General features: G+C 50.9%; 6 protein-coding genes across 10 annotated transcripts; 3 read left to right on the top strand and 3 right to left on the bottom strand.

Moving 5' to 3' along the window:
* The first annotated feature begins 5466 nt into the window (after positions 1-5466).
* HIGD1B (HIG1 hypoxia inducible domain family member 1B) lies at positions 5467-8126 on the top strand. 2 transcript variants are annotated; one of them, XM_081028297.1, is made up of 4 exons: positions 5467-5546; positions 6357-6507; positions 7323-7457; positions 8017-8126. In XM_081028297.1, the coding sequence occupies exons 2-4, from the start codon at positions 6408-6410 to the stop codon at positions 8079-8081; spliced, it is 300 nt and encodes a 99-aa protein (XP_080884423.1). In that variant the 5' UTR covers positions 5467-5546; positions 6357-6407; the 3' UTR covers positions 8082-8126. The 2 variants fall into 2 exon arrangements, with proteins under 2 accessions (XP_080884423.1, XP_080884422.1); XM_081028296.1 differs by lacking the exon at positions 5467-5546 and adding an exon at positions 6126-6263.
* A 494-nt stretch (positions 8127-8620) lies between these two features.
* On the bottom strand, positions 8621-42107 carry EFTUD2 (elongation factor Tu GTP binding domain containing 2). Of its 2 annotated transcripts, none has more exons than XM_081028398.1 (28): positions 41835-42107; positions 38619-38727; positions 33167-33332; positions 32456-32534; positions 31175-31250; positions 30632-30697; positions 29826-29861; positions 28777-28867; positions 27891-27973; positions 25828-25994; positions 23959-24083; positions 20625-20688; positions 20124-20214; positions 18581-18716; positions 16869-16996; positions 15947-16140; positions 14920-15031; positions 14366-14506; positions 13437-13538; positions 12437-12519; positions 11880-11966; positions 11537-11663; positions 11258-11345; positions 10506-10624; positions 10292-10386; positions 9707-9860; positions 9419-9526; positions 8621-9074 (listed from the first exon to the last, which is right to left on the bottom strand). In XM_081028398.1, the coding sequence occupies exons 2-28, from the start codon at positions 38721-38723 to the stop codon at positions 8979-8981; spliced, it is 2919 nt and encodes a 972-aa protein (XP_080884524.1). In that variant the 5' UTR covers positions 38724-38727; positions 41835-42107; the 3' UTR covers positions 8621-8978. The 2 variants fall into 2 exon arrangements, with proteins under 2 accessions (XP_080884524.1, XP_080884525.1); XM_081028399.1 differs by lacking the exon at positions 41835-42107 and adding an exon at positions 39495-39790.
* Positions 42068-47591, top strand: DNAAF19 (dynein axonemal assembly factor 19; the record flags this gene model as incomplete). Of its 3 annotated transcripts, none has more annotated exons than XM_081028401.1 (4): positions 42068-42198; positions 43259-43410; positions 43807-43939; positions 44580-47591. In XM_081028401.1, exons 1-4 carry the CDS (start codon positions 42196-42198, stop codon positions 45048-45050), a joined length of 759 nt encoding a protein of 252 aa, XP_080884527.1. In that variant the 5' UTR covers positions 42068-42195. The 3 variants fall into 3 exon arrangements, with proteins under 3 accessions (XP_080884527.1, XP_080884528.1, XP_080884529.1); XM_081028402.1 differs by lacking the exon at positions 42068-42198 and adding an exon at positions 42204-42280 and having other exon boundaries at positions 44580-45050; XM_081028403.1 differs by lacking the exon at positions 42068-42198 and adding an exon at positions 42213-42292 and having other exon boundaries at positions 44580-45050.
* FAM187A (family with sequence similarity 187 member A) lies at positions 46068-47312 on the top strand (the record flags this gene model as incomplete). The annotated part of the gene is made up of 1 exon (XM_081028400.1): positions 46068-47312. One exon carries the CDS (start codon positions 46068-46070, stop codon positions 47310-47312), a length of 1245 nt encoding a protein of 414 aa, XP_080884526.1.
* Positions 47592-64073: 16482 nt separating the features above from the next.
* On the bottom strand, positions 64074-75002 carry KIF18B (kinesin family member 18B). The gene is made up of 15 exons (XM_081028404.1): positions 74682-75002; positions 73857-74014; positions 73411-73515; positions 73099-73209; positions 72817-73014; positions 72483-72659; positions 71703-71777; positions 71447-71547; positions 70847-71033; positions 70369-70493; positions 67524-67729; positions 66715-67240; positions 65687-65776; positions 65141-65223; positions 64074-64919 (listed from the first exon to the last, which is right to left on the bottom strand). The coding sequence occupies exons 1-15, from the start codon at positions 74998-75000 to the stop codon at positions 64813-64815; spliced, it is 2568 nt and encodes an 855-aa protein (XP_080884530.1). The 5' UTR covers positions 75001-75002; the 3' UTR covers positions 64074-64812.
* Positions 75003-91238: 16236 nt separating this feature from the next.
* Positions 91239-97981, bottom strand: C1QL1 (complement C1q like 1). Its single transcript, XM_081028002.1, has 2 exons — positions 97106-97981; positions 91239-91816 (listed from the first exon to the last, which is right to left on the bottom strand). The coding sequence occupies exons 1-2, from the start codon at positions 97700-97702 to the stop codon at positions 91637-91639; spliced, it is 777 nt and encodes a 258-aa protein (XP_080884128.1). The 5' UTR covers positions 97703-97981; the 3' UTR covers positions 91239-91636.
* Between the last annotated feature and the right edge of the window lie 40561 nt (positions 97982-138542).

Genomic DNA, 138542 nt, shown 5'->3' on the forward strand with positions numbered 1-138542 from the left:
CTTACTACTGAAGGGGTTCAGAACAGGCCTCTCCAAGATGGGCCACTTTGGCATGTGAATTATTTTGAGCTGAAGGCAATTGAGATCCTGGGGGCTCACGAGAAACATTTACCTCTCCCTTAAACAATTTAAGTTAGGGGCCTTGCCCATAATAAGAGTTGTCACCGGAAATAAATTTTTATGATGTATCTAGAGGGCAGGACAAACTTTTAATTATTGAACAATTTGTTCTCATCACCCTGCGAATGACCTTGCCCCTGCCGTACCTTATCCTTAGCTCACAACGCCATATTAGATCTCATTTTTCCTTTTTGTCTCTGAACCTCTCCTGCATGTGGGGTTCCCATAGGTATTACATAATTAAATTTGGTCATTTTGTTAATCTATCTCATGTCTATTTGATTATTAGATCAACTGAAAGAACCTAGAAGAGTAAAGGAAAGTTTCTTCCTCGCCCACACTACCAAACCTGCAGTCCTGTCTCTCTTCTGGTAGTACAACTTGTTAAAGGTGGAAATAATGAGACTCAAGGAAGCTAAGTTGTTTTACCTGTAGATAGTTAAAAAAAAAACCACCAGAACTATGACCGAAGGCTTTTGTCTCCTTGTCAGGACTCTTACTTCTCTCTTCTATCACCCTGCTAGCTAGTGGCATTCTTTAATCCAGTTAATGGGGAGAAACTGAGACCCGAAACCTAAGCCAGGAGATCGCCGAACCAGGGTCCAGAACAAACCAGGGTGTCCACTAGAATATGAGATCCCTGAAGGCAAGGGCCACAGCATCCATCCCAGCTTCCAGAGCAGAGGCCAGCTTAGCCCAGGTGCTAAGCAAGTATATTCAGAGTGAATGTGTGAATGAAGGCTCACCATTCCTAGCACAAAAAGATTGCTAGAGGGAAGAAATGAGAAAAGCCTCAAGTTTCGAACAGGAAAATGGGTCTGGTTTCCAGCCTCTGGCAGGGAGTGGTGGAGCCTGGTGCTGTGAGAACAACATCAGTTTTTATTCACATGGGGCTCAGGCAGGAAAGGATCAAAACCCAGTTTGAGAACTTTGAGAGTCGCCCTGGGGCTCTGGTGGTTTGGGAACTGTAGGGTCAACTTGAAGACTGCAGTGTGTCACTATTTCCATTACACATTTTCCAGGGTCCCCATTTGGCTGGTAAACTCAGAGCAGATTTTTCTGTGCTGGGGGATGGGAACAGAGGCCCAGAGAGGTAGGATTTGAGAAATCTCCCTGTTGGCAAGTGGAAGCCCTGTCATAATAAGAATTGTTAAAGAAGTAACACAACCGCCTGCCCCCATAATCCCCAGCAGTTTCAGCTAACCTGTGGGACACATTATACTGCTTCTCCCCGCCACAGGGATGTTGGCTGAAGCAGATTTTTTGTTGTTGTCAAAATTATTTTGATTAGGTAATACAAGTATAGCATGGAAGGAATAGTAAGATGAGCCCCATAACATTTTCTTGTGTTTTAACGCTGGATCTTAAATTAAGGTCAATTTACTTGCAAATGAGGGGTAGGAAGTCTGTGCAGGAGTTGGGATTGGGGAGAAACACATGGGAGATGAAGAGACCTGCTCTGGTACCCCCACCAGGCGAGGACTTTCAGACATGCCCAGATGCAGTGGGCTTGCACAAGACCCACCATGCCTTGGCGAGAGGCAGTGGGGTAGGTGCACTGTCCTTGAATGACTGGAAGCCCTGGGTACAGAAGTCTGCTCTGCCCAGCTGTTTGTACTCGTTTACTCGTATTTCTAAGACGGTGTGAGAATGAGATGATGAAATATACATGAAATCACATTATTGTTATTTGTTCATTGTCTGTTGTAAAGTGGTCTATAGTGGTTATCATTATTGGTTGGAGAGCTGAGCCCTTTACTTGCTGTGTGATCTGGCTAAATTACTTAAAACTCTCAGAGCCTTGGTTTCTCATCTGTAAAATGGGGATAATGAGATCTACCTGTTGGGGCTGTTGTGAGGATTAAGTAAAACACCTAAAGTGCCTAAACCTTGTAGGCTCTCAAGACAGTCCCTTCCTATAGTGTGCTTTAGAGAAAGCTGGGTATTTGGGTATTCAAAAGCATCCAACACAAGGACTTAACAGAACATTTCAAATCTCTGATCATCCATTCGTTGTCCAAGACAGAGGTCACTACCGGTGCCCTTCGCAGCTCAGGACTGTTCCTTCACCAGACCTGATTTTATAGCATCAGCACCACTACAGTCTGATTCAGCCTTCTAATTACCATTACCACACTCTTAGAATCTTTTCAAATGCTATGTGAGCAGTCTCGCCAGAAAGATTAGTGGGTACCAAAAGCATTTTCCTGGCCCAGGCCGTGGCTCTTGGGGCTGTCCTTGGACAATTGCTGCAAGGTCCTTGGAACCCAGTGCCTGGTTTTAGAAGGAGGGGGGTGTCACACCCTTCCCACCCCAGGCACCTCTAGAGGCTGCCTCAGCCTGGCCACGTCATCTGGAAACTTCCACTGCTCCTGCCTGGTTCCTGTTACCCCATTCTTTGTTCCTCAAGTCCTTGAACACATTACTACCGTGTTCCCCCGAAAATAAGACCTAACCAGAAAATAAGTCCTAGCACGATTTCTCAGGATGACATCCCCTGAACATAAGCCCTAATGCGTCTTTTAGAGCAAAAGTTACTCTGAGACCCGGTCTTATTTTCGGGAAACACAGTACATGACCTAATGTTTCCTCCCCTGAGACTCCCCTAGCCCTTCAGCCTAGGCCCTTCCCAGTTCAATCCCAACTCGGAGCATCTTCTGTTCCTTTTGCAGCTCATTCTTCATCATCCCCTCACTCACAGCTTTCCTTAGCTCCAGGCAAAAGCTGCACGTCCCTCCCTTCCCCTGTCTGGTCACTCAGCTCCCTTGGGCTATATATAGCACAGCTGTGCCTTAGATTGTGTAGCGCTTCAAGTCTCGTCCCCTCTCCCCTCCCCATTTGCTCCCCTCAACACGACAGGGAGCCTGAAGCTTCCAGTTAGGGCAGTGGGGCTGGGGGGAAGCACAGCAAGGGCTGGGGGGAGGGGTTGGAGGGGGCCAAGAAAGGTGTGCTGCATTGTAGGACACCCAGAACTCGGTAACCTTCCCATCTATTGTCAGGGACTTTCCACTTCTCCCCCTGCCTGCTAGCCATTCCCTGCCACTTGCACACTCTGGAGGAAGAGCAGGCCGTGTGCAGGGGAATCAACACTCATTTTATTTAACCCTTATGATGATCCTATGGGTCGCTGCTACCTCCAGTTTCAGACAACATAGACTCAAAGAGGTTAAGCAGCAGAAGACCAAGTATTTAGAGGCTGGTTGGTCAAGCAGCTAACGGACCCCAGGTCTGACTCTGGCCCATACTCTGGATCCACTACGTCTGTCAGCATTATTTCATTTAGAGCCCTATAAGTCAGAATTTCTACTAGCGTGGCCTGATCTGGAAGAAAGAGGTTTACAAGGCAAATTACTAATGTAAAAATGCTTAAATCGAAATAATTATTAAAGTCTTGGCATATTAACAAAAATGTGATCATAATTTTATCTTATCTGTTTACTAAAGCAGGACTCTCCAGAAATCTGTTCCTTAAAGCTTTAGTTACTGTGTATTCTCAGAAGTTTTTGAAACAAAAAGCAAATTTATATTTTCTACTTCAGGACTTCCCCTCCACTTTATAGTCATTCTCCCATTAGTCCAGAGTAGTGAGATTTGATTTTAGCAAGAGCTAGAAGTGTGGGCCTTTTTCTCTCTGTGACTTGCTGTGTCCATTTAACCTAAGCCTCAATTTTTCATCTGTGAAATGGAAAGAATAACAGTAATAGTACCTACTTCATAGTTACTGTGAGGATTAAATAAAACAATCTATTTAAAGCAATTAGCATACTTTTTGGCTCATAGGTGCTCAGGAAATCATAGCAACTATTATTTTCTCAGTTCTGGGCTGAGATGCTGTGGGAGTGTCAACATAATCTCAACAAGGAGATGTTGAACTTGACCCTCCATAGCGTGGTCCCTATTCTCCAAAGGACTCGGAGTTGATCCTCATTCTTGCCCTGTCTTATCCAGACATTTACACCCTGTGCCTCTGGACTACGCCATCCATCTCCTGAGAATTCAGGCCACTGTTGGAACCAGGAGAGACAGCATGGGAGAGTGTGTGAATGGCTGGGAGGAGAGTTCCCATGGACGCTGGGGATATGTGATGGCCCTGGGGATTTGCTGTGACCCTGGGTCTCTTCCTAGAGCAGTGAGTGCTGGGGAGAGAAAAGAGACATCAGCTGCTGGACAAATTTCCAGTGCTGAAAAGCCCCTTTAGGACACATGGGCTTGAGTAATCAAGGGAAGAAACAAAGGCCTGGGATGGAGTGGGACTCACCAGAGTACATCCCAATCTTTCTCCATTTGCTTAGCAAGAAGGTACTTTTTCTTCCCCTGATCAAGGATACCATGATGGATTAGCATTCCTAAACTTCAGTATCAATCCAGAGAGGGTTTCAGCTTGGCCAGCCTCCTGGAAAGCAGGTTAGGAGCACAAACTTTAGAGCCAGCCAGACCTGGGTTCAGATCATGACACTGCATTTACTAGTTACCATGTTTCCCCGAAAATAAGACCTAGCCGGACAGTCAGCTCTAATGTGTCTTTTGGAGCAAAAATTAATATAAGACCCAGTATTACATTATTATATTATATTAATTATATTATTATTATTAAATTAAAATAAGACCGGGTCTTATATTAACTTTTGCTCCAAAAGACACATTAGAGCTGATTGTCCGGCGAGGTCTTATTTTCGGGGAAACAGGGTATGTCGCCCTGGATAAGTCATTTAGCCTTTCGGAAGGTCAGTTCCCTTGTCTATGAACAAACTGCTACTTACCATACAGAATAGTTGAGAGGTGTGAAATGTACCTAGAACAGAATAAGCACTAATGCGGGTCATTGTCATCTCTAACCTGAGTGAGCATTACCCTCCAGGCCCTATAAAGAGCTCTGGAAATGCGAGGGAAGTCCCACTTGTCTCAAACTCCTGGACAAATCTCCTTGGTCCAGAAAGCATCCTTAGAGGGATCAGACCACGACCAGCGAGCCTGCCTCCCACAATTGGAGCATTTTCTTTACATCCCACATTGTTCATAAGAGGATTTGAGGCAATATAACTCGAGGGAGAACCCAGCCTCTCCACCCATCCTTGCCTCTATATTCCCATCTCAGTTCTTCATGTTAAGTCCATCTCTGATGCAGCCCCTTACGCATATGTCCATAGGAATTAAAAGCTTGAGTCTAGTTAAGGGCTCCCTTCCATTTGATCTTTCATTACTCTCAAGTGCCTGGAGCCCAGCCTGAAACCCAGCGGATGGGGGGTTAAGACTGATGCCCTATCTCCTCCCCTCTCCATTCCTGACTTCAAAGTCTCCATAAAGCCTGACACTGCTTCCCTGACCCCATAGTGGCAGCTCCATCATCAGATCTTGGCCGGTTCAAACCAGCAGACGCTGAGCCCTGGCCCGGCTGCTCACAGTCCACTTGCTAGCCATCTCCTGGGGTAAGCAGCAGCGTGCTGAGCACCTGTGGGGCCTATAGTCCCTGCTCCTCCACGATGAAGGGGCAACTGGGAATAGAACTTGCTTCAAGCAGGGAGTTTGTCTCATGGGTAGACTTAGATAGAAGGCAGCCCACAGGCAGAACCCCTGGTTTAAGGACCAGGACTCGGGGACTCTATCAAGTTTGTGAGCAGAGCAGACATTTACAGGAGTAGAACTATAGTGGTCACCGGCCCAGGGATGGAGGCAGGGGGTTGGTATTTGCAAAGAACCTGGCAAGAAATGGACCTGGAAATGGGAGTTCAGGGACCAGAATTTGTCCCGTTACTATACACAAATCCATGTCCGATTATTTGAATCTCTGGCTTTGGGGATTGGGTAACCATGCTGTCACCGTCTGGGATGGCTCTGGATCCCTGGGGCCAGATCCCACTCTGTAGTTCCCTCAGGAGCAACTGGCACAAACTCAAGGCCAGTGGGGGGTCCCAAGGCTCAAGGCCTTTTCCTCATCTGTCGATTTTTCCAGCTGCTTTTCTTGGCCCAAGGATGACACCCATAGGGATACAGATGAGGGAGGCGGAAGCAGAGGAAACAGTGAAGACAGAAAACGAGTTGGTAAAGAGGCTGTTAGGAAGAGATGCAGAAATGGCACTAGTGGCCCAGCCATCTGAGACAGGACACCTGGGGCATCTTTTTAAGTAGCGGCTGTGTTGGGCATGGTAAGGGGGTCTTAGGTCTTAGCGTGCAACTTCCTCCTTTCCACCTCAAATGGAGGAGCACTGGCGTTCTGACTGTGGGGTGTCTCCTTCTAGGACTGGGCTGAAGCCTAGGAGCCCCAGCTGCTCACATCTGGAGGCAGGATCATGTCTACTAACAAAGGCTGGTGGGTGCCACCTGAAGGTGAGGACAGCGTGTCTGCCAAGTTCCTGAGGAAGAGCAGGGAGTCTCCGCTGGTGCCTATAGGTGAGCGGGAAAGGAAGGAATGGGGGCAGGGAGGGGCCTTCTCTCAGAGAACGTCTCCTTCTCCTACCGTGTTTCCCCGAAAATAAGACCTGGCCGGACAATCAGCTCTAATGCGTCTTTTGGAGCAAAAATTAATATAAGACCCAGTCTTATTTTACTATAAAACCTGGTCTTACATATAAGACCCTGTCTTATATTCATTTTTTGCTCCAAAAGATGCATCTGAGCTTATTGTCCAGCTAGGTCTTATTTTCAGGGAAACGTGGTAGTCCTTTCAAAGAATGAATTAGAGAACTCCAGTGGTCCTACCCACTGAACAATCAACAGCTAGAAGACTGAACCAACAGCAGAGGTGCCAGGGACAAAAGGCCAGTCCCTTACAATGAAATGAGGGAGTCTGGATGGATGGAGGTGGCAGCCAAGAGCGCATGGGATACGGAGAAATGAAGGGCACCGACAGTCAGGAGGGGAAAGAGCAGTTTGGGGTCCTCCAGGGCTTCCTTCCTCAAGGCCCTGGGAAAGCAGGAAAACAGTTGTACCAGGATGTGGGGGGAGCCAGCAGTGGTTGGAGAAGGGCCCAGAGCAGAGTTAATGGGGGTGGGGGAGTCATGATGATGGACTATTTGTACATGGGGGAGGGGAGTCATTGGAGGGAGGCAGCCACTTTGAAAAGGCCATCTAGGGGAAACCCCCCTCACTGAAGCTGCCTCAGAGCAGCTGTTTACCCAGATGCCCAGCCTGTCTAGTGAGATCTCTCATCTGGAGAGTGATGTGCTTGGTGCATGAGGCCCAGGGGTCATGTGCTCTGACTACAGGCCTAGGAGGCTGCCTGGTGCTGGCAGCATATAGGATTTACCGGCTGAAGGCTCGTGGTTCCACCAAGATGTCCATACACCTGATTCATACCCGAGTGGCAGCGCAGGCCTGTGCTGTGGGTGCAATCATGCTAGGTGAGTAGCTTGATGGGGGTCACACGAGAATGAGGGCTGTGGATCCTGACAGTTAAGGGACCAAGATTTCAGTGCCTGTTCTCTATACAAGGCTCCATATCAAGTCCTTGGTACTGAGACATTATGAGGGTTCCCTGTTTAATCTCCTGCCCCAGGCCTTTGGGGACAGTTTGAGAGGAGAGAAAAACTATGCAGTAAAACAGATGTTCAATTTCTCTTCCACTCTCGAACAAGAGGCAGACAGCTACTTACTAGCCGTGTGCCCATGGACAGACGCTTCTCTGTATCATGATCACCACACCGGGCTTGCCTGTCACAGGCCGCCATGAGGTTTCAGGGAGAAATGCACACGAAATGCTTTGTGAACCGTCAAACGGGCGGTTTCCTCAGGCTGTGTACTCAGATGTTTGTAGCAGAGAGATGAGCAGGGAAGTTGGAGACTGGCTGGAGACAGACCCCTGGGGCTCTGCAGTTGTCATTCCTCTCTGGGACACCTGGGAGTCCAAGGATGGGTGAAGCATTCAATGCCAAGGGGTGTTTTTCCTTCTCCCTCACATAGGTGCTGTGTATACAATGTACAGAGACTACATCAAGAGAACGGCACAGGACGCTGGAGAGAAGTAGGGTGCCTACTACTGCCCGGGGCAGGCAGACCCTCTCACAGAGACACCTGCCATGCTCCTAATAAAGGAGTTTTGTGGAAAATCAGACAGTCTCTTCTTCACTCGGGGGAGAGCAGAGTAAGGGATTGGTGGTGGCTGGTGGGGGACTTAGAGCAAAGGGTTGGAAATCAGTTTGGGGCAAGAGAGGCTCTCAGGGGGCAGACGGGGAAGTGCAGTAGCTCTCGGATCCCAGAAACCCAGCAACTGCCAAGCCAGCTCAGGTCCCACCCAGAGAAGCCTGGTAGGGGACAGGACACCAGTGGGGAGTGGGGGCAGTGAAGAGGCCTCTGTGCTCATGGGAACACTGACCGAAGAGGCAGGCGTTCCTCCCACCACAGGCTGCGTCCCTGGGGACCCAGGCAGGAAGGCGGTGCAGCTGGGAGCAGAGGCTGTGATGCCTCATGGGAGACGACATGCATTCAGAGCCCAAGTACCAGGACTCCACTGTGCTGGAGAAAAGGGGGCGGACGATGGGATAAAAGGAACACAGCCAGGCAGAGGTCAGAATGTTCTGGTCACTCATAAACCATGTTTAAGGTCAAACTTGTTAAAAAAAAATTCCACGTAAATTCTGAGGACAGGGCCCATGGGGGTTAAACACTTTCACCCCCGTCTCCTTCCCTGAGCCCAGGCTCCTCTCTGTTCCCTGGGAATGGGGCCAGACAGAGGCCACTGGAGGGGCCGGGAGGACAAACGCGCTCCCTCACTGGGCTCGGGTTGGAGGCTCTTGGGCCTTCAAGATGGTCACAGCGGCTCCCAGACACTCTCCGACAACATGGAGTCCAAGTCACATTAGCTCCGAGCTTCCAGTCCGGCGCAGCCCACCGCAGGGCGCAGGCGCTGCCAGCAGTCCCGGCACTCACATGGGGTAATTGAGCACGACATCCTGTTTGGCGAGCTCCAGCAACATAGGATCATCGAAGAACTTGCTGATGCTCACGTCTTCACTCAGGCCCTACGGAGAGCGTGGGGGCAAATGCAAGAATGAGCCCTGCGTGGTGGCTGACTGAGCCGGGGGCCGGCTGAGACCTGTGCTTGAGTGGGGGAGCTGCTGGGGGTGGAGTGTCCACACAGCTGTTTCAGGAGCCCTGCCTTCAGGATGCTGTCACTGGGGAGCAGGCCCTCCTTCCCCGACCATATTGGGCCCCAGATCTGGTTGCCCGAGGCCCGTACAGACTGCATCTCTACATTGTACAGTAAATTGCTCTTAGTCTTTGTGGGAAGGGTCCAAAAGGAAGAAAGGAAGCCAGAGAAAACTCCTGGGCTGCAGGGGTGGCGATGGGCCTGAGGGACACACACCTTCCGTCGCCGGGTTTTGATCATGAATTCACGGGCCAGGTGAGGTGCTGGCTGTGGCTCCAAGGGACGAATGACAATGCTCTTGTCCAGAGGATCACCAGGAACGATCTGAAAGGCAAAGGGGTCTCAGACGGTCCCGGCAGACCTCCAGGGCCTTCGGGCCTGGCAGCAGGCCTCTTCTCGAGGAGGCTGGAAAGGTCAGTCATGATTGGAAAGGGGAACACCTCAAAGGGGATTGGCCTTGTACAGGTGGGGGGCCAACGTGGCCAGCCTGCACCCCTTTCTCACCTGCCAGTGGTGGAAGACAGACAAGGAAAAGGCCTGCCCCTGGGTGTGAGTCCGCAGATCCGTCTCAAAGCCAAAGGAGTCGATAGCTGGGATGAAAGCTTTGATGGTGTAGAGAGGGGAGCCTGGGATGGGTGCGTCCTGAGTCACGTGGCCCCTGAGACGGATCAACAGAGGCTGAGTCCCCAGCCCCGCAGAGGCCAAAAGCAGAGAAGCAATCTGTCCTCAAATACATCCCAACCCAGAATTACCAACAAAGAGAAAATCACCATGAACGCACTACAGAGGGCAGAAAGAACGGGGTTCTGAAGGTAATTCCCTGTGGAGGTCAGAGGGGCAGCGGCCTCTGGGCCAGAGTGGGTGGGAACACTGCTGGATAAGGTTTCACAGATATTCCCCCCACTGACACGCTGCAGTACTCTCCCCAGCTCTCTGAGGAGGGGTGATCAAGAAGGAATCTCAAATTTTAATCCGTAGGGAAGCTGGGGATTTCCTCATTCCTGTTCCCACTTCCTTCTGAAAACTTAGCTCCTTCGGTTTCAGGAGTAGAGAGGGTGGGAAAGCCCAGTGACTCCCTGCTCTGCTCACCTGCGCCTGGCCAGGACAGTATAAACAGCAGAGACACAATCTGCAGGGGCCTGTACCTCCACGAAGTAGTAAGGTTCCATCAGACGAGGGGTGGCCTGCAAGAGCAGCAAGAAAGTATTCCTCGGCTTAGGGAGGGCTGAGGACCGAGAGCCTGCTAAAGGGGAGGGGCTGCGCCCACCTAATGCCCTGGAGCAGCACAACCCCACTCACTTACCATGAGGAAGGCAGAATAGACGACTCTCCGGGCTGTCGGGATGATCTGGCCCCCGCCCCGGTGCAGGGGCTCCTGGGCGACCACTGCATCTAGGATCTTAAACTTGACGTTTCGAATCACTGAAAGGGAGATGGGGCAGCTGACTCAGGAGTGGCTCGGTGCTAACAGAAGCCCACGGGCAGAGCAGCAAGGGGCCTCTGGTAGCCCTGAAGCTGTCTTGTGGCCACAAAAGGTAGGGTACACCACTGCCCTACAAATGGGTGTACTGATAGGATACCCAAGGCCTGTAGCAAAGAGGTCAGAAGTTTAGCATGTTTATAGTGTTTGTTTCAGGCCATGCTCAGACATCAGAAAGCATCCCTAGAAGTTTACGTGCTTCTTCGGCAGACATTTAATTGTTTTTGGATGTAGAATAAGATACAGGAATGGCACATTTGTGTCCACTAAGTCCAATGCTGGTCTATAACCCACTCTAATCCCATCTTCCTCTTGACACACCCCTGAAAACACATTTCTTCTCAGGAATGAGGAACAAATGTCAAACTAGAAATGACTTCACTTCCAGGATGTACTAAGTGGTAGCAACAGGATAGGGAGGGGGAAGGGAGGAAGCCAGTCTAGGACATGGGAGGGCTCTGTGTACCTCAAGCTTCTCCTGCCAGGTCTCAAAGATGACCCTATCCCACCTCATACACCTGGGCGCAAGGCCCCTAGAGGACTAAGGTGGCAAAGGCGGAGAAACGTAGACTTACACTCATCACAGAGGGGTCCCTCCCTGGTTCCCCACTGGAAACCTTGAACGATGCTGTCCTTCACAGAGCCGAGAAGAGCCTTGTCCACCTGCATGAAACACAGGGCCCTTTAGCAGTGCCCCTGAATCGCAGTTTAGAGGGAGGAGAGGGCCGGTACACTGGTAAGAGGATGAGCTTCACCAGAAGATACAAAATACTTTCAGGGGAAAAAGAACACTTGGCAGTTTCTTCCACCTGAGCGAAGAGACCACCACATGGCTCCCGGGAGTGCTGCCGTACCTCAGAGGGGAGGGTATCATCCACCAGGATGTTGGGGCCAGTGGCATCAGGGCCAAAAGCCCAGATGGAACGAGCAGCCAGCAGATCCCAATCGTACTTGGTCTGGAAGAACTCTCCCAGCTTCTTCCTGGGGGAAGGAGGAGACAACGGACGCTCAGCCAGCTCTGTGACCGCTGGCCCAGGGGCCTAGGATCCTGCTTGCTGGAGGACAGTCACCTCAGCCCACCGACACTGCGCCCAGGATAACAGCAAAGCGGGAGACAAAATCAATGCCCAGGAGGTGTGGTGTTAGAGGCCGCACAGGTCAGCGGGGGCGCCTGTCGTCCTTCAGCCTTGTCCTCACCTGTTCCACGTGATCTGGACCACCTCGTTCTCGATGTCCTCGGCGAGGCCCTTCTCAAGAGGCTCAGCAATCATGGTGATCTTGTTTCTAGTTAAAAAGGAAATGAGTAATGAGGTGGTCGAGCAGGACTAGTGTAAGGGCCATTCCTAAGAAAAGGGTGACGAAGGGAACAGCTAAGGCAGTGACAGCAGTGACAGCCACAGAGGCAGAGTAGAGCCCAAAGGGCTTAGTATCTTTTGTCTTCTTTCATTTGAATCTACCACTCTTTTAAAAAGTAGGGGTTGGAGCAACATTTTAAGATGGTCACATTATATAGAAACGCGAAGTGGCAATTGTGAAAGTCATCCCGCCACAGAGAGTCTTACAGAAAAGAATTCTGTAGCATCACATCCAAAGGCATAACGGATCAGAGGCCTGGGCTAAAACTCAAGCAGCCTAAGCAGCCCCTTCCTAAGACTTTGAGGTTTCTATTTCCATAGTATTTGTGATGGTGGTGGAGTTGGTGGGGAGGGAAGAGTGTCCCATCAGTCCCAGGGACACTATGACCTCCAGCTTACTTCTTATTGGGCGTCTCAGCAAAGCATTTAAGGGAGGATGTTTCCACCACAGTCTCACAGAAGGTGACGACGGGGTCGGCCACCTGGGAAACCAGAGAAATTATTAGACAAGGTCTAGTTTTGTTGGAAGGACAACGTTGTGCCAAAGAGAATTCTGAGGGCCCTTAACACCACCTCGGTGAGACCCCGTCTTAATGAGCAGCAGTGACAAGCATAATAGCAGGCTAATAGTCTGTACCATCACTGAGAAGCCCGAGGAAACTTAAGTGTGGTGTAGCATTTATGTTATGGAGCCGAGAGGATGTGGGGATCAAATTCGGGCCTAAATTACAGCCCCCCAAGTCTTTCAGCATCTGTGTAGCCGTCCCACCACCCTTCACTGAGTAACTCCTGGGGTCTGTCAGAGCTGGTACTAGAGACTGACCGAGGAATGCCTGTTCTGTTCTCAACCTGTGATTTCTGGGTACCACTGCTCCTCCCTGACCCCCCACTTGGCTTGCTCCCAGGAAACCAAGCACCTTCTATAGCCCAGTCTACATGGGGGAACTTGAGGGTACCCATCCCTATCACCACAGGGCCTTGGAGAAAATGTGTGTCTCCACTGGGAGACTGAAGCCCTGGGGAACATCAAGGCTTGCCAATTAATCCAGGAGAACCAGGACCCACTCTCTCCTTGAAACCATCTGTGAGTCCTACTCACCACCGACGGCCCAACGCGCAACTAATTTTTTAAACAAATGACCAACAATAACGTTGGCTTGGGAGCCTTGACTTCAAACGTATGACGTTGAGAATAACTCTGCAGAAGGGGGCAAACCAGATCTCAAATCCCTTCTCATGTAGGGAGCAACAGATCATGCTTTTCCCAAACAGATCTCCTCTCGTAGTGCACCTCCTTCGGAACTTCAGGGGAATCAAGAGTTTGGTTGCTTGTAAAATCAGTGTGGAGCTATGAACCAAGCTCCTGGCCAGGCAGGTGCTCGAGGGGCCACCGCTTCACCTTGATGTCTATCTCCGAGTACATCTTCCGCAAATCATGCATCACGCAGTCCAGGTAGAGCTCCCCAGTACCCAGAATCACGTGCTCACCAGACTCTTCTACCTGAAACACAACAGCCCTGGCGGTCACAGCCTGGACTCTCTCGTGCCAGCAACAGAACCAAGGCTAAAAGCCAGGAGGAGGTGCCCAGACCCACTACCAGAAATGGCCACTGCCCAGCATCAATTCCAGCCTCTTCAAGAAGGATCAGTGGGGAGCAGCAACCTACGAGTCAGTCCTCAAGACTTCTGATCACTGAGCACAGCGCTACTCGGTGTAAGGTCACCAATTTACTGTGTTTCCCCAAAAATAAGACCTAGCCGGCAATCAGCTTTCATGTGTCTTTTGGAGCAAAAATTAATATAAGACCCGGTCTTATTTTCCTATAATATAAAACAGAGCTTAATGTAATATAATATATAATATGTTATATTTTAATTTTTCTCCAAAAGATGCATTAGAGCTGATTGTCCGGCTACATCTTATTTTCGGGGAAACACTGTAATTCCCATCTCAGCCATTCAGGGAAAGCCCTGGCCTCCGTCTGTGGCCATAAGCTGACCCTTCAGCCCTGGCTAACTACTCAGAAAGATATGTTGGTGGGTTGAAGAGTGCAGGAGGGTCAGACTAACTCACTTTTCCTTCTGTATTTTCTGGAAAATCAATTCAAAGTGTATTCAAGGAACACCTCTTTCCTACTAGACCTACTTGTGGAAGATGGACATACACGTTTGCCCTCCTGCCCCTGGGTCTCATCCTGCCTTCAAATGACATTGACAGACAGGGATAAAATCCTAATAGAGACACCTGATGGACGCGAAGCAGTGGGCAGCATACACCACTTAGCTGGGGCAAGCAGGGCTTGGCAGTGGGGCAGGCCTCAGGCCTACCTTGGTGGTGAGGGATGGATAGCTCTTGTTGACCTTGCGCAGACCATCCAGCATCTTGGGCAGCTCTGAGGGGTTGACTGGCTCCACAGCAATCTTGATAACAGATGTGGTGTTGAACTTCAAGGGCCGGAAAATCTGAGCCTGAGATCCAAAACACAGAGGAGTGAGGGCATTTGGCTTGAGCAGGCACAGAAGGTACAGAGGTAAGAGAGGAGCTGAAGACCCACTTAAAAGATTATTCTCCAATCAGGAGCCACGGGGCTGTTTGGAGGCAATCTGAAGGGCCATTTATTCCCGTGTATTTTGGCAGAACAAAGAGAGGAGGGAAAGAATAAGAGGAACTCTTTCTAATTCCCAGCACCTGAACTGAGTACAGGGAGATTTCAGCAGGGGCAGATCTAGAAGGCTGAGCCTGTGCCGAAGCCTGGAACCAGGAAGCAGCAGTGATCCAGGCTGGGCCCCTGCGAGTTCTGTTGCTTGTTACTCACGTGGGCCGTGGTTCCCTATGACCCTCTAGCTTCAGCCAGTCCAGCTGTCTTTTGAGAAACTCTTACCTCCTCATTGCCTCGGGGTTCAGTTATAGTCGCCGTCTTCACTATTGGTTGATCGACACCTTCAATCAGAACCCAGTTGCCAGCGGGAACACGGTTCACCTCAATGTGGTACCTGGAGCAACAACCAAGAAGCAGCAATGAAACGGGGGCGGAGTATTCATTCCATAAAAATGTACCCAGCGCCTGGTGTATGCCAGGCCCTGAGCCAGGAGCGGGGGGTGAGCCAAAGAGATACATTCTAGCAGGGGAGGGATGCAATAAACAATCAATCACATAACTACATAAATGTGTAGTTACAAACTCATGAGTGCCATGAAAGGAAAGTGCAAAGTGTTATAAGAGAACAAGACAGGAAAAGCTAATTCTAGTTGAATGATGGTGGTAAGCAAGCTGATTCCAAAGGTGAAGAACGTAAGAAGCCAAAAGCATCACAGAAGACACCGCAACTCTCCTAGCTCTTCATTTTCTTCTGCTTTCTAGTGAATGGGGTAGATTTGGAGGGAACAGGGGCAGTCGGCGAGGTACGGCAACCACGTCAGGAACATGACTGCCCCCGTTGTGAGAAGCCAAACTTATGAGCTGACAAGCAGCCAGGGGCCCAAGCCAAGTTTGATTCTGCAGATGCAGCTGCTACAAGGGATCCAACAAAGTCTTCTCTCGTGGTTAAAGAATAGTCAGTGGGCGTTAGGAAACAATTTCTTCTGGGAAGAAACATAAAGGTTACGACTTAAGGAACACAGAAAAGGAAGAGGGGATTAAGATGAGTAAAAACAGAAATGCTGCTATAAAAGTCCATCCAAGCCATCCAAACGCAAAGGCAGGCTCTTGGCATTATCCCAACAGTAGCTGCTTTGGTCCTAGCAACACTGGGTAGTAAGAACTAGAAGTCAACAGATCTGCTGAGGGCGGGCCATCTTAGCTCCTATTGGAGGTAGCAGGCAACTACTGTGTTTCCAGGAAAGACCACCCCTTGGGGCAGTTCCAGAAGAGGCCCGGGCAGGCCCCTGGAGGCTCTGGTTGACAGTACCTGGCCACGGAGATCCAAAGGCGGCCCACAGTGCATATCTGGGAGTCTTCCTCATCCTCCAGGGTGTAGTTCTCTCCCAGCACCTTCACAGGCTGCCCAGCATGGATGGTGCCACTTAGCACCCGGCCAAAGGCATGAAATTGGACTCCATCATCTGTGCTGTACATCTTGGTAGTATGGCACATCAGGGGGCCCTGGAGAGGGGACAGAGCGCAGCCTCAACCACACAGACTCTCTGGGTAAGCACCACTGTCTCCACTTGCTGGGACAGCAATGACATGAGCTCTAAGAGGGGGCAGCTCAGGCCTAGAGGAAGACGTGGCCATCTCCTGGGAAAATTCCAGCCCCATTCTCCCCGCTGATTTGTTAATCGATGTCAAAGGCATAGCAAAAAAACTCTTTTCCTTTTTTCTGGGGGGGATGAAGGCAATAGGGAAGAGAAGCAGGTTTAGGATGGCAGACTGGCATAGTTAACTTGGAAAATTACAAGACTAACTTGCCCCAGATTTCCTCCGAAGATGTAACTCACAACCCTCAACTGTCGAGAAACTAGACTGCCTAGGGGAAGGTTGGGAAAGAATTTTTAAAAGCTGGGACTGACTCGATTAGCAACCATTTGCTAAATCTTTATCTGTCAGGCACCATCTAAAACACTACAATAAGACTTTCTTAATCTTACTTAATTCTCCTAACAACCACACACCTATCAGTATCCTCAGTTCACAGACCAAGACCTTTAGACTCAGAAAGATTGAACAATGTTCCCAAGATCGTACCACTAGGAGCGGTACCATCAGGGTTTGAATTCAGGTCCGTCTGACTATGCTCATGGGGGGGGCGGTGCAAGGGAAGGAAAGAGGCAGTGCCCCACCCACACACAGGAGGGAAAGAATCAGAGAACGCAAGGGCCGCGGTCCCTTACGTCGGGGTCACAGTCGCTCATGGCCTCGCCGAGGTCGGAGTCCACACCGCCGGTGTAGGTGTGCTCAATCTTGGGCTTGGCGCCCACCTTTGGAGAGGGGATATGCTGCACACACATGTCCACAAAGCCTGTGGAGGAAGAGAAAGCCATTACACCCTCACAGGGGGAAGGGAGTGGTGAGTTAGTCATCCACTCACAATGGTCAGAAAGCTAAAAGTGAGAGGACCTTCTGCTCCAAAAGCTATGATATTTATGATTCCAGGGGGAAGTAACACCATTTCCTGAGAATATGCTGCTAAAAGGCTGGAGTCACACTGATACCAGGAAGAATAAGAAGCAGGTCTCAGTGGTTCCTTAGAACTCAGCTGACAAAAATTTTCAAGTATCTCTATCAATCCATGACCTTTTATTTAATATAAGCATTTAGTGAGCACTTACATGAAACTAAGTAAGTACTTCATCTCGTTTCTAGATCTACTTAGAACAATCCCCGAATTGACTTCCCCTTTGGCAAACACTGCATTCGTTTCTAGTCAATAAGTTATCTTGTTTTTCTAACAGCTAATAAGCCATACAAAAGAGCACCTCCATTAGTACCTTGGAGCAGGCATATCTGCTTTTAGTGGTACCTTCCATGTCAGACTGATGGCCAGCCCAGAATGAACTACTACAATTATGCACTTGGAGATTCAGACACCTAAATCCCACTAGACTCAGAATCAAGAGACTGTTGAAGGCGCCCTTCGCCATCACTTTTTCCACTCCCCTATTTTACAGATGAGAAATTAGAGTCACATATGAATTAGGTGGCTGGGGGGCGGCCAGATGGCTCAGGTGGTTAGAGTGCGAGCTCTGAACAACAGGGTTGCCGGTTCGATTCCCATGTGGGCCAGTGAGCTGAGCCCTCCACAACTAGACTGAAGACAACGAGCTGCCGCTGAGCTTCGGAAGGGGCGGCCAGATGGCTCAGTTGGTTAGAGCGCGAGCCCTCAACAACAAGGTTGCAGGTTCCATTCCCGCATGGGATGGTGGGCTGCGCCCCCTGCAACTACAGATTGAAAACGGCGACTTGACTTGGAGCTGAGCTGCGCCCTCCACACCTAGATTGAAGGATAACTACTTGGAGCTGATGGCCCTGGAGAAACACACTGTTCCCCAATAAAAAAAAAAATTAAAAAATACATTAAAAAATTAAGTGGCTGGCCCAGGGTCAACCCACGGACACAAAGGCCAGGATCAGAACAGGATGAAGACTCCTGTTCTCAACCAAGACTCCTGTTCTCAACCACGCCAGGGCTCATTCTACTGTATCACCTGCCTTCTGTGTAACTAAAATACAGGAGAGAGGGGCTCGACGGAAGAGTCTACAACCTGTCTCCCAAGTCCTAGCCTGGCGCTTTCCCCACTACTTTGCATTACCACCTTCCTGACTAGCCCCTGGCAAAAAGACCAGAACCTCAGGATCTGCTTCGCCATCTCTTTTATTTGCACCCTCCTTCTGGTTTATTGCTTTTGTTTCCCAAGACAGAATTCTTGGTACCATCCGCTGAGGAAAGGAGCTGGGGAAAAACCCAGGAGCTCTGTATTCCAACCTGCAGTTGATTTAAAAGGGCCTCGGGTCTCTGAACAACCCTGTGGAGTAAAGTTCCACGTGACACATGTGGCAGGACATAACGATGGTGGCGTTTAAGGGGCCAAGAGCTCTTTATTACCTGTGAACTCGCCGAAGAACTTTTTGCAGACCAGCCTGAGCAGGGGGCGGATGTTCAGCTTCAGCTCCTCCTTGGTCAGGTGGATGCCAAGCTCATCCAGGGTCCTCGGGAGGCTGGTGTCCACATCACCCACAACCTGTGACAGGACCAAACATCATGTCAGCTGTAGTGGTAGCCCCACAGTGGTGCTACCGGGAAGGCCAACAGACAGTTTGAAGAGTCACTGCCCTAGATTTTCACCTATGGGGAGAGCTTTTGGCAAGGACAACTATTTGGTTTCAGGGAAATCTTTGGTACCCACCCTTCCAACCAACCATGGCTTGGTTACATACCCACATTAGCTAGTAAACCTGGCACTCTCAGATGGATTGCTGTCAGTGCTGCCCCCTGGTGTCTGAAAAGCAGCATCTCCACCCAGTCAGGAAATCCCTATGCTTCCCTATTTAGAGACTTCTCTGATTTAGAGGATCACTGCACTGGAAGGAACCAAAAAAGGTCACCTAGCAGTCCACCCACTGTCAGGGCAGGGCCAAGCTAAATCATCCTCAGCAGACTCAAGGTCTCTACTGAGACAGATTCTATAAATTTCTTTTATGAATCCATTCCACTCTGACACAAGATACTAAGTATTTTTCAGCACTAATAAATTTTAATCATGTTATTTTGTCTTGTTGCTATGTTTTACTATTTTGTAAGTTGGAATGGCCACACACATTCTGTGTATGTGCATGTATTCACTGTGTGCAATGCTTATTCAACACGTGCAAATTTTGTAACTGTCTTAGGAGAAAAACCTGTCTGAAAATTCCTATATAACATTACCCTGTTAGGTAGCACCAAGTCAGACAAATGCAACATTAAACTCTTTTCTTTGGAGCGTCCCCACGTTTAACTATATCCTTGCCACTGTCTGACGTATCCTGTTCTAGCTGACAAACATGACATACATATGTGCCCAGAACAGTCTTTAACACCAAGCTTATACGGCCATTCTTTAAATAGCTGCAAAATACATTTTATGGAAGGTATCAGAATTCATTCAATCAGATTCTCACTGATGAACATTTAACTTATTTCCAGGTTTTTTTTCTTTTCCTACTGTTATAAATAACTCTATAACAAATATAGATACATGTGCGCGCGCGCGCGCACACACACACACACACACACACACACACACAATTAGAGAGATAGACAGAGCAGAGAGGAGAGAGGGAGAGGGAGACAGAGAGAGGACTTTGACAATTATATCTGTAAGTTAAATCTCCATAACTGAAATTATTAGTTTTCAAGTGTCACATTCTTTTGAACAGTCAAAATCTTTGCACTAAATTTCTTTAGCTGTGCCTTTTTCTTTGTTTCAGACATCTCCCCTTTATTCTGAATTCAACAGCAGTTAGAGGATTGTAGTGTCCTAGTTCCAGAAGATAGGTGACCAATCATCTTCCTACTTACAAAACTGAGCAGCTTAGAGGAGGGCAAAGTCCAAGTTCACCTTGTGCTTAGAAGGGCAGACCTGAACCAGGTGGCCCAACACACTCACCTGAGCGAGGATCTTATAAAGGGGCTCCAAGATAAACTCGACAAAGCTTCTTTGGGAGCTACTGTTTGGGGCCTTTTTTGTGAACTTTCGCCTAAAGAGGAAAAAGAAAAGTCATGGGTGATCCAGGAGGGAGAAGGCACTGTCATTGACATCCAGGGTCTATTTCCTAAGTTCTGAATCTGAGCAGGGTCAAGGGGAAGGAATGTGTGCATGAGATCATAAAGTTTCCAGAGATTCCTAAGAGGGAATATAGTTATGACTCTCGTGGAGGCCTGAACTAGCTGGAAAGGCCCCAAGAGAAACAGCCTCTCACCCTGTTAGAGCTCATGATGCCAGCTCACTTAGAGGAGGGAAGATGGTAGCCCATGTTTAGAGTTCCGAAGTTTAAAACCTACTAAGAGAAAAATAGGTTTTAAACTTCAGAACTCTTTCTCTGTCTGTCCTCACTTACTGGGAAAACGGATCACCCCTCTAAAGAGTCACTTCCCACAACCTACTTACGTCTTGGGATTGAAGTAGATGTCACCCCAGAGTCTTTTAGCAAATTCCTGGTAGTTAATGTCACCTATAAGAAAAGCCATATAATTACAATTACCTAGCAAAGTATTTTTCAAAATTCCCTTTCAGGTGCCACAAGTGGTTTGTAGCTGAGGAATTCTAGCACCTTCCTTTCCAAGGTCCAGAAATTTCCTTCTACCCAGGCAGTCAGACAATGACACAGAGCCACTGGGAAGGACAAGACTGGCCCAAAGTTGAGAAGACTCTGCTGGAGCCAAAATGAATACCCACGTAGCACTCCATCTCCAGCAAGCATAGGACTGAGCCACAGACAAGGGTATAGTTTCCTTTCCTTTTATGGAACAGAGTCAATTGCCTCTATGCTATCCTCTGTCTGCACCTAAAGCCCTTCCCTTCCGGAAGTGGAGCTTAATGGTTCCTTCATTCTTTCCCGATCCACAGAAGTTCTACTCTGCTGCACTGTGGGTAACCTCACAGCTGTAGTGTCATGCTAATGCTCTGACTAGTCCTCAGCCTCCAGAAGGCAGATACCTAGCCCTCCGGAGAGAAAACACCCAAGCCAACCTTTGTCTCCTCTTTTACCAATTAATATTTTTCGTTTGACTGCAAATGCTAATCCTGGTCAGACTGAACCAAGCAATCGCGGCTTTTGGAATTCAAGATCTTCTGAGTCAAGAGCTCCTACGACGTTCAGTTAGATTACTGGTATCACCAACTCGCTCGTGGATATTTCTAACCAGATGTCAGACTGTTCTCTCTTACTCAAGATGGCATAAAGGGAATTCCTCACCTTTTCCCTAAAGCCACATTTCCCTTCAGACTTTTCTCTTTCAGAGAGGCTACCATTTGGCACGTCATCCAAGCTCCAAATCTTTTTGTTCCCCACTTTGTTAATTACCAAATTCTTCCCTTCTTTCCCACATTATTAGTTACTGAAACTCCCTCCTCTGTGAACCACCGTGTCTTTCACATACCTCTATTACTGTACTTAACATATGTTATATGTTGTATGTTGGCTGAGCTGCTTGAGGAGTCACAAAAACTTGGCCTAGCGCATAAGAGAAGTTCAATAACTGCTGACTGAAAGAATGAGTGAACATCTCTCCAATTCATTGCCTCCTCCTTAATCTCACAGGTAACACTAATTCGATATTCACAATCCCGTAGCTGAATATTGACAAAAAAGTCTCAACAGGTGTCCCTTCCAGCATCCTTTCCTGTCTCAGGTCTATCTTCCATCAGTTCTGCACAAGTTAGTCCGCCCCAGTTTTTAATAGCTCCTAACTTCCTACAGAAAAAGTCTAAATTCCTTAATCTGGCATTCCAAACCCTCCTTCTGTGGTTCCAACCTCGACTGCCAGCAGTTTTACACAAATGCTTCTCCTTGGTGAAACAGTCCCCCATTACGGAACAGGCCATGAGCTAACACCACCTGCCTCCGTGGCTCCTCTCCCAACCCTGTGAGCGTAGAATTCCCAGCTCCCTACTCATCACTCGTCTAAGCCCTATGCCCTTCATGCAGCTCCCTGATGCAAGGCCACTGGACTCTCCCCTCTGAATTCCTTCAGCTCTCCCTGCCTACAGCAGGTACCTGGCACTCAGCCCACACTACCTTACATTCCATCACTCTGTGGGATTCTGTGTACCCACTGGATGAAATTTCTAGAAGTCTGAGATTATTCATCCTGCTTTGTTGTATGCCTAGAAAGAGTACATGGTATTAACTTTGGCAGTATGGTGTGATAGAAAAAACACCAAAGTGGATTCTAGTCCCAACTCCATCAGTAACTCCGGGGCAGTTTTCCCATAAAATGAAGGAGAAAAACTCAATGACCTCTCGTATTCCTTCTAGTGCTGACTTTCTAGAAGTCCATACACAGCTTTTCATGAAAATGATGTTGGAGCCCACGGATCGCTCCTTCGGAAACTAACAGTGGGTTCAAAGGATGAGCAATAATCTCTTCTGAGTCTCTGGACCATTTTCAATCAGAAAACTGAGTCATCAATACATTATAATTATAGAAATGATCTTGGATTTTGCTTTACATGCTGATATAAAAAACACTGAAACATATATAAGTGGAACTCTGTTCAGATGAATTTCATTTACTGTCATCTATTCTTTTTTTTTTTAACTTAAAGAACCATCTGGAAACAACCAAAACGTATGTCTAATGATGAGAAAATGGTTAAGTTATAGTACATCTATCTATACAGTGGACCAATGGGCAGTTACATAATTTTTATAAATAAATTTTAATAAACAGGCAAATTCTTGTGATCTAATGTTGAGTGAATGTTTATATTGTGTTAGTGTATATTTTATATGTGTATATAAAATATGAGCTCGTTTATGTAAAACACTAAACAGAGAAAGAAGGAACTATTAACAAAATGCTTGCGATAGTTATGATAATGAAGTTATGGCTGACTTTTGCTTTCTTGACTAGATTTTACTGTATTTTCCACTTTTCGACAATGAGCATGCGGTGATTATGTATGCATGTATTTTTGAAAAGACCAAGTTTTCTTTGCCCATTTTTTTCTCAAGAGCAAACACGTCCACACTGAGTGTGAAGCAGGCAGCTGACTGGTGGGAACAGAAGCCTGGAGCTCCCCAGCCTGCCAGCTGTGAGACCTCTCACGGAGCCTGTCCTCTCAGCTCTAAAAACGGGGTGGTCATGACCCTTTTCGGGAAGTACAGTATTTGACACATGTGACACTCAGGAAACGGTTCCTATTGGAGTCTGAGGAAAATGGGGAGGTACAGCAGTGCAGAAGGGTGCGGGAAGCTGGTTCCAGGGCTCTGGAGTCAAGGCTCCAGGGACCTGTAAAACCCTTCAGCTGGCCATCCCAGCGGAGGCTCATTCACGCCGACTGCACATCCAACACAAGTTCTCAAGCACACCTACAAAATTTCTATGTGCCTCGATACGTCTGGAAAGACAGCGGGAAGCACTACTAGTGAGGAGGGAGGGTCCATCTTTGAGGAAGAGATCTGAAGAGGCTCCGTGAGCATGGATAATTTCTTTCTGACAAAATCGGTCTCAATCGAGGGGAGATTCTTATTCCTAAAATGAGCTCTTTCTTCATCCTTTTCTTCCCAGTCACCTTTATGTTTTCCATTGTTTAGAAACCACTTAGCTTGAAGAAAGGGTCTAGGGTCCCAAAAGAGCCCCAAATGTGACAGCAACAGTTGACAAAGTGCTCCTTCCAACTGGGATTCTGGCTTGAAGCCAATTTCCAAACCTTTCAGCAGGAAAGGCACCCATGCCTCTGGGGAAGCTGGCGAGACAGACTGCCAGCCAGAGCTTACCAAAGGTGTCAGCGTAGATCTTGGCAAAAGAGCCCAGCGTGAAGCAGATGCTGTACTGGGAGCTGGAGAAGCAGACGTTGCCCAGGAGTGGGGACAGGATCAGGTTCTCATCAGTGGAATACATGCTGAAACAGAGACAGTTGTGAGCGCACAGCCAGGCTGACACACCGCCAAGGGGAAAGGGCAGGGATTCGGTCTCACAGCCTCCCTCCAGCCCTTGCCCTCAGACAGGGCTTACATAATACAGTCAGCTTTGCCAACAGCCTGGTCCAGGAAAGGCACACGATAGAGTTGTTCCCTAACTCTCAGTAACAAGCTCATTTCCCAGAACTGGGAACACTACACGATCTTCGAGAAGTTAACTGCACCAGACAGACAAGGGGAAACTTGGAGGGCAGAGACAAAGGTCTTGGAACATGGGAAGTGAATCTAATGTGGGCAGAGAGGAATACACTCTGGAGAAACCTCACTTTTACAAATACAAACAGGCATAAACACCAGTCCGAATGAATGAATGAATGAATGAATGAATAAAAGAAAAAGCAACTTTGCTCCCACTCCCACCACCCTATTCTTCTTTATCTGTTTTGTTTGGCTTTGTTTTACAAATTTGTGTTACATTGTGTCTTAAAAGCCATGCAGAAGCCAGAGCACCCCAAGTTCACTAACATTTACAAGAAAACCAGTTGTACACAGGGATCAAATCCACAACCCTAGCTTTACTGACACATTGTTTTATGGAATTTAATTTAGCAATAAGAGTACTGGCTTATAAAGAGCAGTCCCCTACCTCATTCTACCCTCCTCTCAAGTTATGCTCTCCAGAGGCAACGGCTTTCAACTCTCCTAAAGCTGCTTTTAGAGCATTTACCTCCACATTTCTAAGTAATATGTTTGTTACTATTTTTTGTTTAGAGGTTGAGATACGATTTTGTGACTTCCTATTTTGGCAGAACAGGATTTAGCCCTATTTCAAAGAAGGACTTTAAAAAGAAGCCCTTTTAAAAGAAGTTCATCATTTCATATTTTGGACTCCTGATGTTATACTGGGCTGTAGTCATTCTCAGCCCTTCCAGAGACAGGCAGAAGATACCCCTGCTGAGAATCAGTGCTGCAAACTGGAGCAGCTCCTAAATGTAAATCTGTCTCTGGCCATAAAGGTACTGTCCTCAACCCTCACCTGGAGAGGTGTTCTCTCAGTAGGACGTCCTCCTCCCAGGCCCTTGGGGGGGGGCCTCAAGAAGTCACCCAGATAAAACTGTCTTTAAGACATATTTAACTTATTCTTCAAAGACACCTTGATACAGTATTCTAAAGTCTCCCAGCTCATACTTATTAATGTAAGCCCCTGTAAACGCCTCTGTAAAGCAGCTCTACCCACAGAAACAACAGCCAACAGTCCCTTCATTTACTGAGTGTGCTAATAAGACAGCAGCTAGCATTATTCACCCACCAGTTACTGTTTGCTAAGCACTGCGCTAAGTATGTTACATCACATAGCTATTTAATTTCTCATAACATCTCACTGGGCAATTGTTACAGAAGCAGAAACGGAGGCTCCACGTGCTTAAGTAATTTGCCCGACTTTACAGGGCTGCTACGAGGTGAAGATGAGACTGATTCCAGAGCCCCAGGTATTGACCGCAACAGTAAATTGAAGATTGGTGTTAAGCTGCACAAGCGGTGAAGGCAGAGAGTTAACGAGGCCACAGCTGTGCAGTCCATCCTTGTGGAGCCATGAAAGGAGCCCCTAGCCCCGTCGCACAAGCTCAGCACGCACGCCAAGAAATCAGAGATGTCCCCAGAGGTGTTCGAGGTTCTGATGCATAAAAACCAGAGTCACCGAGGTCCCCGCCAGGCTCCCTGTACCTTATCAGCCCGTTGACCTCATCGACAATGTGGCGCAGCTTGTAGTAGGCGTCGGTGGGAGGCAGCTTCAGCTCCAGGATCAGCCGGTCGATCTTGTTGATGCACACGGTGACCGCCAGCCTCTCCTGCACGGCGTGCTTAATCAGCCGCTCTGTGTTCAGCATCACCTGAGAAGCACAAGGTGGCGAGAGCACACCAGGCACCGTCAAAGAGGGCACGACTTCAAAACATGAAGTGTGAGGAAAAGAGGACCTGGGGAGACAGATTGCAGGGTGGAAGCAGAGGGTATCTTGCCTTTGTCCAAAGATACCCTTGGACTCGGGAACTTTAAGGGGGCACCTTGCAGGACCAAGGAACAAAAAAACCACACTGATGACGTTGGGAGCCATGTTCCCAGGTGCTAGAGGAGGAACAGAGGAAGGCTGAGGAAGAGAGTATGGTGTTGAAGTGTAATTGCGGGAATTAGGAGAATGCAATGATTTCTTCTTTTTTGACTGCGTTAATGATTTTTAATATGTATGTGTAGAAACAGTTATAGATATGCCTGGATGTATATTACCTGTGTTCAATGAAAGGACCTAGAAGCAACGCCCCCAGTAGCAATGAACATGTGCTGAGCCCTGTTTCTAAGTACCAGTTCCCACCCTAAGGAACCAGAGCTCCTTGGAGAAATGGCTGATTCCAGGTTTGGGGCAGGCAAAGTACAAGATGAGTCTAGAACATCGTTTTGTGCCTAAAAGTAAGGAAGTACGCAAAAAAAGACGGGACATGTCAAAAGGACAAAGAAGCCAGCCTGAAGGGGGCTGGCCAAATCTGGAATAACCAGAGCATCAAAATATAAAAGGACAGTAATGGACTATAACCCACGAGTAAAATTAAAATCTGTGCATCCATACTGACAATAAATAAGGAAACGGGGGAGGAGGGGAAACTCTTCCTTACAATAGAATTCCAACCAATAAATACAAAAGGAATAACAAGAGTTAGAAAATTGCCATTTGCAACTATTAAAAAATAAGCAAGGAATGATCAATGGATAATAAAAATGGTAGGTAAAGTTTAATAAGGAATAGAATGTATAATAGACTCACGGTATCTCTCCATAAATTATTACAAAGGGAAAAATTGTAACTTTACAAAATAGAGACATTCTACAAAATACACAGCGTATACTCTTCATGCCAATGTCATAAGAAGACCAAGAAATGTAAAGAACAGCTTCAACTAATGAAAAGAAACTAAAGAGACATGAAGACTAAATGCTATGAAGCATCCTGTATTAGGAAATAAATTCTACAAAGGACATTATCAGGACTTACTGAGGTCTGTAGAAAAAGATCTGTACAAAAATATTGTATCTATGTTGAAGTCCCTGATTTTGGTAACTGCACTATGGTTATGTAAGTGAATGTTCTTGTTCTTAGGAAACACATTCTGAAATATTTACTTTCAAACGGTTCCAGGGGAAAATATGCAAGTGTGAGTATGTGTGTACATGTACAGAGAGAATTACAAAGCAAATGAGGGTGAGTTCTTTGTACTGTTCTAGCAGCTTTTTAGTAAGTTGGAAATTATTCCCAAACAATGTCAACTATAAAAAGTCAACTTGGGCTCCCTCTGCTGGCTATTTCACCAATGACAACATGAATGAGGTTAGTTACCTAATCTTCAATGAAATATGAAAGACACCCTGGGCCTTTTAACTCCAATCTCTGTTCTCTCTTTCCCCTCTCTGTTTCCCTGCCCCCTCTCTGGTTTAGAAAAACGTATTAACATTTAAAATTCATTTATATGAATATACTCTCCTCCTTCCCTTTTATTTTCACTTGTCATTTTATCTTTTGTGTTTCCTGAATGACAATGAGTCCTACCACTTTGAGCTTCACTGGGTAGGGAGTAAGGGGTTCATATTGAGAACTAATTTTGAACTTCGTTTGCTGCCCTAATTTTAGAGCAGTGTGAGCCTTAAGCCCACAGACTTTCATGTTGTATGGCTCCCAGCTCGCTTCGGGCAAACCCAACAACAAGGAGGAAGGGTGCTAAGGGAGTAGAGTCAGACTCACGCCCTCGGCAGCATCGATAAAAAGGACCACTCCATCTGAGATGCGCAAGCCAGCCGTGACCTCATCAGAAAAATTCACATGTCCTGTAAAGCAAATATCAACTCTGTCGTCACTCGCATGATGGCAGGATGAGGCACAATTAATTGGTAGGTGGTCTAGGGGCACTGCAAAGCATGTGAACCCCCAATATCCCCTTTCCCATCTCCCCACAGCTCTCTGACATGTATAAAATTCCACCATTAGAGTCATAGTCTTGGATTAAACTTTTATACAGGAGGTCCCCAAACATGAAAAGAAGTGTTTTACTTAGGAGGGCATACCATAATCACATTCACACACCAGCTTAGTCTAAGCAGCAGTAAGCAGAGTTCTGTGGGACAGAAGACAATTTGGAGGCAGCAGAAAAGGCAAAGGAGGGCCTGAAGCATGGGAGACAGTGCCTGCCAAAGTGCTGCTGGTGGGAGGCAGGGTGGACAGGTCTGAGGGCATCAGGCACCTGATGGGGCAAAGAAGGCCAATCTGCCAAAACCCAGACTTTCCTATTTAAAACTGCTCCAAGCTGGTCCTTTCCAAAAGATAGAGTCAGCCACCGGGCAAGGAACGCTGCTGCCACCGTAACCTGTGTGTCCACCAGCAGGTGGTGTGTTGCTCCCATAGTCTCCTTCAAAAGATTCGCAGTGCCCGAGGCTGGGGACCACATCTGACTTGCCTTTGTCACCCCAGCGTCTAGCATGGGGACTGACACAGGCTGAAGCAAATAACTGAGGAAGAGTCCCTAAAACTTGAAGATTCTAGAGTAAAGAGAGGAGCAAACAGAAGGCCTAGAGCACGGCGCTTGCTAATTAACTAGTCAGAAGCAAAGGATACAAAGTCAAGGAATGTCTACCTGGAGTGTCCATGATATTGAAGAGGTAAGATTTTCCTTTGGTATCTGGCAAAACCACTGTCACAGGAGTGCTTTTGATGCCAACACCTCTCTGAAAGGACCAAAAAGAGAGTGGTCAAGGCTTCTGACGCAAGAGGGGTACATTCTGCTCTTGGAGCTTGCCAGTTGCTAGTAAATTACACAGACGTCTTTCATCGTAGTGAGTGTGATTTTGATCTAGGCCTCTAACCAAAAGGACCTTGAAGATGAAATATCTTGGTGTTATATAGCATATTTTTTTTTTTGGGGGGGGGGGTGTTGGTTCAAATACAAAAGAGTAAAACCAAAAATGAACAAGAAAGCAGAGCAGTATTAAACCTTAACAGAGAATCCAGGTTCCTAAAATGTTACCCTTCTCATACACTGGAAACAAAAATAATAACCAAGCATCATATAAGTAAACAGAAACATATCTGGGGGCATTTTAGATTAAAAAAAATTTAGATTAAAAACAACAACAACAAAAAACAGAAATAAAGAGAGGGAAAGAGAAGGGATTAACAGGGAGGAATAAAGATCCAGATGGAGAGAAAGAATAACCAGTCCAAATAGGAAAGACAGAGATGTCTGCTCACTCCTTCGTAGAGAAAGAGAAGCACAAAGACAGACGGACTCATTCCCAAAGAGAAATTACTCCTGAAAGAGATCGTCGTATGAAGTCATCTTACAGATTTTAAAAATGATACCATTTTAAAAAATCATGCTGAGCTTTTGCATCACTTACAGCATACATGCAGACATCACCTTGGTATCTGCCCTATTAGGCCAAATTAAATCCAGTCAAGGATAAGAGTGTCCCCCCTTTTACCTTACAGCTTGCCGACCCAGCTCTCTTTCAAGTTATAATGACTGAAAGAAACCAGGAGATAAAGAGCTGAAAGTAAAGGGGTTGGGGGGGCGCGGTGCAGTGTGGACCAAAGTGTTATGATAAAGCCTTCCCTACATTCCCTACAAAACCACCACTGCTGCTCTGCTGTGGGCAACAATCAGATTTTCCAAGGCACACGTACCTCTTGCTCTGTGAAGAGGATGTCGGTGTAGCACAGCTGAAAAAAAGGAAAGAACTGTCATTACCACCTGAATTCAGACTCCTCTCCCACACAAGCCATCAATCACTTTTCCTCACTACCTCCCAACTCAACGGTTTCTGCGTCAGGAGAAGATAGATTGAAGAGAACAGGATGTCCCTACAGAAATTCCAGACAATGAGACCAGTGCCCTCCCCGATGAAAAATGCTCCTGGATGTGTTTTTTGGGGGGTGGGGGTGGTCACTGAAGACCAGGTATAGCTGGAGAGCTAAATTATATCAAATGCGCTGAATTCTTAAGAGTGGTACAGGGAGGCATATTCAGCCTTCGTGGGACCCCTGCACGTCAAAACAAGTCAATCTGGCAGAGACTGAACAATTATTGCACTGAGACTTGCAGCCACACTTGGCCTCATTCACAGGCATTTAAATTTATCATGAAAACAAGGTCCCATTGTATTTTATTTATAGAGGAGGCATTTAATACCATGATGGGAAAGAATAGACTATAAAAGTCAGAATATATCAGAAGAGAGGAGGGATCGCGAGTAAAGAGCTGATCATCCCAAAATACTGCAGGTTAACATTCTCTATGCTCCTGAGAAAGTGGAAATTACTTTCTTAAAAGCTATTAATAGAGATTACAATTATGAAGTAGCACTTCGTAGACATCACTATTTATAACGAGAGTGGGAAGTTGAAAGAAGTGAAAGAAGGGGAAGGAGAGAGACACACCCCGGTATATTCTGAATGGTTCATCCTAAACCCTCAACAGAATTTCTACTCACGTCCTGGTCATAGCGCTTTCTGATTTCCGGATGAGTCTGCTCTATTAAACAATCCACGAAACACGTCTGAAAGGAAAGAAAAGATTAAGACCTGCTGACCACAGAGGAAAATCTACTCTCCCCTCCCCCAGCTCCCAATACATCACTTAGGGATACAGAGAGGAAGAGAACAGGAGGATTATGGGACAGCAAAGGATTAACATTGAAGCCACAGAATTATTTTCAAATGAAAGATGAAATCTTTCTTGGACAAGCACCTTCAGGGAAACGAAAACATATAAAATCAGAGTAAAGCTCAATTTCCCCTCCTCTGTCCAGCGGTAGACCCAAGGCTCAGGCATGCCCGTGGCTTCGTAACAGGCTCCATTTGCTGCTCAGGACAAGTGAGAATTTCACAAGGAGTTTTCGCAATAAACATGGAGGTCCCCAAAACTCAGGGAGTCCAGCCCTATGGTCTCAATCCCCAACCTGTGACTCTGAGGGCTAAAGAAATGGGCAGGAACAAAGAAAAACCCTGTTCCAAGTAGCCAAAAGCTTTCTCACCTTGCCATGATGGAGATGGCCACAAAGGGTCACATTTCTGATGAGCTCGGAGTTATCCATGAGATCTGCCAAGAAACTGAAAGGAGAAAGGAGAAAAGGGACTTTGGCAAAAATTTTCAAACGTGGAGTGGTGCAAAGGTGTTTTAGGTATTTGGGGCCAGGAACAACTTTTAGACCACCGGGAGACTGCTCAGAGGCAGATGTGAATTTCCCCATCTATATAGTTCTGGCTTTGGGGATCAAAGACTTATCCATGAGGTGACACAATGGTGAAATGTCGTAAGGATCTCAATAGCAAAATAATGAGATTTAAAAGCAAGGAAGAAGAAAAACAAAACCAAATACCAGAACTTGTGTAAAGTACTGTCCCTTTCAAAATCTTTAGGCTGAAAGCTACCCATTTATTTTATTGGTGCCGGGGGACTTAAGATCACTTTAGGAGCCTCTCTTGTGAAACTGCTACCCGAGCTAGTAAACAAGGCTGAGCAGAGGGCTTCCATCTTGACCAAAACCAGCACTGTCTTTCTTGCTTATCGCCCATATTACTTATGGCCAGTAGCTTTCAGATGACTTTGGCTCTCTCCAAAAAAAAATCAAGTCTGCTTTCAAAGACTGGAGATTTTTTTAAAAATCACCACTGAGAGCACAAAGAAATATGAAGCAAGTTCTGAAGATAAATGAAAAGTTGTTTCAAAAATGTGTGAATGATGGCAGGTGAGCTGATCTTTCAGAAGGGACCCCACTCTTTAGAACAGACAAAGACGACAACCTGATTAAAAAACCCCCAATAATTTCATTATCCAATAATGAGTCACAAGACCTTCATTATATGAGTGCATTTCATCAGTGAAAATAGTTTCAAAAACAATTTGCTGTATGAAGAATCTAAATTATTCTGTATTATCTACCTACTTATGACCTCCTTTTCAAAATAGAGTTATGTTCCCCAAACACTTAGCAATTCTACCGACTCAAAATAGGCTCCCATGCCCAACGTGGACAATTGTAATACCTAATACTCTCTGCCTCAAAGGCTGGCTGTCAATACCGAACTAAAGGTTTGGAAGAAAACAGCTGAGGTCTGGATGAGAGCCAAAAGAGAAGTTAAGACTGAACCTGAGTATCCCAGCAATTATATGAACTCAAAGAAAATTCTGGCAAACTATAGAGATTTTGCTTTTGCAATTCACTGGCTACTTCAACCACAAGCCACCTCCTACCTCCAGGAAGAAATGAACCCACACTATTCATGCAAAGAGGCTGAAAGACCTTATAACTTACTCCATTTCATAAACCGTGACAGGTAATGTCTGCTCCATCAGAGTGAATTTCTTGGTTTTCACTGGCTTAATAATGGGTTCTGCGGGGGGAAAAAGGTAGTGAAGTGCAGGTAGGCAGAAAACATAAAAATACAGAGCTCTATTCTCTTAGACCGAACTTTCAGAAAGTATGATACATGACATCGATTTATGTTGTGCTCAACAATCCCTCATGTTGAGCAAGTTCTGGGAATGCTGTTTTGCACAAGACAGTGAAGGATCTTGAACTCTGGGCTGAAGCGTTCGGCCTTCATTTTGCAGGAGGAGGGGAGAGGAACTGGATAACGGGTTGAGGTCAATGTCAGTTCACAATCCCTCCTTGCCTTTATAAAATGCAACTACTTTGAAAATAAGCATTGTGAGGACTGGTTAGAGGAGTTGGGATTATTTGGTGGATAGAAAACATATCAGACCAGAGGGAGAACTTAAAAACAGTCTTCAAGCACCTAAACAGACATTAGACAAAGAAAGAAAGAACTCTTACTTGCTTAATAACAAGTGTCAAGTTTTACTAAATATTAAAACAGCGTCAACTGAATCTGAATCCAGAAATAGCACTTGTCAGTAGTAAAGAAAAACTAATCAGTTCATTCACTGTACCTTCAAGATTGCGGCTGGCTAGGAAACGTTCTAGTTTCAATTTCAGCTCTTAAGCCAGCACCTCCCAACTGACCTGTGAGAGGCTGGGTGTCTTCCTCCTGCACGATGGTCTCCACCTCAGGACCATACACCTCCTCCGCCGTGGGGTAGTACTTCTTGTCCTCATGCAGCACCACCTCCATCCCAGGGTGATCTTCATCGTGATCACCTCCATCATCATCATCGTCATCGTCATCCATCTAAAAGCAAGAGAGGGACGGAGTCATAAGAGGCACGCGCTCTTCCTGCTCAATGACTGACCACACTACACGCGGTAAGAGCAAGGACCTCATGTGTGACAGCTTCTGGTTTGAGTTCCATGCTACGGAGTCACCAGTGCAGGTTCTACACTTGCGTGATGCTTCACAGAGAGAAGACCGGCTATAAGCCATGGCTACAGACGGCTCTCATTCAAACTAGCCCCCTCCTAAACGTGCGTCACTGGTCACAAGTGGATCGAGATGGGAGAAAACAAATGGCTTGTCACAACACACCCTTTAAGGGAAAAACTAACTTCTTCCAAGGACAGGAACCAGGAACCAGAGTCCCATACCTTTAAATTTTTCACTTAGATTCACAGGACTGTTATTGAAAAACACTTTTCTGACAGAAATAAGTTGGTGAGGAAGTGGAGAAACTGGAACCCTCATAAACTGCTGGTAGGAATGTAAAATGGTGCAGCCACTTCGGAAAACAGTTTGGCAGCTCCTCAAAATGTTAAACACAGAGTTACATATGACCCAGCAATTCCATTCCTAGGTACATACCCAAGACACAGGAAAACTGTTCACACAAAAACTTCCAAAGAAATTGTTCATAGCAACATTGTTCATAATAGTCAAAAAGTGAAAACAACCCAAATGTCAATCAGCTGATGAATGGATAAAAAACAAAAGTGGCAAATATATGGTGATGGAAGGAGAACTGACTCTGGGTGGTGAACACACAATGGGATTTATAGACGATGTAATACAGAATTGTACACCTGAAATCTATGTAAATTTACTAACAATTGTCACCCCAATAAATTTAATAAAAAAAAAAAAACTAAAAAAAAAATAAATAAAAGCAACAGCACATTAAAAAAAACACAAAAAACCAAAAGTGGTATATTCATACAATGGAACATTTGACAATAAAAATACTTTTACAAGCTACACCACCAATGAACCTTGAAACATTATACTAAGTGAAAGAAACCAGACATAAAAGGCCACATATTGTACAATTCCATTTATAGAAAATGTCCAGAATAAGCAAATCTAGAGATAGAAAGTAGACTAGTGGTTGCCTAGGGCTGGGGGAGATGGGAGAATTGGAGGCGATGGTTAAAAGGCGTGGGATTTCTTTCTGGGATGTTGGAAATACTCTAAAATTGGTTGTGATGATGGCTGCACAACTCTAAAAATCCTAAAAGCCAGTGCAATGTACACGTTCAATGGGTGAATTGTATGGTATGTGAATTCTGTATCAATAAAACGGTTAAAAATAACTGTCACACAGGTAATTAGAAAACAGACAAGCCAAGAAAACAAATCTACAATACATACATTTATACCCTCCACTTTCTGATGACTGTGGTCTACCACATACCACAACTTACTTATCAATCCCTTACTTCCTAACATAGAGGTGGTTTCTAATTTCTAGCCTATAAACATCAATCCTCTTGGCTCAGGGCCTGCACATTTGTTGTTTCAATCAACAGCAAATGAACCACTTTTTGTACACCCATCTTTGTGAACATCATTTTTGCCTGTAGGGCAAATTCCAGAAGCAAAACTGCTGGTCCAAATGGTAGCATACTTCAGAGCTTTGAGATGTATTTCTGCTTTGCAGAAATGCCCTATCAAGGCACTCATGTGGGTAGGGCATGACAGACATTGGCGCAAACTTTGGAGCACTTTGGAGCAAAAAGACAGAAGTGGGTTTCAGAGAAAAGGGGAGGAGAGGATTTGGAGACAGCAAGTATCAACAACTCTTTTGAGCTGTGCTGTACTGGGAGGCAGGGAAATGTGAGGTAACTGAAGGGGGATATGGGGTCGAGAGAGGATTTTAAGATGAAATCACAGCCTGTCTGTATATTGACGGGGACGATCTAGCAGAGGGAAAACTGGTGAAGCAGGAGAGAGGGCAGTCTTGCCGGGGGGAACGTCTTGAGTAGGTGAGGCGGGACGACATGAACAAATCATCCATAAAAACAGGAGGGACAGCATATGGCACAGACGCAAAGGTGGGTAGATGGAGTGGTGGGAGCTTGTTTTCCTTCACACAAATTCCAGCATGTCAACTTCGTTCTTAAAAAGAACACAGAACCCTCCAGGGGTGAGCCGACTGGCTACCTCCTGTCATCTTTACACTCTACTTGTATAATACCTAGTAATGTGGCCTAACATTACATTAGCTCTTTGGACAGCCACACATATTCTGCTGGTGGTGCCTCCAAAATACCATCAAGCAAGTTCCTCCTGCCCCCCACCCCCAACGCTAGATGTATTTTGAATCTAAGTGTAGGATTTTATGTAATAATTTCCAACTACTTGTAATTATTTCTACCTGAGTGTCCTGACAGTAGCTCAAGGTTGACAAGTCAGAAATAAAACTAAACAAGCATCTTTTGATCATTTCCCTTTTTCTGTTATAACCAGTGTTCATTGGGTCATCCAGTTCGCCTCATTCTTTCTCCCCAAACATTCAAACAGTGGCCCAGCTCTACGTCTCTACATCCTTCCACTGTGAAAAACTTCTGCAGGCCTCCCAACCCTCCCTACCTCCCAGCATCTTGCTTTGCTTCCGTCACCCCTTCCTCCCAGTTTTCCATTTAAGGCCTTCATGAGCCTGGCCCCTCCTCCTCTGCTTGACACCCAGTTGTCTTCCAGAGACTGGGCTTTGGCAATCAGGAGGAGAAATCATTTCCTCTTAACACACCACCTCTGAGCCCCTGCTCACTGCAATCCTTTCTAGAATGCCCTTCCCTCTTTCCTGCCTCCATTATCAAAATTCTGTGTGCCTCTCTACTATAATATACCTCAATGAAAAATGTTTTTTTGTGTTTTTGTTTTAAATCTGCGCATCCCAGGTGGCCTAGGAGGCTATAGAACTCTTATTCTGCTAGGAGTACGGAGTGCAGCCATGCTGAAGAGTAATCTGACAGTACTTACTATAAACACATTAACAAAACATAGACACATGCAATATATGTATGATCCTATGATTGGCAACTCTGCTTTTGGGAACATAACGCAAAGACATTTCGACACGGTATATTAAAGTGAGAATATTCACTGCAGGATTACTCGTGTTGAGGGAAGGCTGATGGCAGGAAACCTGGATCATCACCAAGTAATGCACGCCAGGGCGAACTGAGCAGCAACTAGATATGCCACAGACCAGACATACACACAGCAAGAGATGGATCCTAAAATGCAACCCTCATCACAGGATGAGTGGCAAAAGTAAGAAACAGAATGATGCAGATAACACGATACCGTTTACTTAAATGAACATATGCCCGCGATGCAACTCTACACGTTTTGCAACTCCTGCAAACAAAAAGCCTACATATACTGGATCAACATATACTATGGTAACAGGTATGAGAATGAGATTAAAAGGAATTACTGGGTTAATTAAATAAGAGCAGAGCCTTGCGCCAGCAATAGAAGCATGAACTAGAACATGGTTGACCATGCCTTCTGTACTGCGGGGAAAGCATCCACACATGGCCTCACCGTTCTTGGTTATTGTTGTTAACAACTTTCGGGAGATGTAATTCACATTCCACACAACTCACCCACTGTTCAGGTCTACTTTGAATGTGATTTCCTCAGAAATGCTTGGTCATTCCAGCCAGGAAGAATCCTTCCTTACATATTATTGCTATGGCTATAAGTTAATATGACTTAAATGGCACTTGTCCTTCCCTGTCTCATATTATAAATTTGTTTGTAGGCATTTCATCTCCCCTTGCAAGCAGTAGGTTCCTGGAGGGCAGGGATAATGCCTTGGCTCTCTGTATCATGATTCCTTGCAAATAATAAGTGCTCTATAAATACTTAAGGAATTCTTGGGCTTTATTTAGCCTGAAATTCAAGTTTGTTTGGATCATTCTGTTATCCAATACATTAGCTTATGTGATGTGCAAAATTTATAAACCTCTCTCCTCTATGTTCACCTGAGTCACTGACAAAAAGGTTAAAAAGGATGGAACCAAGCATGGATGCTTGGGACATATCACAAGAGCTCTGGAGGTGACCCATTAATCAAAACTCTTTGGGTCCTATTGTTCAACGGCTGTGACCGCTCCTCGAATTGTGACTCAGACCATATCTTTCCACAAGGACATGAGTTACAGTGGTTACCTTGAGAGGGGGAGTGAAATGGAACGAGAATCAAGGAATACTTTGAATGAGAATATATTCATGAATTACTGTACAATGAAAAGAAAAATCTATTAAAAATAATATTTTAAAAAAGAAAATTGGTTTGTAAGAAAAATAAGACTTCAAATGCCTTGCCCAAATCAAGATACATAATATCCACAGCATAACCTTGACCTGTAGCTCAACCTAGTAATCTTATCAGGAGGAAAGTTTTGTAAAACTCATACAAGCTTCCTAAGTGTTCAATGTCATCTGTTTTAAATTTCCTTCCATCGCTTCTCGGCCTTTTGGCTAAGATCAAGTGTAAATTTCCTACCATAATTTTTACCATGAACGCATATCATACTTCCTGGTTTGTAGTTTCTGAAATGCAGTACCTTATCTCCATCTTCCAAAAGTAGTACGAGTTGCCCGATTCACTTTCTAAGACCACAGCCAGTCCCCAGTTTCTTAAAGATGACCACAGCGGCTCAGTTTACCTCTGCGAGGTCTCCCCCACGACCCCACCTACGACCTAATGCACGTGGGCCTGGAAATTGAACACCCCTGAGGGTGCAGGATACTCTCTTTTCACCTCACCTATGACTTCCATTGTCTTTTTCCAGTGTTTACTCTAGTTTTTCTAGTTTGAAGGGCATTCTCCGTGATGGAGAAGACAGATGGCAGCCAGGACTTTTGTTCTGCTTCCCTGTTTTGTTAATGTCATACCTCCATCGATGAGTAGTGGGCCTACTTCTTGTTCTGAACAAGCGCTAAAATATAAAAACCCGTTTTGGTGTCTTGCAAGCCTCAGACCATTCTGGACTTTCCTCCATAGCTCTCCTGTCATAGGAATGGGAGTCATGGGAATCTGCACCTTCTCTTTCTATGGCTTTTGTTCGTCTCTCAAAAACCTGAGCTTCTGAGGGAGTTCCCAGTGCAGCTGCGCCTGGAAAAGGTGATGATTTTTTATTTCCTTTTGGAACTTCAGTCGCTAAGTTTTCTTAGGAGCAGAAACAGGGCAATGTGAGAGACGTACACAGGTATTATGGGGGCACAGAGGGTTCAGTACATTATTGCTTTTAAAAAAAGGGACAGAAGAAAGAAGAAATATATTTGTCTTACCTCGTCAAGATCTTTGGTCTCTCTGCCCAATTCATCATCATCTTCATCAGAATCTAGCTCTGGTCCAATATAATTCCCAAACTCATCATACAAATCAGTATCCATGATGCTAAAATTCAAGAAGAGGAGTTAGCTTCTGGCAAGGTAATCAAGGCCTCGAGAACATGGCCACCTTTCTAGCCTTATATTGACTGTATCTCTTCACACATCTCTCCAGTTACACCAACCTACTGACTGCTCCCCCCGAAGATCTGTACTTTCCCCTCCTCTCTCTTCTACTCATTGTCAACTCTTCTTCCACTTTTTAAAATAATACTCTTCTTCCACTTTTTTAAATAATAATTTTTAATTTTAAAACAATTTAATACCAGAAAGTTTCAAAAATAGTAAAAATAACTTTATTTTTCCTAAGTTATTTGAGAATAAGTTGCTGACACAATGCCTCATTACCCCAATACTTTAGTGCAGGAGTTGGCAAATTATAGCCTGTGGCTAAATCTGGCCTGCTGCCTGATTTTATAAGCCCCCAAGCTAAGAATGCCTTTTACATTTTTAAATAGCTGGAAAATGAAAAAAAAATTTCATGATACGTGAAAATCCACTGTATGAAATTCAAATTTCAGTATCTACAAAAACAGCTTTATGGGAACACCGTCACGCTCATTCATTTATATTGTGTACGGCTGCTTTCACATTGTAGCAGCAGAGTTGAGTAGCTGCAACTGAGCCCATATGGCCCAGAAAGCCTGAAATATTTACTTTAGAAAAGGTTTGCCAACCGCTGCTTCAGTGTGTGTGATTCCTACCAACAAGGACACTTTCCTACATAATCACAATACAACCATCAAAATCAGAAAATTAATATTGACACATTACCACAGACCCCCAGTCAAGCTTCACAAACTGTTCCAATAAAGTCCTGCACAGCAAAGGATCCCACCCAGGATTGCATGTTTGCATTTAGTTGTCACATCTTTAGCTTCTTTCACTCTGGGACAGCTCCTTAGTCCGTCCTTGACTTTTATGACTTGACACTTTTGAAGATTACAGGCTAGTGAGTTTGTAGAATGTTCCTTGAGTTTGTCTGATGCTTCCTCATGATTAGATTCAAGTTATGCATTTCTGGCAGAAATATCACAGAAGTGATGCTGTGTTCTTTTTAGTGCCATCTCCTAGTATCACATGGTACATGATTTTAATTTGTCCCATGAGTGGTGATGTTAACTTAATCATTTAATTACAGCAGTGTCTGCCAGGTTTTTCTATTGGAAAGTTACTTGTTTTCTTTCTTTTTTTTTTTTTTAACTTTTTTTTTAAGTTACTTGTTTTCTCTTTGCAATGAGTGGGTTGTCTCCACTTCAATTGCTGAAGTTCTATTCAAAGCACAGTTCCAATGCCACCTCCTTCAAGCTTTCCTAGATCCCCAATCTCTCACTCCCCTATGCTGCTACAGCCTTCTGTACCTTTATCAGCATTTAATTGTTTGGAGTGGTAGTTACCTGTACCACTCACCCTCAGCAACAACTCTACAGCTTACAAGGAATAAACAACTGACCTGAGCACGAGTTAAGGGCCTGGGCTCTGGAATGGGAAAACCTAGATATGAATCCTAACTTTGTCACTTAAAAATTATGTAACTTCAGGTAAGTTACTTCACCTCTTTAAACCTGTTTCCTCAACTGGAAAATGGAGTGACTGACTCCTGTTGCCTAAAAGGTTGTGAGAATTAAACAAAATAGTCTCTGTAAAGAATTTATCCGAGTCCCAGGCTCAATAAATGTTAGTTAGCATTATTTTTTGGCCATTCTTAAACACAGGAATCCTGTGTTCCGTGTGCCCACTGGCCAACGTACCTTGCAGAAGTAGGAACGGGATAAATGTTAAATGAATGCAATGTTTAATTTTGAGATACTGTTATTTCTTACACTAAGATAATTCGTCCACCTCCCTCCATGCCACCTGTTGAGTGCTGGTTGTAGATAAAATAGAGAATTAAGAGCTCCAAGGACGAGTACCGTGTTTCCCCGAAAATAAGACCTAGCCGGACCATCAGCTCTAATGCGCTTTTTGGAGCCCAAATTAATATAAGACCCAGTCTTATTTTACTATATACTTATTTATTTATAGTAAAATAAGACCGGGTCTTATCTAACATAAGACCTTATATCATATAAGGTCTTATACATAATATAAGGTCTTATATTAATTTTTGCTCCAAAAGATGCATTAGAGCTGATGGTCCGGCTAGGTCTTATTTTCAGGGAAACACGGTAATTAAATGTAATTATGGAAACTTTCACGTGCATATTCTTTTTACTTCCAAAGAGCTGTCACATCTGTGCTCATTTCATGCTCCTAAAATTCATGAAGTGACTGAAGAAATTTTTATAGAAGGCTGTTCCCGGGACAAACCAAGCCCATTCTGCTTCAGGGCCATCCATTGTACTTGCTATTCTCTCCCTAAAGGCTCTTGCGTTGGATATTTATACCTTGTTCCTTCATGTCACTCAGGTCTCTACTAAAATGACACCTTCTCTGAGAAACCTTCCCTTGCCACTCTAAAAAAGTCCCCCATACACACACTCTGCAACTCCCACCTTTACTGTTTTATTATCATTAACATTCATCACTACCTGAGCTCTATCTAGTCACGTGTTTAACGTCATCTCTCCGACTACCGTTTAAGCGAGGACTGTTTTGTTCTTATCCCTCCTTCACTTAGAACGGTGTCTGGCACAAAACAGGGCCTCAGTATTTGTTGCGTGAATGGATGACTCCGGCAAGGCACAGAGAAAATAGCTGACTTGCCCACGGGTGCACAAAACTAGTGACCTGCGGTGCCCAGCTTCACTGCAGCTTCCCCTAGAATGCCGGCTCTCCGAGGAATACAGAATAAGGACGGAGGGAGCTGGGCAAAGGAGTGAAGAAGGCACGGATGGAAGAGGGAGTGAAAGAGGGGGGCTGAACAGCGAGAACGACCCCTGCCCAGGTACGGGATTTTACGGATGGACTACACGCAGGGAACCTCGGGATCTGCGAGTGTGTGTGTTGGGGAGAAGGTGTCTCTCATTCCCTCTCCCGCTCCACGCCTCAACGGACCGATCTGCAAAGTGAACGGGGCAGATAGCATCTAACGTCTCCTGCAGCTCTGACATTATCTAATTGCCCATCCCACCCGGAGCAGCCTCCCCACGCCGCTGACCCACGCCAGCTCACCTCCGCCTGCTCAGCCAGCAGCTCCCGGTAGGCCGCTGGAGCCCGCGCTTCCGCCTCACACGGCCGCGCCGCCGGAGCCCGCTGTCCGGAAGGACCCCGAAGACGCCGCGGTCGCGTTCCTGCCGCGGAGGACAGCCCTCTGCCTGAGGACCAGCTCGGAGGAACGCCGACCGCGGACACAGGAACTGGCAAGGTGGACTTGTGGATCCTCAAACCAAGGCGTGAGCTTTTCCAAATTGAATGAGGCTTGAGGAGGCTTGAATCTGATCAGGCGCCTCGGGGCCATCCTGAACGGGGGCCTTCAGGTCGATCACGTGGGTAGACTGTTGGAGCGGTTGCTGGGCAACCACAGCTGCTGCGTATGGTAGGCAGCTACCTTGTTCCCGGCGTATCTGGGGATCCCCAAAGAAAGCAAGGGAACCAAAGCCAGGGCTGCTGGGGTGAAGGTCAGAGGGGCGGTAGACTTAGTTGTTCTATTTATTCAATGACTGGGTAGGGCTCAGAACTGGACAGGAGCCGGACACTTGAGTTCAGTTCCTGGCCAGCCCAGCCCCCTTCTTGGTGTTCAGCTTAGCCACGTTGAGGTGGAACGCGAGGACTGTGGGGTTGGTTGAAGCCCTCCCGGTTCCTTGTCCTAAGGCCGTTGATGACTCCACCACAAAATCTAGCTCAATGCACCAGGAGTCTGAGGTTCAAAGGGGTCTCACAGCAAGTAAACGCCAGAGCCAAGACTAGAACCCATTTAGCTGATCTCCCTATACGCCGGGTCAATCAGCCTCAGATACGCGGAGACTGCAGAAGTACAGTGATAGAACTCAAGAGGTCGTCCAAATATCTAGGGTCCTGTGATCCAGCCCTGGGCTGGATGGAAAGATTTGGGGACAGGGATCATTCAGCCCCTTCCCCTGCCACTTCTACTTGTTTTCCTGCTCAATCCTTGCATCTGGCTTGGGTGAAAAATATCCTTCCCCATTAAAGACATTTAATTATGGATGAAATTTTATCCCTGGGCTCAAGAGTAGCTAACAATAGTTCTGCTTTTGTGCGAGGTCTTCTTTCCTAATTGCTGTAGAGTGAGACCATGTGGAAGAGTGAAGGGACTGAATGTTGAGATCCAAATGCTTCCTCAGCTGAAGCACCAATAATAAAATATTTTTAGAGGCAGAGGACAAAATTAACATGGGGCTCCAAATTGAAAGTCAGGACTCTATTCTATTTTGAGTGACAACAAGTCTTAAGTAAATTCTCACTGTGAAGTCAGCTCTGCTCACTAGAGAATCAGATTTTTGTAACACCCCCCAACATAAGTGACAAGATATCCAGAGTGGTTTTTGGTCATTTTGGGGCCTGGCCAAGAATCCAGATGCACACTCTTCCCCCTCTTATTGATCCTCCACTGATGTCCATTCTCTTTGCCTTCCCAGGCACAGGCCATGGAAAGGAATGACATCATCGACTTCAAGGCTTTGGAAAAAGAGCTGCAGGCTGCACTCTCTGCTGATGAGAAGTACAAACGGGAGAATGCTGCCAAGTTACGGGCAGTGGAACAGAGGGTGGCTTCCTATGAAGAGTTCAGGTTGGCTTAATGCCATTTTTCAGACCCTCCTGTTAGGGTGGACTTTAGTGGATAAGGGCACGTACTTTGGTGCCAGACAATTCTGAGCTCTGTCCTGGCTCTACCCTCTGCTACCTGTGTGATCTTGTGCAAGTTATGTAACCTCTCTGCGCCTTTATGCCTCATCTGTAAAAGAGAGTAACCATTATTATGATTAAATGCGTTATTATATGTAAGATGTTTGAGCACGATGTTTGGCACATGGGGAGTGCTTAAAAGCTGTCAACTATTGTTGCTGTTGTTGTTATTGTCGTGCTGGCCTGCCAACAGATTCAGCCGATATCGTGCAAAGTCCAGCCGCCGCACACCCACAGACACCATCAGGTCCATCCCCTAATCTCTGTCCTTTGTCCACAGGGGTATTGTCCTTGCATCACATCTGAAGCCACTGGAACGGAAGGATAAGATAGGAGGAAAGAGGACCGTGCCTTGGAACTGTCACACTACTCAGGGAAGGACCTCCCTGGATGAAACCACTGACATCTCTCAGGTAGGTGAGGCCCAGCAGAATTCTCTGCCCTAAACCTCCAGTCCTATCATCTTACAACACGTACCTTTTCCTTATTTCTCATGTTAAACCAACAGAGGCAGGTTTCTGCCTCCAATCCCAGAAAGAAAAGCACCCAGCAGATGGTGGGGTTGAGCTGCATTGGGTAGAACAAGTCAGGAAGGTGGCCAGGCCAGGTAGGTCCCCTCCAGGCAGTCCTTTGACTTGCATGCACAGATCAGATTTGGGTTGCTCCAGGTTATATGGTATATAGTATAATGACCCTGTGGCAGTACTGGGAGGGCAACCCAGCCTGTCAGATCCTTAACACTCACCTTGAGGTTTTTCAGTCATCCCCTCGGCCCTGCTCAGAGTAAACCTGACTTACTCTCACATTTATCAGTAAGAAAATCCTGGTACAACTAAGAATCTCAAATCATGGCCTGGGTTTTTTGGGACCCTCTCTCCCTGTTCCACCACTAGTTTCCCTCATCTGAGAATGAGTCCCCCAGCGACCATAGCCTTCCCAGTGCTCAGAGAGCAGTACCAGAGCTAAGGTGAAAACCCACAGGCTTCCCTCGTTCTTACTGTCTCAGAACAGCTGGAAGAGCTCTGAATTCCCTTTCCTTCTTTTGTGACCTAGGAGAAAACACTCCTGCAGCCTGAGACCTCAGCAGAGTTCTACCGTGATTGGCGGCGATACTTGCGGAGTGGGCCAGAGCGCTACCAGGCCCTGCTACAGCTCGGGGCTCCCAAGCTGGGACACCTCTTCCAGACAGATGTGGGGTTTGGACTTTTAGGGGAGCTGCTGGTGGTGCTGGCTGATCATGTGAGGCTGGCTGACCGGTCATTGGTGCTAGGGATCCTGCACAGCCTGGCCGGTACCGGGCGTTTCACCTTGAACCTGAGCCTGATGAGCCAGTTGGAGAGACAGAGCTGCAGAGGCTTGTTTCAAAAGCTGCAAGCCATGGCCGCCCCTAGGCCCGTGAAGGAGGGGCTCAGCCCGGAGGAGCGGGGTCTGGAGCAGCCTGGTGGGCTCCAGGAGGAGGAGAGGCTCCTGCAGGAGGAGGAGAGGCTCCTGCAGGAGCTGCTAGGGCTGTACCAGGTGGATTGATAGGACCAGTTACCTTCAGAGGTCCCCAGTGGTCGCTGGAGGCATTTTTTGATTGTTGCCTTGGGGCTCTGCGGGACTGTAGTAAGAAACCCACACCTAATTCCCTTTTCAACTTGGAATTTTCAGAGTAAAAGCCGGAATTCAATCTTTCCTTCTTCTGCAGCCCCTTGGTGGCTCGATACTCTGAACTGTGTATGTCCACAGGATGGTCAAGGGCCCAAGAAATTAAAAGAGCTTTGGCCCCTGTGGGCCCAAGCCCGTGGCCCATAGCCCTGAGAGAGGGGCATGTGCCCAACCAAATGCTGGTCATACCAGTTACAGCCTCCACCCAAAAAACGAAAAAGCAAAATCATTAATCTTCCATGATAAAGAAATACTGACCTCCATAGCTCTTAACAAGATTGTTGATAACCTAAAACCAATGAATGGACATTTAATCGACAAATGGTCATGGTCAAATGCTATCTCATCTGAGGCGCAGTATTTTTTTCCCAGGGGTTGAGTTCCTGTGCAGGTTGAGCCTGGAAAAGCCCCAAGCCATCAATTTAGGTCTGGCCAGTCTCCCAGGCTTCTTCAGATGGCCAGATGGGCAGGTGGGTGGGTTTCCTTCAACTATGGGATTACCCAAAGGGAAAACCTTCCTACCAGGCAGGCAGGGCAGGTCCTGGAGCAGGGAGGCAGAGATTTCCGTCTAGCCCCTGGGCCCTGCTTCTCATTCCAATTTCTCCTGACCCATTCTTGGGTGAGTGTCAGTGTTCTAGAAAGGAGAGAGAAGGCCAGGTTCTAGAATGGTTTTCCCGTGAGATCACATCTGTCACATTAGAAGGGCATCTTGTACATCAGCTGGGAATCAGTTGCCTTGCCTTTGGCCACTTCCCCTGCAGATGGTTGCTTTTCTTGGCGGCTTAATCTTTTCTTAATATAGATGCCTCGTCTGGCAGTCATTTCTAGAAGCCCCCATACGCCTTGAGTGCCTTGGTTTTGCCCTACCCCCTCCGACCCTTCCCTCCTGCACGCATGAACCTGGCCCATACCACTGTGCTCCTATGGGCGTGGGGGAGTCTCCAGGCCTTTGAAATCGTGGAGAAGGAGAATATTTTTCAGAGGACCCCTTGCCCCGCTTTCCTGATGTTCGACAATGCGGCCTATCTGGCCGACATGAGCTTCGAGCTGCCCTGCCACTGCAAGCCTGAGGAGGTGTCTGCGGTAGTCTGGTACTATCAAAAGCATCTCGGTAGCAGCCACACCAAGGTGCTGACGGATTTTGACGGGCGCCTGCTGACCGAGGCAGCCCAGGTCCGGGTGGGCAGTGACATGCTGGTCCGCTTCAGCATTCGCATGTTCAGCCTATTGGTTTTCCGGGCCCAGCCCGAGGACTCAGGCTTGTATTTCTGTGGCACCCGCAAGGGGGACTACTTCTACGCCTACGACGTGGACATCCAGAGCAGTGAGGGAATGGTGGCCACCTTCAAGGACCAGGGCCAGGATCCCTTTGCTGACGACTACTATGCGAGCCTCCACGTCTTCACCACCTTCTGGGAGTGGACCCCCTGTGACCGTTGTGGGGTGCGCGGGGAGCAGTGGCGCATTGGCCTCTGCTACCTGCAGAGCCCAGACCTCTCCCCACGCTACCGCAAGACACTGCCGGACGTGGTGTCCTGTGGTTCACAGGCTGTGCCAAGAAAGCTTCGGGCCAAGGCCAGGGGCCACCCACCCGAGCTGCTGGTTCAGAGCTGCATGGTGCCCTGCAAAAAGACGACGATGACCCGGGAGGGTGTGATGGCCATCTTCAACTACATATCCAAAGTGGGCAGCCGGCCCTGGGTGCCCCAGGTGCCCATTCAGTTCCACCAGCAGAGGCTGGGCCACGGACTCATCATCTCCTGCCCCGGGGCCCGGCCAGAGCATGCTGTGGCCTGGGACAAGGACCACCAGTACCTCTACCGCACACAGTACCTGAAGGGCATCAACAGGTCCATGAGGGTTTTCATCGACCCTGGCAATCACCTCCACATCCGCTTCACCCAGCTAGACGACCGCGGCATCTACTACTGCTGGCGGCAGGGGGTGCGCGTCGCTGGTTTCCGACTGGCTGTGACATCTCGAGGGCGCTACAAGGTCTCCTTCTCAGACCCCGAGACTCGCTCTGCCGTGGAGCTCACCCTGCTAGGGTACCTGCTCATCACGGCCGTCTTTGTCACCATTCACCTCTGTCGTTGCTGCTGTTACTTATTTCGCTGTTGTCCCAACTTCTCCCCCTAGGCTCTCTCTTCCCCAGCTCTGAAGACCAATTGAGCTCAAACGTGTTTGTTCAATGATACTAGCTGCCTCTGGCTGGGTGTCCTGGACTGGGACGTGTGGTAAGAGGATGTGGATCGATTCGTTAGTTACAACCTGCTCCCCATTTTCATGGGCACATCCGGGACCTAACCTGGGAAGTGGGGAAGCCTGAGGCAGGTGGGAGGTCAGGGACTGAGGCCAGGAGGGAGGGAGACACGTCTTCTGACTTCCCATCAGATTAAAGAAGGAAGAAAGGAACCTAATTTTTATCAAATGGCCTCTTTGGTGTTGAACAGTGTTTGAAGTGTGCTTTATTTTCTTGCCTTCGAGGATTGCCAAGTGGGTGCTGGTTGAATTGGGGGTAGCAGGGAAAGGAAGAAAGAATAAAATAGGGTGGGGTTCATATGTGTTCCCTCTACCTTCCTCCCCAGCTTTGTCCTGGGACTGGCCAGTAGAAACGGCGGGTTTGGGAACAAAAGTAAAGAGTAGAACAGGGGAAATGGGTGAGGAAAGTAGAGGTCAGATTCAGAGCTTTCCCGAGAGATTGCACCCAGGCTGGGGGCGTTAGAAGAGGGGCTGGAGCAAAGGCTGCAGTGGGGTGGGGTGGGGGGACCAGGCTGCTGTGGGAGAGCAGGGCTGGAGGTGGGATTTGTCACGTGGCTGCTGCTGTGGGAGTTTGGGCTCCCGAGATGATCAGTGATAAGAAGCAAGTTGGGTCTCATCCAAGGGTACTTGCTGCCCCGTCTTCCCAGCCCCAGCCTCTCCTGGAGAGATAGAGTCCACTCTGGGGGAGGCCACAGCAGTTGGCTTTATTTACCTCAGTGACTAAAGGCAGCAGTGGTACCCCGAAAGTTAGCAGCTGTGGGTGGCAGGAGGGAATCGCGGAAAGGGCACCAAGTCTTGGAAAGTCTCCCTCCCTTTGGACTTAGAGGGAAGAGGGGGGCCCTGGAGTGGTTCCTCTCAGCCCCATATCTGGGCACAGATAATCCTGTACGCCCCCCACCCCAAGTCTTCCCATGGAAAGCAAAGCAGATGCTCTGGGTGAAAGCCTCCAGGCTTCAGCGCTGCAAACCAAGGTCTTCACTCTGTTATGCCTCAATTTCCCAAACTGTAAAATAGGGTGCTACCTAAAATACCGGGATACAGTTTGTATTTGAATAAAAGGGGCCCTGGGCTTAGGGAAAAACAGCAGGTCATGGTGGGGAAGAAAGGGTCAGCTATATTGTGGTGGCTTCACCCAGCAGTATTTGCTGGAGTCGAGAGGCAGCACCTGCATGGGCTTGGAGGCCTGAGTGGACAGGAATTACACGCGAGGAAGGAGCCTTTAGAACTGGGGCAAAGTGTACACTACTCCTGTGGACAGCAGCCACTTTTTCTCCTGTTTCAGTATCTTCAAAGGACGAGTCACTTCCTTGAGTCCCACGACCCAGAGGCCAAGTGTCACTGGTCATCCACACCCCCAGCTCTGATACATAGCATCATCCCACTGCCTCCTCCACCATCTCTACCTGCCCCCCACCAGCGTATATGAGGGGGGGTCCTCCTGGGCTTGACCTCTCTGTACTGACACCGAGGGGCCAGGTAGCCGCTCTACTCCCTCCCAGCACCATTTCCCTCTCCACTTACACTAAGATCCCCTAAGTGCTGGGAATCGAGCCCCCACTTGCCCACAGCATGCCCACGTGGCAGCTCAGTGGGGCTGAGACCCTTGAATCATCACTCAGAGGCCCTTCTGGAATCTGGGCAGGCCAGGAATTCTGTCTGCTGACAACTCCGGTAGCAGGACGTCCCCGCCTACACTCAGACTGGCCAGGGTCCATCTAGAAGAATGAGCTTCTGGTCAGGGCTACTTTGCCTGCAGGGACTTTCCCTTCCTGTCTCAGATGCGTTTTCCTCCAGCCGCCTGAGGAAACGCAAAAGCCTACTACTTCCCAGATAGCTCGGAGACCTCTAACTCTGGCAACAGTTGCCATGACAACAGGGATTTGGCTACGCAGCGTGATTTATTAGGTCCCAGGCCCTGCCCAACTTCTCTCCTTCCTCCCAATTCTAACTCAAGCTGCTGGCCATGACCCTCCAGGCTGCCCCTTTTGGGGTGAGTGCCCTGTTAGTTGAAGTCACTGGGAGTAGGGTGGGTGCTGTCTGGCAGGCCTAATGCTAATGGAACCTAGGGCAGCAAGCTGGCATAGAAACGGAGATGGGGAAATGAGCTATCAGACGAGGGGCACCTATCCTGTTTCCTGCTGCAGGCCCTTCCTGCTGTGGGGCAGGGGCCACGACGTGGGTCCCGCCTCACACCACGTCCTTGTGCACCACGTCCTTGGACTCCTTAATGACCTGTAGGGGACAGAGAAGGTGCACAGTGCCATGATTAGGAGTTCACACAGACCCCAGGTCCACCATTGCTAGGCTCTGTGACCTTCGGCAGGTCCCCAGCCTTCCTGGGTCTTTCTTTTCTATGAGAGTAACCACAGCTCCCTCACGCAGCAGTCCGAGGGGGAAATGAGGTCACACCTGTAAAATCACTTAGCACCACGTCAGGCCCGTGGTGAGCTGATGATGTAATATTAGCAGGTAACTGCTGCTGGTGTGATGGGGCGGGGGGAAGGGTGGAGGGGTTATGCCAAATTCCCTTTCCCATTCCTCTGGCAGGTTTCTTGAACCAAGCTGGAAACAAAGTTGGGAGTGAAAACTGCTAACTTTAATTTTCTTTTTCTCTCCCAGTCCTGGCACGAGGGCCCCCTGAGTCAGGGTGAGAAAGGGAGAATGCCTGAGTCAGGACCTCGGCCAGTGGCCTAGGCGCCCAGGTTCCCCTTAGAACTGCCAGTGGAGGGGCTGGAGCATTGAATTATGTCCAGGTTCCTTCCCTGGGGAGCTCTTGTGAGTTATCAAGAACGCTCTATGTGCCAGTCTAGGCTTTCTTCCAGAGCCTGGCTTCCAGGATTCCTAGAGGCAGCCAGCGCCTGATGGGGCCGGAATGTCAGGTCTGCTCTCCTCACCTCTCCATCTCGCGTCTCCACGCTCTTCACCACGATGTTTCTCCTGAGATGGCCTTCCGACACGGACTTGGTGTCCAGGCTAGTTTCTGTGGGTGTGAGGAGAGAGGCGGCTTCCCGTAGGCTCTCAAGGCACTGCACATCCTCTCCCACCCAGACTTCCTGTTACACCCCAGTCATGAGTACGAAAGTACCCAACCAGGCAGGGAGGGCCTAGGCTCTTCCAACGGGGCTGGCAACCACCTCCCCAAGTCCCCAGTGTGTTGGGCAAGTCCTAGCCGCTCTGTCCACTGCCCTGCTCGCTCTCCTGGCCTGGCTGCATTTTAGCCCCTGTGCAAGCCCTCTCCCGGAACCTGGCTTTCTGACAACACAGCACTGAGCAGAGGAAGGAGCACATGGGCTTTGAAATCAGGCAGGCCAGACCTTAAGTCCCAGCTCGGCCACTAACCAGCCACACAACTGTGGGCAAGTTAATTTACTTCTCCCAGCCTCAGTTTCCTCATCTGCTAAAGGGGATGATGGTGCCCACTTCTCTAGGTGGAAATGAGGAGTCAGTTAATTGAAATAATGTATGTTAAGTGACGGACACGCGTTAGTGCTCAATACATGTAGGTCCTTTCCTGTCCCCCTTCCCCTTTCCTACTTCTTTCTGACACTTCTCTGGGCCCTAATGACCCTTTACTGGCAGTGCTACCTCTAGCTGGTCCACCTGGTTAGCCAGGTGCTGAACCAAGCCCTGGGACGTACATATCTAGTGTTCCTAAATTTCTAGCTTAGAAGATTTTTCCATAGCTGAGAATCATTTGAAGGCCACCTACAAGTAAGAAGTAATTTAGTTTTTCTCTCCCTCAGAGAGAAAACTATAACATACCACACTCACTAATATTTAAAATTAAGAGCAGGGAACATAAAACTTTATTCACTACGAGAGTGCAATCCAGGGGGAAATAATCCTCTGGGCTGAATCAGCACCGAGCTGAGCAAGGGAGCCTCAGGGCCAGACGAATCGAGCAGAGAGCCTGGCCACCCAGCAGAGGGAGACCCTAGGGGTCCTCCCAGCGATGGCAAAGAGGTGAGGCAGAGGCTGGCGTTGGCTCAGAAGCCCCAGAGCGTCTCATCCGAGCACCGAAGGGCGCATCACCTTGAACACTGGCCACCCCTGCTAGTTTAACCTACATTTGCTTTGTGCCAGGGCCTGGACTGGGCACTAAGGTTTCTGGGAAGATGACACAGCCTGGCCCTGTCGGAAAACCTGGGAGGAGGGAGCCCAAGAAGGTGGGGAAACGGGCTTGGGGAGGCTCCTTCCCTGCCAAGCGAGAAAAGCACCATCTCTGAGGCAGGAAGCTAACCAAGAACCGGCGGGGCTCCATTTACAATGTGGTGAGCCTGAATTGGTATAACTTGTACTGTGAGGCTTTTGAGATATCTTGTGACCTTGTTGCCTTCCCCTTCGTTGGTGCCTTTGCCCCCTGTAGTGACAAGCAATTTGAAAAAACAAAACAAAACATAAAACACTCAGATGGGCAGAGCTTGCTCAGGGATCTGCGGACAGGACAGAGATTGAGACCCTAACCCAGGTCTGTGGTGAAACGGGGTGCAGGGATGGGGGGCGGGACACAGGGCAGAGCAGGACAAAGAGAGGCTACCAGCCCCACGCGGAATGCCCTGGGATGGTGTATTCTGGCTGGAAATTCTGCGGTGAACCATGAAAGCCCTCAAGGAGAGCCCTGGACCCCTTGCCCAGGTCCTCAGCCCTAGGCCAGGGCTGCAGCCCACGGGCCTGGGGGAGGAGGCAGGAATCCAATACTCTGGTCCCATGGCCCTGCTTTACTGACCTCGGATCTGCAGGTTGGAGAAGGTCTGCACAGGAATGGTGACGCTGAAAGATAGCAGAAGGAGAGGAGTGACCAGGCGGCCTAAGGACATCCCAGGTCAGGTCCTCGTCCAGGGTTATCATGACAGCTGCATTTCTTAGCTTTCCCCAGCAGCCGTCATGTTCCCTGGAGCTCCAAGAGTCCGCAAGGGGCTTGGGTGTCATCTGTGAACAGCTCCATTTGATGGCGAGTGGGGGCTTGGAAGATGGCAGAAGGGAGGGAAGAGTGGCAAAGAAAGTTCCGAAGAAGCAGAAAAGATAGGTATGGGGAAATGCGGTCCAGTCTTTGTTTGGAGGGTGTGGGGGTGGGGGGAGCCTTTTAGTTTAGGGGGTGACCCAAGTCCTTGCCCTAGGACCTAATCAGCATGGGTTGAATTGAATCCATTCATTCATTCATCAAACATTGAATACCTACTGGGAGTTAGGCCAGCACTGTGCTGGGTACTGGGGTAGGAGGGGGGCTGGACACCAGGCTGAATAAGACTGTCCCTGAAGCCAGAAGCACAGCAGGGCAGGTTCCCTAGGGCTGTGATCAGGGCTCACCGGTTCTCCTCGCCCTCCAGCAGCTTCCTGTAAGTGGCAATCTCAATGTCCAGGGCCAGCTTGATGTTGAGCAGGTCCTGATACTCCTGCAGGTGGCGGGCCATCTCGTCCTTGAGGCTTTGCCCCTCGTCCTCCAGCTGGGCCAGCGCCTCCTGGTAACTGGCTGCCTCCCGAGCATGGCGTTCCTCCTGCTCCCTCATCTGCCTCTCCAGGGACTCGTTCTGTGGGTGGTGCCAGCCAGTCCCTCGAGGCCTTGTCATGCTGCCTAGCCCTGGGACCGGACCCACTCCGGAGGGCTTTGAGGGCCCCCCCCACCCGTCCTGGTCCCCAGCATCCCCTAGGGTGGCAGGGGCCTTCCTCGGCTCCCCAGTCTTGGCTGCCCAGTCTCAACTCCCTGCTCTTATCTACCCACCTCTGGCCCTGCCCGCGCTCACCTTGCCACGCAAGGACTCCAGGTCGCAGGTCAAGGCCTGCAGCTGGCGCCGGTAGTCGTTGGCCTCGTGCTTGGCCTGGCGGAGCAGCTCTGCGTTGCGGGCAGCGGCATCTGTCAGGTCTGCAAACTAGATGGGGAAAGGGTCCTATGCAAGGTGCAGGCTGCAACTGCACGTGGGCTGCTGTGTGGGCCCGTGGGAAGCATGGTCGCTGGGAAATCAGGGAGGTGGGCAGGACCCCCACATTGTCCAGGTCACCCTAGGTCATTGGTCCTGGGTGAGATTATTCCCAGCAGCTGTGACCCATGGACAGGAGACACAGAAGCCATCTCTAGCCCGGAGCACAGTGCATGGTCAGGGAATGAATGAATGAGCAGTGTTTGCCACAGAATCCAAAATCTGCACTGGCAGCTCCATCTAGGGACTGAACTCTGTCCTCCCCCACTGTAGACAGTGGATTCTGATGAGCAGATACCTGGGTGCTAATAGCCCTCCCTCCCCCAGCTTGCAGTGAATTCCTCATGGCTCCCATCGGCCTCAGTCTGCTCAGAACCATCACTGGCCTCTGCCACTCACACTGCTCAGCTCGGTGCCCTGGGCGACCATTTCTGGGCCCCCACCTCTTGTGCTTTCCTGCCTCCAGGCCTCTACACAGGCTCTGTCCTGCGCTCAGAATGCCCCTTTCCTCTTCTCTTCATGTCCATAACCTGCCGACCCTGCTTAGGCCAAATGCCCTTCCTTCTACGGTACCTTCCCTGATCCCCACCTTGCATATAGACTCTGCCCTGCAGTGTTCTCTACAGACACCATATGTGGTGCACAGTACATTTCCCTGCTCAGACAGACCTCTGTAGCCTGGGCAGTGTCTGGCCTGCAGGAGATGATTAACAACCCAGGACACAGATGGCAGGGGCATCAAGAATGCAGGCTCCCAAGTGAAATGGAGGGGGCTGGAAATCTCATGTTAACCCTTAGAAGCTGTGTGACTTTGGGCAAATTAGTTAACCTCTCTGGACTTCAGTTCTCTCACCTGTCAAAGAACAGTCCCTACTTCATAGTAAGATAATCCATTCAAAGCAGAGGGCCTGGCATACAACAGTGTTTAGTAGCAACTAGTTATAGTAACAAATATTACTCCTATTTATTATGAAGAGAAATAATAATAAGTACTTAATGGTACCTATGTGACCCTGGGCAAGTCACCTCACTTCTCTGGTGAAGGTCAGTCACCAGAGAGGATCCTCTCCCAGCTTCCTCTACCCTCCTTCCCCAATTCTCTTGCATGGAGCCAGGAGGGCTGCCTGGAGGAGGCTGGCTGGTCCACAGTCAGGGTTACCTTGGACCGGTACCACTCCTCCGCCTCGTGCATGTTGCTGGATGCCACTGCCTCATACTGTGTGCGGATCTCTCTCAGGGCTGCTGTGAGGTCCGGCTTGGCCACATCCAGCTCCACATGGACCTGCTGCCGAGCCAGCTGCTCCTGGAGCTCCCGCACCTCCTGGCCCGGGTAAGAGAAGGGATAGCAGGGCTCAGGGGCCCAGGCTGCAACTGGGGGTTCCCCACAGCATGAAGTCCTCTTCTGCCAGCCCCTCGGATTCAGACGTTGGCTAAGAGAAATGGGACAGTCCCAGTGCATGGCGAGACTAGTCCAGGTTAGGGGAGGCATGGGCTATTTGGGGGCCTCACTGTCCTCCTCCCAGGCCTGGGCAGGCAGGAGCACTGAAAGTGTGCCTGGGTCCTCATGGGAGAGTGACTGAGTCCCTGTGGGGAGTAGGTGTGCCTGTGGGTCCCCAGGGTCCGTAGGGTCATGGATGCTGAATCTATGATCTGAGCTCAGAGCTCAGAGGGATCTTTTTTTGTTATGAATGGTTCTCACTTAAATGGAGAGAGATGGCAGAGAGAGTGGAGTCAGAGAGACTGCCTGTGTGACCTTAGCACGTTTTTTAACCTCGGAGCTTCAGTGTCCTTCTCTGTGAAAAAGGTAATACGGGAAGGGTTCCTATCTCACAAAGCTGTGGTGAAGGAAAAATGAGGCAACAGGCCCTTGTAATTCTCAGTAAGTGGAGTGTGTATCTGTGTGCATTTTACCAGGGGCTGTTGATGTTCTCATGTCTGTCTCTATCTGTCTCCCTCAGTCTCTCTGGGCATGTCTTTCTCTTCCTGTATTAAATCTCTCTGTCTCTCTCTCTCTCTGTTTCATCTCTGTGTTGTCCTTTCTTCCCTCTGCTCCAGCATTACCTCCTCATGAATCTTCCTCAAGAACTGGATTTCCTCCTCCAGAGACTCAGTCTTTCTCTCCAGGTCCAGGCGGGCCAGGGTGGCTTCATCTGCTTCCTGGAATAGGGAGGAGACAAAGGGCTGCTGTGACTCCAGACTCTTCCCCACTCTCTAGCTTTGTCTGATCCCCCCTTCTGGAGCTGGAAAAGTAGCGCATTGCTCGGGAGGGTTGGGCTTGGGGCTGTGCTTGGGTGGGCTGCCATCAACCCTTTCCCCCCTCCTGTGCCCCATCCCTCCACCCTCCTGACCTGTCGATAGGCAGCTAGGTTGTTCTCAGCCTCCAGCCTCAGGGTGGTTTCATCCTGGAGCCTGGGGTAGGGGGACACATTCCTGGGTCAAGGCTCTTCTGAGGACTCTTGGACCCCTGGCCCTGGAGGTGGCTGCCAGACAGACCCCCCGTGACGAGCGGAGTGGCAGGAGGAGTGAGGGGCAGAGGGGTCTTACACAGAGTGTAAGAGTGAGAAGAGTGAGCAGAGAAGGGCCTTTGTTTCAACTCATTACTAAGGGGCCTTATCAGGGTTGCTGCACCTGCTCCTGTTCACACAGGCGCTTCCACCAAACGTGCACTCACTGCTGCACGCACAAACACGCACATCCTCCTGCACTCGAGGGCACAAATGCAAGCTGGGCCAGCTCAGCAGAGCACCAAGCCCCTGGGATTTCCTCTGGCCTTTGGAAATGGATTTTATTAAGATCTCCGCTTCACAGCTGTGCATGCTGAGTGCCTTGACTCGGATCACGAGCTGGTGACAGGCAGTCACCTGTGTTCTGAAGCCAGGCCTTCCTGCTCTTTCCCTCACTCCCTCTACCCCAGAGCTCCATCCTCCTCGTGCAAACCAACCTTCCCTTTCAATTCCTCCTTTAGACAGACGCAGGCTCAGAGTCGGTGAGTTCCCCGCCCACAGTCACAATGCCCCACAGTGAATGAAAGGCACAGGCCCTGCCGGCTGGGGTCCCTGACTACCGCACAGGGCTCCCCAGTGTGGAGGTGCTGAAGGTCTTTGGGAATAAGATCCCTGAGGCTCTGGGCTTCTTCCAGTCCCTCCCAGAGGAGCAGAAACCAGGGAACAGGGAGACAGAGGCCCCTCCCTTCCCAGACCCTGCAGGCCTGCAGGCACTTCCTCTCAGGGGCTCAGTCCTCCCTGCTCACGAGGCCCCTCTCCCCTGGCCCTCTCCTCACTTCTGCCTCAGGGTGCCCAGGTCCCGTGCCAGATTGTCTCTCTCAGCCTCCAGCCGGGCGTTGCTGGCGGTGAGTTGATCAAGTTGCAGGCGCAGCTCCCGAAGCTCAGCCTGGTAGATGTCAGCCAGCTTGGTGGGCTCCTTGGCACGCAGCTGGTTCAGCTCAGCAGCCAGCGCCTTGTTCTGCTGCTCCAGGAAGCGCACCTTCTCAATGTAGCTGGCAAAGCGGTCATTGAGCTCCATCATCTCGGCCCGCTCACTGGCCCGCGTCTCCTTGAAGCCGGCGTTGAGTGCCCCGGCCAGGGAGAAGTCCACCCGGGCTGGCAGTGGGGGTGGCATCCGACCCAGGGAGAGGCGGGTTCCAGGACCCAGGTGGCGGCCACTGGGAGTCAGGCCTCTCACCACCGTCTCCGAGGAGATATAGGAGCGGCGCGCAGCCATAGCTGAGGTGGCCCGTCTCCTCTCCATCCTGGTCTGGCTCTGCTGGCTCCTGGGACGTGAGAGCTTTATGGAGGAGTGGGCTGGCCTGGCACTGCTCAGACTGCCCCTGGCAGCACTCTCTGGCATAGCCTGAGGGGGTGGGGCTGGGCTGCATCCCAGCCGTGGGGAGAGCTCCTCACCCCACCAGAGGCAGGGCCTCCTGGGCCCAAACAGAGGTACTGATGGGCGGTGCCTGGGCCAGATGTTGGGCCTGGGGCCTGATCACTGGGCAAGAGACCCTCTCTAGGAAGGTGGGTCAAAAAAGGGCTGGACCAGTTGACCTCTGACCTTCTAACTCTTAGATCCTATAACCCAGGCCTTCCCTCACTCAGCACTCCTTCTAGTGCCTGCTAGGTGCTGGCAATTTGACAAATACAAACCTGTTCCATAGTTTCAAGGAACAGTGTATGTTACAGATTCCTGCTGGGCCCCGTTTCCAACAGATTGCTGGAGACCTCCCCTCTGAACACAGGCAGCCCACATTCTTGCTTTCTCCCCATTCCCTGGAGTTCTGAGACTGTTGGCTAGAATTGGACACCAGCCCTTTGGAGGGTCAATTGAGGCCTCTCTCTAGCAGAGGGGGGATAATGGAAGGAACTTGGGGGTCCTGAGAGGGCAAGAGGAAGCAGGCACTGCACTCTCTGGCTCTCTCCTTGGGCCACTCTTAAGCCCCTGCCTCAGTCTCACCCTCCCTTGCCCAGTGTCCCTGCACCCCATCCCAGAGCCCGCGCCTTGACAACTCCACAAAGCAGTTATGAATGAGCTGGCTGTCCCTATTCCCATCTTTGTTCCTGCAATACCCTGTTTCCCTGGCCACCCCTCAACTCACTCTCACTGGAGATTTATCTCTTTCGAGTTCCCACATAACAGGCTGAGAAGATGGGAAAGGCCTCTGGGATGGGTGGGTTTGGGAACCCAGGAGCCACTGGGTCTAAACTGAGAACCTGGAACCTGGAACCTGTTGTCCCTTGGGTCTTCAAATCTCTCTACCCCTTATACTGTCATCTTGCAGGGTTGGCACCCTGCCCGGACCCCCACCCATCTGTGTCCTTGGACCTCTGAGAAGTGGGCAGCCTTCTTCTCCCTGACCTCACTCTGCCCACTGCCCATGCCTGGGCCTCTGATCCTTTTTCCCGGACACTTGCTGAATGGAGCCTTGTTCTCCACCGCCAGTGAGGGCGCCACACAGCAAGGGCAGCCCCCAGGGGGATGTGCTGTTTTTACCCGAAGATGCCAGGCTGTTAGGCGGGGTACAGCCCAAGCCCCCTGTTCAAAGAGCTTCTCGGAAAACATCTGAGGGGGGCTGAGGTGCAGCTGGGAGCAGGCTCTGTGCCCACCCCTGGCCATTGTATCTGTGCCAAGGTGAGTCATTCAGTGGGCACTTGGGGAAGGCCCAGGGGGGTGGCCAGCCCAGCATTGCCATGTCTCCAGCTCTACAGACAAGGCCTGACTGCTCACCCCCTCCCCAGCTCTCAGACCCAGCCCAAGCCCCTGAGCCCCAGCCCGGCCATGCCCTTACCCCATGCTGGGAGAGATGCTTTTCATTTGGGCATGTTATGAGCTGCCTGCTGAGGTTTTCCCTGTGACTCTTAGTGAAGAGAGAAGAGGTAAGAGTCCCTAAGTCTCTAGCCAGGGCCAGAGCAGTGACATGGGAAGGAGAATCTTGAGGAGAGGGCACCTAGTGACTTTTGATCCTGCTGTGGGTTTGGGAGCTGGGGAAAGACAGGGCTTCTTAAAGGAAGATCAAGACTGGGGACAAGCCCTTACCCTCTTCTCTGTGGCCAGGAGTGGCTGGCCTTCCAGCTTGCCGTGCAAGTCACAGCATATAACCTCCTCTTCTCGTAAGTGAAATCTAGTTGAAATGAGTGCCAAGCAGCCCTGGAGGGAAAAGATAGAACAAGAGTAAGAGGTGCCTGTCAGTGATGCTGAATGAGTTATATCTGTGTCTGCGTGAGATACAGGTGTGTTTCAGCAGCAGCAAATGGAGGCCCCACCTTCACCCTCTTCAGCCACCTCCCTGGGCCCCTGTCATAGGCCCAGGCTTCTTGCTCCATCTTTAAGCCCCATCGAACCCTCAGACCCATCCCGGAACTCAGCCTTTACCTATCTCAAGATATCTTCACAGAGAACCAACTAGGGAGAAAGACTTTGTTGTGATTGTGTACCCCACTTTCATTACTTTGTTATTACACATTCGTTGTAGAAAAATTAGAAATTACAGATATGCAAAAAAAATGGAATTAACCATAATTTTGCCACCTGGAGATAAACACTACCAGATTTTTCCCCACACATATAAATTCAGTTTTTTACAAGTGGGCTCACGCTGTACAAATTACTTTGTAATTTGCTTTTTTTCACTCAACAATATGTTGTGAACATTTTTCCATATCAATAAATATTTATCTACATCATCATTTTAACAGCTGCATGATTTTTCACAACATGCATTCATTTAACCAAATTATAGTTATATTCTCTCTCTCTCTCTCTCTCTCTCTCTCTCTCTCTCTCTCTCGTAGATCACACAATCATGCACACCTGCCCCATCAAATGGTGCTTCCTCTCTTGCTTCCCCAACCCGAGGGCCTCAACATCTGGAGCCTCAGGCCAATCCCTAGACCACCTTCTGGATTAGACAGAAAGCTAAAGGCCAGGGGGAGAGGATGCCTGGGCGGGGCGCCCCGCACAGGGCCTTCAGCCAAGCCGTGCCCTGCTTCAAGCTGAGATGAGAACGAGGTAACCTCTCACCCACTGTGCTTCTTCCCTATATCAAAACCTGTCAGGATGCCCTCTTACCCACAGAGCCCAAAGGCCTCCCAGGACAGACCAATACCACACCTGGCCTCAACGCACACACGAGGTGCCAGCATTTTCCAAATTTGCCAGCCTCTAATTCAAGTGGCTGTTTTGCCATTGGACCGCTGCCCACTGGCTCCGCTCAAGCCTCTGCCCCTCTCCCAGTGCCTGGCACAGCATGGTGGGCAGCAAAAGTGGGTGGGATGAAGAGAATATGGGTCTTTCTGGCTGACCCCTTGCAGACTGCTGAGTCTGTCCATCTTATGGCCTAGCCCTAAGAAAGGGAACCTGGCGCTCATGGCCACTAGATGGCAGTGCTCAGCTGCCCAGGTCCTAGTAGCCACAGCCTTGTAGAGGCAGGGACAAAGCGGTCTCAGCAGTAGTGGGCAGGCTTTCCAAAACCCAAATTTGTATCACATAGAAGCATCACCCCCTTATTCTCTAGAGTCGCCTCTGACTGCTATGGCAATGCCCTCTAGGTCAGAGAGCAAAGCCATGGCCACTCAATAGCTGTATGGTATTGGCTGACTTCCAGAACCTTCTGAGTCTCCATTTTCACATCTGTAAAATGCGGACTCCCTATACTTACTTCCTTGGTAGTTATGAGGATAAAATCGGTGAAAGCCAGACATAGCAGACCCTCGACAAATCAGCTTCTATTTCATAACACCTACCAGGTGCTTCACCTGTCTACATGTTAGCACATTTGCGATGGGGTGAGCTCAGAGGGGTGGGAGCTGGGTCCACCAGAGGGCTGCCATGTCCTATTGACTCCACTGGGGATGAGAGAGGGACAGAGGACAGTGTGTGGGCAGCCCCCCTCACTCTGACCCCCCCACACACACACACAAAGGGCAGTTACTTGGCAGTGTGGATAGGAGGCTGGGGGTAGCACCCAGTGAGGAGAGTGTGGGAGTCAGCACCATTTGGCCCAGACCACTAGTTGTTCATGGCTTAGGCCGCCAGGGGACACATACAAACTATGTCCACCTGCCCCAGAGGAGACTCAGAGCTGAGGCTGTTTCCCAGCCTGCTCTCCCGCCTCTGATTCTTCCATCCTTGCTCTGCCTCAACCCTCGACTACAGGCCCCAACTCTATTCAGTTTGAGAAGTTCTTAGTGTGTCAACATCTCCCATAGGAGTGGGTCTTTTCTGCACCTCAGCCTGAGGCTTCCCAAGGAAAGGGGCCATGCCTCCCCCCATGGATGGGGACTTCCTAATGCTAAGACCTATGTCTCATCAGACTGGGATCACCCTAAAAATAAGATCTGTCTCCCACTTCTAAGGCATCCACAGGACAGTAGTCACCCTCTCCCCTTGGATGGGAGCTCCCTGATGTGAGGACCCATGGTTCACAGTCAGCTGGGAGCTCCTTCAGGGCAGGGGTTGTCTCCCCCTTCCAGGTGGAAGAGGGCTCCCTCATGCCAGGGTGGGTTCCTTCTCCCATCCGCAGCCCATGCCCAGCCAGGCTCTGCTGGTTAGAAGCTTCTAACTCCAGTGGCTGAAGAAGGGCTCCTGGCTGAACTCCCAGACTCCTTCTCTCTCTTCCCTGCATCAGAGTCACAGCTCACTCACCTTCACAGACCCAGGGGCCAGGCTGCTGTGTTGGGGTTAATAAGCTCGGGCTCTTTCTCTCCTCCCCCAGCCGGGGCCTGCGTCAGTCTCCCTCCACTTCTCAGCCTCTAACCCTGAGAGTGGCTTTTTAATTGCTTTCCCCTATCTGCCATGCTCCCCACTCCCCTCCGTCTCCCTGCCTGACTGCGTCCCTCTAGGAGGGTGAGAGGCGGGGACCAGATACGTTCCTGGCAGGAGGAGAGGACTGGCGGGTGGTCTGTAATTTCCAATCCAGTGGTCCTTCCAATGGACAGGATGAGCCCGGGAATGGGGGTGGGAGTTCTGTGGGCGAGCTGAGGGGAGCCCTTGTGAGGAGCTAGAAAACAGCCATCGTCTCTAGGCCCCCAGGGTGACTCTGATAACTTTCAACCCCCAATCCTCCATCCCAAAGCCCTCCTGGGTCCCTCTGCACAAAAGAACTATGGAGGAGGGGAAGACAGCACACTGCTAGATTTTTTCTGGGAACGAGGATCCCCCAAACTTCGCCAAGAGCCAAAGGGACATTCCTGGGAGAACCTGGGGACAGGCGAGCAGGGGTCTGGGAGGCAGGATTCCTGAGTTAGCAGCTGCCAAGGAGGCTTCCCATGTGGTGACTGGGTCCCCTGTGGGGGCCAAGCTGGTGGCCAGGGGAAAGCCCAGTTCCCTCCCATTGACAGGTCCCAACACTGATGGAGGTTTGGCTTACACTCAGGTAACAAGGACAGGTGCCATCCTAATTCCCTGCATGAAGGGACTATGTCTTGTCTCTGTCTGAAGCTCCTGGCAGTGAGCCCAGTTCTCTGAACTGGGCAGGAATTTGTACCCGAGTGGGGTCCAGGCCTGAGCTACAGGGCTTGAGGTGGATGGAAAGGGACTGGGAAGAGAATACATCTAAACTCCCAGATGTGGCGAGGGGCTCTGCAAATACCCCCAAGGTGGCAGTGGCCAGGTAAAGCAGGGAGAAGGATCTAAGAGCAGGCTGGGCCAGCAGTAGGTGGGGGAGCCCTTGATTGTTGTGTCTTGAGGATGACGCTCTTTGTGTAAGAACAATCCATTCTTAGAGCCTTGTCACTGCCTACAGATGTCAGCTGCGATCTGGCTGTCAGTTCGCTGTCCCCTTGGTCCCCGTCAGCTCTCAGCAAAGATGGGGCCAGCCAGGCAGCCTTTCAGCGAATGGGCACACACAGCCTGACCTCCCGTGATTGAGGGCAGGAGCCACATGTCTTTAACTCCATCGGCAGAGTCTTTGTACATTTAATGGGTCACCCGAGAGCACATTTTGCATCATGGAGCCACAAGTGTTTGCTGAGTGAATGGCCAGCTGTAGAACACCCTTATCTAGAGTGACCTTTTCCACTTGCGTCAGCTGCCCCTAGCACAAGCGAATTCTGCCTCGTGCAATGGACTCTGTCGTGTGAAGCTTGCCCTCCTGGCCCTGGTTGCCAGCTGCCTTGCCCTGTGCCTGCTGCCGCTGCACTTGCAGGGGTGATGATGACAATCAAATGAGATAATATATGTGAGGGCCGCAGGAAATGGGAAGTTATTCAATTTGAATCCAACCGGCACTCACCGAGGCCTCCTGAGGTCACAGCACCACGCCAGGCCAGGCCGCTAGGGGCTACCAATGTGAAGCTGTGACTGCTTCTGTGGGAATCACGGTGCGCAGGGGGAAAGAAACTCATTAAGACTAATTGGAGGGGAGGGAACCCCAGGCACATGGAAAGAAATGATGTCTGTTCACTTCTGAAGGGAAGCAGCTTGGTGCCAAGCAAAGGATCAGACCCCAGTTTGAATCCTGGTGCTAACTCCAGGCATGTTTTGTTAACCGCTTTGCGTCTGTTTTCTCACTATACCCCATTAGACAGTGAAGTTTTGGGAAGGTGCCTGCAGACAGTAGGAGGATCTCAGTTCTCTGCTTTGTGCCCTTCCTTTTCTCCAGTCCTCCAAAGAGGAATCAGCATGGAGCGGGGAGGGGCTCACCAGGTTGGGGGAGGGGGGAGGCTGCTCCCCAGAATAGTGAGGACTCATTTGAAATTAGCAGAATTATTTACACACTACTCACAATGTGCTAAATGCCTTTTAACATGTTTGTTTTCAGAAGCAAGTTAAACACGGACTCCTGTAATTTTGTTTACACTAGTAATTCATTCAGACAGCCACGTCTTCCTGGAGAGACAGGTAAACTTGTGTTGAACTGTCACAATCCAAACGAGTAGAAAGGAAAGTCACCCACGGGGATGGGGAGTGGGGTTTTCGGGGGCAGGTAGGAAGAAAGTTTCTCTGGCTTCAAGCCTGTTGGGGCTTAGCCTGGAGCCTCAGCTAAGACCTGGGGACCACGAAGACTCTCTCCCCAACTGACTGAATGAGCACAGGACCCCTAACACCCCAAGGACGGAGCAGACCTCCACGTGTCATTCCTCCTTTACCTGCTCAGGAGCAGACGCAATCCTGCAGGAGGCAGAGGGAAAGGTTTTCTATACCCAGAAGTTTCTTGAGGTCCTGAAGAGTGGGAAGGTGAGAAAGGGAAGGTGTGTTGCTATTCTCCCTAGGTGTACAGAGAGAAACACACACCAAGGATAGAGATGTTTTATTAACCATTATAATAAAAATACATATCTATATCTACATATATGTATATACGTGTATCTATGCAGAGATAAAGGATCCGAGGATATAAATCCGAGTGTTAACAGCTCTGAGATCTAGGTGGTAGCATTAAGGCTGCATTTCCCTTTCTTTTTTACACTTCTTTTTGCACTGACTGAGTATCCCGTTTACAACAAGGTAAAAACAATGAAGCCATCTTCATTTGGAAATCAAGTCACTGCCATCATCTGTATCATCACCAGGACTGTGGCTTGGGCTGGGGCTCCTGCTCCAGGCTGGGAAGATGGGGCTGGAGATGGCCCCCTCAGAAGCCAGGAAGGGTCGAGCTGGGACTGCCCATTATGCCCCCATTGCATCCTCATCCCCCCTCCACTGCCTTCAGTGCACACGGCCCTGCGTTAGACTGGGAGCAGAGAACAAATGCTCCCAAAGCCACCTGCCTGCAGAAAGGGTGTTATACACCGGGGGGAATGGGGGCAGCACACTTTAAAATAGCAACGTGTTAACAGTCACAAATGAATGTATACATGCTGAGAAGCTGAGTGTAACAAGAGATTAATAAGCACCCAAGTAGCTGAATGAATGGCTGGGGGAGGAGTGTTAATGAAGGAAGAGGGTGTTGGCATTAATTGCTCCGAGCAGAGGAAGGCAGGTCAGCGCTCCGGGATTCAGGAGGGGAACGGCCAGGCAAAAGGGGCTGGCGGTCAGGACACCTTGGCGATGCAGCTCCCAACTAACAGCGCTCCCCCAGCCCTCATCAGTTCCTTCTGGCTCCTCTGGTTGCCAGGGTAGCGGGGACTGGAGGGGAGCTCTGCAGGCCAGTTACACAGGGGGAGGCAGGGAGGAAGGAGAAAAGTGAGGCTGTGTCCACTGTTCTCCTCCCCCCTCTCATCTCCCATCTCTCTTATCAGGGTCACCAGGACACTTGGAAGTACCCTTCCTCTCACCCGGGTCTCAGGCTACCCTGTCCCCTCTTAATGCTCTTCATCTGTCATCGTGGCCCAGCCCACCCCTGTTCTCAGTGTCAGTCACCTGGGGTTGCCAGGGGCTCAGCTGGCCTCTTCAAGGTGCTGCTGGGGAGGCAGGCTATGCGGCTTCTGCGGGAGAGTAAGGAACTGAGGGAAGGTAGGAAGGTCACAGCCACGCCCCTGGCTGCAGCTGGGGGTGGGTGGGTAGAGGGAGACACTAAGCCTTGAGAGCAGGGCAAGGATGAGCACCAAGTATTTTCAAGACAGATCTGAGGCTGGGAGAGGTGGGGGAGGGAAGCTTAGTGGGATTTGAGAGGTGCGGGGGCAGGTGGTCCATTCTCTCAATGAATCAATGAACACTGAATGTCTCCCTCATGGAGAGGGGGCCGGTGGCCTTTAACCAAAGAAGGGAGACACCCTTCACTTCTAGTATAATCCTGTAATAGCGAGGGACAAGGGAACCTCAGAGAATCAGACTCCAGCCCTGCTCACAGGACCCCCGCTACTGGCTCCAAGGGGTCCAGAGACACATGGGGGGGCCTGTAGTTGGCCCAGGCATCCAACGCCCTGATGAAAGCTTCCCCCGCCCCTCAGACCTCCCCAACCTCACCTCATAATGCGCCTCTTCTTGCGAGCTGAGGTCCCAGGGAAGGAAGACGCTGACTTGGGGCCCTTCATGGTGAACAGGGGCACAGGTCCACTGGGGGAGGGAGAAAGATGACGGGAGGCAGGTCAGGAGGGAACCGGCAAAGGGTGCCAGCACCTCCTTCCTCCAGTCCAGTGTGGGGGGTGGGGAAATTGAACAAGATGACCTCTGAGGTTTCTTCCTACTAAGAGGTGGATTCCTCTCCCTGCCTCACTCGGCCTGGGCTGACAGCTGAGTGACAGATCTGTTCTGGGAGAACGTCCAGGTGTCAGTTTCTGGTATGTCCAGGGAACTGAAGTTCAAATGATTTCACCCTTCCACCTGCCCATTCGGCGCTTGTTACTGAGAGGTGGTTTGGGGCGGGGGGGCGGTGGACAGCCTGCTGCCCTTGGCCTCACAAGTCCAGGTCAGCCTGCCACTTTTTCTTGGCTTTGGACTGTCCTGAGCTGGTCACTATTCTCCTACCCTGCCATGTGGGTGAAAGGCAGGGTTGAGAACTTCCTCTTCTCACTGAAAAATGCTGAATAAAGTTTTCTGAGGATCCCCTTCCCAGTTCCAGATGCTGGGCTGGAGGGTAAAATGTGGGGGTGGCAGCAGCAGAGAGGGATTTCCTAGTGGGACCCAGAACTCAGGTAGGGTCAAAGGGGCCAAGCAATGTAGAGGAACAGAGCTGGCTGGGCTCCCCTGGTGAATTCCTGCTCCCTGCTGACCCTCCCGTTAGCTACTCATGGGTGTGCCACAAACCAGCATGGAGCTGGTGGCTTTGAGATAGACAGACAAGGCAGGGCCCCTGAGAGTAGCAATGCCTCCATGGAGGTGTATGTTCTGCCCTCTTGGGCCTGGGGAGCGACCAACCTGATCAGACCACAGGGAAAGAGACGACAAACGTTCTGGCTCCAAGAGCTGGGCTGTCTTCCATTCCTCTTGGCAGCACCACTGTACCTGCCTGACCCCTGACCCCTGCAGGGAGGGAGGCTGGAAGGGAGACCCACCTGGGGATGAAGGGCAGATCCAGCCTTTTCAGTTCCTGGGGCACATTCTCCCAGGCAGCACCTTCATGGAAACCCAGTTTTGAGGGGAGCTCCTCGGAGAGATCAAAGGTGGCGTTGAGGTCCCTTGCAGGTCGGCCCAGAGGGGTGGAGCAGTTCTGCATAGCAGAAGGGCCCAGCGGCACCCGGCTTTTGATGACTGTGGCCGGGCAGCGAGGGGAGTGGCAGGGGGAAGAGACCCTTCCCCCTTTGGGGGGGGTGGATCCCCATGAATGCCGAGCCTCAGGCAGTGACCCCCTGCTCAGGCAGGGCAGGAAGGACTGGCGCTGGCGCTTGGTCCCCTGCTTCGGGGCTGGGGGACCTTCTTGCTCTGAAGGGCTTAGTCTCCTCCTTCTCTTCTTCTCCATGGGCTGTGCCACTGTCTGGGCTGCGGTGCGGTCAGGCCCAGGTGGGACCCCGAGAACGTGCACGAGGCCACTCAGTTGCCTTGCCATGGTCCGGGTTACAGGGCCAGAGTATCCTGGAGCCTCTGGGCATAGAGAAGGAGGGTGCTGAGGGGAGATCATGGACTGACCGGAAGAAAGGAGTGTCTAGAATTTAAGGAGAGAGACACTGGAGACATGCAGGTGCCGCTAACCCCTCAGTTCTGCCTTGACTCCTGGGGCTTCTCTGTATGCAGAAGTCCATGGTCCCAGGGGCCTAGCCTCCTGCCGAGGCATAACCCAGCGTCGGAGGCCCCAGCCACCCCTCAGCACCAGCTGGGCTTTGGAGACAGCACCAACAGGCAGAGGCAGAGCAAGAGCAAGACTCACTTGACTCTGAACACAGCTCCTGAGCCAGAGGTGCCCCTCTGGCACGACCAGGAATCCCTGAGGTCTCAGCTCCAGGCCCAAGTTTTTCCTCTTGCACCAGCTGCTGCAGGGTCTCAAACTCTGCAATCATGTCGGGGGTCAGGAGGTTGGCTGCTTGGAGCAGGGAGTACTGCCGCTGGGCCAGGGATAGCACCTTCAGCGCCAACCTGGAACAGAGGGAAGGGGAGCCCCGCCCTACTCAACCCGTCTGCTCCAGGTGTGGTAAGGAGCTCATGTGGGCTGGCCCCTGGCTCCTGCCTGCCTTGCCTCAGGCTGGCTGGCTGGTCATCCCAGCCATGGCTCCTGCTCTGCCACACCCTTGCTGAAGACCAAAGCTGGCAGAGTTGGTCACAGGTAATGATGGGAGGCTTTACGCATACGCACTAAACATGGCCCCCAACAAAGATAGTGACCTGGGAAATAGGGAAAGGGCGCTAAGTGGCCTTGGACTCAGAAGGTCTGAGTTTCCGTGTAGCTCTGTCACCTACTGCTGCTATGATCTTGAGTCAAGTTCTTTTTCCCGAGGGGCAATAAAGTTAGTAGTGAAGAGCCAGTTTCAAGTCAGAAGGCCAGCCTGCCAGCTCCAATCCCGGCTCTGACACTTCCCAGCTGTTAAGCGTGGATCATGCTCACCCTCAGTCTCCACATCCTTTAAATGGGGATAACAAGTACCACCCACCTCATTGGGTTGTTGGGAGGATGAAATGACTTACCTTATACAGAGAGTGTTTAAAGAGTACCTGGCACATAGTGAGCACTAGAAGGTTGGCTAACTATTGTTTTCTGTAAAATAGAAATAATGCCATCTACCTCATTAGGAGATGAAATAAGATAGGTTGTGTGATCTTGGTTCTGAGAAGACCTTCACAACGGCATTCAGTCTGAGCTTTCTATGTAACTCTACTTACTGGTTGGGATCCTGAAAGAGTATGTGCGAATCAGCGGATATTTCACATGCACTGAGGGGCTATTTAAGGAAAATTATGATAGTAATGCGATTATTGATGTTGTAAATTTAGATTCTAATAAAGCAAATTTCCTTTCTGTCAGGCACACCTATGATAGAAGAATAAACACAATTATCTCGGTGGGGATTAGTCATGGCCAATAATTTATCCTCAGGTAGCATAATCTACTACCTGCCTGGACACCTCTGAGCCCCCTCCTCTGCCCTCAGTGTGAGCTCGGGAAACCCGAACTCATTTTCTAAAGCAGCCTCCAGGCCTTTTTGAAAAAAGGCAGGATGTAAATTAAAAAAGACACAGCAGAAACTCATTCTATATCCACCTGAGCCACACGTATGAAGCTTGGGCTACTGAGAAATGGGGGTGTGTGGGGAGAAACGCACTAGGCTGGAGGTCAGATGACCTGGGTCTGGCCCCATCCCTCTCGCTGAAGCTGTGTGGCCCGGGGGAGATGCCTCAGTACCCCTATCTGACAAATGGGGACTTGGTCTGTAGCAGGGGTTTTTCTCAAATTAGGTTTCAAGAAACCCATCCGAGGACATCTTAAATGAAGCAGCTCTGCCTTATCTGTTCTACATTAGATTTCAGCATAAGAGTTCATGTGAAGAAAGGACTTTGCAGCTAAAAAAATTCTACAAACCATTGAACTGGAAAATCTTAGATCAACTCAGTACCCTGGTGGTCTAAGAGTCTAACGTCTAAAGCCAAAGAGAAATTATTTCCCATTATCTGGTTGTTAGGGTGTTTCCAAGTATGGAGATGATCTAGAATGTCCTGCAACCCCTAATACTTGGGGTCTTCTGTCACATTTTATTAGTATTGCAGCTCAAAGAAGTAGGGAGAGTAAGGCCTACGATTCCCCAAATCATAGCCAAGACTGAAGTAACTTGTCGGAGGCCACAAAACCAGAGGCGCAGAAGAAATGAGAACCCTGGCGTCCTCTCTCCTCGCAATGGGGGACACCAAGCAGAGACACCCTGAGTCATCAGTGGGAGCCTGTGGTTGTTCCCTGGGGATCAAGGGGACATCCTGCCAATGCATCCCTGCCCCTCCTGGGCCCTGGGGAGTAGGCAGCAGGAGACAGATAATAAGCTGCTGATTATTCCGGCTGCAGCATTTTTGCTGAGTCGGGAACAGACACTCCCCAACAAAAAATAAAATTAAACAGGCCCTTCTGTCCAGAAGCTTTAAATATACTGCCTAGCGTGAAGCGTGCTGGGGAGGGCAGAGTGGGGTTGGCAGCAGCAGAGTTAAGTGGCAAGGGATTTATTTTCTGGGGGCCAAGGAAAAAAATACTAACAGTATCTCTCTATTCAGCACAGAAAGAATGGTCCAAAGTCCATTTCTGTTTGGCTTTGGGTGGTGGTTTGTATTTACTTCGGAGAAGAAACAGCTACAGTCAGTCTGTTGTTGAAGACACATGGTAAACACCTGACTCAGGAAGGCTCTTCCTTCCTCAGCCTGCCACCTGACTTCTCTCGGCTGCTCCCTCCTTGCTGAGGACAGGCAGTCTGCCCCTCAGACCGGAAAGCAAAGCACTAGCCCAGGTCGCCCTGCCCTAACTCAGTGTTTGCCAGCGATCTGGATGGAATTTGGTGTTTTGCTTCCTGTTGGGCTGCCAGCTACATTGAGGAATAGATAGAGAAATGATTAAGTAAATAGAGTAGGTGATAATATGAGGTTGTCGAAAGCAGATAAGGGACAATGGTGATGAAAAAAGATTTAAATCTTAACTGAAGCACAACCAGCGCTTTTGTGATTTAGCATCAACTCCCACCTCAGGAGGCTGGAACCCATCGCCTCCCACCTTGGACCCCAAAGAAGAGCCAGGAGACACCTACTGCTTAGAACGGTCGCTTCCCAGTTTCTGTGGTGAGAGGTCCACAACTGGCTTGGGCTGCAGGGTCAGGCCAGGGGACCCCGGCGGTGGGTGTCTGAGGCTCTGCTCTGGCACCTGCATTGGAACCTAAAGAGAAAGTCACAGGGAGAGGGCCCAAGATGGCCTCCCTCCTTACATAAGCAGTTCCTAAAATCTTTTCCCCTTCCAAAAGTGGGAATGATAGCTCCTGGACTGGCCAGGTCCTGGTAGGGGCTTTCTTTCTCCCAGTCGCTGTCCCCCCTCCCTGCTCCCCTGCTGGTAACACGCATGCTCCTTACTGCCAGACACACAGGACCTGACAGAATAGCTCTTTTCTTGCACAGGAGCTGAAAGCCTCCTACTGACTTAAGATGTGACATCCAGGTAGAGTACCCAGGACTAAAGGGAGTCTGAATTTGGAGGAACATTTCTTCCAGGATCCCACCAGCTCCAAGTCCTACCTCTTGGGCCGGGCCTTCGTCCTTGTCCTCAGGAGGCTGCTCCTGGCCTGAAGAGTTCCCTTCCACGACCCTCTCCACCTGGGCCTCTGTCCCCAGGCTCTCTTCTGGAAGGACCGCAGCCTCTGGGTGGAGCTCTGCGGGGCAGGGCTGGCTGGGAAGGCGGGATGGTGGGGAGGAGCTTGGAAGGCTAAGGGGGAAATGAAGGGTTTGAGAGGAGGCAAGTAGGGGCAGGGTGGGAAAGCAGGGAGGGGGCAGGTAGCACCAGGTGGTACAGGGCCCACAGGGATGGATGCTTGGCGAACAAATACATAGTAGCGGAAGGGCGGAGGAATCAGCAAGGTTCTGGTTTAGGAAACAATGACACCCACCCCTTAACTGTACCTCCTTTTGAATAAGATGCTGCTGATAAGATCTGTGGTGTCATTTATTCATTTGACACAGAGCATTTTAGGTGACAATCAGAGTGCTGGGCACTGAGTGGGAACCCCTAACCCTAGGTGTCAGCACAGAGGCAAGGAGTCCTAGCCCTCCAGAAGCTGGAGAGTGGGGGCTTTCCCTGCCGAGCTGAAGGATGGAGCAGGTATGGGCCACAGAACTCACGGCTGTTGTGGACGGCCCGATTTGGGGGGCTGTGGAAGGTCCTGTTGTGGGGCCCCGGCTCCCGCCTCATACACTCGGAGCTTCTCTCTCAGGGTGGCCACCTGGAACCAAAGTAGCCAGCCCTTCAGAACCCCAAGGGTGCACAGGAGGTGCTGGGGGGTACATAGAGCCCTGGCCACACCCCAGCACTCCTGTCTCTTGCTCTCTTGCCCGCAAGCCAGGGCACCCTGCCTCCCGGCCCAGGGAGACTCCTCACCTCAGCCTGGAGCTGCTGGCAGACGGTGGCGTACTGGCTGATATGACAGTCCAGGCTGATCACGTTGCTCTTCAGCTGAGAGGGGAGCACAGGGGAGAGATGTGTTTGTTCATTCCGAGCAGCTTTAAGCAACCACTTCCAACGGCCAGGCACTGCGCTAGGAGCCTCACGCATATTCCCGTGACTCACCCTCAGGACTGGGGAAACAGACCAGGGAAGCTGGCTCGCCTGAGGCCACAGCAAGAGGCAGAGGTTGCCTTTGAACCCAAGACCCCTGACTGTCTGACTAATACACTCTCACCAGGCCAGGGGCTTTTCAGCAGCTCCAGGAGCGCCAGGGCTCCCTGGAGGAGGCAAGGGAAACTGCAGCCACTCTGCTTTGGTCTGTGTTTTATGTTGGTGTTTATGTTGTTTTGCTGAAATACGGTAATGCTGCTAAAAACAAGTCTGAACAAGATCAATCACTGGTCAACACACGGCTATCCCCTCCCTCTTTAGACAATCCTGCCTCCGTCATCCCAATGCTGTGATCTTTTACTCCTTTTCCAGGACTTGGAGACTGCCCTGCCTCTTCCCGAACTGCTGTCTTCCCAAGGATGAGAGCTGTGTCACTTCTACCACAAACAATTTCCCTGAAGACAGAGGCTAGGGAACGCCTTCCCTCTGCCCGGTTGGAATACTTGCTCCAGGCCCTGGAGGAAGCGGGTGGGTCCTGTCCCTCCCTCCTCCTGGCCTGGAGGTTCCCCCCATACCAGGCCGGCGCTCCCAGCTGGCACGCACCGAGAGTTTGATCTCCTTGGCCCGGTTGGCATACTTGAGGGTGTTGTAAGTGTCCTCGTAGGTCAGGCCAGAAGGGCTGACGGCAGCAATCATCACCGTGCGACAGTTGCCCCCCAGAGAGTCCTTGAGCAGGCGCGTCAGTTTGCTGTCCCGGTAGGGCACATGAGACTTTCGGCCCTGGAGGGCAGCGAGCGGGCACGGGGTGAGGTGGCTGGACTAGACGGGCCCAGGCTGGGACCTGGCAGCCTCTGGCCCGGTGCTGGAGGGAGGGACCCTTGGCTTTAGGCACTCTCAGTGGCTGTCCTGGGGGGACCCTGGGTCTGTGCAGCTTTACCTTTGCGTCGGCCAGGGCGTTGAGGACATTGATGAGGGCCAGCAGAGAGCGGTTGATGTTGGCACCCTCCCGCAGCCGCTCCCCCTTTGCGTGGGTGCTGGATGCCCTCTCTGAGCCAGCCAGGTCAATCAGGCTCATCTTGGCCACCCGAAGTGCTTGGGTCAGACCTGGAACCCGGTCCTGCTGTTTCACGAAGATCTTGGGGGACAGAGGGCAGAGGTGAGGGGGTGCTGGATGGCAGGAGCCAATCTTCAGGCTCTGATCCACGACCCCCCCTCTCACCTGGAAGATGGCATGGGAGCGGGAGGAAGTAGCGTTGGCGTCCGTGGGGTGCTGCGTACGGTTCCGGTTTCCCCTGGTCAGCATCTCCAGCAGCTGCTCAGCTGAAGTTGGCTATAGAAGAGATGAACAGGACGGGGGCTGTGGTCTCCCCCAACCGGCACTTTCCCCCAACGGGAGGGCTGCTCTCCAGAACCCATGTCCCCCCCTTGCTACCGGCACCATCATGGGATCCGGGGCATCCCCCAACTGCCTGGGGAAGGAACCCCAGAGGACCAGTGTGATTGCCTGTGCCGCCCAAGCCCCATCCCACACCTGGTGGAAGGAAAGCCCTTGCACCACCACCCCTTTATCGGGGTCCTCACGGATGGCGAGGGGCCCCTTGGGCTCCAGGAGGTCATGGATCTGCTCATTGTAGACCTGAGGAGAAAGGAAGCGAGGGAGACCTGAGGAACAGGGGCAGTCACGGAACCTCTCCCCTGCGGGCTGGGAGGCCTGAGCTGCCGGGCAGGGGAAGCACGGCCAGGTGCCACCACAGAGTGGCATTTTGTGGGATGACGTTAAGTGACAAGAGAAGGAGGAGCAGGTTTAGCTCAAATGCAGTCTTTGAGCTCTACCTGCCCTCTGGGCTCTCACTGCGCCCCCATCTACCCCCTTCCTACCACCCTCTCCCCCCCTGCTCACGCCACTCCTCTCTCTCTTGAGGTGGTTGTGAGAATGAGGGATGGGGCCCCCCTGTCCCAGGGAGGGGACAGCCCTACCTCCTGGTAGCTGATGAGCACCTCGAATCGCTTCTCCTCCTGGCAAGCCTCCAGCCGCCTGTACAGTTCCATGGTGGTCAGGTACATGATGCCGGGGTCCCCCTCTCTTCCCAGCATTGTGTGTGTCTTCCCGGCCCCAGTGGCCCCATAGGCAAACACTACAGAGGACAGAGTAGGGAGTAGGGTGGCGGCAGGACCAGCTCCGACGTCTCCAGCGGCTCCGTCCATGTACATCTGCCCAGCTCCCTTTTCCCTCCTCCCCAAGCCGCTTCCTTTGCCTTCCATCTGCAGTCCACTGCTCATACCCACTTGCACGCCCCACATTTGTACTGTAGCTTTTGCGTTCTCCTTTGCATGTCTATGTCCCGGCTCCCCTATAGGCCTGTGGATTCGAGGGCCAACGGGTCCCCACTGTGGGTGGGGCTTCTCCCTTCCTCAGGGAAGCCTTCTCCACTCTAGGAAGCTCCCTCTGTTGAAGGCCCCTAGCTCGTTCCCTCATATCACTTACCTCAGTTTATAGCCACCCATTGGTGGGTATCATTTTGATTAGTGTCTTCTCCCCCCTCTAGACTGCAAGTGTCTAAAGGACAGGAACCACGTCTGTCTGACCTGCTGTTAAATCCCAGGGCCCAGGAGAGTGCCTCACACACAGAAGAATGAATGGAGGACCCACAGAGAATGCAAGGGTCAGAGCCCTCCTCAACAAGTGCCCAGCTGACGGGGAGGTGGGCGCCTGTCGGAAGACCCATGAAACCCTGAAGAGGAAGCAGGGAGGCAAGGCGGTGACCGGCCAGGGCCCTTCCTCATCGCTGCTCGGATGCTCACCTGAGCAGTTGTAGCCCTGGAGGAAACTGTCCAGGATGCTGTGGGTCGTGTGCTGGAACACGTCCTGCTGGGTGGCCGCCTCACCAAAGACCCGGTCAAAGACAAACGTCAGGTCTTTGCCCTTCTTCTTGGGGCCCTCATGGGTGCTGCCCCATTTCAGGCCAAGGAAGCCCCCATCGGGCTCCTCAGGGTCAAACACCAGCACCTGCTCATCCACCACCTGAACCACAGGCCTCCGCTGGCTCTCCAACTCCCGAGGGGTGAGGGGCCGCACCCTCACCACCACCTGCACCATGCTGTCCTCCACCGCCATCACCATGGCAACACCTGGGCAGAGACACAGTGAGATGAGGACCATCCACCCTGGACCTGCCCGGATGTCCCCGCAGCCTAGCACTCAAGGTCCCCTCCCACACCCTCTCAACTGCTGAGCTCCGTTTATACCTCAAGAAAATAAGGATATTGGTGCCAGCACCAATTATTAATAAATATCTTTTTCACCTGAAATACCACCTTTGTCATTTCTAAATGACTATATGTTTTTCAGAGGCCTATTACTGGGCTTTCTATTATGTTCCACTAATCTGTCCACTCCTGTGCCAACCCCATACTGTTTGCATTCCATTCCTTTACAGTATGCTTCTCATCTAGTAGGGCACGACTCCTGCCCTCCCACCCCCACCAGTCTTTTTCATGATTTTCTTGGCTAGTTTCAAACATTTATTATCTTATTTGACTTTAGGAAAATTGTATCAATTCCATCCTTAACCCAGAACACCGCACCCACCCCCTAAAAAAACCCTATTGGTATTACAAATGGAATTGTATTAAATTTATGCATTTATTTTATAGTAAACCTTTACAAGCAAAAACATGGCTGTTGCCTTTCTATTTGTTCAGATATTTTTTATGTCTCTCAGTAAGATTTTATAGTTTTCTATCTCTTCAGATAGGTTCTGTAATTGCCCTTTTAATATAATTCCCGAGTACTTTCTGGACTTAATTGCTCTTATGAATGGAATACCATTCCCTATCTCCATTTCCAGATGGCAACTGCTAGTGTGGAGAAACATGATTGATTTTTATATATTTGCCTTATAACCACCACCCTCAAAATCCCTTATTAATTCCATTTTTTTAAAATTAGGGCTTATTAGGTTTTCTGAGTACGCAATTGCAAAGAAGAAAAGAAATTTTTTTTACCTTTTTTCTCTATACTTGGACCAAATATTTCATTTCTTGTCTATTGCAATGCTTAAAACATCCACAAACAACGATGAATAATAATGACAATGGATATCACAGTCTAGTTCATGATTTGAAAGGAAATGACTTTAGTGCTGCACTATTTAGAAATTGGTTTTGGATAGCCATCATACTAGCAATTTCCTCTATTCTTATTTTACTTACAGTTGATACTACGAATATCTATTATTTTGCCTAATGTTCTTTCAGCATCTCCTGACATGTGTTTTTTTTTTCTCTTATTTTGTTGATTTGGTAAGTTATTTGGTATTATCCAGGTATCACACCAACCATGCATTCCTAGAAAAAAATCCTATCTTGATCATACTGAAGTTTTAAATTTTCAAATGGTCAAATATGTCAACCTTTTCTTTCATGGTTTTTACATCATATTTAAGAAGATATTCCTTCTCCAAGGTAATAAATACTTTTATTATATTTCTCCTAATACTCTTTCTTTCTTACATTGAGGTTTCTATACAGTTGGAATTGATTGATTGATTGTGTGAGGTTTCTAAATTTCTTTCCAAATGGTAAGCAATTATCTCAAGATCATTTATTTAATAGTCTATTCTTTCTCCACAAATTTGAAATGCTACATTTGACACAACTAAACTCCTGTAAATATGAATTTGTTTTCAGATTCTCCATTCTATTATACTGATGTGTCTATTCCTTTTCTTGTAACTTACTGTTGTAATTACTGTGGTTCTATGTCTCACCTTTGTTCTTTTTCTTGACTATTCTTCGGCATCTTGTCTTGCATATGATTTTAGAATAAGTTTACAGACTTAAATGAAAAATCCTGCTAAGATTTTAATTGGGATTACTTTGAATTTATAGATTAATATAAGGAGAACTGGCATCGTTATAATATCAAATCTTCCCATCTAGGAACATAGTATCTCTTTTCATTACTCACAACTTCATAATCCTCAATAAAATTTTATAGTTTTCTTCACTTGAGTTTTGTGTATTTCTAGATAGGTTTATTGCTAGTTATTGTATAGTCTTTATTATATTGTGAATAGGCTCTTTTTAAAATCACATTTTCTAATTCATTTTTGCCAGAATATAGGAAAGCAATTTCTGTATGCAGATCTTGTATCTGGCCACATTACTGAACTCCTTTGTTAGTTCTAATAGATTGTCATTGATTCTGTTAGGTTTTCAATTAAATGATGGTATAGTTTGCAAATCATAGAGTTACTTCCTATTTTTAGCTCTTCTATATTTAGTTCCCCACCCTTCACTATCCATTAGGAATGAGTGTTAAATTTTATCAAATGCTTTTTTGGCACTGGCTGAGATGATCACACAGTGTTTCTCCTTTAATCTGTTAATGTACAGAGTGACAGGGACAGATTTCCTAATGTTGACTTGGTGATAATTCCAAACACTGAGTTGCTTATTCCCTCTTTTATTCCCCTCAGACCTCTCTCCGTGGTTTTTTCATTTCTCCTTCAAGCCAGCCTACCAAGGGTAGAGATGGAATTTTTGGCATGCAGGAGTCACAGATCTCCTGGAAAAGTTCAACCCAGCTCTCCGGGTATATTAACAGAGGTAAGAAACAGGGACTGTTCCTGGGGGATATGAATAGATGAATGCTTTCCCAGGAAACACAAGGTCCCACTGACAGGACCAAGGTCATTTGGCAAAGAAAAGTGGAATTCCTACCTAATAATCCAGCAAATAACTCATGTTTTCCTTTGGGAATGAGGCAGAATGGAGCTGATTTGAAACTCCTATCCTGCACCTCCAAACTTCATAATTTCTTTGCTACACAAAACCGATAATCTTTTTACGTGTATAATTTTTTTCCTGTCCCAGCAATTGGACTGCCATAATAATAAACGTAATAGCTGTCTATTTATTCACTATGCCAGGTACTGTTTTTAAGCACCTTCCAAGTATCATCTCCTTTTATCTCCATCACAATCTCACAAGATAGATACTATTACTATACTCATTTTTTTCAATGAGAAAATTGAGACAGAGAAGGTTAAGCAACTTGCCCAAGATCCCAATGCTAGTGAATGATAGAGCCTGGTTCCAACCCAGGCAGTCTGACTGCAGAGACTGTATACTGCCTTATAATGCTATTATATATTTTGCTCTCATGATCACACTTTTGTAATAGTCCCTTATGTTTGTGTAATAATTATAGCTGCTTTTATGTAACTAGCATAATGTATTCTGTGCTTTCAGACACATAGACAATACCTAATTTTCAACACTCAGGGAGAGTTCCTGTCTCCCATCCTCGCCTTCCCACCCCGGGGGGAAACCCACTCTTGTACCCAGGGAAGGGAAGGCTGAGGGTGCCTGGCCCTACTGTCTGGGTCTACATTGGCTGCCTTAATGGCATTCCCAGCTCCCCCACAGGGAGGTTTTCAGATGAGGAGGAGCCACAGAGCAGACTAACATTCTAAGCAGGAAATTAAAAAGGGCACTGGCAGCAGAGTACGCATAACCTTTACAGTTCTCTCCTCACGGCTTCCTGAGGGCCAGTGAGGCAGCCGGTCTGCCTAATGAGATGTTTTCCTTCTTCCTGAGACAGCGCTAGGGGCTTGGGGTTGGGGTGGCGTGGAGGGGCACTTAGCATGGCGGCAGCTAGGATGCCCGGGTCCTGGTCTCTGCTCTGCATCTGACTGGTGGGGAGGTCTTTCCATCAGCCACACCAGGTCGATGCACCAGCTTTCTTCCCCCTTTGAGAGCCAGAGAGAACAGTTACCGATCTGCTCCCGCCCCAGGGGGATGGGGAGATTAATGAGAGAACGTTTGTCAAGTTTGCTTTGATCCTCGGCTGGAAAGAGCATTTCAGCCCAAAGTACAAGAGAGATGATTCTTTAATAAGATCTTCAGGGTTCTGAGCCAGCCATAGTCACGTCCTGTTTCTAACCCAGGGCAGCTCATTAAAACCCAGAGGCTAGTTCCCTCCCGAGCTGGGGCTGGGAAGTCAAGATTCAGTTGTTTTCAGGATAGCTTCCTCTGCCCACCATCAGAGGTACAGGTGGCACAAGCCCAAGCTCCTCAGAAGCCCCTGGAGAATTTCTGAGGACTTGAGGGGATCGGCCTGCCGAGCTGGGAAAGTGGGGCCGGTGCCTAGCCCTTGCATATTCTCTTTTTATAGGGGTGGCTGTAGTCCCCTTCACCACTCAGTCACAACTCTCACACACTTGTGTTTCTTGTCCTTAAGTTCCAAGAGAACAGGACCCTCTTCTGAGACATATAGTCTGTGCATCACAGTGGCCTAGGCACCAAATCCAGCATGCAGTACAGGCTGTATAACATTTGTCCTATGAATGAATAAAGGCCATAGAAGAGCGGAGTCCGAATCCAAAAGTCTAAATATAATTACTATTATAGCTAACATTTACTAGTGTATACGATGTATCAGACACTATGCTAAGTGCCTTACAAATGGTGTCATTTAACTTTCACAACAGTCTCATTCTGTAGTTACATCCCAACTCTACAAAGGAAACTGAGGCTCAGGAAGGAACTTGTCATAGGGATGGTAAGTAGCAAGGCCAGAACTTGACCTGTTCAGACTGTCACCAGAAGCATTACTCTTCATCCTAGGCCATTCTGCCCTGTAGCTGGTGTTTGTGGCTCCTACCTCCCTTCACCCTAGAGCCCAGAGGGCAATGTTCAAAGGTCACTGGTTCTTTCTATGGTTAGGTTGGTCGTTCACACAAAAGAGCTGTGCTCTTTTGTTTTTTTTAAATAGACCATCATAAGGCAGTAACTGATGAGTTTTGTTTATTCTTTTCTAATTTTATTTTTATTTATTTCTCTTATCTTATAGTTATGGCTAGGACCTCTGGTATAATATTGAATAGAGACAGCAATAGTGAGCAATCTTATCTCTTTACTAAGTTTATAGGGAATGTTCCTATTATTTCATTTCTTGCTGGTTTAAGAAAATTTACCTCTATTTCTAGTTCACCAAATTAGAAAAAAATCATGAATGGTATTGAATTTTATTGAATTCTATTTCTGTGTTTAATGGGATATGTTTTCTCCTTTAATCTGTAATTATGTAAATTGTATTAGACTTTTCTAATGTTAAACTATTCTCATATTCCTGGGATAAATCCAATTTGGTCATAGTTTATTTTTTTTATACATTGCTGGCTTCTGATTGCTAATGTTTTATTTAAGATTTTTACAACTACATTTATTGGCTTGTAATTTTCTTTGTCTCACTTTTGGTATCACAAAATAGAATGGAAATGTTTTCTCTTTTTTTTAGGGAGCATTTGTAAAAGATTAGAATGTTTCTTCAAATTGCTTGTAAATTTTTTGGTGGATTTTAGTGGCAGGGGGTTTAATGTGTGTGACAATAGATTTCAAACTAATTCAATTCCTCAATGGTCATAGATCTGTTAAAAATTTCCAGAACTTCTGAATCAGTTTTGGTAAGTTGTTTTTTTCCTAGAAAATTGTCCAAAAACATTGTCAGGAAGAGTGTTCCATTGAAGACGCTCTCTCCTGCTCTCTCTTAATTTCTCAGTAACTGAAGTCATATCCCTATTTTCAATCTTAAGAGCATTTTTCTATGATTCCTTTTTTTATTTCTTAATCAAATATTGCTAGATGTTTGGCTTTTCAATCAGTCTTTTTGAAGACACAGTTTTTGCCTAAGTTAATCCTCTTTATTATGTAGTAAAATTCTATTTCATTTTCTTCTGTTCTTAACTCCTTTTTATTTCCTACACATTCATTCTGTTGTTCTGCTTTATCTTAACTAAGTTGGATATTTGCCTAATTTTCAGCTTTAAAAAATAATGTTCAAATGTAAGCACTTAAGACTATAAATTACCCTCTAAATATTGCTTTAGCTGCATCCCACAAGTTGCACAAATAGTATTGTCACTGTTCCCTGCTAATTATCTTTTAATTACAATTATGACATCCTGTTTAACTAAGTGGTTTTTTTAAAAAATATATTCAAACATGAGTTTGTTTTCTTTTGTATTTTTAACTTAATTGCTTGTGGAAAGAGAATATGGTTTTCACTCTGATAATCATCTAGATTTGCTTTGTGGCCAGATAAAGACAATTTTTATAAATGCATCTAAAAACATGCTACTTGTATAGTTTTTTTTAAAAAGGTATAAATGGAGCTGGGTTGGTTGAGACTTTAAAATATCTGAGTGTGTGGTAATTCAATAATGAAATAGGCAGAGAAGGACTGGATAAGTTGGCAGTTGAAGCATGGGATGTGGTGAGGAAGAGAAAATAGAATAGGGACAAGATTGGAGGACTGAGCAGAAGCTCCTTCAGAAAAATTTTGTAGATGGTCTCCTCTGAGCTAGCTTAACTTCTCTGTTTCCCAACCTGTGAATGTAAATAATATTAGCGTATATCCCATAGGGTTGTTGTGAGGATTAAATGAGTTCATTCAAACCTGGTAAGTGCTCAATAAATGTCAGCCATTATTATTGGGATACATATGACATACGACATTTCCCCCATGATGCCAGAAGAACCGATGTCTTCAGTAACGCCCCCCCGCCCCCACATTACCCATGGCACAGACTAGGCTTTTTATCTTTTCCAAGTCACTTCACTACTTTAACAGGTCAAAGCAGAGAGCATGCATCCTAGCCGCAGTGGCAGAAGCCATGGTTTTCTGTCATACAGATGTTCTTTAGTTCCTTCATTTGTTCAATCAAATATTTACTAAGTGCCCAGTAACTAAGTTACGGCCGCTGGCACAACTCTGTGTGGAGGCCTTCGCTACTCTACCCAGATGTGCAGGGCGTCCCAGGTCCCCAGGTCTAGTGTACAGGAAGACCCAATTCTTCCTTCCATGAGCAGGAGGACCTTTCACACCGCAGATGTCAGAGGGCCGCGCCGGGTGCAGATGTGCGGACCCAGTCTAGGTCCGGTACAAACGAGCAGAGGGGTCCCAATTTCCCGCGCAGATGTGGAAGGCAGCACCCAGCACCCGGCACCGCCCCACGCCCTGTTCTGAGGGGACTGCACAGAACCTGCTCGTCCCTCACAAAAGAGGTGGGGCTGGGGCTGCAGCACCGAGCAGCTGGGTCCTTGCGTCCCAGACCGGAGCACAGGAGCCCGCGAAGCCAGCGCTTACCCTTTGTCGGTTCCCTGCCGCTTGTGTCGCCGCTCGCGGCCTGGTCCCTGGGCCGCAGACGGGAGCCCGGGGCCACAGGAAAGTGCGCCCTACACACTCCCCGTACGGGCGCCAACCTCCTCCCGCGCCGAGCTTTCAAATCAGCCGGGTCGGCTAATCCGCGCTTCCCATTGGTCACCGCCCGGATCGCTGATTGGCTGATTCCTAAGTAACGCAGTATAACCCGGGGATGGCGGGTGCTGTCAACAATGCGCTTGCGCACTTCCCCTCCCCCCGGCTGGAGGAGGTTTTGAAACCGGACCAACAGGACTGACCCACAGAAACCAGCATGGCCCGTCTCTGTCGTCCCTGGGACTGGGTTCATCACCAGTTGCAGCAACCAGGCATCAACACGTTTTCAAACCTGTTTTTTTCTGTGAGCTAAGTCGGCATCCGTTTATCCAAGAAGGGATTTTTAGCTGCTGTCCAGAGTCTCTTCTCGTTCCGCGACCATCTCAAGAATGAATTTCGAGAGCAGGCTTGATGTGGGAAAGCCGGTGGAGGCACAGAATGACGATTCCACCCGCCTGGCTTCGACAGTGTCAGAGGAGTCTCGTGGACTGACTGCTGACTGTTGGAAATGAGGGCGCCTGGCCCCTGTAGGGCACGACTGGGCAGCACTGTCTCCATCCTCACAACCTCCCCCTGCTTGGATTCTGGTGGGCCAACTTCATGCTGATCCCCAACACCTGAGGCCGTGGGAGTGGAAGAGAGTCTTGCACTGGAATCAGGAGTCCTGATTCTTTTCACTAGTGGCTGAATCACTAATTAGTGCTGAGACTGTGGAAGTCACTTCTCTCTGAGTGTCAGTTTTCTCATAAAATGGGGCAAATATCCTGCCCTTCCACTCTCCTAGAAGAGCATGGTTAAGAAAGTCCTTCAAACCCCCGGCATATGTAAGGGGATAGCTTTCTATGAATCTGATTAGGATGAAATAGGTGATGGCTGCCAGGAGCCAGTTGCTCACCACTTTCCATTAAACTGATCTGTCCCCACAGTGGGACCATAAGCAGGTCTGAGGCATGCAAGAAAGCAGGAGGCAAAATCCCTTAGTGGACCTGCCACCAAGATTAAGTAGAGTTACTATTTAATAACTGGTTGATTTGGCTCAAACTCTTTATTCACCTACCTAGACCTCAATTGCCCTGCCTGTATAATGGGTTAACACTGCTGGTTTGGTGAGAATAAAATGAGAAAACTATGTAAAGGTGCTGTTATTGTAAAGCTACAAGAAAACGAAGATATTTTTGCCATCTCTACTACTCGAGAAATAAAACTGTTAAAAACTGGTTGGTGTCACCAGATGGGTGTCCCCTTCCCTCTCACAAAGATGTGCATTTTAACACACAGGTTTTAAGGTTTAGCAGTGTGGTGGAGGGTTTGGGGTACCCAGGATCCTCGAAAGGAACAGGTGCCTCTTGTTACAGGTGCCTTCCGTAAGCCAAGTGTTGCCCTTGTCCACTTCTGGTTTGGACAATAAGCTGGAGAAGGTGAGGAAAGGAGCAGAGGTTGGCTCTGCTATCAGTGGGAAATGGCATGCAAGCTGAGGTCTGAAGGAGGAATTGAGCTGGTTTGGCAAAGGGAGCTGTTCCTTGGATCTCAGAAGCCAAGAGAAAGAATTTTTTTTTTTTTTTTAAAGATTTTTTTATTGGGGAAGGGGAACAGGACTTTATTGGGGAACAGTGTGTACTTCCAGGCCTTTTTTCCAAGTCAAGTTGTTGTCCTTTCGATCTTAGTTGTGGAGGGTGCCATTCAGCTTCAAGTTGTTGTCCTTTCAGTCTTAGTTGTGGAGGGCGCAGCTCAGCTCCAGGTCCAGTTGCCGTTGCTAGTTGCAGGGGGCGCAGCCCACCATCCCTTGCGGGACTCGAGGAATTGAACTGGCAACCTCGAGGAATTGAACTGGCAACCTTGTGGTTGAGAGCCCACTGGCCCATGTGGGAATCGAACCGGCAGCCTTCGGAGTTAGGAGCATGGAGCTCCAACCGCCTGAGCCACCCGGCCGGCCCCAAGAGAAAGAATTTTGCAGGTGAGTCAACTGAGCCCATCATGTGGAGTGGCCTTGTTAGGGCCTGGCCAGGCCCACTTTAGACACATTTAGAAAACCCCTGGGCTCTACACCATAGATGCTGATAAGGAGAGATGACCCTAGCACTGACCCAATAAGAATTTCAAGGCCTAGAATCCAGATGTGAAGTCTGGGTGCAGAATTTTTGCCTTGTATGGTGGCAGAAGTTTCTGGGCTGATATAACTGGGGGTGTGAAAGGAAACAGGCTCTGTGCTCTTGTGATGTGTGTGATCTCACTATTTGTAACTGGCAAGACCACCAACCCTAGGTGCTGCAAGGAGGCAGAGAGGAGGCTCATCCTTTCACCTGCACCGTTATCACTGCACACCCTTTGCATCTAGGTGTAGCATTAGCTGTTTCAGATATAGACTAATTTTAAAAGGTCTTTGAACCAAGTCCAAGACGTCATTCTTGCCATTCATAAACATGGGCCAGACGTCAAGGTCTGCTAGCACAGAAGCCAAGCATGTGAAGACTGAAAAGTGTCCCCTCGACAAGGAGGTCATAGGTGGCTTTGGCAGGAGCAGTTTCAGAAGAGTGGTAGCAGCCAGATCAAAGTAAGAGGTGAGAAAAAAGTAACAACTCTTTTAAGGCATCTGGCTGTCAAAGGGAGCAGAGACAAGATGTAGTATCTGGAGGGGACGTGGGGTCAAGGGAGGATTTTTTTTATTGGAGAAGGGGTACAGGGCTTTATTGGGGAACAGTGTGTACTTCCAGGACTTTTCTTCCCAAGTCAAGTTGTTGTCCTTTCAGTCTTAGTTGTGGAGGGTGCAGCTCAGCTCCAGGTCCAGTTGCCGTTGCTAGTTGCAGGGGGCACAGCCCACCATCCCTTGCGGGACTCGAGGAGTTGAACTGGCAACCTTGTGGTTGAGAGCCCAGTGGCCCATGTGGGAATGGAACCGGCAGCCTTTGGAGTTAGGAGCACGGAGCTCTAACCGCCTGAGCCCACGGGCCGGCCCAGTGGAGGATTTTTAAGGATAGGAGAGATTTGAATGATGATGGGAAGAAGCCGATACGAGTGAGCAATTGAAGATTAATAGAGAGGTGCGATTACTAATAAAGTGAAGTCCCCAAAAAGGTGAGAGGTGGAGTGTTCAACCATCTCACTTTGCCCAGCTGGGACGAAGGGTTTAACAGAATGTAGGACGTTCAGTTTTAAAACGGGGACAGTCCTGGACAAACAAGGATAGCTGGGACATGCTGGTGGGAGGGCCCCGATGCAGAGCACAGTGTCAGGCTGGGCCCTGGAAGACGGGACCGCTCCTCTATGGAGGCAAAAAGGAGGAAAGGAGGAGCACAGATGCAGGGAAGTTTGTGGATTTTATGGTAGAAGTTGATGGAGTCTTCTTATGGCTTCTGACTTCTCTGGGAAGTAGGGGATGTGGTCACCCATTGAACAACAGTTAGCTTCACACTTCATCTGCTACCTTTGGTGCTGGGCCTGAAACATAATAGTTACTCAATAAAATTGGCTGATAGAATCAATAAGTGAATGAGATTCGGGGTAGGTGTCGCAGGTTGGGTACTCCTAGGTGCAGACTCTGAGATGGAGATTATCACTGTGCAGGAAGTTAATTGGGGAATGCTCTTGGAATTAACAACTGTGGAAGAGAAGAGGAAGCAGGATTGGGCAGAGGGAGAAACTGAACTGGGAGCTCTGAAGCGTGGAAGATTATTCACAGTTTTCCTGAGTTTAAACCCTCGTGTTGATCAGTCCTTGGAAGCAGGCTGTCCTGAGAAAGGGGCAGGACATTGAGCAAGGCAGCTCACAGCCACAGAGGCAATCCCTGGAGGGGGCTGGTAGCTGAGAGCCATCTGCTGGCAGCACTCCCAGCAGCCAGAGAATAGATCTTCAGTCCTAAAGGAGACCTGGGAGTTTACAGAGAGTGGGAGGTATTTGAAATAGTTGCCATTATGGTGGTAAAATAGTTATTATGTGGCAGGCACAATGTTAGGTATTGAGTAAGCCACATGTGCTACTTGGAGGAGACTCTCAGGATGGCCTTGGCGACAGGCAGATGACTGCTGGGGGAATCAGGCAATGGCCTAGGGCTTCGAATAATGCTCAGGTGTTCTGCAGGCAGCTGACGTAGCCTAGGACCTAGCAGACCCATCCCTGGCTCTGGGCAGGCAGAGAGAGGTCTGTAACTCTCCTGGCCTAGGCAGCTGTCTAGTCTAGGCTGGCGGTTCCTCACTTGGGAGCAAAGAGGTCTGTGCCCTGGGAGCCTGGGAAGGAGCCCTCAAATTGGCCCTTCACTATCTGGGAAAAGGCAGGATCCTTACCCTTACACAAGTTGCCCAGGCAACAAGCATTGTAGGAAGGGATGTGTCTGATGACCTAGGGATGGAAAGATGGCTCTGGCTGGGAGGGAGTGAAATTCGATTCTTTCCCTACTCCAGGTAATGGACAGTCAAGAGGGCTGTTCTCAGAAAGAGTAAGCCATGCATTCTTTAGCAAGTTAATTCACCTCTCCGTGCCTCAGTTTTCTCATCCAAAAAATGGGTGTGACAATGGTAACTACTTTGTGGGATCATTGGCAGGTTTAAATGAATGAATACATGCAAAATTCTTAGAACAGTTCATGGTACATAAGCTACTACTATAACTTAGCTGTTGATACAGACAGTGATAAGAATATATGTTGTTCCTCCAGCTCCAGTATTCCCCAAGCCCTTGGACAAGAGAAGAGAAAACCCTCAGTTGCCTGGTTTCTACCACCCAGCCCTTCCCCAAAAGGACAGTATTAGTAATAATATGGGAGTGGGGGGCACCCAGATTTTGGAGACATATACGCTTGTAAAACCTTTCCAAACATAATGTAAGTAAAAAAATGTAAGCCCCCGCTTAGTCCAGCTCCCTAGGAAGTAACCTCTGTTAACAGTTTGGGGAGCCCTCCCTGGCCCTCTAATAGAACCGTGTCCTGAATGTATCTGTATGAGCCCTGTGGGTACCCTGAAACTGGGTGGATCCTCCATACCAAACTACGGCCTGGCCCATTGGAGGTGTTCAGTAACCCTGAAGCAAGCAGAGCAAGAAGAGACTAAGATGGTCTACAGACTCAGGGGTATCCCTGTGCTCTCACTCCAAACTGGAGGCCACAGAGCAAAAGGTGGGGGGATCCACATTGAAAACTGAAGGATTCAGGACACTCTGGTCCCAATACTTAGCTCCAAATCCTTGGTAGCCCAAACCAACACCTCCCCTAGTGCCCCACATTCGCTGTGGGGTTACCAGGGTGGAAGAACAACCCAGGTGTCTTCACCTTCTTCACCTTCAGTGGTCATTATCACCATCCCAGGCATTGAAATGCAGCCAAAAGAATTTTAAATCATGGGTCTCAGGAGACTTGGGTTGTAATAATAAAAATGTATTTGCAGTTTGCTTCATAACTGACAAGCAGGTTCTCACCCACTGCCTCACAATAGCTCTTCGTAAATTATTATCTAGCCCAATTTTATAGATGGAGAAACTGAGGTTGAGAGGTAGTGTCTTTTCCTGAAACACTGAGTATAGACAAGACTTGAGTCCAGTGCTTCTGTCTCTACTTGCTGTATGTCTAGCGGGGTCCTGTTGTCTCTAGTTCTAGCTCGACCCTGAACCAACCTGAGCAAATGTGGGCTCCTCTCTGAGTCTCAGTTTTGCCTGTTGTGTAATGGGAGTCGCCCATTCTGCGGCTGTGGTTCTCAGTGTCGGCGACGGGGCAAATGGGTAGTGTGTGGAAGGCATGAGGGGCCAGTAAGCCCTCTTGACCCTTTTTCCTCCAGCCCCTAGCTGCCACCTTTCTGTAATCCTTCCATGTCCTCGCAGTTCCAAACATGTGTAGACTTTTCACTTCTACTTTATTAGCACCTCATTTGTAGGATTTCAAGGTTTGTTACCTGGAAGGGAGTGAGGAACTCACACCTCCAGTTTCGCTTTTCAAATATACCTTCATTGCTTGTGAAAATAACCTTATCAACAGCATCTAACCTGCCACAGCTTGGGGGGGGGCGCCCAGATAAATAAATGCACAAGGAACGAGGGCAGAGGAGACAGCACAGCTAGCTGGGGTGGTGCAGCCTCTGGACCCTGTGATTTTCTCCTGGAGCTGTTGTAAGGGTCAGGAGAACATGGGTGAGGCCAAGAGTAGCCTTGAGCAATTGGCCACTTTCTCTGGGTCCTCACCTCTTGCCTCCTTCTTTGGTGCTCAGAGATCCTCCCAGAAACAGCTCCCATACCTCCGCAGCTCCCCTATATCCTGGACGCTTGTCCTGGATTGATTCTCTGGACAGCTTCCCCTCTGAGCAGTAAATGAAATATTGGTTACCAGGAGTGAAGCGGGAGGCAATTAACCCCTAGACCTCGCCATGGCAGATGTGTTTGTAGCAAGCTGAGGCAGGGAGAGCCAAGTGCACCAGCCTGGCCCTCCTGCAAAGTCAGCCAATTAGGGCAGCCCCCAGAGGGGGGATCCCACTGCCCTCCCTGGTCCCCATGACCCTAGAAACCAGGGCGGCATCAGCCCCTAGGGCTGGCAAGTGTCTGGGCACAGGTTGACCTGCCATGGCTTGTGTGGGTAAGCTCCAGGAACACCTCCATCCTCACACACCCCTGGCAGGGACAGTATTCATTAATTAATCACACATATTCCTAAAAGGGAGGCAGCCTGGGAGACCTCTTCCTTCCTTTCTCCAGAGTGGGACAGCCATTCTGTCTATCCGATCTCCCTTCCAACACCCAGCCGGCCCTGCGCTCTGGAATGTTCCTGTGCCAGAAAAGTACCTGACTGAGAAGAAGGAGAGACACCTGCTCTGCTTTTAGGGAGCCCCCAGTCTGAGAGGGAGACAGCTCTCAGAGAGCCCCCAGTTGGATGAAAGGAGAGGATCTGTCCTTTGGGGAACCCCCAGTCCCAGCATTTGGTCTCAGAAAAACTCCAGTTTAATAGAAAAAGTACAATATCTACTCTCAGAACCACTGAGGACCGAGCCACAGCCTCTGCACCTTGGAATTTCCCTGATCCCTGATCTCAGTGCAAATGCTCACCTTGCCCTCAATTCACTCAAAACACTGTCTTTGAGGACCCTTCGTCTGATGAAGGAGACACAGCTCTTGCCCTCAGGTATCCCAAGTCTGAGGGGGAAAAAACAGACTTTGCCTTTGAGGAGCCCCTGAACCCCAACAGGTTCCCCTGCAGCTGGGATGAGTGACAAGCAGCTGGCAACTGGCACTGCTGGACACACCTGGCGCTCCGCAAAGGAAGGAACAGTCTTGGGCTTCAGTCCAGTCTTAGTTATGCCACAAACTTGCTGCATGACCATGGGCAAGTCACGAGTTTTCTTCAGACTATGATTTCCTCATCAGCAAAATGGAGATTTCAAGCCCATCTCTCAAAATGACATGAGGATCGTCCAGTCACCAGAAAGAAAAGAAAGCCAGCCAGCCAGCCAGCCAGCCAGCCAGCCAGGCACACTCCCTAAGGAAATGATTAACATGCTTTTTATTGAAACAGAGGTTCCTAGAAGCATCCCCGTGGTCTCTGGGGAGGAGTGGGGAGCCCCCCAGGTGAGGTGGCTGGGTAATGCTGAGCCAGTGTGGCCATTAAAGAATCACAGGGGGCTGCTGGCAGCACTGAGGGGCAGAGGGGGGTGCTGTCTAATCTAATCACTCTTCCCAAGGAAACTCTCGTTTCAGCCAGACCTTCCAGGGGTTTTATTGGGTTTGTGGGGAACTGCAGATTTCAATCTCCAGACCCCACAGGGAAGGAACAAGTATTAAGCTAATTTTATTAAATGGCCACAGCTGGCAGTAGGGGGAAGTAGGGGAGAGAAGGGAGGATAAAGAAAGTCATTCAAGTCTGCCAGCCATGACAAGGGTCCATACATGGGGCCTGACGGGAAGAGAGGCCACCCCTCCTTCCTGTCTCTCCAGCTGAGCTTGCAGGGGGTGGGGGGGAGGCCAGATGGGATCTTTCCCTCAGTGAAGAGCCTTGGGATTCTCCAAGAGGCTCACACCACGGCTGCTGCCCACAGATGCTTGTAAATACACCGTCCCTCTACACGGCAGCAGTGGGAGTGGAAGGGCTGAGTGTGATGGGGAGAGACACTGAGCTGCCACGATGCCATCCTTCCTCAGTTTTGCTTTGGAGATCCCAAATCTTTATGAAATATGTACTGGTTAAGAGCATGCTCTTTGGCTCAAATACTGGCATTTGCCTCTTCCTAGCTCTGTGACCTTGGCAAATTATTTAACCTCTCTGAGCCTTAGTTCCTGGTATCTAACACAGAGTGGGTGCTCTCTAAATATTAGCTATTCTTTCGGAATGCTCTAACTGTGTGACTGCCATGGCCCCAGTTACAGGAAGTGAGAAAGGCAGCGGCAGGGTGAGGACACTTAGTCTGCAGAGCTTCTTGGATTCAAGAGCTATCACAGAACTTAGCGACTGTTTCACATACCTGAAAGCAGTTTGCAAACTTTAAAGATGTATAATTAATAAAAACTATGTTTATTGAGCACGTACATTGTATCTCTTTAATCCTCAGTCAAGTGAAGTAGGTCACCTCCATTGTATAGATGCAAAACTGAGGCCCACAGGTGGAGTGTTTGGGCCCAGGTTACCCAGCTTTTAGTGCAAAGCTTGTTCCTGTCACGGCTGTCATTGACCCAGAACTGAGTCAGAGGAGTGACTTGCCCAGGATCACATACAATGGCACTGGATGAGAAGCTGGGGCTCCCAACTGAAACTTGGCTGTGCCTTTGGAATGCCGATACCGCTTTCAAGGATGAAAAAAATAGAACTTAACCATCGTGGAAGATGATGAGGTAACTGGGCTGCTACCCGTTCCAGCTGCCCAGGCCCACTTGGGTTGTGGTGGGCACGGTGCCCCTTGGCCCACCTCTCCTGGAACAGCTCGGACTCTGGCACCTGGCTTCCCCCAGATCCACGGGCAGCTTCCCGCAGACCCCTACCAGTGTGGAGGAGGGCAGGGTCGTCGTCCCCTCCTGCATCTCCTGCCCAGGGCACAGACTGAAACCCAGCGGGATGGAAGTGTTTTTTTTATTATAGCTTTGGTCAGACGCGGCGGGCGTGGCAGGGCCAGGCTTTAGGGAGCCCTGGGAAGCTATCCAGCCCCCATCCCACCCCTCCCCCAGGCGGCGCCACCCGGCAGCGGGAGGGCAACGCATCCCAGCGCGCGAAGTGGACCCGGTCGGGATCGGCCCCCGGCTGGAGCAATAAACAGTCCTATTGTACAAATATACAGAGCGGGCTGGTCAACACCGCCTGCCTCCCAGGGCCCAGGATGGTGCGCGCTGGGCCCGGCTCTGCCGCGAGCCGGCGGAGGGTCAGGCTACGGCCAGGGCAGTGGTGAGGGCAGGCCCGGGCCTCGTAGCCGCGGAGGGCCGTCAGCCAAGGGCCGGCAGCGAATTTGTAGGTGGGACGGGGGGAGGGACGGGTCATCCTCTGCCCGGCCAGGACGGGAAGCCGAGGGGAGTGGTTAGGGGATGCAGTGGGACGCGCGGGAGCTCAGTCAGAGTAGATGATGAAGCCGGAGAACGTGCTGTATTTGTTGCTGTTGCCGCCATGCGCTTTGCCCCCGTCGAGCTTGATGAAGACCTCGTCGCCTGCGTCTAGGTGCAGAATCACGCTGTTGCTGGCATAATCGTAGTTCTGGTCTGCGTCCTGGGCGATGGCGCTGGCCCGCACCTGAGGTGGGCGGGGTGGGGAGTAGTGGTGTGTGTAAGAGGGAGGGATGAGGAGGGAGAGAAGTGGGGTCGTGGAGGGAAGAGAGCTGTCAGAGGTAAGGGAGCCACACGGGAGGATTTTGAGGCCCCATTTCCATCTCCATCAGGGCTCTCAGCCTTCATCCCCTCTCCCAATCATAACATGTGTTTTTTGGGGGGGTGGCAGGGTACAGAAGCCCTGGATTTCTAGGGCTGGTGTAATCTGGGTCTGACTTGGGAGTCAAGGTGGAGTCAGCCCCCTTCACTTCTCTAGGTCTTACTATCTGGCCTGCTGAGGACGTCAACAATGCCTCTAGGATGGCCCAGCCTGGAACTCCCTCCTTGCAGAGATGAATTCTCTGGACCCCCAAAGATGTAGGGCCACCCCCTCTCTGCTCATTCCTTCTTCTCTGCTTTAATTGTAATAGCGATAACTTACATTTCAGCCACATCCACCTGTTTCATGTTAGTGGATGGACATGGGAGGCACCTTGGCCCCATACGTCAAGGGGACTGGACCAGTGCCACGCTGCTGGAGGCAGCCACCCAGTATTAGGATGCCATCTTTGGACTCCTTGTCTGAAGTTCGTTCTGAAGTCCGTCACACTGGAGCAGTGAGATGGAAGGCCTGGTAATTATTTCCTCTCCCAAAGCTCGGATTGGGCCTGCACAACCCGCTCTGAGAAACTGGAGCTATACCTATGACTATTAGCCCACTCAAAAAGGATTTCTGACTTCTCCTGTCTCACCCCACGTGGCAGGAAAGAAGTGGGTGGGGAAAAGGGAATCCTATATCTCTTTGTGATCCTTAGTCTGACCTGATACCTTGCTGGTCCTTGTTTTGATGGAGGAGGGGAGGGAAGGTAAGACAATGGGCAAGGGAACGCTAACATTTGGGTTTGAAGCCTGCCACCATCCCTTTTGTGGGCTCTGACTATAGTCATAAGATACTGAGGGTGTGTGGTGGTGGACAAATTCCCTCCCGGCGTTCCTCTCCAAATGCTGAAGGCAAGTCCTGAACCAGAGGACCTGGGGCCTCTCCAGGATATCCTGGGTGGAGAATGGGAAGAGAGGAGCCATTTCCAAGGTTCTGGCTTATGTTGCGGGGAGGCTGCTTTGGGTGGGGTTCACTCAGCCAGGTTCCTCTACAGCCCCACTCCATCTGGCGCTTTTCCTGAAAGCAACTCCTGCAAGAGCTGACAGTCAGGACAGGACCAAGCCAAATTAGGGGAGGGGCCCATCCTCCCTCCAGGGTGGAAGGCAGAACTGTGGGTCAGCTGCACCACACCTGCTGACTCAGCGACAGTACTGCAACAGGGGGACCCAACGTATTTGCTTACAGACTGTCATTTAAAGCCCAGATCCTTCCAGCCATCTTCTCTCCCCTCAACCTCGTCTTCCCCAACCTGGGAAGAAACTGTTTGGGGCACTTAGCTGGGAAAACTCATGGTCCAGCTAAAGGTGGGGGGAAATCAAAGGAGAGGGAGACGGACCTTGTTTGTCAAGAAGCTCCGTTTCTCTGTTTAGAAAATGGATAAGAAGATCCTGCCTCACCACTGCCACCTTTGTAAAAGCTGTTTGATGATGAAGAAAAAAAATTTTAATCTTGTTGGGGCTTTGAGCTACTAGGAAAGAGCTCAAAGCAAGCAGCCAGCTTCCGTATTGTTCCCTGGGCCCTACTCCTGGTAGTATTTATTATTACACATGCATTTCATTATCTTTGCTAATAAATTACTACTAATAACAATTATTTTTATTACCCAGATTAATTTAGCTTTGACTCATTAAAACCGTGTGCTTGTTAATAGCCAAATCCATTAGAATACAGTCATCTGTCATCAGGAATCTCCTGGTGATGTGACAGGCATCAGAACTGTTATGCTTATGTTTATTATTTATTCATCACCATGATTGTTGCTGTGATTATCCTAATTATCCATGGAGGCAGGGAGAATTTGTGCCCTGTGCTTAGATGGTGAGGGATCTAGGAACGGAACTCAGAGGTTCTGATTGTTTGTCCAAGACTGGAAACAGCTGAGGCATCCAGCTTCTCCTGGGGGTCAAGGGGAAGTTTGGGGAACTGAGGTTGCCGTGGAAGTAGGAAAGCAAGCCTCTTCAAGGGCTGCCAGGAAGGGAAACTGAGCCAGAGGTCTGACCAGGAGCCTGGAAGGGGTGAGGAGAGAATCCAGGAAACATGCTCCTGCCCCCAGATCAATGCTGGGGTCTTGGATGTGGAGGTGTGCCTCCCATAGGCAGCCAGCCTGGCCCACAGGGGACACTTGTGCTTTCACATTTACTGGGTCCCACTGGGCCAGGCAGTGTGCTCTGTGCTGTGTGGAAGGCATTAAGGGCCAGAGAGGATAGCTGGGGGCCCCTCTCCCAGCTTCAGGCAAGAGGCTGATCTCTAGTTACGTCTTTATACCAGTCCTCAATTTGTATACGCCACCACCTCTCACCTCACTCAGACTCTGGTGTCCAAGCCCCTGCCCATTTACAATACCTCCCCATAGGCCCTGACCTGTCCCCACACAGCCCCCCTTCCCCAGCCCAGTTTATCAATTTCATGTCCTCCTTGACCCATCTGAACAGTGGCTCTTAGAGGCAGCTGCAGGGAGCTCACCTCACCCAGGGTACCAGTCCCAACCTAGTCCCTTCCTCAGGCTCCTCTGGTCCCCGTGTCCTAATGACCAGGGATTAGTTCCATCAGGCTGTGCAGTGGTGACTCATAGCTACCGCTAGGAAAGGGGCCAGTGGGGCTCAGACAAGGAGAGAGGGGGCCTCAGCACCAAGCAGGAAGGTGGTGACTTTCTCCTCCCCATCTTTCTCAGGGAAGGGCCAGGGCCCAGATGCAGCTCTGCCATCCTGAAGGAATTCTAGGAGCCTCTCTGCAGTCAGGAAGCCAGGAATGAAAAGCACAGAGCCCAGGGGCGCTCCTGGTCTTGAGGGCATGGGCGGTGGCAGTGCAAGGTCCTCTCCTGTTCCCATCCATTACCCAGCCCCGTAATTTTTTTCTCTGCTCACTTGAATGTCCTCTTCCACCTCTGAGCCAGCCTTTTCCTACACTTGACCTTTTTATTTTCTCCCTAGCTGTGTCCCTTTACCTTGGGGGACCCAGGTTCACCATCCTCTCCTCTGACCAGGCTGGTCTGAGCTGAGGCAGATTCCACTGAAGCACTCCCTCCAGCCAACACATTTGGGGCCAGGAGTTCCCAGCTGGGCTCCCAGTCTTCCTTTAATGCAGTAATTGCTGGAGTGTATTATTATGCGGTCACCACTCTCTCCCCTGCACAGACCATGAGGTCCTGGAAAGCAAGCAGATCAAACCCCTGGAACCAAACCCTGGCTCCTAGTCGGGGCTCAAAACCAGTATGTGGAATGACTAGTGAGATTAAATATTGGACATTCTGGAAGGAGAAGTCACCAGGGATGGGGGGTGGCCACAGCCGCCACTATTTGTCTTGGGGTTTTGGGGGGAGGGGAGGAAATAGTCAGAGTAACTGTTAAAATGCTGGGTCTTTGAAACCCTCAGTTGTACCACCTCTGTCTTTTACTAGCCTGTGGTCCCACTTCCTTGTCAGGCTCTGTCAATGCCCTGCGCCTGCTACAGCACAGAAAGAAGAGGCTTTTGAATCAGTTTCACCTTCCAGTGACTGAAGCAAGTGCCCCTGCGCCAAGCACACGCTATCATTAGGGCCTCCTTTTGCCTCATCTCAGAGGCCCTGCTGCAACCTCCTGACGTGGTGCAGGATCTAGGGCCCATGGGTGGCCACTTACCTCTCCAGGCAAGCTGGGCCCCCAGCCCCCTGAAACCTCAACTTGGTGCCAGCCCCAACTTTCTTTGGGAAAGGAAGAAATTCCATTGATGAAGGTGACATTACTGCATCCCTTATTGGTAATTAATAAGAGGAATCGTGGAGCTGTCTGCAGAATGAGCCCTCACAGGATACGGGGGGCCTCCCTTTTGGTCAGGAACCAAGGACAAAGGGGAGAGACACGGGAAGCCTGACAGACACAAGTGGCAGAGGGACATCTGAAGAATAGAGAAGGTGGGGAAGAGGTTAAACCCAGGAGAGAGGCCAGAAACACAGGAAGAAACAAATAGGACTGGTAGATACAAGAGAGAGACAGGCACAAAAGCAGGAGAGAGGCGGAAACCAGAGAGAGAAGCAGGCAATGGGGAGAGAAGAGGGGACCAACTTACAAACACCTGGTAGGCTTTTTGCTATCTCTCACCCCTGAGCCAAGGTCTACCTCAGGGCAATGCTGTAATGGGAGGGGTTCCCACAGGGCTTTGGGTCTAAGTCTCAGGAGATTCTTTCCCAGCTCCCACCAGCCTAGCTTTAGTTCTGACCTATGCAGGTCTCCTTCTTCCATAAAAATGTTCAACCTGATCACCCTCAAGGGACCCAGGCTAAAGAGATCTGGGAGAACTGGGAAGGGAAGTGGTATCAAAAGGGAAGGGAGCCGGGCAAAACTGTGGTCCTGGGGCAGGGTTAGGTCAAGGTTGGTCCTGGGGCAGCAATTCCAAGGAGAACACCTTGCACTGCAGGTCTCAGTACCAAAGACCCTGCGTACTTGGCACCTGCCAGCTCCGGTCTCTGGGATAGGGACAGAGAACGAAGAGAATCCCCTGACACTCCAGGAGTCAGGAGTTACAGCTAGGAGACCAACAGGAGGAGGAGCCTCCATCTCTTTGCCCTGCCTCAGGAGGAAAAACTTTTTCCCCCAGCCCACCTCCTTGGGCCAGTATCTCGGACACAGTACAAAGGGCTGCGCAGTCCTGGGTTTTGCAAAGGGTGTCAGATCGTCCCAGTGGTCCCTTCCCAAGGGAGTGGAGGATGTATTGCAGCCAAGGCTTTGCGCGCCCAGCGTCCTTTGCCTTTGTGTCCAAAACATTTACAGCTCGCCTCCCGGGCTCGCGTGCATGGCTGTGCACCTGGAAGCCCGCGGGAGCGGAGGCTGCTGTTTTCCATCCTCGCCCTCCCCTAATCGCCCGCTAGTATCAAGCAGACTCCCAGCTCTCAGAGGTCGCTTCCCAAGGGCCAAGCCCCCAGGGCTAGTCCGCGCGCCCGGGATCCCTGCGCCCTCAGTTCGATTTCTCTCTCGCATTTCCATGCTGCGTGTGTCTAGCAGCGTTTGCCCTGTAGCCGGCTCCCAGGAACTGAGGAGTTAGGGGTACCATCCGGCCCACATGCGATTCCACCTGCGCCCGCTAACTCCGACCCGGTACCCATATGCCCCCAGGCCAACCCCGTGGCCCCGCCTGGCCCACCTGGCCGTTCTTGCAGAGGTCTGCCCACATACTGGTGCCGTCGCCGCCGCGCATGAGGACGTGGTAGGTGAAAAAGTAGGTGCCAGGAATGTTGCACGTAAACTTGCCGCTAGTCGCGTCGTAGTTGTTGCCTAGGTTGGTGACCACGTCGTCGAACTTGAGCACCTCGTAACCCTCGTGAGGGTTCTTGAGGCCGGCGTAGAAGGCCACGCGCGGCACCGTGGTGTAGGTGGCGGTGCTGATGGCGCCGCTGCCCCCCGCGCCCGGCAACCCGGGAGGGCCGGTCTTGCCCGGCTCACCCTTCTCCCCGGGTGGCCCCACAGGGCCCGGAGGACCGGGGTCCCCGGGGGGGCCGGGAGGACCCGGCTTGCCTGTGCGGCCCGGCTTCCCCTGGGGGCCCTGCACCAGCGTGGAGGGCGGGGGCGCGCCGCTCTGCTCGCTCAGGGCGTCGCCGCCGTCGGGCCGCGCGCCGGTGCCGGGGCCCCGCGCGGGGTAGGGGTCGCACACCATGCGGCAGGTGCCCAGCATCTCATAGTGGCCGTCCGGGCCGCCCGAGCTCACCAGCACCGGGATGAGCACCACCAGCACCAGCAGCATCACCACGCCGGCGGCGGCCGCCAGCAGTGTCTTCCGGCCGGCGCGAAGCCTGGGGAGCGCCGGGCCGCCCGGCCGCGCCGTCGGGGCAATGGTGCCGGCGGGCGAGGGGCGCGGGAAGGGCGCCCGCGCTCAAGGGCGGTCCGGCGGGGCTGCGGACATGGGGCCGGGCCCGGGGCGCCGCGCTGCGCTGGATGCGCTGCCGAGCCCAGCCTCCGGCTCCAGCCTCGCGCCTCCCTCCTGCTGCGCACCGGGACTGAGAGCAGCAGCCGCCGCCTCCTGCCTCGCTCCTCCCGCCTCCTCGCGCTGGGGCCACCGCCCCCTCCGCCCCGCCCAGCTCCACCCGCTCAGCGCGATTCAGCCCCCGCGATGGGTGGGGCTGACGGCGGGGCTGACGCCTAATTGGGCCGCGGCCCGTAGGGCTCCGCCCACCTCGTGGGGCGGGGCAGAGGAGAAGGCACCGCGGAGAAGACCAGCCTGGAGAGGAAGGGAGAGACTGAGAGAGAGACGCTGACTCCGAAATAAGAAGGGGTCTAGAGTCTGAGACACAGGAGAGGCTCGCATAGGGAAACGGAGAGTAGGGACCAAAGAGTGAATGGAAGAGAAGGCCACCAAGAGAGCTAGAGAGCACCGAGGGGAACTGGGAGAGAGGCCTTGAGGGTCGGCTACGAGGAAAACCACGAGCAACAGAGGGAGGCGAGAGGGGCCATGGTCCGCGGAGGGCGGAGGCGAGGGGGAACCCCTGTCTGCAGGGTAAAAAAAGCGATTGAAGGGAGGACGGAGCGGGGAGCAAGAAGGATCAAGGAAGAGCATCATGGGGGGAAGAGAGGAAGGCAAAAGGAGGATGGGGAGGGGGCCATCCTGCACTCAGGCCTCGCAGACCACGAGTCCAGGAGATTCGGGATAGTACACCTGTCAGGGTGCCTGGGGGGGTCCCCAAGTTCTGACAACAGCCTCTCCTTCCTTTTTTCTGGGTCCTAGCTGTTCCAGGACTTGTTCCCCTCGCCCCCGGATCGTCTACTCACTCCTTCTCTCCCCTGTCCCTTCCTCACCAAGCTCCAGGCCAGACCAGGATCCTTTTCCTGGGGGTGGGGAGGGGGAGGTCTCCATCTTCCTCTGATCACTCCCATGATCTCTGCTTTTAGACAGGTGAGAACTGGAGGCCCTAAGAAACTGGGCACCCCCACGTTATTTCTCCATTCTGACCAGTACAAACACGTCCCTGGGTGGTGGCCCCCTTTTCCAGCCTCCAAGAGGAGGGATTGAGCTCACCCTGCCCCTCAGCTCCTCCACCCAACCCCAGCCTTCTCAGCAGCCCCCTAACTCTTCTCCCTATCAGATTGTCTGAGGCAATCCACTTCCTCAAGTGCAGTAATGTGTTTAGGTTGCATAAACTGAAATGTGTCTGCTTCCATAAAGATATTTGTCACATTATTTGAGGCCCAGCTTGTGCTCCAATGCTCCTCCTTCACCCTCCTTTGGCCAGCCCACCGGCCTTTTGGAGGCCTCTGGCCACTGATAAAGAATGACCCTTCAACCTCTTTCTTTTCTCCTGAGAAGTCCCCTCCCAGCTCACTCTCTCTCCTTCTTCTGACCTGCCACGGGGTCCTTATGATGCACTGGCTTTCTCTATCCAAGGTTGAGATTGCTTAACCCCACCCAGAGCTGGGAGGAGGAAAGGGACAGCAGGATATTAAGTGGTGGGCTATGAGAGAGGGACTTCCAAGCACTGACTGCTGAGCCCAGGGTAGAGTGACCCCCACGGCCAAGAAGGGAGCTAAAACAATTCAAAAAATAGCATTTATTCCGGGCTTACTGTGTGTCAGGCCTTGTGTTGAATGCTTTACGTATGCGGTCACACTTGATCTTCACACCAATCCATAGAGGTAAAGCCCATCATTATCCGCATTTTACAGATGGAGAACTGAGGCTCTGGCAAGTTAAGAGATTTGCCCCAAGTCACACTACCGGTAATAAGCGGTAGAACTGGGATTCAAACCCCCAGCCTGGCTGCATGCCCTTTCAAACTCCACACCCTTAGGTTTCTAGGTGCTGTTCACTGCCCAAAGGGAAGAAGGTGCCACGTGCAGGAGGAGGGGGCTCCAGGCAGCTAGACCTCCCCAGGCTCAGGAAGAATACTCAGCTCTCGGCTGTCAGTCCCGCCTCCTGCCCCAGTGTGACTCCCAGAACAGCGACGGGGTCGGTGACCCGAAGGACAAGTGCGCCGTCATTAGCGCATGATTTGTACAGCCCCCCTCTCTGTAGTTCGAACGGAGACGCGTCCCTCCTCCGCTACGCCGCGGGGGCTCCTCCGCCCTCCTCCGCCCCCCCAGAACCCGCAGGGGAACCTGCGGCTGGCCGCCCGAGGCCAAGGAGGGGCGGGAGCACCCACCGCCCGCACTCGCCCGGGCGTCCAAGGCAGCCCGCCCCCCGCTCCGAAAGAGCGCCCGCTCTCCTGGCGCGGTGTGGCGTCTCTGTCAGCCCAGCCGGATTCTCCCCGCTTCGCTGGAGTGGAAAATAACGGCTTCAAACTTTGCAGAAAGGAGCTGGTGCCAGCACTTTAATTAACAGCCATCTTGGCCTGTGAGCCTGGGCCACCAGTCCGCGCCTCCCCGGGGCTCGCAAGGCCCCGCCACAGGCCCGCCCAGGTCCCGAAGGAGGTGAACCCAGGCCGCCGCGCTCGGTGCCTCTTTTCCGAGGGAGATAAGGGCCTGGCTGAAGGAGGGCGGGTGCTGTCTTGGTAGGGGAGGTGTCTCTCCCAGCTTAATACTTGAGGACCCCCAGCCCTCCCACCCCGCCGACCCACCCACCCCCAAATGCTCTAAAACCTGGCGTTTGAAAATTCTGGAATTAGAGACCTGCGTGCCAATCCCAGCTGATGATTTTAAGATGGTCACCTAACCTGCAGCGCCTCAAGTGTCTTCCTTTGGGAAAAGCATTGTTGTGAAGATTAAATGAGATATAATGAATGGAAAGCGCTGGGTTCTGCATCTGACCTTTATAATGCACCCAGTAAATGGTGGCTAATAAAATTATTCCACTTCAAGGCTAAGAAAGCCCTTCCACCCCTTCTCCTGCCTTCTCTGGCCTTCTTCCGACAGACTGCTGCGCTCCGCACTAGCAGAGGACAATGGCTTATGCTTCCGGGTTCAGACACAGGACTAGATGAGTAAAAAAGGAACCCTGTAGTTCGGGCTCCCAGGTCTCTTCTTCAATTACCTGCCAAGATCATGGACTCGAGTTTTCAGAAAGGGAAAGAGATGAGCCATGGGGGAAGGGAGAGCAGCATTATCTGTAGCTGGGATGCTGCCAGTGCTGGGGGCTGAAGGTCCGGCTTTACTTTCCCTCCTATGAGCGGGAGCTCCCTCACTCCTATATCCCCGTCATTCCAGGGGCGGGAAGGGGTGCTGGGCATTGCGGTGGTCTGTGGAGGGTGCAAGAAAGTGGGTAAGTTCCTCAATTATGTATGGCTGGCTTTAGGAAACTGGGTGGCCGTTCCGTGGTATTTTGGTGTTGTTTTTCTTTAATGAATGTGAGTGGATGTGAATGTATTAGAGACTGCGTTTGTATTAGTGTGTCTCTGGGTTTATGAGTGATGAAAGGGGGTGCTGTGAATGCAAATCTGCATTCACTTGTTCATTTGTTCATTCTGTAAACATTTACTAAAACACCTAGCAAGGCATTGCCAGGTGGTAGTGTGTCCAAAAATAAGTTAGACGTAAGTAGTACCCTGAGGAGCTCAGTCTTTGGCAGGGATCACAGGAAGGAAGAAATGATAAATGCTATGATAATTATTGCAGCTAGCATTTTCTGAGCACTTACTAAGGGCAGGATCTTGTTCTAAAGCACTATATGTGGATAATCTCATTTAAATTTAACAACCTATTATTAGCATGGACTTATAATGGCTTGTGCCATTTAATATCAATAATCCTATGAGGTAGGTACTCTTATTTTCCCATTTTATAGTTGAGGAAACTAAGGTTTGGGTAGAGGTTTGTGTTAAGTGTTATGAAGCACAGATGAAAAACTCCTGGCTCAAAGGACTCCAGGGAGACTACAGGAGAGGTGTCATTTTTACCATCTATTTATCCATTCATTCAACCATCCTCCATCCATTCGTAAATCCATATTAAGTGACTGTCTGCCACATTCTTATTATTACAAGAAAAAGTGATGAGCATGAAAAGACTTCTGACCTCATGAGGTTTGCAGTATGTGTCAGGGACCTGGACAGTTAAACAAGCAACTGCTATCTAGCTTGACAAATAAGCTGGCTGGGAATCTATGCGGTGCTATAAGAACAGGCAGCTGTGTTGCCTAAATTCATCTGGGGGCAGGGAATCATGGGGAGCTTCCTGGAGGAGATGATATTTAAGTTAAGCCCTGATGAAAGGATGGCAAGATGAAGAGGATGACTACCAGAGATGGAGGAGAGAGAGAGGGAGGAGAAGAATAGTCCAGGCAGAGGGAACAGCATGTGCTAAGGATAAGCTTGCAGGGACTTATGGGCTGTGACAAGGAATGTGTAATTTATCCTGAGAGCAATTAGAAACTACTGAAGGGTGCTGAGAGAGCAATACAATCACTTTTTTTCCGATTAGAAGGATTACTCTGGCTACTGTGGGGAAGAGGGGTTAAAATAGACTAAGAGTGTCATAGGGAGATTAGATAAGAGGCAGTTGCAGTGGTCCAGGTGAGAGCTGATAATGGCCTGATCTGGATGGGATGAAGCTGGGGTGGGGGCTTCCAGATTTCTGGAAGGATCTTGAAATGTTTATGAAATGAATTAAGAATGGATGAATGTGGTTGCTCTTACTTGGGTACCAATACGTGCCAGGCACTTTACACACTCCATTTAATCCTCACTAGAAATTTAAGGAATACGCATTCTCATCTCTATGTTGGAGCTGAGGATGCTGAGGCTCAGAGAGGTTAAGTAACTTGCCCAGATTACACAGCTTGTAAGAGGGAGAGCCAAGATTAGACATCAGGTCTGTTTGACCCGATTGGGACTCTTTACCGCTCGGCCCAGCAGGCATATACCTGGTGGGGAAAGCAAGGAAAGGCATTTTAGGGAGAAAGAATGGGTTGGTCAAGGCCCAGGAATACAAAAGGCATATTTTTCGGTTTTTGGTTGAAGACACTGGTCTACAGCCCTGGCTTGGGCAGGATGGAGAGCTGGGCATCAAGAGGCAGAGACTGGCTCTCAAGGTCCAGTTACGCCACCAACTTGCCCTGTGTGTTTAGGGAAATCATATCACATTTAAGGGTTTCTGTTTCTTTCCCTGAGCTGGAGAATTATCCAGGGCTACTCTGAAAGGCAGTGATTATCATGTTAAAGAAAATTCTCTATCGACATCTATTAAAATATTTTGAATCCCTTCATGACATTTAAACTCAGACACTTCCAAATCCTCTACGGAAAAAGCCTCCATAATGTCAGCCCTGCTTTGGGGAGGGGCATTTGGTCAGAAAGTGTGGGAGAATGGAAATTGTGTTGTGATTTGGGGTGGGGGGTCAGGACAAGCCTCAGTGGGCTGAACCAGGCTGCGATTCAGAACTCCTGAGCCTGGCCAGGTGAGCAAACTTCTTCAGGAGCATCTCCCCCAGCTCCTTATCCTGAGGAAGGGAGCGGGATTAAGGGGGCAGAGCCCAAGTACCTAGGTCTTAGGCAGCTTTTCTCATGCTCCCTCTCCAGAAACTCTGAATCTCATGCCTGGGGGTTCCAGGGCACTGCTGAGCCCTGGGCCTCCTCCTTCCCACCACTCACGACCACCGGACCCACCAGCTGCCACCCATCCCAAATCCAGTTCCAGGGAGGCAGCTCTGTAAAGGCCCCGCTGTGGGAGGGGAGACCTCCTGAGAGGGGCCTTCTCCCCTCAGCCCAGCCTGCATCTCCCAGCTGCATGTATAAGTAATGAGGCTCCGCAGTCCCAACAGGAACCAATATAATGGCGGGTGCGCAGGGTCAGCCTGTGAGACAGATAGCGGGATGCAGGAGTGACAGGCAGTGCAATTATGCTGTGCCTCCTGCAAAGGCGCGGAGAGAAGGCCCCGCCTGGCCAGCATGGTCGCATGCTCCCTACCCCCTCCCACGGGCCTCGGACTCCCCAAGCCCAGCCCCAGCTCCCAGGCAAGGGAAGGGAAGGCAGGGAGCAGGGAGGAGAAGTGGTGGGGAGATGATGCTGGAGGAGGTACTGGGGCTCGTGGGCAGCAGCCAGTTTTCTTGGGTTCTGGGGAAGACACCCCGGGTCTGAGGACGGGGGGCATAAAGGAGAAAGCCTCCTGCTCCTCAGGATGACTGTGGAAGGCTTTTTGGTGGGAGGAGTCCTGTTCTTTCTAGGAAAAACCGTTCCTTGCATTCCCGTAGCAGGAGACCTAGAACTTAGGGTCTGGAAAGGTCTGAGAGACCCCTCTTTTTATAGACAGGGAAACTCAGGCTCAGAGAGGGGAAATGGCTTGCCAAGATGATTGACCTATTTAAAGTAGAGCCACATAGGAGTCCCGGGGGCTTTATTCAGGACCCAATGGTGGGGGTCGGGGGCAAGGGGCGAAGGTGCTAGGTGGTCTCCACAGACCCTCGGAGGTGGGAGTGGAGGGTGGGGCTCAGGGAGGTCTCTCAGCCAGGGATGGGGGTTAGAACTCTGGCTGCAGCATTATCCTTGGGGAGCCCAAGTCAACCAGGGTTGCCGGTGGCCCAGCTCCCCTTCTGTGTTCAGAGAGGGGTCTTTGAGCACCTGGTCTCCGTACATTTGAGGACAGAAGTGACTGAGAGGTGATGGCTGAGGTGACAGAGCCAGCAAAGCAGAGGTGCTTAGCAAATGTTCATTAAACCAAACCCCTGCACAGGGCCAGCTTCATGGACATGCAACCTGAGCAGTGGCGAAGGTCCTGCACTCAGAAGGGACCTGTGCTTGGTTGCATGCTCTGTGGCCACCGCCTTGAAATTCTTAACAATTTTTGAACAAAGGACTTCACATTTTCACTTCCCACTGGGTCCCGTAAATTATGCACTTGGTCCTACCCCTGAACCAAGGAGGTGGTTTGTTCTTGGAGGAGCACCCCTGGCCCCTCCCTGCCCCAAACTCACCCCAAGATGCCCCAAGTGGAGGGGAACACAGAGCTAGGAGAAGCTAGTGTTTGCTGGACTTCCTGGGGGTCCCCACCCTACAATGACTGACAGTGCCTGTGTGGGGTTGGGAGAACTCGGCTGCTCCGTCCTTTCAGCCTCGATCTCATCCGCAGGCCTGCACTTTGCATGTCCATCTGTGTACCCATCACTGACCCAGGCCGGGGGTGTGTATGTAGAGGGGTCCCGGGCCACAGGACTCCTGGTCCCATCTGGCGTTCCTTATCACAGGGGAGACATGAGACATGGCCCCTCTGCTTTCTCCCACCCCTGCCCCCACTAAGGGAGGAGGGGCTGGCAGAGAGGTCGGGTGGGAAGCTTAATTAGCAGCCCCAACCAGGCAGCAGGCGGTGGGCACAGAGCAGGCTGACTTTTCTCGCTATGGATCTGCTCTCCGGGAGAGGCACTAGCTGGCTGGCTTAGGCTTTGGCTGGGCTATTTTAGGAATATTCTTAACTCTTCCTGCACCACTGCCATCATCGGACCTCTCTTCCAGAGCACATGCCAACTCCAGACTGTCCTCCTGTTCCCTCCTCCCAGGCTCTGCTCTTCCTTTTTGGCAACTGAGAAGGTCACAGTTTTCTCGGGAGTGGGGCCAGTTGCATTTCTCTAAGGCAAGTTCCCATCTATAGTCCCTCTGAGCCTCAGTTTTTGCCCTGCCCTGTGCTCTCTCCCTCTCCCCCTCATCAGCGCTCTGGACTAAGGAGATTGGCAGATTTGAGAATTGCCCCAGCCCCTTCTTCTCATTTTCTGAAATTGGGATGGTTACCCTCACCCCTGCCCCCAGTGAAAACAGCTGGCCTGGGCCCCCAGGAGGAGATGAGAAGCAACAGTCCTGGCTCAACCCCCTGGCAGAGCAGCAGCCCCTGCCTGCCTGACTTTGATGCCCTACTAGGTTGTCCACACAAGCAGCCAGAGCCATAGAATGTCATGGGGTTCCCTCTCCCTATTTTTTTTTCCTACTCCAATGTCTGACTTCTTGGACAAATCTAGGCCAGGATATAGGCGTCACCTGGGCAAGGCCAAGAGGAGTCCCACTGGGGGCCAGAAGGGGCCAGCGTTAATAAATCTACACTCTAGCCAATACAGGGCAAGAGATCTCAGCTCACTCAGTATCAGAAGTTTCCTGGGTCCGTGTTGGGCCTGCCTGAATTGGGAGGCCCAGGACACCCAGGACCTTACCCATCCTTCAGGCACATGCCTTGGGGACCAGGAGTTGGAAGTTGCCACCAAGTGCTACTGGGAAACATGACTTGGAGATCCAGGCACGTGGCCAATGACGCCACACAAATGCCCAAGGGACATGTGGTGTGCCTGACACTGTGCTGGCACCAGTACAGAGGCTCAATAATCAATCTCTGCTTGAAAAGGTTCACCAGGGTGTCTGACCAGCAGCCTGGCCCATGGTGTTGATGGACTGGGGCAAGCGAGCCCTCCCTCAGGTCCCACCTAACTCCTCTCCTCCAGCTTCCCACAACCAGCCCAGCTCCAGAAATGACGGGGCTGGCTGGGGGCGGAGAGTGAGGCCAGATGAAAATTCTTTAGGTCCCCTAAGAAGCTACAGAGGGGGCTATAGCGATGGGAGGGGGGTGTCACTGAGCTGCAAGTCCTCCAGCCTCCAATTTGGAAAGATCCAGATGGATTTAACAAGATATCCTCGGGAAGATTTTGAGTTCAGAGAAACAATATCCTCCAAGGACTCAGGGAGAATTCTCTGTGTCTTTTAAAAAGTAAGAAACACCCCCCTTTACTGCTAATTGAGAGGCATGAATAGGAGACAGAAGGTTGGCTGTGATGGGGGCCCCTCCCCATCAGGGAGGAGCAGTGCAGGCTTTCTGAGGCAGAGGCATGGATGAAGAGATTTCTGACCCCACATTTCCTGAGGAGGACACATTGAACACACAGGCTAACCTTTGGCAAAATTAGGAACTGAATCCAGGAGTCCTGGCCGCCTGCCTCTCCAGTGCAGCCCCACCTTTCCCTCCCCCATGTTCTCTTCCCATCAGCTTCCAGGCCAGGAGCCCCAGCTGGTGGAAGATATCTTGCTCCGCAGCAGCTGAGATTTGTAAATATTTATAGGAACATGGGAAAGCTCAGTGGCTGACAGGCTCAAGGGGCGGGAAGGGGCCCTGCCCAGAGCTCAGTAGCTTCATTCTCCCTTCTCTACACCCTGACTCGATGGAGTCAGACAGAGATGGGGGTAATCAAGCACAGGGCCTGGGGCTGGCAGCCTCCACATTCGGAAACACAAGCCCAAAGGATTAGTTGTCCACCTGCCCCTGCTCGGCTTCCACACTTAGTCACTCGCATCCTTCCACCCTCAACCAACTCACCCGTGCCCACACTCCACTGCCACACCGACCCTGCCCTCATACATTCTTTCAACACTCACGTATGTTCAATGTCACACTCGTGTGTGTATACACACGTTTTCTAACTTTCACATCCACATTGAAGCTTACACCTTTGTACACACACCAGCTCATTCACAAACCCAGATCCCAGCCACTCCCCGCAGGTCTTAATCACAGGCCCTGGGAGGAAACCTCCTGTTTCCTGTCTGAGGTGGGGGGTGGGGAAGCAGGCCCTGAAGTCAGGGGGTGAGGAAGAGGGAGGAGGATTGGATAGAGGTATGGACCAAGAGCCATTCAAAGCTAATGTCAGCCCTAAACGGAAGCAACACAGAGACAAAGGCAAGCCAAGGAAACGAAGACTGACAAGAGTCCAGGCAGATGGGGCAGGAGCTGGACAGAGGCTCCCCCACCCCTCCACCCCCCAATGAGAAGCTGTCACATTGCTGCTCCAGTGGCCTGTGAGACCAGCAGCAACCCTCAGTTGGAGCCTCTCCCCTCTGGATCTTGTCACTGTGACTTTGCTTTGCTGCTTGGGCAGCAGGGAGTGGTAACAAGCAGGAAAGGCAGTGCTCAGGGCAGCTGGCTGTGCCGCGCTGGCCCGGCTGCTAACTCACCCATCAGAGCCCATCTCATCACCCGCAGGGGCCGAGATGAGACCAGTGATTGGCCTGGCTGCCATTACCTCTCAGAGCCATAGCGGGGACAGTGAGGCAACTGAACCGCCCTCCTGAAATGTGGGCAGTGCTAACCAGATCTTGCCCAGACCCCTGGCCCCTGGAGCTGGGCCTGGGAACCCTGAGCTAACATTTTGCTTCCGGACACCCAGGACCTACCAGAGATGGACAGGAACTGGTACATGAGGCAGGGCTTGGAGAGGGGGTTGGGGAAGAAAGCCACTGTGAGGACCAAACATGTTTTTGTTATAAACTTTTAATTTCATCTGCTTTACCATGCACAAGAATAATGTCCCCATACCCCAGGTCTCTGGGTGCTGTGTGACATAATCATGCTTCTCGCCTGGGGTCTGTCTCAGGGTATTTGTTCTGGGACATCAATCAGTCAGTTTGGGCTCTGCAATTTGGGAACAACCATTTCTATAAAATCAGAAAAGCAAACAACGATAATAATAATAATAATGATCAGGGAAAGTTGCATTGACTGTTTTTTGATCACCAGTGCAGCTTTCCACCCAGGTTTTGATGTCCTGATTGATTCATGCTTTCACAGGTTCATTCATGTATTTATTCAACAACCCTTATTCCTCCAGGTGCCAGGGTCTGTGCTGCGTTGTGGGAACCAGTGCAAAAGCCAGACAAAGTTCTTGCCTGCACAGTATTTAGAATTGATGGAAGAAGACAAACAAATGTACAACAAAGCATGATGCCCCCGGGGGGCCAGGGAGCAGTGTCTGGGTGACCTGCCTGGGGATCTAGATGTCCTTGCTCTTCCAGTCGAATGCTTGAAAATGACACACCATCCCTCTCTAGTCCCAGGATCAACAGTTTCTCATCTCTCTCCTGCCTCTGCAGGTCTGCCCTCCTGGGCAACCAGGCCATCTGAGAATGGTGGAAAGAATGTGAATGCGAAACTGGAATCTCATCTTGGACAGTCACAGGCTGGGTGAACTCAGGCAAATCATTCATCTCTCCAAGTCCCAGTTTCCTTCTCCATTCAAAGGTAGTAACGAATACCCATCAGAACAGTACATCAGCATCAAATGAGTATATCAAGCAGCAAAGATGGTACTTGGCACATAGTAGGGCCTCAACTCATGCTGACCCACCCCTCCCCTGCCCCTTTGCCAGTGGTATACACAGTATTTCTCTTCACTGACAGGGGAGGAAACTTGGGAGGAATTTGGGGTTCAAAAGGACCCATCATTCCTTACACCATGAATCTGTGCTTCATGTTGTCCTCCCAGGAAGTCATTTTGTCTCTGAGGGAGCTTCTTATTTGAAGGGAGGAAGGTAGAGAGGCCTGGTTTTGCCTCCTGGACCACATGAACATTCCAGAACAAGAGCTCCTTTCTTCACCATTCCCTTCCCTCTGGCTCTCAAGTTTAGAAAAACATTATTATGTGTGGTGGTTGTGAGACGGCGGTGATGGTGATGATGATGGTGATGGTGGAGGTAGGGATGGCATTGGTGGTGACGGAAGTGGTGATGGGGAAGGCTGAGATAATGGTGATCGTGGTGATGATGGTGGAGCTGTTGTTGGTGAAGGGGGTGTTGATGGTTTGGTGGTAGTGATGGTGAAGGTGGTGATGGAAGTGAAGGTAGTGGTGATGGAGATGGCGGAGGTGATGATGGTGCCGGTGGTGGTGAAGGTGGTGATGGTGATATGAGTTCATTTCAGAATCCTATGCTCAGATTTGGAGAACCAGAGATAGCTCAGCTCCAGCTAATCTATTGAGGGCCTACTACGTGCTGGGCCCTATAGCACTCGCTTTATTTCCACAGCAATTCATGGAGATTGCTGTCTCCTTTGGCAGATAAGCACAATGAGGCCCGAGATAACAAAGTGACCTAGGTACCAGCTCAAGCTAGTAAGACATGGAGAGGTACTTAAACTCTGGATCCTTTGACTCCTAGCCCCATGTTCCTTCTCTATGCCATCATGAAGCCACCCACATTTCAGGCAGGGACATGGAGACCCAAGGCGGTTAACTGATTTGCCCAAGGTCGTGCAGCTGTTTGAAGCAGAGCCTGGCACTTCTAGGTCTCAGCAGCCTTCCCATCCCAGGAGCTGGGTCTCACTGCGGAGGAAACCAGCGCATTACCCTTCACAGCCCTGACAGAGGCTCGGAGCCCAGAGCTCCTCAGTTTCCTGGGGCAGGCTGTGTATCTGCTGTCCTCCTGACCCTGCACACTGTCACCTCCAGTCTCCTCCTCAAGCCTCAGAGTGAGAGTGACAGACACTCAGATGCTGCCTGACCCATTATACCTGACATCCCCTTCCCCAGATCTCACCATGGGCCTCCTTTGGCCTGGGCACCATGCTGCAGCAACTCTGACTGGCACTGAGGCCGATGAGGGGTAGGGGCTGGCACCCTCCACCCTCACCTGTCTGAACTCTGAAGTGGTGAGCTTGAGGGTCTGGTTATTTTGCACTCCTTTTCTGGTCCTGGACCTTAGTCTCCTGCTCAAAACAATGGTTAGCTCCACCTTGACCTCCCCTCCCTCCACCCCAGGAGTTAGTGAAAACAGGAAGAGAAGAGACACAGAATTGTGGCCAGGCTGCACATTGTTCACAGACTTCCTCCCCCAGGAAGTCTTCTGGGCTCATCTCTCACAGTTCCACTCTGTCTGATCTTCTGACCATTCCTTCAATCTCAAACTCTAAGTCTGAGTCATGGTGGTGGTGATAGTGGTGGTGATGGTGGTGGTAGCTCTTGGGTGATCAGGGTAAGGGAGGGAGGTTGACTGGTCACTCCTTTCCTCCACATCTTCTCCCACCTCTTTAACAATGGCTACTGTTTGTTGAATGTCACCCATAAAACAGGTGCAGGCTCAGTACTTTACTTGTAATAATTCATTTAACCCTTCCCCCAACCCTGTGAGACAGGTACTAATATTTTAGAGATGAGACCGCTGAGGCACAGAGAGGTTAAGTCACTTGCCCAAGGTCATACAGCTAGCAAATAGCAGAGGCTAGACTCAGCCACCTTCCCACACCAGCCTTGACTCCTGCCCTCTACTTCTGCCTCCTGAGCAGAGCTCTATACAAGGAGGAGAGCTGTCTAGGTGTGTGTGTGTGTGGTGTGTGTGTGTGTGTGTGTGTGTGTGTGTACTTAGGGAACTCCACTATCTTGGGGTTTCCTGGCCAAGCCATGCCATTCTATCTTCATGCCTCCACTTCTCTCAGGAGCTCTGACGAGGGAATGAGGATCATGAATGTGGGTGAACGGCTAGATTCCACCAGGTGGTGGTCACAGAATTGGGGGGTAGAGGGCTCTCTGCCTGACCCATCTCAGGGCACTCACCCCAGCTCCTGGCTGGGGCTCCTGCCCTCAAGAGCTCCATCCTGCCAGCCTCCCTCCCTCCCAGGATCTCATTATATCGCTAAGAGAAACTGACAGCCTCAATATCTTACTTTGCAAATATAGTTTATTCCTTCAATAAAGCCGCCTGCGCAGGGGAATGTTTAAGCCCCGCTCTCCCCGGAGAGCCTCATTTGAATTTCTAAAGTCTTTAGTTGGCTCCTCCAATGGGGCAGCCAGGTAATGAAAATGCAGCTGCTTATAGCAGGGGATTCATTTCCTGTCCAGTTTGGTCCCCGCTGCCACCACCAATGGACTGACCCACCGAACTGCTGGTTACCTACCTGGATGCTGTGTGTTTGGGGGGGGCAGGGAGGCCTTGGCATGGGCCTGAACACCCAGGGACCTCTCCACAGGGTCTCTCTGCCCAGGGGCCCCTAGACAGTCCTTTCAGCCAGGGTTGTCCCCCAGAGGCCCAGTCCACCATTCCCTGGGGGTGAGGTCTCGTCCCTGGCTGGACCCCTTCACCCCGGGGCAGCCCCTATTCTGGGCCCCCATGGAAATCTCTAATTAAAGGACTGGCACGCCCCTCGGGGACTCATTAGGCCCGCTGTGCAGAGAACATTTAATCATTGCTCAGAGCATCGATTGGAAAATCAATTTCTTTGTCTCTCCGCACGCGGCGCTGGAGAAGTGGGGGGAGCGTTGACCTCCTTGTGCTGCCATGTAAAGTGCTGCACATTTAATCAGGGAACAGAAATCAATTAGCCACTTACGAGGTTGGCTTTAGTTACCGAGTCGGCAGGGCCCTCGCCACAGCTCAGCCGCTGACAGAAGTGAATCTCCTCACACCCCACATGGCATCCCACCAGTTCTCCAGGTGTCTACTTCCCACGCTGGGCACCTGTCATCCAGAACCCCAATAAAGTCCTGGGAAGGCTCCGCAAAGCCCAAGCTCAGGGGCACAGCCTCCCTGGATGACCCCTTCCCACAAACCCCGATTCTGAGAAGCCATGTGGAGACACCACGGAGGCCCATTCAAACCTCAGCTTCGCTCCCTCTGGCTTCTGTGATATCAGGGAAGTTTCTTAACCATGAAATGGGGATAATAATAGTACCTACCTCACCAGAGTAAGGTGACAATTCAGTCTCAAATGCCTACGAAAGAGTTCAGGTGCAAGAAAGAGAACTTTTCACTCACACCAGTGGGGTGGGGTCCTTTCCAGTCCCACAGTCAGCCAGGTCAGACAAGGAGCCGTGTGGGTGTGAGCTGGGGGCTCTGACCACTGCAGCCCTTCCCTTCAGGACAGGGCAGGGGGGCCCAGTACCCCCCCCCTCCGTACCTCTCTGGTTTCCCCATTGCCTCCTGGGGGCTTCATTCTGCACCCATTGTCCCCCTCCTATCTGTATGCCCACACCCAACAGCTCATTCTGGCTGCTCCCTCACCTGTGAGGATGTGCCGCCCCACCTCCATGCCCACCCCACACAACTTTGGGGGTACAAGCGTCCCAGTGATGTCTCACGCACCCAGAGTTAGACACAGCCAATTACACAGAGTTGTACACAGTCTGCATGCCCCATTACACAGAGCTTCGCCATTTCTCCCACGGTTATAGTCACAGGGCTCCCGGTCCTCTCACGCAACTGTACACACTGCCTTCCTCATCCACACACAGCCTCCCCCACTGCTGCTTGCACACACGAGAACCCTTGCCGCGTGTCACATGCGTGGGCTCACCGGGGCTCACCCGCGGGCACCCCACCCCACAGATGTACACTGGTGGCAACCGCGCTCACACGTACATACACGCGTGCACGCACCCGTTCCATAATAATATTAGACATGCCATTTCTTTTGCATGACAGTTTCAGTGGAGATGCTCAGAGCTGTCACTTGGATGAAAAATAATGCATAATCCTCATCTTCCTTCCTTCCCTTCCCTTTCTTTCTTCCCTGTTTAATGAGCTCCTAAAAATATTCCTTGCTGTCTCGCCGAGGCTGTGGGCTAAGTGTGAGTCAAGCCTCCCTACCCCCTCCCATTCCTGTTCCCTCCCTCGACCCCTGAGTGGGCTGTAGGATGAATGGTCACAGGCAGTGCCAGGGCTTGGCCAAGCCAGGCCAGGCAGAAAGGCTCTCTCCTCAGAGCTCTGCCTCCTGCTCCCCCCCTCCCCTGGCTAGCCCACCCCGCTGAGCTGGGAATAAGAGAGGCAGGTTAGACCCAGATGGGTGAGGTGCAGGAAGAAAGACGGCAGCTCTTCTCAGGTTCCTGACCACCCTTGGCAACCTCCTCCTCAACTCCTGACCAATTTCACAGGACCCGCCCCCTCCATCATCCCTCCCACCTCTGGAGCCACAGTCCCTTCTCCACCTCCTTGCACACCTGCTTCATTCTCTCCCAGAACTCAGGGAAGAAGGAGAAATGGCCTCCCTGAACCCCTAGTTTCTACCAGCACCTGATCCTGGCTCTGCTGGGAAAACTGCAATTGTCACAGCTCCCTCCAATTCATCCTTCAAGCCACAGATCAAAGTCACTTCCTCCCTGAAGCCTCCCTTATTCACACAGAAAGAGCTATTTGTTCACTGTACATATTGACACACTTTAATAATATGAAATTCACGGAGGAGAGGCAATCGCATGTTGTGCCTCGTGGGAACCTTTGTATCTTTGTGGCACTCTCCACCCTGTTTTCTCTTTCTTATCTACGTGTGTCACTCCCCCCACCTCTCAGCTCCTTCAGGCTGGAACCCAGCTTGCCTGCTTGGATAGATGGATGGATGGATGGATGGATGGATGGATGGATGGATGGATGGACGGACGGATGGGAGGTGATGTCAAGGGAAGAGCTCAGGGTCATGAGTCAGGGAACTGAATGTTCACCCAGTGTCTGTGAACATTCACTGTCACTTTGGGAAAGGCAAAAGCCCTCTCTAGGCCTCAGTTTCCCCATCTGTAAAATAGGAGAGCTGCGCCAGGTGGTGTCTAAGGTCTGTTGCAGCTCTGGCAATTCTCATTCTATCATTCTCCATAGTGTCAGGTGGGGTAAACCTGCCTGTAGACTTTGAAGCCCCATCCTCCTGTGTGCGAGAAGCTGGGGTACTGTGATGAACATGGCATGGAGCTCTCAGCACGGCGACCTGGGGTTTTATTTTCCCAACCTTTCCTCTGCCTCCCACCTCTCCCATATCTATTTCTTTGTTCCAGTTTCCTTAATTCCATTTCCGTATCTTCCTTTCATTCTCTGTCCCTTCTCTTGCTTTTTCTGGGCCTGCATCATACCCATTAGTAGCTCAGAGCAAAAGCCCTCCCCACTTCCCTTCCTCAGCCTTCCCTCTCCCAGCCCCACCTGCTTCAGGAGGCCCCTCCCCACGGGCCTCCCCATCTCATCCCAGCAGCTCCAGTCCCGAAAGGTTAAGCTAATAGCAGCTCCTTTCCCATCAGCTGCTCTTGTTTGCTCTACATAATTGCAGAAGAGGGGGACTGGAAAGGGGGGGCCCTTGGAGTGGTAGCTGGTGTATAGGGAAGGGGCAATGCAGCTTTGTCCCTGGGAACGGCAGCTAGGGGAAGGTGGCACTTACAGAAATGGGATGGTGGGCTGAGTGGGAGCTAACCATATGGTACAAGGACTGGGCAGAAGAGAAGGCTCAGCTGAGGCAGAGTTGGCTGGAGACGACGGGATGGGTTCAGAGAAGAGCCGTCAGAGACATTACTACTGGGAAGAAAGTAATAATGACAACAATAAAAGCCATGAGTAACATCTGTCAAGCATGTACTATGTGCCAGGCCCTATACCAAGCACTTTACTGGCTTTATCTCACCGATCTTCACAACAGGTTCAGCTCTTGTGCCCATTTTACAGGAAACTGAGTCTCTAGGAGGTTAAATCGTTGCCTGTGGTCACATGTTGTTAAGTGGCAGAGCCTCGAACACAGACTGCTCTTTTTCATTCCTTCTGCTCAGAGAGGGTTAGCGCTTGCAGGGACTTGGGAAGCCATTAGGTCCAACTCATTGTCCAGAAGCACAGAGGGAAAGGGAGTTGTCTAACGTCACAGATCAAGTTATTGCCACAATTAGACTGACGATTCAGGTCTGATACGGAGGGCGTTGCTCCCTGTCTGTGCCTCAGTCCCCTTGGAGACTTCCTGTGGATGAGGGGTGACGAGGTAGACAAAGCAGGCCTCCGGGGTGGAGGGTGTGGAGTGAGGGGGCCTGGTGTGTGCACAGTGGAGGGGGAACGCCACCTCTCTGCCAGGGAGCAGCAGCCCTGGCCTCTTGCTGGTGTGAGTATCTTCAATAATTCATCAGGGACAGAATGGAGCCTGGAGCAGCGAGCGGAAGGTAGGGTGGGGAATGTCACAGCCAGTGGCAGTGAATTTAGGCCAGCTCCAGAAAGCTGGCGACAGGAAGTCAGCATGCCTAAGTCCTCAGGCCTAGTCCTCTCAGCGGCAGACTTGGGGCCATGCTGCCCTCCACATTCCTGCTTCCCTGGGGCACCGCATATTGGCTCCAATCACCATAACTTGTCTCTCGTCTTCCTCCCAAGTAATGGCGTCTCGGGGCAGGTATTTCCTTCCCCTTCAGACTTGGGGGCTCCCCAAGGTAGGGACTGTGTTTCTACCATCAGACTGGTATTCCCAGGGCAAGGATTGAGTCTCCCCCATCAGACTGGACATTCACCTAAGGCAGAGATTATGCCTCCCATCAAATTACTCCCCCTCCAGCCTCTGCCCGTGTCATCTGGGGGTCACAGCAGCTCTAACATTGGCTCCATCCTGACCCTCCCCTGGCTCCACACCACAGCGGTGCGTAACCCTGTCCCTTCCTGGCTTCTGCCCGGGTACCCACCAGACTTTCTTTGCAGTGACCTTCTAGGATGGATGCAGCCCGGCCCAAGTTGGCACTCTTCCTCCTGCCTGGCCTCTTGATAATTGATGGTCGGCGCGGCAACTACTCCCTTTTCCCTTCATGGTAAGCATCCACGAGCCCCTGGCTGCTTATGGCCATTTCCCACCATTCACACCATTAGTTGGACCCGTGATGACAATATAGGGGCAGGGTTGGTGAGACGGGGGTGGGGGGGGACTCAGAGCCCATCTTTCTTGAAAGGGGTTCTTCAAAACTCTACTTGGACACTTCTAGTCCAGGGCACTCAGTGCCTCTGGAAGTAGAGGAGCTCTCTTCTGTGGAAAATGAGCTGCTTTCTGGAGAAACTGTCCTCACTGGAAGCTGAAATTCACCTTGTTGTGACTGCCCCATGCCACCTGACACTCTCTGCACCTCTGCCAGCAAGCCTGCAGCTTGCCCAGAGCTGGGGAGTTCCAATCAAGGGCTGCAGCCTACCATGAGTCCCCCAACACCCACATCTGCAGCTCATTGCATGCCTGGGTGCCAGCCCCCACCTCTCATCAGCACTGCAGGGGGCAACTGTGATGGGCTAGGTGAGCAGATAGTCTCATTTGTATTCTGAGTGGCAAGGCTGGGCCATGGCTTTTTCAGTGAGAATCCCACCTTCTCCCCCAGCTCCATCTTTCAAAACTTCTCCAAGCAGCATCAATAACGGGAATCGATTGATCAATGAGCATCCTGGCCTTGGGGCCCACAGCCCCTGCGGAGCTTTGCTGCATCCCGAAGCACTTCAGCTCCCTGGCCACTGCACCCCTCAAGCCCCACGCATCAATTCTCAGGACCTGGCCCTGCCTTTCCATCTGCTACCATCCCGAGACCAAGCTCCAGGACAGATTTGCTTTGACTGAGCAAGGAGTGTAGCCTGGGACTAGAGAAAGCCTTGGAGTAGGAAACCAAGGACGGATTCTGAGCTCAGAATTGCTTGAGTCTTATCAGGCACCATGCAGAGTGGGAGAGGGGTGCCATACCGTCAGGGTGTGGGAACTGACCTCTTGATTCCAATCTCCAAATGCTGACCATTCAACATCCACCTCTTAATAATGACCAGCCAAGTGACCGTCACAAGTAGTATTGGCCACCCAACAACCCAGCTCCAAACTCCCAACACTGATGTCCCATGGCCAACCAACCATCAAATGTCACCAATTCATCACTGACCACCCACCCCTGATAGCCCAACATCAATATGCTAATGCATCCTCTCAACTGGTCACCCATCACCAACATCTCTACCCCAACATCTGGTAAAGACCCTCACTACACATCTCCCAGACTGACTGCCCCGAATTAACTACCTGAAACCACCCTCTCTTGGCCATCTAAGATTCTACCCAATAAGGACCCCCTCCCAGTCACTCACTATCACTTGTGGCTTCATGCTGGGCCCTGTTTAACTCTTCAGCTATCTGCTGGTCACAGCCAGACTGCCCTGACCCTAACTGGGCACTCATTTGAACTTCCGTGGGCTCCTGGGACCTGTCTGGTTGGCCAGTGGTACACCTGTTGGGTCTCTAGTCCCATTCCTCTCTATCTGACCAGGCCCTAACGGCTCCTCCCAGCAGGCACTGACCAGCTGCATAGTTTGGTTGGGGAGGCTTTTCCTCACTGTCCCTGGGCTGTCCTCAGAGAAGTCTGGCTGCTGCTTGCTGGATGTTTCCATCACCCCCAGCCCCCAAATAGGGTGTTAGTTCTTAGGAATGACAGTTGTGGAGGGTCATGGCTCTGGGCTGGGCTGATCTCACATCACAGGAAAGCAGCAAGATTGTTGCCCTTGATGTGAATGGTAGGTGGAAGGAGGCTCCTCCCCGTGTCCACTCCCCTCTGGGAGCAGGGGTTCAAAGTGAAGGAGTGAAGGGATGGCTCTGAGAGGGGGAAGAGAATGGGATGACCTGGAGCTGAGAGGATGCAGAGAAGGCCTGTAAGAGCGAGGGATGGGCGGGGGCCAGGGCAATGGGAGAAGGAAGCTAGGAGCTAAGAAATGGTGAGGGCAAAAAGGAGGATGAGAGGTGGGAAACAGGTACAGTTCTCAGCCTGTCAGCCTGTGTGCCGCCCCGGCCATTCCCACCCCTCCTGACTGCCCCTGCTTAATAAAAAGCTCCAAGGAGGCTCATAGAGTGAGTTCATGATCCCCCTTCATCAAGGACTCAGAACCAGGGCCATTAATTAGATGAAGGAGCAGCTGCTCCGGGCCTAGGGGCTGAGTGACAGGAAATTACTCTGTCCCTGGAACCTCTGGCCCAGCCTTGGCTTCAGGGTCAGGAGGCTGTCTGTCCATCCTCATTCTCTGTGGGACCTATCCAGAGACATGCATGTACCAACCGTGATCTCTTGCCTGCTGCCAGCCTTAGAGCCAGGGCCCAGGAGACCCCATCCCCCACGTGGGAAATTGGCTGCCCGATTTGATTCTGACATACATGTCCAGGGCAAGTTTCCCATAATTCCAAGGAGGAGGCTCACTTCCTCCTTCGAGGAACGCTGTTACCCTGGCTCCTGATGGGGATCTCTGGGCTCCTCTCTTCCTCTCCTGGGCACTGCCACAGGCCACCTGGAACTTTCCTAAGTTGAAACAAGGCGAGGCTTGTTGGCAATGGCTTCTCCTGGATCCTGGACCCTTTTTCTGCTCTCTCGCCCCACCTTGGGGATCCAAGGGGAGTCACCGTCTCCCCAGGTGATGGACAGGAGGCCACTCACACCACGGCGTGAAGGAAGGGTGGACTCAGGAGCTGGAGAGCTGTCCAGGGCCCACTGACTCAGGACAGCGGATGGATTGGGGGAAGCATAAGGGGCTTTGGGAGCTGAAGGAATTAGAGATGAAGGAGATGGGAGGCAGACCTGAAGTCAAGATTCCTGTCACCCCTTCTACCTGCCCCCTCCAGATGATGGTGCAGAAGAAACTCCTAGGGTGATGTAAGGACTGCCCTCCATCACTAGAACTTTCTGAGCTGATGGGAAGGAGACAAGATGCGGCTGCAGTTCCTTCCTTCCAGCTGCAGGAGTCTCCAAGGCCGTGAGTCTACGGCTGACCTAGCAGTAATGGGGCTGTGCTGTCCCTGTGGGGATGGGGATGATGGGGATACTTAGGACTTGGCTCATGATGGCCAGGCCCTTCCTGTCCAGTGGAGGAGATGGGGCTCTCACCAAAGAAACCGCAGGACATCTGGAGCATTCACTGAGCCCCCACGTGTAGACATTCACACACACACACACACACACACACACACACACACACACACACACACACACACGACAGGAGTGAGGCTGCCGTGTGGGACAGACCACAGGAGGTCAAGGGCAGAAGGATCCCAGAGGGCTGCTGACAGCTAGGACGTTTTCAGCGGGAAGCAGCAGGAGCTAGTCTGGGTCTTCATGATTGCACAGGACGTGGTTTCACGGAGAGGAGATGGAGAAGGCATTCCAGGCAGAGGGAACAGCCTGTGCAAAGACATGGAGGAGGGATGGTGGGAGCATGGGGAACATGTGCCAGCTCCAAGGAGCCTAGAGTGCAGGCAAGATGGGGAAGAAGCTGAAGAGGGGCGTTTAAGGACCTCTCGAGTGCTTTTTCAAGGCATGAAGATTATTTTCTGATCCCTAAATCTGAGCATATGGTGTGATTGGTTGTGTGTGCTTAAGGGCCTGATGGGACAGGATGTTTGAAATCTGGGTCACCTTGGAAAAACAGGTATTTTGGGCAGTGGAACTCTTTTCTCTTGTGTTTTTCCCCCATCCCTTCTCCAGTTGCAAGCCATACCAGTTAGATTCTGGGTCCATCTTTCAGGAACCTGGGGCAGGTGGAGTAGGGTACCACTTCCCCAGGACCTCAGTCAAGGCCCTGGTACCTCTGCAGTACGGCGGCCCTGGTGTCCTGCCTCCTGATTTTGCCCTCCTGCCTGAGGCAGAGCCACCCTTTTCTCGTCTCTAGTTAAAACCCAGTCCCATTCCTGTGGTCCCAGGGCTTCCCCCAACAGGACAGAAATCAATGTGCAATTTGCTGCTATTTGTAGATTGCCTTTTCCTGCCGGCCCTCCAACCCCAGCAGGTCCTGACCAAGTTCGGCCCTGTTTCCTCCTGGGTCAGATGGAGCCTGGTGCTGAGTACCTGGAGGTGGGTAGGGAGTAGGGTGGGTTACAGTCCAGAGGCCCCTGCAGGGTCCAGGAATGATCCACTACCTGGATAAACTCCTGAGAATCTAGAGGAAATAAGGACAAAGCAAATCATTGGCCCAGGAATCTGTATTTTTAAGAAAACCCTCCAAGGGACTCAAAGGGGGCCGGTGCAAGTATTGCTCAGAAATTCACAGAGTTGGCTGCTGTCAGCCTTCCTTCCACCTGCTTGCTGTGTGGCCTTACTTACATTCTCTGTGCTTCAGATCCTCATCTGTAAAATGAAGGCAATAATAGCTTCGGCCTCCTGCAATTGTCCAGAGGATTAACTGAGAAAATGCAGGCATGGGGCTTAACTCAAAGCCTAGCACTTCACAGGCCCAATACATGATTGATGATCACAGCAAGTGAGACAAAGGGCTCTGAGCACCAGCGCACTGGCCTTCCCTGGGGGGTCCCTGGGTGGGTCCGTCTGGTACCTGCCCCAGAGCAGAGTGCCCACGCCCCCTCCCGCTGCACTGGAGGCCCATTACCTGTCTCCTGGCTGGTATGTGGGAGAGGCTTCTCAGGGGGATATGTGTGTGCGTGTGGGGAGGGCTTAATCCCTAGGGGTCATAATAGTTACAGGTGTAGATTTCAGCTTAGCTTACCTCGGTTTCTTTATTCAACTTTATTGAAGTATAATTTACCTACAATAAAATGCACACGTTTTAAGTGTTCGACTTGATGAGTGTGGACAATTTATACACACACACACTAACCACTACCATCAGGATACAGATCATTATCATCACCCCAAAAAACTCCCTGCACCCCTTCCCACCCTTCCCCCAGCCCCAGGCAACCACCGATCTGCTTTCTGGCACTATAGATTAGATTTGTCTTTCTCAGAGTTTCATATAAATGGAATTATGTAATGTGTACTCTTGGTGTCTGGCTGCTTTTCCCTTTTCATAATGCTTAGAGATTCCTCCGTGTTGTTGATTTGTCAGCGGTTTACACCTTTTCATTGCAGACCAGCATCCCATTGTATGAGTATAGGACAGTTTGGCCACCTGTTGATGGACATTTGTGTTGTTTCCAGGTTTGGGCCGTTGCGAATAAAGCTGCTACGAATACGTGTGTACAAGTCTTTGTGGGAACACAGGTTTTCAGTTTTCTTGGGTAAATAGCTAAGAGTGGAATGACCGGGTCCTCTGGTAATTATATGTTTAACTGACAAACTGTTTTCCAAAGTAGTTGTGTCATTGTATATTTCTACTACTGGCAAATGAGAGTTCCAGAGCAACTGGAACTCACCAACACTTAGCATGGTCAGTCTCTAAGGGGTGTGTAGTGGTCCTTGTTGTGGTTTTAATTTGCATTTCCCTGATAATGAATAATGTCGAGTATGTTTCTCATGTTGGCCATTTTAGTTTCTTTTGATCATTTTAAAGTTAGGTAGTTTGTCTTATTATTGAGTTGTAGGCGTGTGCTAGATAAAAGTCCTTTGCCAGATATGCAGAGGGTGCCAAAAAAATGTATACACATTGTAAGAAAGGAAAACTGTATTAAAATTGTAATACTCAATATATACTGATAACAAAAGATGACTACAAATCATGTTTGACTTCCGTAATTACAAGAGGTGCTCAAAGTGGTTCCCATCCGCGTCCAGACACTTCTGATCACGGCAAACTACTGCTTGAGCGACGTTGACCAAAGTGTCCTCTTGTATACATTTTTTTGGCACCCCCAGTATATAGATGGCAAGTATTTTCTCCCAAGCTGTGGCGTGCCTTATTATTTTCTCAGCTCTCTAAATCTTGATTGTTCCCTGTATACAACCTTGAGCAAATGACTTAGTCTTTCTGACCCTTAGCTTCCTTCTCAGTAAAATGGAGGTAAGAGTATATCCCATACAGAGGTGTGACATGGAACTCAGTTCATATATGTGACGTGCTGGAACCCGGAGGAGATCCTCAACTCATGGTGGCCAGTACTGCTATTATTCTCAGGCAGTTCATGGCTTCTCCTTCATCTCTTGTGGATCTGGTCCTGATGGGATAATATCTCTTTTCTGTCCATCTGACCCCTGAGGATTCATGAGCAGCCAATGCAGGGGCAGGATGGGGCAGGATAGGGCAGGATGACTAGAATCATCATCCCATGTGAAGCTGGGCCTCCATCCATCTGGCTTCTGGCCAGACATACTGATTTGGGGACCATAGGTGCTGGACCCAGGGGCCCACCCTCCAGGAGCTTCAGAGAAAACAAAAATGTCTCTGGGAACCCGCAACTCCTGTGGACCCATAGTTGTTCATGCACACCCAGAATCCCTTAGACCCAAAATCCACACAAGCACAGGTATGGAACCCTCTCACACTCCTTCCGGCACCTGCACAAACTCAGACACACCAAAAGCGAAACGCAGTGATCACCTACTCCCAGCCCCCATTGCCACTGATCAGGGGTGGCCGGCTTACTGGCCAGGCCATGTATAATTCAGAGATGCGGACCAAAATAGTTCTCTTCAGGCCCAGCCTCTTGGATAGGGGAGGAGGAGGCGCAGGAGTAAGAGCAGCAAAGGGAGTGGGGACAGTGACCTCAGCCCTGGTGAAGAGCCTCGAGTCTGCCTCTGGCTCCAGGTGCCTGGGCAGAGCCTGGGGGGAGTGGGGAGCTTCAAGAGCCCCCTGCAGGGCTCCCTTCCCAAGTTGAGGGGTCCCTCTTTCTCCTTTCCCCACTCACATCCCAACATCGTCCAACCTGGGGAGGCAGGGTCCCCCGAGGGGCAGCTGGGAGAGCAATCTGGAGAGCTGCACCACCCACCTTGGGCCACTCATACCTGCTGGGGCCTGGAGTCCCCACCTCATGTCTCTGGCTTCCTGACACTTCCCCAGGGCCCAGGGGGAGAGGGACACTGCTCAGTTCTCAGACATCTTTGTCTCAGGCCTCCTGTCTTCACCTCACCCATTAATCAGTTGATAAGTCCACAAATATTTACTGAGCACTCACCTGGGTAAGGCTGGGTCCTAGGACATCAGAGGGCATCCAGGCTGCACGCAGAGAGGCTCACACCTTGCTGAGGAGGCAGGACATTCACAAGGGCCAGGCCAGGGAGGGACAGGCCGCAGGGGTCAGGGACAGGGGCTATGGAAGGCTTCCAGCTGAAGGCCTGTCTTCGTCCATCCTGCCTGGATGGAGGGTTGGATTCAGGGAGGTAGACAGGCAGGAGGGAGTGGTGCGAGCTGGATGAGAGGGCTGGAAAGAACATGGCTTTCCGGATGTTAATAAGAAGATGGGCTGACGGAAGCAGGGCCACGGAAGGAAGTCATGGTGGGGCTGGCCTGGCTTGTCCTTCGTCCTTCCAGAGTCAAAAGGACCGGGACTGTCCCATACCCAATCCCCAGGGAGTTCCCTCCAAGATTCCGTCACATGGTATTAAACATTTTGCCTTGGAGTCAGCCTGCTGGGGTTCAAATCTTGACATCAATACTTCATTGCACCATGCCCATGACCTTGGGCAAGTAACTTAACGGTGCCTGTTTCCTCACCTGTTAAATGGGGTTAATAATAGTCGCTATCTTATGGCCTTGTTGAAGACACCCATGAGAAATGCAAACAGTGCTTAGCCTTGCCGCCATTCTGTCTCATCGCCCATGTTCTCCCCACCTACGCAGAGAGAGACACAGCAGGATAGGGTGTCTTCAGGACCCCAGTGGCTAACCAGGAGAGAGGAAAGAGATATTGGGGCCAGATAGAAAGCAAGAGGGCTTCCTGGCAGAGGAAGCCTTTGAGGTATGATTTGGCTCGAGTTCGCTGAGTCCAGAACACCAGAGGCAAAGGGGACTAGTGGGCCCAGTGAGGTGAAACACGACACTCCCCGTGATGCAGTGGGAGTCCCAGCTTTGCTGTGTTTCCTCTCTGTACCAAGTCAGTGTGTGGGTTGCTTTGACCCTAAATTCTGGGGGCTTCTTCCCTCCTCTCTGCCTCATTCTCCATCCATCTCTTTGGGCCTCTGGTTGTTTCTTCATCACCCTCTGCCTCCACCTCTCTTAGTCTCCCTCATTTTATCTTTCCCTAAATCTCACCCTCCCTCCCTTCTTCCAAGTCTCTCTCCGGCTCTGATTCCATTTTCCCTATCTCTTCTTTGCTCTCCCATCTCTCCAGGGACCTTCCTAAAACTCCACACTCTCTTCCTGGGACTGGAAGCAGCTGGGGAGAGGTGAGGGGGTCCCTGCCTCTGAGGGGCCTACTCCAGGCCAGCCCTATCGATTAGGGCTTTCTTCAGAGGGAGGGAGACATCAATGACTCTGCCATAAGCCTCACCAGCGCTGCTAATATTAGCCCAGGAAGGCAGCTCACTGATGGATTAGGAGAAATTAAGAATTCAAATTCTGTAATTTGAATTGGAGGACCCTGCTTGCTGACAGCTAATACTTCCCCAGAAATTAATGAGTGAAGAAGGAGGGATGGCAGCACTGGTTTTCCTCTGACAATATAATTTTCCCCGTGATCTGTGCCTTTGAAATCCCCATCCCCAAGCAGGCACTTGCCTGGAGGGCTGGGGTCCTGTTTGTCTTAGATCTTATTCCCGGATTCTCATGGGTCCCAGAAGGTCCTGGGCTCTGGCCTCCTAATGTCTAACAGAGCCCTGGGCTCCTGCCTGCCGGTGCTTCCAGCGTGAGGCTGGCTGCTCAGGGGGAGACAGGTGAGGCTGGGAAAGAAAGGCTGTGGGGCCTCGCTTCCTGTCCCTCCAGGTGGTATGTGGTCCCAGCAAGGTCTGAACTTCTCATCTCAGGATGCTAGTCTGTAAAACGGAGATACTAATCACCCCCCCTGTCGGGAGTGCTGTGAGGTGTGAGGTGCAAACATGGCTGGTTACCTTCTTCTCTCCCTCCCCGCCTTTTCTCCCTGTGCATCTGGGCTGTGTGGTCCTTCAGAATACCCAGCAACACCCCCACAGCCAAACCACGCACAGACCTCCTTCCTGCAGGAAGTCCAGCGGCGCTTCACCCTATTGAGACCGATGGCTCCTGAGCGCCCGGGGCCTCGTTTCTTCATCATCGTTTCTGCCGAGCCTCGAAGTTCTGGGTTATCCTGGGAAGCCGGTGTCCTGTTTCCCAGACCAGATCGCCTGCCTCCCCGAGGCCACACTGGCCCTGTGCCTGGCACCCAGTAGGTGTTCAATAACTGGTGAACGAATGTAACCAACACTTTCTACTCCATGTGCCTGCCTCACTGTCCCTCCACTCACGCTCACGAAGGGCCTGGTAAATGCTTGTCGCTGACTGACAGATATTGGAGTCTGCCAGGGCCTGGCCCGTCCCCAGGGCCCTCATCCTGGTGGAGAGGTGCAGCGAGCACATTCACTTCTGCTCAGGATAGTTTCCCAGAGTACATCCTCCAAAATGGCAGCTTTTAAGGAATTTTCTGAAAAATGTTGACATGGGCTTTGTTAAGGTGATGGAGAAAGTCTTTAGAGACAGCCCTGGGAAGGCCGGAGGTGGGCCTTTACCTGTATGCTTCTGACCCTTTACCCATTGGGACACACCCTTCCCCTGCCCCTGCCCTCCTGCCCCAGTTCCAGGCTCCCTCTCTCTACCTGGCACCTGGCCAAGCTCTGGCTCAGGAACCTGGGGGGACAGCCTTCGCTGCTGGAGCAGATAGACAGGCCCTGGAAGGTTGGAGCCCAGAGGTCCCCACAGGATTGGCCACCGAGGAATTGGGATTGGACTTCTGCAGCCTCATGAGAGCCAGGACACAAGGAATCCATAGAAATGGCTTCCTTCGGAACTGGGAGGGTCCTTAAAACTCACCTAGGACCAACACTCTTTTTGACAGCAGGGGAAACTGAGGCTCAGAAAATTAGTATGCAGTCAAACCCCAACAATCTGTCTAATGGGGAGAAAGCTGGCAGGGCGATCCCTGAAGCAAATAACACCAAATCCCTCTAGAAGGCTCTTTGGGATTCTGGAAAATCAGATGTTCTTTCCAATTCTGCTTCCTCTGGCTAGTGTTTAAGCAAAAGTTTACTCCCAGGTGGGCTGGGGCTGGAGGCAGAGAAGGGAAACTGGCAGAAAAGCAGTTTTCTAAGTGACTAAAGGCTGCTTTGGGCAGGAAACACGGCTGCTGGAATCCTGTCCCCCGCCCCCCCCCCCCACAGCCTGCTTGCCTGGGAAGCCACCTGTCCCCACCCCCATCAATCTTCCCATTCCTACTGAGGCTCATGCAGATCCAGGAGAATGGGGTGGGGGCCCGGGGGGGACCAGCTCGGAATCATCTGTGCCCTTCAAGGCTCCAGGCTCGAGGGCTCCCGCCTGACATTCCCATGCGCTCCTGCCGCCCAGGGCCCCTCTAGTGCCCAAATCGCCTTTTCCCAGATCCAATTAAAACGGTGTTTGGAGCAAGGTTGAAATAATCACATAATCATTTTCTCCCGTAAAGTTACTGGCTGGAGCTCGATTTGAAAGCTGAGCTAGAAATTGAATCTGAGGGGTGGGGATAGCGGAGGGGCTGGAGGGGAGAGGTGGGGGCTCTCCATGGGGATCAGAGGCTCATGGCTATGGTCGGCCCTCTCACTGCAGGCGTTGGAGGTGTCACAACCCCCACTCCTACTGTCTATCACCATCTCACTCAGTTCCTCAGGTCACAAATGTCTCTTGGTGCTACAGCGCTCCCAGACATGGGGAGGACAACAGGTTTAGAGCCCATGTCATCAGACTTTCTCAATTCATGGGCCCAACAGGGGAGGCCACGTGCCCAAAGTCACCAGAGGGGTTAAGCAAAGCTCAGATTCCTGTGAGGTCTTAACTCTCCAACCAGAGCTCTGTCTCCACCTCAGGTTTCCTGTCTCCTATGTAGGAAGCCCCAGTACCTACAGCTATACCCTCCCCATTCCCCCTCCTTCTTTGCCCACCCCCCATCTCCCGTGGTTCCCTGGGTTGATCTCCCCACATTTTCTGCAAAGAGGAGGGGAAGGGCTTACTGGCTTGCTCTCTGATCCAATGGCTTCCCTGCACAGCCACAGCTGAAATGTCACACTAGGTTGCCCTACCCTTGGCAGGGTTCTTCCTCACCGAGCTAGACTGGGGATCAGAATATCTGGTGGCTCACTCATTTATTCCTTCTTCCCTTCCTTCAGCAAATATTCACAATGTCCTTACTTCATGGGAGGCCCCAAGCAGTGTGCCAGGGATGAGTGGGGACAGACAGAGCAGCTGCCCTCAGGTCCCAGTGGCAGATGGGCGCAAGTTAACAACTATAACATATAACATGATAGGAGGACACTTACTTGCAGTTAGGGAGTCAGAGGGCTTCCTGGCTGAAGTGACCTCTAAGCCAAGGCCTCAAAGCTTGTGTGTCTTTTCCCAAGATGAATTTGAAGGCTAGGAGGCAAGGAACCACCAGGTGTGACTGTCATGCAGGGTCTCAGCTCCCACTCCCCGCCCAAGAACGCAGGACACGGTAAGGCCAAAAAGGAACACCCATGGAGCCATAAGTAGGGGAGTCAAACCAATATATTCTCGCTGGCGGCTGGGCTGAAGACACAGGAAGCAGGATCTACATAATCTGCCTAACAGCAGTCCGTGCTTGCCAGCCACCATCTTCTTGCTAGCCCCCATTCCTTCTCTGCTAGCGTAGCCACAGCCGTTATATTAGTGGCCAATGGCTTACGGGTTACAGCTGACGGCCAACTAGCCACAGCTGCTGGCATCTGATCACAGTTGATGGCCATTTACTACCCGAGCCAGCACCTTTCTATGTGAGGCCGAGAGCCTGGAAACTGTTTTTTGGGGTTTTGTCCCCACAGTGACCTTGGGCAAGTTGCGGTCTCAGTTTCCTCATCTCTAGAATGGACTTCCTGTTCTGTTTGCCTCACAGGATACTGGAGAAGAATGAATATAGATATACTTCGTGAGATGGAAAATTCCATTCAACTGATTATTGTTGTTCATGGAGGGCATTTGTCCGCCACCTCAGACAAGGGCACAGAGTCTGAGGGAGGGGTGGGTCAGTGATCAGCATTGGTGGGGGAGGCTGGAGGTGGGAGAAACAGGAATGGGGACTTGCTCTGCAGAGCCCTGTGGTTCTTGGGAATTAGGAGCCAGCAGCCAGGCAGGGGAAGTGCCTTGACCACAACGCTGGGAGTTGTGGGTGTGGGAGAAACCACAGAGTTGGCAGCTGCTGGCAGGGCTAAGCCTGGCCCCAAAAGTCAGTGTTCTGCTCCCACCTGGCCAGTACCTCTGGGCCTTGGGCACTCCAGGCCCTGAGAATCCCGGCGAGACTCCGAGGGGATCTAGCCCCTACGAGCTCCTCTCAGCAGATTAATACCTGCTCTGCCCTGCCTGCCTTCGGAAGGCTTGGTGCTAGAAGTGCTAATCTGGAACTGACTGGCTGGCCAAGAGAGCGACCCCCCGCCCAACCCCACAAGACCCCCGCTCTCCCTGAGAGGGCTTGGGAGGAGACCTAGCCATGGGCCAGCTTTGTGCCTCCCTCACCAATGGCATCAACCACGGAGTGTCCTGGCCCCTGGGCCCTCCTAAACCCGTCCTGGCACAGCTGGCCTGGTCAGCAGCTGCAGGGGTGAGTCACAGTTCTCATTAGAGCTTAATTAATCAATTGAGTTAATCAGACAGCTGGGATGTGCTGTGGTTGCAGATGGGGGCAGGAGAAAGAGCCAAAGCATGAAGGGCTGGGTCGGGTGAGCTGGGGCTGCCAGGGCCAAAGTTGGCAGTAGAACTTGTCAGGGTGGCAAGGGAGGAAGGTGCTGGCCAAGTCCACACCTGAGGTCCCTGGAAAGGAGGATGAATGGGCTCAGCAAAGACCCATGATGAGCCACTCTGAAAGGTGCCCTTTGCTGGGTGCCAGAGACAGGGCCTGGGGAAGGAGCAATCAGGACCTCATCCACCCCTGGCTTCCTCTCTCATTTTTTATCTGGTCACGTGTGTCTCTGAAAGCTGTTTGAAACCCTAATTTGAATGGAGTGGGGAAAGGAAAGAAAGGAAAAAAGACCAGAAAAAGGTAGGTTCTCACATTCCCAGTGACCCACGTCTGATGGGGGAGACCAGGTGTCTGCTGGGAATGAAGATCCAGACACTCGTCTCTCCGGTGGAGCCGCTCAGGCTCTGGACACCTGGATCGGAGGGCTGGGGAGGGGCCAGGGACCAGAGCCAAGGTGGGCGGGAGTCCAGCAAGAATATTGAGGAAGGGAGCACTTGAGCGGAGTTTACACTGTGATTTGCAAAGTGTTGTTTCATCTGTTTTTATTCTCACATCAGACCTTGGAATTACCTTGGGGAAGGGTGAACAGGACGGGAAGTGTGATGGTGGGAAATGGATTCAGAGAGGACTCATGAACACCCCCCAGAGACCCTGCCCTCCAGGGGCTTCCACAGTGCGACAAGCTAAGGGCTTACACAGTTTCCACAGTGCGACAAGCTAAGGGCAGTCTCTGGTGACCCAAAGTCGGAGGATATGAGAGATAAGGGTCCAGGGCCTGGGACAAGCAAAGGACTATGGGAGATGGATTCGAGGGGGGCAGCATTTCTGATCAGGCTGTGAAAGACTTCAGAGAAGAGATGGCATGCGCCAGGCCTTGCAGATGGGTAGGATTTTAATAAGTAGAAGTGGGCATGGAGAGGAAGGATGTTGCACGAGGAGAAAACTTCCCAGGCAAAAGCAAGGAGGGTGGACTGCGTCTGGCGTGGTTAGTCAGTCCCACAAGTTGGGCTGGAAACAAAGTTCCTGTTTGTCAGGAAGAAAGGGCTTTATGGCAGAGGGCTCTTTGCTTACCAAGCCAAGGAGTCTGAAACTGAATTGGGTAGGCACTGGGAGTGACTCTAAGTGTCTAACTGGGAAGAATGGGCTTAGAGCAGTTTGGACGGAGGATGTCTGTGGAGGCAGTTCTGTGCAGGATGGAACCAAGATGGAAGAGACCCAAAATAAGGGGAGAGAAGAGAGAGAAACGTGTGTGTGTGTGTGGTGTGTGTGTGGTGTGTGTGTGTGTGTGTGTGTGGTGTGTGTGTGTGTGTGGTGTGTGTGTGTGTGTGGTGTGTGGTGTGTGTGTGTGTGGTGTGTGTGTGTGTGTGGTGTGTGTGTGTGTGTGTGTGGTGTGTGTGTGTGGTGTGTGTGTGTGGTGTGTGTGTGTGTGTGGTGTGTGTGTGGTGTGTGTGTGTGTGTGTGGTGTGTGTGTGTGGTGTGTGTGTGTGTGTGTGGTGTGTGTGTGTGGTGTGTGTGTGGTGTGTGTGTGTGTGTGTGTGTGGTGGGTGTGTGTGTGGTGGGTGTGTGTGTGTGTGTGTGGTGTGTGTGTGTGTGTGGTGTGTGTGTGTGGTGTGTGTGTGTGTGGTGTGTGTGTGTGGTGTGTGTGTGTGTGTGGTGTGTGTGTGTGTGGTGTGTGTGTGGTGTGTGTGTGTGTGTGGTGTGTGTGTGTGTGTGGTGTGTGTGTGTGTGTGTGGTGTGTGTGTGTGTGTGTGGTGTGTGTGTGTGTGGTGTGTGTGTGTGGTGTGTGTGTGTGGTGTGTGTGTGGTGTGTGTGTGTGGTGTGTGTGTGGTGTGTGTGTGTGTGTGGTGTGTGTGTGTGGTGTGTGTGTGTGTGTGGTGTGTGTGTGTGTGTGTGTGGTGTGTGTGTGTGTGGTGTGTGTGTGTGGTGTGTGTGTGGTGTGTATGTGTGTGTGTGGTGTGTGTGTGTGTGTGTGTGTGGTGTGTGTGTGTGTGTGTGGTGTGTGTGTGTGTGTGTGGTGTGTGTGTGTGGTGTGTGTGTGTGGTGTGTGTGTGGTGTGTGTGTGTGTGTGTGTGGTGTGTGTGTGTGTGGTGTGTGTGTGTGGTGTGTGTGTGGTGTGTGTGTGTGTGTGTGGTGTGTGTGTGTGTGGTGTGTGTGTGTGTGTGGTGTGTGTGTGGTGTGTGTGTGTGTGTGGTGTGTGTGTGTGTGTGTGTGGTGTGTGTGTGTGGTGTGTGTGTGTGGTGTGTGTGTGGTGTGTGTGTGTGTGTGTGTGTGTGTGCAGAGCAGTAGATCTACTCTTAGTCACAGATGCCTCTAAGCCTTGACAAAATCTTAGACCCTTAGCTTAGAAAAATGCACAAACTGAAGGTTTTGCCTTCAATGATGGCAGGCAGGAGGTATGTTCACAGATCTTTTGAAGCCCGTTTGCTGGACCTCTTGGGGTTCAGATCTCCTAAAATCCCAGCTCTCCTTCTTAGGTGAAGAGTCTGCGAAAGCTATGACAGGGCTCACCACGGCTCTCGGGACCTGGCAGGTATGCTGAGGGCACCTGGATCTGGGCAGCCGGTGTGTCTCCCCACAGCGCTCCCCTGGCGGGACAGTTCTGCAGTCAGGACAGGGAGGACTGGGAGGTAATAGGAGCTGGCGCCGCTTGGGTACAGGAGCAGTCAGCTCAGGCGTGAGGGCTCCAGGCGGCCAGGCCCCCTGCCCTGGCTCCCAGCATCAGCAGAGAATGCCAGGCCAGACCCAGGAGGCCTGCCTGCCTGTCAGCATAGAGCGCCCTCCACGTTGCCCTGAAATCGCCCTGTTCACTCATTCCCATGAATCCTAGTGCTAAAGAACGGCTCCGGTGTCCTGGTTCCAAACCAGGGAGCTCCAGCTAAGCTGTTTCTGGGTTTGCTGAGTGGCTTCTAGGGAATCACACCCTTGCTGGGCCTCTGCTCCTACCCTCTTCCTCCAGCTTCAGCCTCCCCCAAGACTAGGGTGGTCCCTGCAGACCCTAAGAGCCCGCCCAGCAGTAGCCACCACAGGGCAGCCTTGGAAGAAGCTTCCCTGCCCTCCCTCCTCCTCTCTTTCTCTTTTGCTCACACACGCTCACAGCTTCCAAAGCATACATTCTTTGTGTAAGAAACCTCTCTACCCCTGCTGAAGTGGGCGTGATCATGACCACCCCCGTGTGAGAGCCTACGGCAGAGCTCAGAGAGGAGCCTTGCCTCAGATCCCGCAGCCAGAAAGCAGAGGCACCAGCTAGACACCAAGTCTAGCTGACTGTTTCTCCTCTAATCTAGGCTGCTCCAAGAGCCAGGGGTACCAGAAAGGAGAGCTCGGTGTCCACCGCCACCCCTCCCCCATCCTGCCCAGGAGAACTGGGGGGCCTATGAGGGAAGAATATGGCCACCTGTCTGCCTCCTCCAAAGAGTCTCTTGGTGGGCCCCTCGCACCCATAAAAGTCACCCCACACACAAAGGGGTGCTCTGCCTTGCGATTTACAGGGGCACACTTCGCCCTCTTCTTCCAGAGGCCCCTCCGCACTGTCACAGAGGCAGGAGCCCCGGACCCTGTGGGCTTCTCATGCTAGACCTGTGCTGGTCCAACATGGTAGCCACTCAGCACATGTGTTGACTGAGTACTTGAAATGTGGCTAGTGCCAAGTCTTGAAATGATATTTTAGATATATTGATTACATTTATAACTATAATTTAATTTCCTGTTGTTTGGTACTTTTAAAATGTCGCTACTAAACATTTAAAGGTGCTTATGTGGCTCGCATTATATTTCTGTTGGACCATGTTGCTCTAGATAGCAATACCCCCTTACCCCTATACAGTGTTTGGTATATTCTCATTACAATATCTGCGAAATGATATGGAATGTCAACTGTAATTGAAAACATTTTTAATTTAAAAATCAAATTGTGAGATGAGAGGAGTGGGGGTTACCTGCCTCCTTTTTATAGGTAAGGAAAGTGAGACTCTGTGATGTCAAATGACTTAGTCAAGGTCATGTTGCCAGGAAGGGGTGGAGGCCAGGTTTTCCTGAATATAGAACTGAGACCACTTTCCAAGACAATCCAGAGACCCCCCACTCTCCACATTGGTGCTGACTCACTTCCCCCAGCCCCTGCTGAAGCCCCTCTCCCTGCTAAAAACATCCCCCTGACAACCCCATTTTAAGACTAATGGCTTTTGGCCTTCCTCTGAAGCCAGAGTCTAATCAAAGCCTTTGCCCTGTCATTAAAAGAGCATACTCCTCTGTACCTGCTGCCATTCACCTAAGTGCCCCAGGGCGAAAGAATGGTCACTGCTCCCTGGGACACACCCACTTTCCCTCCCACTCTGATCCTCAGCTGGCCTCCTCCACCCCTGGTTCCACCCCTTCTGCTGCCTCCTTGGAGAAGAGCATATTCAATGAGGTTAGGGGACTGTTTCTTTAATTTCCCGCCCATTCGTCCCTGGAACGTGATAAAAATACGCAGCATTGATCTTTTTTTTTTCCCTTCTGCTGGGGTAATGTTTACCCAGGTGTCAATCAGGAGAAGAATTTGGCTTCCTAATTTCTCTTCTCCTCCCTGGGGGCTGTGTGTCTCCCCGCCTCACACGGACACTGAGCTGGAATCAAGGTTACTAATAATCCCCCAGCACACACAGACACCAAGAGCACATATATTAAAGTCACATATTGATTTATATTTGTGGGTCCCTCTGCCTTTCTACCCAGCCTCAGCCTTTCTCTCTGCCAAAGCGAAAAAAGAATTACACAGCTATATTTATCACCAAAGAGCATTGTGTCTGAAGGTAATTCCCACCCTCTTTGGGGGTATTTTTTTAAAATAGTGTGGCATTGCCTATCCATAAGCATTTATCTTTTCTTGTCCATTCTTTAACTTTTCCCTGAAGGAAGTGGTGGGAGATTTAAGGTAGACTGTTAGAAGGACTTCCCAACTTAACAAATAGTGGCTGCCATCCCCAAGGAGGCTGGTGGGGTTGTCTTGCCAGCAGAGATAATCCTGTTGCCGATGGTGGTAAGGGTGGGTAGGAGCATGTGTGGAAGGTGGGGCACTGGATTCAGTAACTTCTAGAGGTCATCCACCAGTCCAAATATCACCTCATAATTAGTGGCTCACCATCTATGGTCCCATTGTACATTTGGGAAAATCAAGAGGCTGGGGAATGAGTTTACTTCCCACTGGGGTTCCGATTCCATGTCAGCCTCGGCTTGCCACCTGGACTCTGAGCGTGATGGGAAAAAAGCTTCCCTCCAGGCCTGGGTGTCTCCTGCCCTAAGGAGTTGAGGTGGGGCATAGGTCTCTCTCTGGCTGGCGGGAAGTGGTGGTGGTGGAAGCCAGGAAAGGCAGACAGTCTGGAGATTTTCATTCTTTAAGGAGAAATGGGGGAAGGAAGGGGTCCCGGAGCTCTAAGCTCAGAACGCCTGTCACTCTGTCTGGTGGGCCGCCATTTAAAAATGCCAAACTATTTGACGCTAGTTCCCTCAAGGAGCTCTTGGAAAGGAAGCAATGTTGAGCACGGGAATCCACATGTGAACTCACCACCATCTTCTTGTGCCTGTTGGTGAGTTTCCTTCCCACTCACATGACATCATCTCCTTTATTATTCACAAATGCTCTGGGAGGTAAGAGGGTGTCAGCCCCATTTTACACATGGGAAAATGAGGTTCAATAACTTGCCCAGCATCATACAGCCACGATAAGGCAAGCCTCCGCGACGGCCCAGCCTCCTGACTCCTCTGCAAGGCTCACCTCCTCACCCCTGCCACAGGAGCAGTGACCTTCAGGACCCTGGCCCAGCCTTGGGTCATGGCTCTCTGCTCACCTCCAGGCCCAGCTAACGCTCTCCATCCTTGGTACCACACTTCCTCTGCGGGAGCCTAACCCCAGGCTGCTGACTGCCCAGCCTCTGCCAGGGCCTGTGGGGGGCCAGCTGCTTCCTGTTCTCCCTTTGGTATTTTCCAATAATTCGATTGAGTTGCTTCCAGCCAGTATCCCTCACTTCATTCTGGAACCTATTTCACCCTGCAGCAGGGCTGAGAACCAATGTCTGTGGAGTGCCACAATGTGCAGGCCCAGTGCAGGGCGCTGTCCCTCTCATTACTAACCCTACAACACCCCTGCAAGGTGAAGGTTGAGCCTCATGTTACACATGGGGAAGCTGAGCATCTGGGAGCACAAGTAACGTCCCCTAGGTCCCCCAGAGGGTGAGAGCTACTGGGATTGGGTCAAGTCCGTGTGATCCAAAATTCTGGCTTTGGAGTTGACGGGTTAGCTCATACCTACTGCCCGGCTGTGCCCATCAGACAGGCCAGGTGAGGGTGAGAACCAGACAGCGCGGGGCGCAGCAGGAATCAGCAAAAGGAGCCTCCCGGGGAACTATTCCCATTGAAAATCTGTTCCTTTCGCGGCCATGGGTGATGTATGGCTGGAGCTGATGAGAAACGTGTGGCGGAATGGAGGCGGGCAGCATTGAGATTCCGCGGGGCGAGGGGGCGGCGGAGTTCCGGACACAGGCTGGGTAATTGATCTGGAGGTGCCAATTTGCAGCAACTAAATATTTGGTTTCTGCCTCTGCTCGCTCCGCACTCTGCTCAAACAAACTTCAATTAAAAGCGAAAAGCGAGTGGTTGGGGGACGGCGCGCCCGGGTCCCCGCGGCCCCGATCGATAGCACGGAGCCTGCGGGCTGCGGAGCACCGAGCGCCGCCAAGTGGGGGAGGGGGGGGCGGGCACAGTGGACAAGGGTGGGGGTGGCAGGCGTCCTCTTCTGGGTCGCGGAGCCCCGGGCTCCCGGCCCGCGAGAGGCAGCGCCAGAGGGAGGACCCACGGAGGTGGCGCTTCGAGCCTTCGAGCGGGAGCTGCGGCTGAACCTCTCAGCTTGGCAGAGAGGAGGGTGCAGGGTGCCCACTCTGTGCCGAGCGGGGGACACAAATAGGGCCAGCCCCACCCCCTACTCCGAACGTCTAATCCTGTGTACTTGAACAGGGAGCCCGGGAAGGAGGAGCCCTAGGGAGCTGAAGCCCCTCTCCCAGTGCACCCACCACAGGAACTTTCACGTTGGCCTTGCTGTTCAACAGCATTCACTGAGCATCTTTCCTGAGCACCGCAGGGCGCCTGGGGCCCTGGGCGCTGAGGGCCATTTCCTCTTCCTTGTCTACCCATCTGTCCACACTTGGGTTGGCCAGAGATAAGGGTGAATCCAACCCGGGCCCCACGCCTGGAGGGGTCTGAAGGAGAGGGGTAGAATTGGGGGAAAGAGCAGTGAGATCCTGGGAATTCGGGAGAAGGCCTGGGGAGGTGGCTACAGGCTCCAGCATGGGAAGGAGTCATTGGGTCACAGTTGCCTCTTTTTTTTGGGGGGGGGGGTTCAAGACAAACAGCAATAGTCATTCACTGGATGGAGTTAGTCTATAGGGGTTTCTGTCCCTCCGGGATCTTGCAGTACTTTGTGAGAGAGACCCCAGGGCTGGCAAGGGTAGCTAATCACTGGTACTAGGGAACTGGGGCATCACAGGGGCTGCTGGATGGGCAGCCTGGGGGGTAATTAACACAGTTCTGGGAAAGACGTGATGAGGGATGGAGGTGGGGGTGGGGTGGCAAAGAGGAATCCAGGTCGATGGGGATGGGTAGATGCAGACTGATGGAGAATGGAGGGGAATTGGTTCCTTTCTTCTAAGTAAACGTTTCTTGAGGGCTAGAGGCAAGAAATAAGGCTAGGGGCTGGGAAGCTAAGTGAGGAGGCCATTGTCCCCTCCCACACTTCTGTGCCCTACCTTCTGGGGTGGAAGGATGGCTTCCAGACTTATCCCTTCACCAAGTGAGGCTGCTACTGGTCCACTCAGCTGCAAGCTGAAGCCTCTTTCCTCTCCCCTTTTCCCCTTTAAAACTGCTCTACCTGGCCCCCCAGGATCCCTTGGGTCCATGGCTGGGTGTGAAAGCACAGGTCCTGCCCCTTGGGCCCCAGCTTCTAGGTACTCAGATGGCCATGCGGGACTCCTCTGGACCAGGGAGGCCTGGGTGCCATCCCCATTCCCAAACACAGGGCTCTGGGGAAGACTGGTCTCACCATCTCCCCTTCTATACCAAGCAGTTGCCTCACACACACCCCAACCCCCGCCCTAACTCTCCTCATTGGCCCTCAGCCCCCAGTTCTCTCTTTGCGGCTTGGGGCACCATTCTATCATCACAGGGGAGCTGGATCCAGAAGGCTCCCCATTCATTGCTGCTCCCACACCCAGTCTCTCCCAGGGGCTGCCGCATTCCCTGCCCCAAGCCTCTTCTCAGCCTGTGAGCTGGGCGCCTGCTCCCTCACATTCCTTCCTTCCCTCCCACCCTCTCCCTGGGAGCTGAGCTGTGGAGCAGAATGATTTCCTGTAATTGGCCAGCAATCCGGCTGCCCGACTTGTTCTATCGACATGCTGGTTAGCTGGAAATTGCATTGGAATCTGAGCGACTGGGAGGGGATGGGAGGGGAGGGAGCCAAGAGAGGAGGCTCTTCATGCCCCAGCTGGGTGCAGCCTCAACTCTGTGGGTGGGAGAGAGGAGCCACCAGCCCCATCTCCCCTTTCTGGGAAGGAGCATGAAAGCAATCCACATGACCTTCTTCGTTTTGCTCTTTCTCTCTTGCCGTCTCCGGGGCTGTCCCCTGCTGACCCCCATGTGCCCTCATGGCGTCCCATCCTCACTGCCACCCCATTCCCTCTCCTACTCCTAGGGCTGGTTCCTCCCGACTTAAAGTGCCTTAGCAAGAAGTAGGGGCTCTCCACGGACATGCTATGCCCTTCCTCCAATATCTAGCCATAGCGGATTATCATGGAGTGTCCCTAACCTTCCCTTGCCCCTCCCTTCACCCCTTCCCACCCCAGGAGAGAGGCAGTAATTCCTAGATAGGAGCCAAGGTGTGATGAACGGCGGCAGTGCAGGTAGTGGGAGGAGCACTGTCCTGGGAACCTAGAAGCTTGGCCTGCTGGTGTTTGCACCTCACGCCTGGCTTCCTCTCTGAACCTCTGAGATTCTAGCCCGCCTCCTTCACTCCTTCACAGAGTTGGAAGATTTCAAGGAGATAATCCCGTGAACATGCTTTAGAAACTCTAAAGCTCTACGAATTACCTTGGGGTTGGGGATGGTTTTAGGGTCTGCCTGTCCCCTTCGTCCCCACCAAGACGAGAGGCGGCTGCTGCCCTCACTGGTGTCTTCATTGCTCTGTGCCGGGATGGTAGAGCCCCAAGCGGGAGAATGGAGCATAGGGCCCCAGCGCATAGCTTGAGGGTGGGAATCCTGTGTCCCATGCACACAGCCCTCCCTGGGGGCGGGATGGGGACACAACCCTCCGTTCTGCGGAGCCAGGAGTGCGCGGGGCCCGCAACTCCAGCGAAAAGCACGCGGGCGAGCAACACAGCTCTTTAATTAGCGCCCGGGGCCAAGCGGTGTGCCAGCGCCTCCGCTGCCCCGGGGTCTGCGCTCCCGCCGCAGTCGCCGGGCGTGGGATCTGAGGCCCGCGGCCCGGAGGGAGGTGGGAACGCCAACTGGAGAAAGTTAGCAACTGCTCCGCGAGCGCCCGCCGCGGAGGCTCGACCCCAACCCGGGTGGGTGCTGCCACCTGCCGGTCAGAGGAGAGGCTGCTAGCTCGGGCGCGGGGCTGGGACTCCAGGTGGCCTGGCTCCCGGTT

Source organism: Rhinolophus hipposideros (genome assembly GCF_964194185.1).
Source record: "Rhinolophus hipposideros genome assembly, chromosome: 20".
NCBI classification, from domain to species: Eukaryota; Metazoa; Chordata; class Mammalia; order Chiroptera; family Rhinolophidae; genus Rhinolophus; species Rhinolophus hipposideros.

Coding starts and splice junctions, on each gene's coding strand:
- HIGD1B (XM_081028297.1), top strand. CDS start 6,408: ATGTCTACTAACAAAGGCTGGTGGGTGCCACCTGAAGGTGAGGACAGC. Junction 6,508..7,322: donor GTCTCCGCTGGTGCCTATAG/GTGAGCGGGAAA, acceptor CTCTGACTACAG/GCCTAGGAGGCTGCCTGGTG. Junction 7,458..8,016: donor TGTGGGTGCAATCATGCTAG/GTGAGTAGCTTG, acceptor TCCCTCACATAG/GTGCTGTGTATACAATGTAC.
- EFTUD2 (XM_081028398.1), bottom strand. CDS start 38,723: ATGGATACTGATTTGTATGATGAGTTTGGGAATTATATTGGACCAGAG. Junction 33,333..38,618: donor AGACCAAAGATCTTGACGAG/GTAAGACAAATA, acceptor TCTTGCTTTTAG/ATGGATGACGATGACGATGA. Junction 28,868..29,825: donor TCCTCTTCACAGAGCAAGAG/GTACGTGTGCCT, acceptor TGGTCCTTTCAG/AGAGGTGTTGGCATCAAAAG.
- KIF18B (XM_081028404.1), bottom strand. CDS start 75,000: ATGGTGATGGCGGTGGAGGACAGCATGGTGCAGGTGGTGGTGAGGGTG. Junction 74,015..74,681: donor CCAGGGCTACAACTGCTCAG/GTGAGCATCCGA, acceptor TGTCCTCTGTAG/TGTTTGCCTATGGGGCCACT. Junction 67,730..70,368: donor GGAAGCGACCGTTCTAAGCA/GTAGGTGTCTCC, acceptor CCTCTGTTCCAG/GTTGGCGCTGAAGGTGCTAT.
- C1QL1 (XM_081028002.1), bottom strand. CDS start 97,702: ATGCTGCTGGTGCTGGTGGTGCTCATCCCGGTGCTGGTGAGCTCGGGC. Junction 91,817..97,105: donor ACCTCTGCAAGAACGGCCAG/GTGGGCCAGGCG, acceptor CGCCCACCTCAG/GTGCGGGCCAGCGCCATCGC.